Source organism: Bos taurus, chromosome 29 (genome assembly GCF_002263795.3).
Source record: "Bos taurus isolate L1 Dominette 01449 registration number 42190680 breed Hereford chromosome 29, ARS-UCD2.0, whole genome shotgun sequence".
NCBI classification, from domain to species: domain Eukaryota; kingdom Metazoa; phylum Chordata; class Mammalia; order Artiodactyla; family Bovidae; genus Bos; species Bos taurus.
In genome coordinates, this window is record NC_037356.1 from 7,489,911 (window position 1) to 7,634,089 (window position 144,179).

Consider the following 144,179-nt stretch of genomic DNA (forward strand, 5'->3'; position numbering starts at 1 on the left):
CTCAGGGAGATCCAATGACAATTCAAGGTCATACTCCAAGTGAGTTTTAGAGCTGAGACTTGACCCAGGAATTTATCTTTTTGGTGGAATTTGAAGAATCATGTATGCAAAATTAAGAGTTATTGTTGGCCTCCACATTTAGTATGCCCCAAGCATCAGTCCATGGGGTTGCAAAGAGTCAGGCACGACTTAGTGACTGAACAACAATAGCAATGATCTGTTATGTATGTTTCCTTCTTTCAGCGGAAATGACCACTCCTTCCTTTGCTCGGACCTGTAATTATAACCCTTTTAATAATGCTTGTCAGCCCAGCATTCCAAATCTTGTTTTTCCTAGTTCTGCTAACTTCTTGTATAATAAATACCGGGCAGCACTAGCTAATTAGCAAACAGCAGACACTGCATACTGATACATAATTCTTACTCTTCCAGGGCCCCTGTTTGCTGCCAGTGACTTGTGACCTCACCGTGAACCCAGATGCAATAAAGCCACCACTGTGATTAGGCTTAGAATACATGTAATCTTCTTAGCCTTAGTTGAAACTGTGAAAATCCCTTTCATCTTCAATTATTATTTATTTTGCCCTTTTCTTCAGAGGGCAAGGGGCTGTCTAATCCCCCAGGCTGAGCCTCAGGAGTCTGTTTTAGCAGGAAAGAATGCCAGCTTTGCATACCAGGAGCTGGAAGACTGGGCCATGGGGCAGAGAGGCCATGACCCTGGTGGGGCTGGAGGTGGGGAAGCTTCAGGACCTTGCTTGTCTGATGGGTATTTTCCAAGGGAGCTGCTTGAAAAATGATGCGTGAAAAGTTCCTGGCTATGTAAAATTCTCCTACCTGGAAGAGAATTAACAAACTGTAAAACAACAACAATGATCCCTAAACTGAGGTGCTACCAGTAACTCAGGAGTCACTGGGTCAGAGGATTCAGCTGATTGAGTTACTGCATTCCCAAAGGACCTCAAGTCAGCAAAGCCAAGGTGTGCTCACTGAAGACGCACAAACTTTATTCCAGAAGAGCTGAGCACGATGGAAGATTTGTTCATCAAGACCATATGCCCAGATTGAATCACCTTGGAGGAACTTGGCTTTAATGAGTCAGTGGTAAAGGCTCGGCTGAAGAATTGTTTCAGCAGATGGAGGAAGTAGCAGCAAGACAGCTGCCACTGCCGTAAGCACTTTTCTAACGGGGCCTGGAGCTTTAGCTTCACATGATCCTGATCTTCTTGAGACTGCTGGAGGTCCTGGTACCATTTTGGGGGGAATTTATTATGGGATTATCAGCTTGAGGAAGGCTAATGGACAAGTCCGGGGGCATCCGACCCTCTCTGTACCATATGCCACATTGTGCAGTAGCATGCCTTCCCTGGGGAAGATGATCCCAGCTGCAGGATAAGCATCTCTTCTCCAAGGTGCACTGACCGAAGGAGGCGGGCACCACTCAGCGTGGCTTCTGACTCAGGAACTCTGCTGCTGACACAGATCTGGGATTGAAACCCTGATCGACAGAAAGGTATTCCAACACCTTTAGTGGGTAGACTTAGTCTATACAGACCAGAGCTAAGAGTTTGGTTTTTTTTTTTTCCCCTCCTTTGGAAAGAGCAATGACAAAAGCAAACTCCCCTCTCTGCTCATTAAGATGTTGTCTGTCTTTCCTTTTGGTTCTTCCTAAACCAACTTTCTGAAATACAGATGGTCATTAGATGCAGAGAGGGTGTAGAGGCAGGGATTACTGGGGGACAACAGAAACATGTCATTTTATCCTGTCTCCCAGGTTGCCCCAAGTTGAGTTCAGCTCAATGAAAGGATCTTCATTCGGTAATGCAGTTTAAGAATTCCTATTTCCCACAGACCATCTATTATCTGTTTCACAAAACACCTAGGTTACGGTTAAGGCTTTGGGCGCGTTAGGACTTGAAAATCTACAGGCAACTTACAATTCCAGTGGTATTTAAACACTTCCAGTGTGGTGCACTAGGCGTTGAAGTGCTGGGTAGTAAATTTTCCAATAATTTTTAGGAAGCTTCTATGAGATTGTTATTTAAAAAATTAATTGATCAAGGAAGCTATTACATTTCTTTAAAAAGTAAATAGATCTAAACATTTCTTGGAAATCAAGTAACTGCTAAGAAAATAATCAACTAATAAAACACTCTCAGTGGAAGACTTGGAAAAGTAAGCTGAGGAAATCTTCCAGAAAGTAGAATAATGAGACAAAAAAGAACAAAATAGTAATTTTTAAAAGTCTTAATAATGCTGGTCTACAGTTAGTTAGGAAAAGGTAGAAAAAAATTGTCTAAGAAATAATGCAACAATGCTTCTGGAAAATCAAGTGCATGAGTATCTGGGTGTCAGAAATTACTTAGTTACTTAAAACAAGTTATATTATGTAAAATCTCAAAATGCCAAAAGTAAATAAAAATAAATAGTAAATCCTGAGAGTTCCAAGATAATCATACATTAATTTTCAACATTTTTAAAGTCAATATATGTATATTATAGAGAATTTAGAAAAGTACAAAGATGAAAAATCACCAATAAGTCTATCCATATTTTAAGTTTCCTTCCAGCTATATGTATAATCACGCACATATGTTTGCAAAATAGGGTTGAGTGTACATATGTATATATGTATATGTACACATTTATGTTTCATATGTAATTTTATATCTTGCTTTTTCCAGAATAATATTGTATCCTAAACATTGCATGGCTCTAAATATTTTGCATAAACATGATGTTTAATGGCTGTAAATATTACATTTTATGGATATGACATTGTCTTTTTAACCAATTTTCTATTGATTGGTACTCAGATGGCTACTAAAAATAGTGCTGCATTAAATAGCTAGTGCATAAAGTCTTTGAAAGACTGATTATTTCTTTAGGATGGATTCTTACAAGTGGAATAAATGTTTAAATGGCATTTACTCTTTGTTGGATAATTATGCCTGTATTTAAGACTCTTAATGCACATGGCCAGGTTATTGTTGAGAAAGTCGGAACAATTTGGTGAAGCCATTCGAAGCGGATTCCAGGTGTATGAGATGAAGTGACCAGACTAACTTGGGAGTTAGTAGCAGAGTCACATGGAGAAGGCGATGCCACCCCACTCCAGTACTCTTGTCTGGAGAATCCCATGGATGGAGGAGCATGGTGGGCTGCAGTCCATGGGGTCGCTAAGAGTCGGACATGACTGAGCGACTTCACTTTCATTTTTCATTTTCATGCACTGGAGAAGGAAATGGCAACCCACTCTAGTATTCTTGCCTGGAGACTCCCAGGGACAGAGGAGCCTGTTGGGTACCGTCTATGGGGTCACACAGAGTCGGACACGACTGATGTGACTTAGCAGCAGCAGAATCACAAATGGAACACAGTTCTTAAAACTTGTAGTCCAGCAGTCTTTGGACGCCCTGCCCCTGCCCCCTTTGCATGGCTTTCTGCAGAAGCGGGTAGCAATGTTTAAGTTCCTTGTAGAAAAAAACAGGCAGTGTATAGCACCCAGGACTCTAAGTAATTCAGTTCAGTTCAGTTCAGTTGCTCAGTCATGTCCCGCTCTTTGTGGCCCCATGGACTGCAGCACACCAGACCAGGCCTCCCTGTCCATCACCAACTCCCAGAGCTTGCTCAAACTCGTGTCCATTGAGTCGGTGATCCCATCCAACCATCTCATCCTCTGTCGTACCCCTCACCTCCCACCTTCAATCTTTCCCAGCATCAGGGTCTTTTCTGGTGAGTCAGTTCTTCACATCAGGTGGCCAAAGTGGCCGAAGTGATTGGCAGTAACATAAGACATGGTTTCATATCATTCATGTTTTCCATCGTCATTAAAGCATTTACTGTCTGTGCCAATCAGGACATTTAATGTCCTGCCGTAGCCCGAATGACAGAATGTCTTGAGCCCACAGTTGGAGCATGGCAGAGGCTGTGCCAGGTGCTGGTAGGGTATAGAATTGGTAGGATATAGAGTGGGAAGAAATCTACAAAAAGAATGCCGATAGGACATGCTGAGACGGCATATATATAAACTCCTGTTTTATAAGCATGCTTGGGAGGGAGACGACCTTGTCCTGTCTTACTCAAGGAGGCTTATCATTTGCAATTTTATTTGGCTGCATAGAACAGAAAACACAACTCAACAAAGGGTTAAATAAGATAGAATGTTTGCCTCTCACACATAAAATAAGTTCAGAGATTGTGAGTGGAAGAATGCCCCACTGAAGTAATTTATTTTTTTACATATATATATATTTTCTGGAGTATAATTGCCTTACAGTGTTGTTCTTTCTGCTCTCCAGCAAAGTGAATCAGCTCTGTGTATACACATACCCCCTCCCTCTTGGAGCTCTCTCCCACCCCCACCCATCCCACCCCTCCAGGTCATCACAGAGCCCCAAGTTGAGCTTCCTGTGCTTTACAGAGAGGATTGATCTGGGAATAGTGGCAGGTGCAAGCAGGGTAAATGGAGTCAGGGAGATGGCCTTAGGAAACCGCTACTTGGTGAGACGTCAAGAAGGGCTGAAGTGAAGAAGACAGGGTGAATGGGAGAGAGTCTGGAGGGGAGCATCAGAGAATCGGTGTCAGAGTGGAAAAGTGAAGTCATTCAGTCGTGTCCGGCTCTTTGCAACCCCATGGACTATATAGTCTATGGGATTCTCCAGGCCAGAATACTGGGGTGGGTAGCCATTCCCAGGGGATCTTCCCAACCCAGGGATCGAATCCAGGTCTTCCGCACTGCAGGTGGATTCTTTACCAGCTGAGCCACCAGGGAAACCCCAGAGTGGGAAAGTGGGGCACAAACAGGAAGGGGGCAGAATGACAACAGGGTTTGGGAGGCCATCCCCTTACGAGAAGACTTCTGTCTCCTTCTGGGGATGCGTGCCTTGCAGGGAGGCTCCCGTCAGTGACTGGCCTGCAGACCCGGCTGCCAGGCGTGCAGTCACTCCAGGACAGCGTGGGGACTTTGCTGCCCCGGAAATGGAGCTTTGGTTCTCTGGGGAAGGCATGTCTCTCAGCACTGATAAGATAAGTGGAATCAAGATGAGAAAAGGTTGGCTGCAAAATTACTGAAACTTAAAATGCTGATACTCTGTACTTCCTGGAGAGATCTAGAAAAAGTCATTGTGATGATTGCTGGGAATCCTCCTCTAAGATCCATTCAGTGCACATTCATTTTTTTTCTTCTTTTGAAAACAATAATTATTCCTGTAAAAATAGAAATATAGAAAAGTAGAAAAATACATAATAAAGCAAAGCAGTAATTTTGTCATCTAGAGATCATCTGTGATGACATATCGGTGTATGATTTTCTATATCTTTATGTGTGTTTGTGTGTATGAATAATGGAAATTATGTATTTTATGCCAAACTGGGTTTAGTACAAATATAGTACAAATACAGAGATTATCAGCAGACACTTGATAGTTGAACAAACTAGGTATATATTTTGTAATTTTCTCCCAATTTTAAAATGCAGTGAAAAATATTGTGAATATCTTTCCAGATAATTCAGTATTTTTCTTAAACATCATTTATAAATGTTGTATAATATGTCATCATGTATTTACAACATTGTAATATTTCACCTGATGCACATTTAGAAAATGCCAGTTGTTTTCTATGATAAACAACATTGTAATATGCATCCATGGAGTTAAATTTTTATAAACTTCTCTCTCTAATGATAGATGTTCATAAATTCCTACAAATAGAATTTTTAGGTAAAGAGACACATGCATTTTTAATGTTTTTGATACATATAACCCAATTTTTCTCTAACAGCTTTTTCTTCAATTATAATCCCACCAAGATCATGTTAATGTCCATTCTTTGCATCCTTACTGGTATTAGATATTTTTATATTAAAACATGTATGTCATTTAGAAAAATGCAAAATGGTTTCTTGTTATTGTTTTTCTATTCCTATTACTGTGAAAAATAATTTTTGACATTATTATTGACTTTTTGTGTGGTCAGTTGTCTTCAGTTGTTTATTTGTATTCCTGTTCTTTATCTATTTGGATATGTTAAAACAATTTACAAGAGCTCTTCATATATAAAGTATAAAGTATATTCCCTTTTTGCCTGCCTTAAATGTCAGACATTTAAGGCAGGCAAAAATCTTCCCTATTTCGCATTTGCAAAATGTTTTTCCTCTTATGATTTCTTCCTTTTGCATAATGCTTAAAAATCCTTTGACCACAATAACATTGAATAGGTATTCACCTCTATGTTCCAACAGCACCTTTATGGACTATAAGAAATGTATTGAGGGACCTGAGATAGAGTCAGAAGACTCGGGCTGCTGGGATGTGTGGCAATAAAGAGGGAGGAGTCGAGTGTGGCTGTTTCCAGGCTCGGTAGGCTTTGGGGAGGGTGGAACCAATGACTAAAACCAGGAATACAGGAAAAGGAACAAGTCTGTTGGGGTAGATAATGACTGCAGCTCTGTACAGGTTGCATTTGAGATGTCTTCCAGAAAGCCTGGCAGAAATGCCCAAAAGGCAGTTGGAACAAGGGTGCAGAAGGCAGGAGTGGGTTTGGGGTTTTTAGTACAAATACAGAGGTCATCAGCAGACACTTGATAGCTGAACAGCATTTTCAGCGCATCTCCTGGGTCAATGTGCTGAGCATTTTACTGTATTATTTCCTTTAGGCTTCTTCCTTTAGGAGGTAGAAATTATTATCCTCATTGTATTTAATTAATTTATTTCTTAAGTAAATATTTATTTAATTTTTGACCATGCAGGTCTTCGGTTGTAGCCCAAGGGCTACTCTCTCTGTGGCCCGTGGGCTTAGTTGCCCCTTGGGTGTGTGGGATCTTAGTTCCCTCACCAGGGATTGAACCCATGTCCCCTGCTTTGGAAGGCAGATTATTAACCACTCAACCACCAGGGAAGTCCCTATCCTCATGTTATACATGGGGGACAAGCCTACAGAAGTTAGATGACTTTACTAAGGTACTACGCCTGGTTAGTGGTAGACCTTGGCTGTAAAATGAAAGAAGACAGTCCAATGACTGAGTTTAATCTCTAGCCAGTTTTGCTCTTTTATCACAGGAGTGTCCTCAAGCAAGGAAAGTCTGGGTCCTGAGGGTGGAGAATTGCCCTCTGGAGTGGTGGGCAGCAGAGAAGGGGAGAAGCCAGCAAAGGGGTCTGAGAAGGAAGCAGAGGGCCGTGTGTGCGTGCCGACTGACACTCCAACCAGGATGCTCACAGTTTGATGACAGGGGCTTATGTTCTAAATATTCTCGTAGATACATGAGACCTGACTCCTCAACCTGACCCTCAAAAATTCAGTCACAATGTTTTACACAAACATGTATCTTGATTTGACCCTGATGCTGTGTCAGCAACTTTCTTGAGTTACCCTCTGAGTCAGACCGTCCCAGTCCCTGGGTCCCCACTTGTTATGAGCGAGGGGCTCATTGCCTTTTGCTTGAGTTGTTGAATGAGTATGAGTATCCTTTTACCTTTGAAGCATACATTTTTTCCCTCTTTTGTTAGATATTTCCCTGCATACTTAGGACTTTGTAAAATGTACAGTCAGCCCCTTTTCTTTGCAGTCTGAATGTCTAGTGTGTGCGTGCACAGTTGTATCTGACTCTTTATAACCCCATGGACTGTAGGCTGCAAGATTCCTCTGTCCGAGGATCTTTCCAGGAAGAAAATATTGGAGTGGGTTGTCATTTCCTTCTCCACGGAATCTTCCCCACCCAGAGATCAAGCCCACGTCTCTTGTGTCTCCTTTGCAGGTGGATTCTTTACCACTAGCGCCACCTGGGAAGCCCAAATAGTGTTGCATATTTCTAGACAACGGCTGCACCCCTGAATCAATACTGGACGTAACTCCCATTGCAAGTTAACACAGGTTTTAGACCAGCCTAGGAGATTAAAAGCAAAGTCTTTGAAGACAATAAAGAAATGAACTGCAGCCTTAACTTGGCAAAACTATTTATTAAAATAGTGATTTAGGAGATTTTTTTCAAATGCCACTCTCAGCTGTATATCTCATTTGAGAACTCTAATCCTCTGCTTCAGGAATGAACTTTCTTTAGGACATCCCTGGCTTGTCCCTCTGGTTTGGTATAATTATTAATGGTGACCCCTTTCACTCTCAAGAGTCCCAGTTTGGATGATAAAAATTTATGGTGTCCTCTAACAGGCCTTTTTGGAATAAAGTCCATGTCTTTGAAGATTGTGTTAATCTAAGAAAAATCACTGTACCTGTCCTACAACAGAACATTTGGCACCCTACCTTACAGTCATTTACATATTTCTTCCGAGCAGCAATTAAAAACCACATAAGCTAATGAATAACTCCTATGGCTCTCCTATTGTTCAAAGCAAATAAAGCAACTTCATAGGGGCTCGCCTAATATAGCAGGCCTAGGAGGGGAGCATGAGGGTTTCAAGTTTGTGTTTGCAAAGCCATCATTTAAATTAGTTTTTCCACTTAATATGTGCAATAATTTGTTTCCACACTGGTCAGCAAGGGAGCGGAGTCTCAGAGAAATCTGACTCTGTGCCGTGTGCGACACCATTCATCCTTGAATTCCGAGCCCTTTGTGATTTCCTACACCTTTTACAGACTTGAGTCACCCGCTTTACTGTTTTTCAGGAGAGGGTGTGCTGTGGTTTAGCAACCTGAGGGTAGTCAGATGGTCAAAACATCCCCAAAGATGCTCTGAGATTTACTGCGGAAAGCAGGTTTCATGGTGCCAGGCGGCTGCTGGGAGGAGGCGACACATGGCACAGCAGCAGACCCTTCTTTCTGGAAGAAGAACGGCTTGCCAGGATAAAGCTGGGCACCCTTGTGGACAGTCTGAGGCAGACGGGGTCTCAGGAAGCCTCATGATCTGGGGGTAGAGGGAGGATGGGAGACAAGGATGGTCTGCCTGTTTGCTAAGGCCCTTGCAATCTAAAGAAGCTCTAGCCTGACTCTAGTTTATATTCTGTCCCCACTTACCTGGGTCCCTGTTTGCAATCTACTTCTGAGCAAAGGAAATAAATTCAAAGCAAAGCAAGGGAGCACAGACGCGTTTGCCCTCCAAAAAAAATGTGCTTGGAGAGCGCTTATCTTGGGGGAGAAATATACAGCAGCTGAGCAGCTTACAGAGCCACAGCCAGGAAACTAGAAGAGAACTACAGCATAAGGTTTGGTTTGAAAATGCCTTTGCACAGACTTTTTCCACCTCTCAGGTAATGGTGCCATGGTGGGGTGGTTAGAAGACTGGGCTGTCACTTGCCGGAATACATCCAGAAGACCCAGAATACTATTTTAGAGTCAGAGGTACTCTGCAGAGATCTCGCAACCCAACTCTGTCATTTTACACAGGGTCTTTCAGAATTCTAGCCTGTGAACTGCTAGGCCGTGGTGCTTGTCAAGCCACTCTGAAAGTCAAAAGTGAAAGTCGTTCAGTCGTGTCTGACTCTTTGTGACCCCCATGGACTATACAGTCCAGGGAATTCTCCAGGCCAAAATACTGGAGTGGGTAGCCTTTCCCGTCTCCAGGGGATCTCCCCAACCCAGGAATCAAACCCAGGTCTCCTGCATTGCAGGTGGATTCTTTACCAACTGACCTATCAGGAAAGCCCTTCAAGCCACTTTAGTCTAAAAGATTTAAAAATTGTAAACTGAGAGTCATTTCTTCCCTCTGTGAAGAACTGTCATGAGACCTAACTGAGTGACCCTGGAAACAAGCTGCAGGACTTCCTTCCCAGCCAGCAGCTCGCTCACCGTGACCGACCACTGTCCTCGGAGAGGCAGCAAAGTCGAAACCTCAGGACCCAGTCCTCAATTTTGCATTCTGTGGTGTAAAGAGCCCTCTTCCCCTCGTGTATAAACTCCAGGTCCTGAATCTTGGTCAGCCTGCTACACACAGTAAATCTAAACCTCTGATGCTCCAACAGGCCCGGGTGAGAAAAGGAGATGAGGTGAGGATGATTCAGCCAGACCCGGCTGGGAGAACACGCTGGGGCCTGTGATGTTGGATCAGGCAGAGCTGGCTCACATGATGTCTCAGCCAGCCACCCCCTCCTTGCTTCCACCACCATTAGCTTCTACTTCTTTTTTAAAATTTTAACTTGTGAAAACTTTATTGTTTTAAATAAACTTTTAAATGCAGACCCAATCTCTAATCCACATAGAGTGAATGATTTAGCTTTTCCATGTTGTAGGGGAGTCAATTTTGTTAATTGTGTTTTTCAAGGAATTTGCCCATGTTGCTTAAATTTTTAAATTTATTCACATAGATCTGTTCACAATATATTTTCATTCATTTTTTTAATGTCTATAGGAACTCATACTGCCAATTTATGTTTTCTCAAATTAGTACTGGAAGATTTAAGTTTGAATTTGGCTTTTTCATCACAAGCTGTTTGCCCCCATGTACGTTACTTAAAATGTCTAGGCTCTTTACTGGATTAGAAATATATATTAGAGGCTAGGATACTATAATATGATCCTTATTATTTAGTTAGTTTAAAGTGCCATGAGATAAGAAAAAAGAGAGTAATCGCTGTAGCCGATACTATTCTTGGAAGGTATCACAAGACACTGATACTTGACCTGAACATTTCAGGATATGTGAGCTAGCCTATAGGGCTGCCTATACACACCCAAAATGTCTAGGTCTTGTTTTCCTCATTTGTAAAATGGGAAGAATAATCGTATCTATTTTTAGGACTGCTGGGATGATTAGATGACATGTGTATAAAACCTGGCTCATACCAAGTGCTGGATATATGCTTGCTCTTATTATCATGTAACATTATCTGACCAGTTGTCTAAATTGTCTTTCAATGCTGCTCAGAGCTTATAGGAGAGGATAGGAGGAAACTAAGCCATGGATGCCCTCAGCACTTACAGCCCAACTATCCTCCTGTTAGACCATTAATTGGGCTTCCCCTGTGGCTCAGCTGGCAAAGAATCCGCCTGCAACACAGGAGACCTGGGTTCGATGCCTTGGTTGGGAAGATCCCCTGGAGAAGGGAAAGGCTACCCACTCCAGTATTCTGGCCTGGAGAATTCCATGGACTGTACAGTCCATGGGGTCGCACAGAGTCGCACGACTAAGCGACTTTCACTTCATTTCAGACCATTAATAGTTGAATAGGTGTGAAAGGCCCTCGGCGTTCACACTCCCAAGCTGTACCAGATCACGGAAAAAGAAGAGGCTGGGGCAGCTCAGATGACTAGTGTGAGGTCACTCACCTCGAAAACCAGGCGTGCCGGACCCAAACCCAGCTGATGGGCCTCCTGAAACTGTTTTACACGTTGCCTCGCCTCCAAATTCTCTCTACCCCGCGGGGCGGAGGCGCAGCCCACGACCTCAAGAGTCCCATGTTCAGCCAGACCGGTTACCTACCGTCTGTCTCCCCGCAATTCACTTAACTTTTTAGACACTCTCACTTGCCAAACCTGAAAACTGAAACCCACACCTCCAGCTTTGTGGCCAAGATTACAGGCGAGAAAAGCACGTCGGAAACTGTCAGGAGCTGTAACGAATAACGTTTGCAAAAGGGCATCTGCGCGTGAGCCTCCCCAGTCTCCGGGGCCCAGGAATCGCTCGGGTCTCCCCCCGAGCCGCGCGGGCGGGGTGAGCAGGCGGGTCAGCCCGCGGGGCTCGGGTCTGGGCGTTTCTGCAGCGGCCGGGGAGGAGTTCCGCCCTCGCCCCCGTCCCGCCCAGCCGCCGCCTCGCGCCCGCACTCTCGCTCCCCGAGTCTCTCTGGCCCGGCCCCCGGCGGCGCTTCCCGGGTCCGCAGCAGGCACCGCGCGGCAGGCGGGCCGCCACCATGCAGGTCCCGCACAAGGAGCACCTGTACAAGTTACTGGTGATCGGCGACCTGGGCGTGGGCAAGACCAGCATCATTAAGCGCTACGTGCACCAGAACTTCTCCTCGCACTACCGGGCCACCATCGGCGTGGACTTCGCGCTCAAGGTGCTCCACTGGGACCCGGAGACCGTGGTGCGCCTGCAGCTCTGGGACATCGCTGGTGAGCCCCGGGGCCGGGAACTGGGGCGGGGGCACCTCGCAGACCATCTCCTGTGCCAGGGCAGCGGCTCGCGGCCCCGCGGAGACCCGGGTCTACCTCCCGGGCGCTGCGCCAAGAAAAACTTTCCGGGATGGACTGCAAACTTGGTTTCAAAGGAAACAAAAAAAGTTTCTCCCTAGCGCGCTGCAACTTCACGTGCGTTCCTTGGCGCTTTGCGGCGGCTGCTTTATCTCCGCCTCCCACAACCTCCCCTGGGATCTCTGGGCGCAGCGCGGGCCTCCCCGGGACCCAGAGGGAGACCCTCCGGAATTGGACTAGGTTCTGATCCCCAGCTCACTTTCCGGGCACCGGCAGTCCTTCGGGTGACGCCGCCCGGAGCGTCCCGCCCGCCCTTCCTAGCCTGGTGCCGGGACCCGCGAGGGGAAGCCCCTAGACCAGTTCACAGAGGGAACCAGGAGAGTTCCGGACTTGTGGTGTTTCCCAATTCCTGTTCCTAACTGCTCCCTTTATTCCAACTTTCGACACCCGCTTTTCTAGCGTTCAATCAAGAAAGCTGGAGGTTCTCTGCTTTGAGAAAGCCAAGGACCTTTCTGTGTCTGCATTGGGGGTAAATCTCTCACTGTTTCTGTTTGTCCTTCTGTCTCTCTCGTCTATGAAAAGGAGATCGAGTATATATATTCCTGTTAGGGTCATTTTTTTTATAAGGGTCTATTCTTTGCGACCCCATGGACTCTAGCCCACCGGGCTCTTCTGTCCATGGAATTCTCCAGGCAAGGATACAGGGGCGGGTGACCATGCCCTTCTCCAGGGGATCTTCCCAACACAGGGATGGAAGCCAGGTCTCTTGCGTTGCAGGCGGATTTCTTTACCGTGTAAGCCATTGGGGCAGCCCCTTTCTATGACATTCGCCACAGATTTCTTGATTTGTTCCTAAAGTTTTCACTGAGAGGTCTGGAAAATGAGGAGCCTCTTACAATGTTTGAAATCAGAATTTAATTCCCAGGGTTTGTACCAGGAGTTGGGGCTTCAGTCTAAGGTGGAGGTGCAAAGTGTCCCTGGGCCCAGACTGTCGGCGTGTCCAACCCTTCACTGCGGATCCCGAGCTCACCATCCTGCTCCCCACAAGCCCCTTCAGCTCAGCCGCTTCCCCGTTAAGTTGGAAAGCAGTCAGACAGTGACAACTTGGGGACTCTCCTGCTAAGAAATTTTCAGGTCCCCTGGGATTCCTTGTGAACCCCTTCAAACAATCAATCCACTTCACCTGGGTCTATTTCATAGTCTGTGGCACTAGGAACCTTTACAAGTGCTGGACCCAAACTGGCCACTTCTGTTTGAGAAAATAGGTTCATTTTAGCAGATGCATTTGACTGGAAACTTTATTATGGCTTGAAGTGAGAACATATGTGGGAAGTTTTCCGAAGGGCATTTCTTGTTCTGGGGATTCCGGTGCCTCTTTAATCAGGAGCTGCCAGGTCTTATGATAAAACTCTTGACATGTGAACAGATTCATGCCTTTAGTGGCATCGTTAACTGCTCTAGGAGCACAGGGATTAGCAGAGACCAGAAGATGTCATTGGCCACTATCTGATTGGGCTGTATATGTAGAAAACCCTCTGTGAGCCTGGGCACTTTGCTGCTGCTGTTCTTAGTGTCTAACACCTCTGATGTTGCATCAACATCTCTAGGACCCAGGTATAGAATTAGCTTACTCTTTGAACAGGGGTGTAGCTGTAATTTAGTTTTTTATGTGAAAATCAAATGAGGATGTGACCTCAGGCATGTTACATAATGTCTGTGAATCTCAGTGTCCTAAGAATACTCGGGTATAGAGATGAAGAGCCTAACTTCCACTTGAAATGCTTCCATCTGAATCCCTGTTTCACCCCATATCTCTTGGGCAATTTTAAGTAAGTTTCCTAACTTCCTAGTCTCCGTTCCTTATCTGTAAATAGAATGCTTTCTCCCAACAAAGGAGAAAACGAGAGGAAAACCGACAAATGCTAACTGAACCCATTAGTACTTACTCCCTAGGAGACCTGCAGGAATTGTTGCTATACTAGCTACTTTTTGTTTTTTGAATATGTGTAAATGCTAGGCAAGAAGGACATGATATGAGTGTGCTAATTAGATCTTATTAAACAATAATTCCTGATGAACGAATATAACCTGTTCTAAAACACCCAGCACCATTTTTCAGCTCTTATCCATATTACAACATGCCATCTTGAGCAATTTCATTCTCAAGCTTAAAAATACCTCCTCCAGTTCTGAAGTTGCCGTAGAGGCTATAGTCACAGAAGTCTGTGTATATAAGAAATCCAAGGAGCCTCAGAAAGTCAGTTCTATAGCTATGGTGGTGTGCACCATCTCTGTAGGGAAGTTTATTTTTCCCAGAGCTTTGATGTTCAATGCTAACCTGTCATTTCAGCCTCCAGCCCAAAGAGCGCTGTGGGCTGGGTTTGAAGTTCTTGGTGATGGTGGTTTAGTCACTCAGTCGTGTTGACTCTTGGCAATGCCATGGACTGTAGCCCACCAGGCTTATCTGTCCATGGGATTTCCCAGGCAAGAATACTGGAGTACCTAGCCATTTCCTTCTGCATGGGAACTTCCTGACCCAAGGATCAAACTGGGACCCCCTACATTGCAGGCAGACTCTTTAACCAACTGAGCTACCCAGGAAGCCGGCTTAGAAGTTGGGCAGCAGGCAAAGCTTGTTGGGGGCGGGGCGGGGGGGGAGGGGGAGCTGGGCCATTGTGGGGAAGGGTGATTGGAGTGTAGAATGGACATGTTTCAAGCTCCATAGCTAGTCCTGTGAAGAGTAAGTGCATATGGAACCCAGCCTCAGTGGCCCAGTCAGACCCCAGTCAGACCCAATCAGCTAAGTGTATCTTAGAGCGTCTTTAGATCTGCCTGTCGGTCCAACCTTGGGGAATGCTTCCTGTCTGCTTGCTGCTTACTTTTGGCATGTGTCTTACAGGCACGGGTAGTGACACTCATTTTGAGCTTGCGAGGGGTGTTGATGAAGTAGAGGAAACTTGCCCTGTCCGAGAGGATATCACATCCATCTGCTATCAAGGGAATCTTTTGCTCAATTAGACTTTTAATATCCATTTGGTTCAGGGCCAAGTCGGGTCCTATTTGTTCAACTAATTCCCGTGATCTTTGTCTTGTGGTCACTTAGACTGGCCAGTCTGCTTCTGCAAAAGACTGCAGAAAGTACCTTTTAGGAACTTGTGAAGTAGACCTTGAAATCACTGAGATGAATCCCACAAACCCCATAGAAGACTCTGAATCCCAGTGATTCCACCATAGAGGAGCATCTGAGTTAGCTTTGGATTTGGAAACTCTTGATAGAGTCAGAGAAATTAAGTAATTTTGCTCAAGGCCACCCAGCTAGTAAGTGGAAGAGCTGAATTTGACTCAGGTCTGTTTGATTTGGAATCAAGCCATGCTTTTTATAACCATAGCCCTGTGAGGGACCCACTGGGGTTATACACAATTCCTCTTTAAGGGCACTGCTTATTTAGTAGATGGATTATCCTTGCCTTCTTTCCCTTATTGCTAATATGTTTTTGGATGGTACCACAGTGCAGAGAGTGAAAAGAAATGGAACAGAAATCTATTTCTGGGCTTCCCTGATGGCTCAATGGTAAAGAATCGGCCTGCAATCCTCCTGAGACATGGATTCGAGCCCTGATCTGAGAAGATCCCACATGCTGTGGGGCTCAAGCCTGAGTGCTCGACTACTGAGCCTGTGCTCTGGAGCCCCGAGGTACAGCTGCTGAGCCCTTGTGCTCCAGATACTGAAGCCCACACGCCCTGGAGCCCAGGCTCTGCAACAAGAGAAGGCACCACAGTGATATCGCAGGGAAAGAAAACAATTGCCACTTGAAAGATGGGCAACTGAGATCCAACAAAGTTTCACGATTTGCCCAATGTCAAGTATTACAGCTTTAGAATATCCATAATTTATAATCCATAATTAATAATATATAATTAATTATATATTTAATAAATATAATAAATAATATATTTATTAGAATACATCTGAAGTATTCTATTGATTACTTTGATGACTCCATCAGCACTTTCAAAGAGAACAACACAATTTTGTCTACAAATCTTGCTGTGCTTTGGGAACCAGGTACTGGAATTAGGACAGTGATAGTAATAGTAGCTAACATCTTTAGACATTTATTCTTACAATTGTCTGTGCGTACGTAATTTTTAATTTCCCAGTAAAATAGCTGGTTAAGTGGTAGTGCTGGAACTTAAAACTTGGTCATTGAATCTAGCACCTAGGTTCCTAATAGTTTTGCTCTACTTCCCACAGTTCAGAAATAGAATACTTCAGATGTAGTCTAATAAATATAAATTATGGATATTCTAAAACTGAGATACTTGACGTTGGGCAAATCATGAAACCGTGCTGGATCTCAGTCCCCATCTTTAAAATGACAATTGTTTCATGGTATTGTCTCTTGCAGTCTCTTTCAGCTCTAATATGGTCTCACTGCCCAGTTGCTTCTCTGGTAGCTCAGCTGGTAAAGAATCTGCCTGCAATGCAGGAGACTCTGGTTCAATTCCTGAGTCAGGAAGATCCCCCGGAGCAGGGATAGGCTACCCACTCCAGTATTCATGGGCTTTCTTGGTGGTGCAGATGGTAAAGAATACACCTGCAATGCAGAAGACCTGGGTTTGATCCCTGGGTTGGGAAGTTTTCTTGGAGGAGGGCATGGCAACCCATTCCAGTATTAACATGCCCAGTTAGTATGTAACAGCTTATTCCAACTTTACTTACTAGCTTTGTGACTTGTGCAAGTTACTTAATTTCTGTGCCTTGGTTTCCTGTCTAAAACCTGGGGACAATGGCAGACCCTGCATCTTAGAATTGAAAGAATGAGATGGGTTAATTCATGTAAAGCTGTGCCTGATGCGTTCTGAATGTTAGCTATTACTCTTCTTTTATTAACTGTTATCACAAACTTCTTTCACATACATTTTCCTGCTTGATCTTCTCAGAGTTGCTGAGGGCATAGACAGAGCAGGTGGTGTCAAACCTATTTTATATTAGATCAAGAATCAGAGACCCAAGATCACAACAGCTCTCACGTGGCAGAGGAGAGCAGGAAGAGCAGGTCTGTTTAACTCCATCTTTGATGCATATATTTGAGAAAAATGACCAGATCTGTGGGTCATCAGAAAACTCAATCCCACATTTAACAGATACAGTAGAAAATAAAGTTGGCAGGTGATGTAGAGAATCCTTCTCTCCCACGTGAAAAGTTTCACGGCAAGACTCTCCTAAGTAATACATTCCCCTAAATAGTTAAAATCCAACACGTAGGAAAAATATTTCCCCGCAGGGCACATCTGTATTGACTTTCCCCACCTAAGCCGTGTGACGAAGCCCTGGAGGACATTAACTCTCCAACAGGCAGAGGGGCAGCAGAGCGGGTCTAGAGTTACCCGCGTCTAGAGGCAGGAGCCCAGAGCATCAGTGGCCCTGAAGGTCATCTGGGTCACAGTGCTCGGTTGTTTTAGTGTCTGTGATGTGCTTCCACATTGTAAAATTCAACCGAGGTTTTGGACTTGACTTCTCTTCAATAGACGTCAACCGAGACTTCCCTGGTGGCTCAGACGGTAAAGCGTCTGCCTACAATGCAGGAGGCCTGGGTTCAATCCCTGGGTCAGGAAGATCTGGTAGAGAAGGAAATGGCAACCCACTCTAGTATTCTTACCTGGAAAATCCTATGGACAGAGGAGCCCAGTAGGTCTACGGGGTTGCAAAGAGTCAGGAACGACTGGGTGACTTCACTTTCTATTCAATATCTTTTTTTTTTTTTTAAATTATTTATCGGCTTGCTGGGTCTTTGCTGCTGTGCGACCTTTCGCTAGTTATGGTGAGCAGAAGCTATGCTCTGCTGGCAGGGCATGGACCGCCGTGGTGGTCTCTCTCGTTGTGGAGCCAGGCTCAGTGGTTGTGGCTTCTGGACCCTGGAGCATGGGCTCGATAGCTGTGGCCCCCGGGCCTAGTGGTCCTGCGGCATGTGGGATCTTCCCGGATCAGGGATTGAATCCGTGTCTCCTACATTGGCAAGTGGAATCTTTACCACTGAGCCACCAGGGAAGCCCTTTTATATCTATTTCTAAAAGACAAATTCTCCGGGAGGTTTTAGAAGTGTCTTAAATATTAATGCAATGGATCTGAAAATGTAGAGAGTGCTAAATTTGGCAACCGCCGTGCCAGGCAAAAAAATAAAAATGCATGGCAAGTCTGGGCCACGTTCAAGTGGGCAGTTATTGTCTTGTTGCTAGCCTGGCTAATTACAGAGTTTCTAAATACCATGTGGGTTAACATGCTATGTGCTTACAAGTAAATAATATGTACACTGAACGGAACAGTGAACTTTCAACATGAGGTGAGGGCTGGGTGGGGAACACACCTCAGGGCTTCTTACAAGGAGGTTGTTAGACTCTCTGGGCATCACAGACACATGGGCATTAGGCCTGTGGGATACGTTCTCTAATCTAGGCTTTAGATTAGAGGACTGGTTCTGACAGGTGGGCACAGAGCAGCCTGACCAAGGAGCGCTGAAATGCTTGAGAGGAAGGAATGTGGGGAGCAGCTTCTATGTGTATGTTTGATTTTTTCAGCAAATGTGTCTATTAAATGCCTGCTGCTTCCCTGGTGGCTCAGACAGTGAAGAATTTGCCTGCAATGTAGGAGACCTGGGTTCCATCCCTGGGTCAGGAAGATCCCCTGGAGAAGGGAATGGCAACCCGCTCCAGTATTCTTGCCTGGAGATTTCCATGGACAGAGGAGCCTGGCGGGCTACACTCCATGGGGTCGCATAGAGTCAGACACGACTGAGCGACTAATACACACACACACACACACACACACGTATCTGTTAGGCACTGTACTGGTTGGGGAAACAAGAATAAAGACTTGAACAAGACCTTAACAAGTTCATGGTTTAGTGGGCATGATAGCGTGAAAGCAAATACACTGTAATGGTGAGTAAATTGTGTTGGTAAACGTGACTCTGAAATTCTCTGGTGATACAGAAGGGGTCCTGTCCACACCACATCCTCCATTCTCTGAGATTAAGCCTGATCAGACTAAACAAAGCCTCTGGCTAGGGTGATTTCCTGAGCTCTTTCCTAGCACCAGTGACTCCCCGGGAGGGACTTCCATGCCACACACCTTGAGACAAAAGTTCATCCTCTGGCCCTTTTTAATTCTGTCTCCTCCTGAGGAGCTCATGCATTCCTGTGGCTTTAAACTCTGTACCGGTGACTCCCAAACTGTGCTGATAACCTTGCCTTCTCATGAGGTTCAGACCTACAATTCCGTCTTCCTACTGGACATTGCCTTTATGATATCTCAGATATATTGCAAGATCAATATGTCATAGCCAAGTCGCATAAAAAAGCAAGATTGCTTGTTTTCTCTAGTAATATAGTAATATATGCTCAATGTAGCAAATGTGGAAAGTACAAAAGAAAACAAAAATACGACACAGCAACAAGGAACATAGACGTTACCGCTCTTAATGAAAGTAGTAAATGATGTCTTTGCAAATCTTAACCAGAGCTATCTCTCCACGTACCGATCTTCACAGTGTAGTAAACTATACTGCTTTTTACCCAGTTACGAAGCCCTGAAACCTCTGCCGTCTTTTCTCCGTCTCTTCTGAGCTGCGCATGCTCTCCATCTCCAGGTCAGATGGTGATTGTGCCTCTCCGGCAACTGCCCTAAACCAGGGGCAGCTCTGTTATCCCCTGTCCTGCTGTCCTAACTCCCTGGCTAGTTCTAGTCTCCTCCTCCTCCAGTTCTTATGTGGACTAAGGTCAAATTTATCTTCCCAGAATATCGCTTTGGTGGTTCTTCATTGCCTACAGATTATAAACATCATGGTGAAAGAAATGAAAGTCCTTGGGATGAGATGATTGGACAGATGATGACTAGAAAGAGGACAGATTCTAAATTTTAGAGCTGTTGAGGGAGAAGTTCGTGGGGTCCAAGATGTTCAGAAGTACGTGGAGTCCTTGAGGCCTGACCTGGTGCAAAGGAAACCCGGGATCTGTCTCACTGTGGACTTGTCAGAACACAGTTACTCTCATTGAGGGTCAAAATGATACTTAAGATTTTTTTTTAATGTGTTTAACTTAAAAAGTCATTTTACAATATGAGAATTTGAGAAGTGTAAGATCCTGCCTGGGAAAATGTGTTCATTCATTTGATAAGCACAGGGTTTTTAGGAGGGGATGAACCAGGCATTGGTATGGAATCTGATATTCCACAGGGGACATGAAGTTATTTAAATATAATCATGCAGATGATTACTGACTGTTTTGATAAACCTCTGAAGGAGAAATGTCAGGTGCTAAAGAAAGTCACATCATGGGCCCTGCCATCGCCATGGTGTGGAGGAGAGGGCTGTGGCTAGGAGGAGGTGGAGAGAGGCAGCAGCAGCAGACAAATTATGAAAGGATGCATATGCTCTGCCAGTGGTTAAGAGGGGTCGTTCTGTACATTTATCAATTTATCAGAGAAAATCTTTGCAGTTAAAACAGCACCATGATTCTGGCAAATAGGTCATTTTATTTCCAGTTTTATAAGCGAGGAGACTGAGCCAAGGGTAAGTAGAACGTGGTGCCTGGTACGCTGTAGTTGCTCAGTAAAAGTTGGTTTGGTGTTAAATGGCCAGTGGGTTGATACTACGGTCATTGCGCAACTGAAACATTTTGAGGAGAGTTGTCTTGTGGAATGTTTAGACTTGATTGCTCCCTCTTCTGAGAATTAACTTTGGAAAACCCTGCAAAGCTTTCAACGCATTGAGAGTCTTTTTAACAGTGTATTCTCTTTGCTTCTGGAATGGACCTTCCCAGATGGATATGGTGGTCCTGCTGCTCCTTGGGTGGAAATAGGTTTATTCTGTGAAGGGAAGAGCCTCATCTTCTAGGGGGGTGTATTAGAGTAGTCTCCATCAACCTGACAAGGTCAAGTCTGAGACTGTAGCCTGGGATTCCAAATTATTGAGTTCCACTAACTTTTTCCAGTTGTTTGAGAGCTTGCTTGAGAAGTTATATGGTCTTAAATTACTCTCTGAAAATATGTCAGGGTTTAAACTTCACCATTCCCCACTCCCTTTAGTTTTCTATTCTCAGGTATTAATCCTGTCCTATCTTTTCTATCTTAGAAAATAGCTCTCTCTTATCCCTCCTTTCAGTAGCCATGTCTTCCTCACAACTCGTCTGAACTACTGCAGCATTGCACTAAAGCTCATCCCTTCCTCAAGCTTTCCCGCCCATCAGCTTGCAATCCACAGAGGTGAAGCTCCTTAAGGCAGCGTCTGTCTCCAGTCAGGTGTTCTCCAGTATGGCAGCCTTCAGTGGATCCTCATCACTCTCAGAGTGAGAGACTAAGCATTTTAGCATGAAGTTCAAGGCCTTTCTTGATCTGGTCATCGTTAGCCATCCTAGTCCCATCTCCTGTACCTGTGATTTTGACCATTCTGGATATCTTACTGTGGCTTCAGTTCAACTACCATCCCCTTTATACTGTGGCTTGTACAGTTGTCTCTGGCTAACTACACTTTCCCCTTTCTTTTCTTAAATAGCTCCTATAGGCCTTTGGTCATCACCCATCTCACTTCCTTCAGGAAGTCTCTTTTGAGTCCAGGTGGCTGAGGAAGATACTGTTTATCTGCTCCCATAATATCCCATGCTTACCCCAGATTAGAAGTCCTCTACCACTGCATTGAGATGCTCTTTCTTCCCAATTATAACCCTAGAACTTGGTTCTAGTCCGTGTTTAGTGAGTTTTATTCAATAAAAAGCTTCAGTCAACTATTTCATCATTGCTCTAAAAATTTCTTCAATAAACAAAAGAAACTTTTTGTTTACAAACAAAAGTTTTTCATGCTTCAAAGACTTGGTAATTTTCTGAACACTAACAGAAAAAGGCATGCCTTTTAGAATTGATAAATACAGCAATCATTTTTCTTAAGGTGGCATTCCATTTTATTTTTCACCATAAAAACTAGGGAGTGACCTTAAAGAGCATTCTTAAGAACTGTGCTTCTTCATTTAACAAAATCTTCCTAATTCAAAGTGAAACGTCATTCATTTGGAGGTCAAATGACAAAGCTGTATTTTCCTTTTATGATTTTTGGATAGATTAGATGAAGTAATAAAGGTAATTTTGACAGAGTTAAAACCTGTAGGTCATCAAAACAAATCCTGCATTTTACAGTTGAGGAAGCTGTGCTCTGAAAGGGGGTTTCTATTGATTTCTCAGGCTCAGAGAGCTAGTCAGAGGTAGAACTGGAACAAGAATGCTGGCTTCTCTGATTTGTTAGGGATGAGATGTGAGGAATTAAAAAATTCTTTTTAAACACCGGGTGTTTTGGCATTGTCTTAGTCCTGGGGCACAGGAATAAATGAATTTAGTAGGTACTCAGCTTTGAGAGCTTCCCTGGTGGCTCTAAAGCGTCTGCTTGCAATGTGGGAGATCTGGGTGTGATCCCTGAGTCGGGAAGATCCCCTGGAGAAGGAAATGGCAACCCACTCCAGTATTCTTGCCTGGAGAATCCCATGGACAGAGGAGCCTGGTAGGCTACTGTCCATGGGGTCGCAAAGAGTCGGGCACAACTGAGTGACTTCACTTTCACTTTCAGCTTTGAGAGTTCACAATAAAGCAATAAAGAAGAGAGAATGTTGGTATGGCGTTGAGGTGAACCAAAGACACCCACAGTTTGGATTCAAAAGACATGCCTGGTTTAATTTCCCCAGTGCTCCATTACAGGCTCAATATGTGGCCCCTTGGACTTCCTCTTCCTTATTCACACTCCGTATTTATCGCCTCCGCACCTCTGCTCCTGTTCTTCTTACTAATTCACATGTCCTTCCCTTTATCTCCACATACCCAAAGACCTGCCTGAAAGGGACCTCCTGTACAAAGACTTCCCTAATTCTCTCCTCCAGTGGTAACTCCTTCCTCCCTTGAATCAACACAGCTCCACTCCCTCCTGTCTTGTCTCCTTTCAGCAACTTATTAGAGTTCTACTGTACCTCTCTAGATATCCTTTCCAGTATTTAGCAGAGCTTGCTGCAATTATTTGTCTCATGATCTAATGAAATGACTGTGGACTTAGCCAAGATGTGGAGAAAGAGAAAGTACCATGGAGGAGAGTGAAGCAAAAGCAGGTTTGGGATGCAAAGGCAAGCGAGTTCAGGAAGAGGGTAGTCAATCATTTCAAATGTCCGGGAGAAATTGGAATTATTACTTTTTGCTCTGAACCATTATGTTTTCTAGTCTGTGTTATCCTGATTCATTATTTAATCTTTCTTCCTCATCAGCCTTGTGTAAATGTGCTCTCTCGGGAAGGACAATGGACAACTTAGCTTCTTGTATACCACCTCAGCCTATTGGAGATCAAGAAATTATCTACTGTGTGAGGGATTCAAACACATTTCAACCTAATTTGTAGGGTGAAGTTTGACAGCAAATGATTTAAATTACTTGTCGACAGGACTGTTTCCCCTGTAATATAACGTGTTATGAATACCACCATTTATTGGGTGTCAGGCATGGTACTGTGCACTTTTTGTGCATCATTTTATTTACTGCTCACAAGGAACTGATCTTATAGGTTCTGTTACTAACCTCATCATAGAGGTCTACGCTTACAAGGGCTAAAAAACAGATAAACACACAAAACTCTTCAAAAGGTGCATAGCAGGTAAGAGATAGTGCTGGGATATGAACTGAGATTTGCCCGGTTACAAAGTAGTAGCTACCTTCTAACTGCTCCATCTACTATTGCCTGTGGGGTAATAGGTAATATGACAGTGTGATAGTTTTCACATATCAAGGATTAAGTTGCATTTTGAAAATGGATAGTATTTATTTTAAAGGAATATTTATTATTATTTTTAACCCTTCTACTTTGGATAGAGCTAAGAATTGAATGAGCTGAATTCTTTGCATATATCATTGCTTAGATCATGTGGTTGGTTTGACTTATTAAGAAATATCTAAATATACTATATTTAGACAGGAAAACCACAGTGCATAAGGGATATAGACTCTAGTTTGAAGAATAAAGATAAGAGTAGCTATGATGCTTGATGGTATTGGAATAAAAATTAAGTCTTTATGGTGGTAGAAGGGGGTGTGTGTGTGTATCTGTGCATTTTAAACTTAATGAAAGAATCCTCTAGACTAGATTTGAGAAGCTACAACAGAGTTTCTCAAACTCCTCAGTTCACAGAACCTTTAGTATCAAAGTACAGATAATTTTTTCATGGTGTCTTTAGGCCAACAGAATATATATTCATCAATTTTTTATTTTTATTATTTTTTGGAATATATATTTTATTGAAGTATAGTTGACTTACAATGTTTCAGGCGCACAGCAAAGTGACTCAGCTATACATATACACATACATTATTTTTGAAGTTATTTTCCATTAAAGCTTGTTATAAGATATTGACTATAGTTTGTTAAGTAATTAGCACCAACAATTTCATAAGTATTATAGTCTAATAATTTAATAGTCCTTTGGGAAAATGGAGGACATAAGTGAAAATGATTTTTATTTCATTTTTAATAGCTATGATTATTTACTATAGGGACATGTATTGCTTTGGGCTATAGAACAGCATCTCAAAACTGAGTCAGAGTGGTCACCACCACCCTCATTTCCTGTTTCTTATTGATTTTCACATGATCTTGCTTTTTATCACACAAACTGAAAAAACGCCAGCTTCAAAGAGATATGAGCACATCAAAGGGAATGTAGCACAATCTAATGTTAAAATCGTGACCTGCCTCTAGTTAGTAGTTCCCGAGGTGTCTGATCTTGATCACCACTGCTTGCCTGGGTAATTTAAAATTATCCAGTTGCAACCCTGTGACTTCACTGAGGCCCCCCAGAGCACCTTGGAACACATTTTGGGAATTTTACCTAGGAAGGAATCTGTGAATTATTTAAGAGTGAAACCCTTAGAGTCCAGGGTCCCTTGTGAGTTATGAAAGTATCTTTAAAGAAACTGTGGAGAGGCGGTTCTGAACTGGGGACAGATTTTTTTTCGGAGTGGATTTTAAGAGTGAGCAGGAGCTTAGTAGTCATGGAAAGTCAATGAATTGGATTAGAGATCTTGCTTTATTCAGTCCACTCCTCTCCCTGATGGGGCTCCCTCTCTTAAATAAGAAATCATTATTCATTGTTACTTTATTGTGTAAAGAGTACTTGTGTTACCAGCTCCATTCTGTTTTGCAAGACCATTGTGAGCACAGACTAAGAGCTTCTCAGAGTACATGTACGAGGGAGAGATCATTGTCATTAAGTCACTATGTCCAGCTCTTTGCAACCCCATGGACTGCAGCACGCCAGGCTTGCATGTCTTCACTATCTCCCAGAGCTTGCTCAAACTCATGTCCATTGAGTCAGTGATGCCATCCAACCATCTCATCCTCTATCATCCCCTTCTCCTCCTGCCCTCAATCTTTCCCAGCATCAGGGTCTTTTCCAGTGAGTTGGCTCTTCCCATCAGGTGGCCAAAGTATTGGAGTTTCAACTTCAGCCTCAGTCCTTCCGATGAATATTCAGGGTTGATTTCCTTTAAGACTGACTGGTTTGATCTCCTTGCTGTCCAAGGGACTCTCAGGAGTCTTCTTCAGCACCACAGTTCTAAAGCATCAGTAGAGATCAGTATTACAGGAATTCCACAGCGGGCTTGAGGAGACTACAGTGTAACTGGGGACATGGTCTGCAGTTTGCAGCACGTAGAAAGCGGTGTGGGGCGGGGTCTGATTGGACGGGCGAGCCAGTGGCGCATTGTCAGCGCTGTCTGATATCGGGGAGGAACGAACTGAGCCTGGGGCCAGGTAGTCAGAAAAAGGTCCAAGGAAGTAGGATTTGGTACAATCTTGAAGAATAGGTAGGATGTAGTCAGGCAGAGTCAGAGATGGTGTATGTTCCAGTGAGGATGGGAAGGCCGTGGAATGGTGAATGAAAGCAAGAGGCAGAACTTAGTGAGCCCAGCAAGGCATAGATTGCTAGATTGCACGCAGCAATCCACAGTCTGAGGATTAGCCTTTGACTTGTAGATCAAGCTGTGAAACCTTAAAAATCCCACAGGAGCCCAAGGGGTAAAGTAAATGAACTCTTTTCTCTACCTGGCAATCACTTGTTCATCTTTCCTAAGGTCTTCTCTGAAAAAATCGGTTCTCACTTCTGGACCACTCACTCTTCTGCTCCCTGTTTCCCTAGGAAATGAAGATAAAACTTCCCCTGAATCCTGGTTCCCATTTTGTTTCTCTGCAAAATTTCATGTACAGCTGGATGGTTGTATAGAAATGAGGCTGAGTGTGTTAAAGAGTATTTTGAGACAAAGAACCAAATCATGGGATCCTACATAAGCATGTATAAGAGACTTTAAAAAAGTGGATCAATAGCAATGATTTACTTTAAAATAAAATTATATAAATGTCATTGAATTCCAAATAGTTTGTTATAATTATTTGAATAAAATGGATATAGATACATACATTTAAATTTAAGGCAGTGTTATCTAACAATGTGAAAGTAATAGTATCTTAGCCACCTTTTTTTTTTTTTTTTGACTTCAAAATTGAGTGCTTGGCTATGGAAGGCAGTTTGGCAGTTACTTACAAAACTAAATATACCATATAACCCAGCAACTGTGCTCCTTGGTATTTACCCAAAGGAGTTGAAAAATTATGTCCACACAAAAGCTACACACAGATGTTTATAGCAGCTGTATTCCTAACTGCCAAAAGTTGGGAGCCACAGAGATGTCCTTCAATAGGTGAATGGTTGGGGCTCCCCTGGTGGCTGAGCTGTAAAGAATTTGCCTGCCAAATGCAGGAGACTCAGGTTCAATTCCTGAGTCAGGAAGATCCCCTGGAGAAGGAAATGACAACTCACTGTGGTATTCTTGCCTGAGAAATCCCATGGACAGAGGAGCCTGGTGGGCTACAGTCCACAGGGTCACAGAAGAGTCAGATTCGACTGAACACACACACAGTTGAATGGTTAAACCAGATAATGGAATATGATTCAGCATTAAAAAGAAGTGAGCTATGAAGCCATGAGAAGACATGGAGGGAACTGGAATGTATATTACTAAGTGAAAGAAGCCAACTTGAAAAGGCCGTACGGTATGTGATTCCAACTCCATCACATTCTGAGAAAGGCAACGCTATGGAGACAGTGAAGAGAATAGTGGTTGCTAGAGTTGGGGTAGGGAGGGGGGGAAATAACGGAGCAAGAGGATGTTCAGGGCAATGAAAGAACCCTGGATGATCCCGTAATGATGAATACATGTCCTTAAACATTTGTCCAGTGCCGTAGAATATACAACACTAAAAATTCACCCTAAGGTAAACCGTGGGCTTTGAGGGATTATGATATGTCAGTTTAGAGTCAGCAATTATAACTGTTAGTGTATCACTCTGGTGGGTGATATGGATAACAAGGGAAGCTATACATGTATCCGGGCAGAGAGTATATGGGAAATCTCTGTACATTTCATTCAATTTTTCTGTGAACCTAAAAGTGTTTTCAAAAATTTAAGTCTCAATAATGATAAAAAATAAACATAAAAAAGACCAAGTGCTTGGTACTGATCAGCTCAAATGAACTCGACGGAGCAATTCATAAAATATTGACCCCAGATTTCTGCATATTCTGAATTTTCAAGACATTCCATATTTGTATTTATCTTCCAATTTGCAACTGTTGGGAAATTGTTCAAATTGCTTTAAATCTTGTGTGGGTCACATAACATGTGAGCAGCCCAGTCTCCCATTTTGGCACCTGTTCTGGGCAGCAGTAGATTTAATTAAGCAAATTATAGAGTGACAACAGGGCTTTGGATGGTAAATCTGGCGGAGGTGTACAGAAATTAAAATACGAGTAAATCTCCAGTCCTGACCACCTCAGCCCTGGAACTTCAGACTCACATATCCAGCTGCCTACTCACCACATCTGCATAACGGACATCTCAAACCTAACATGTCAAAGTCCCAGTCAACTTCCGTGAAACCTGTGCCTCCCAAAACCTGCTCCATTTCAGCTAATGGCAGCTCCATGCTTTCAGTAATTCAGGTCAAAAGCTTGGTAGTCATGTCTGGATCATCTCATAAGTTATAGTTCACCTATCTTCTCTGTCTCCAAATATATCTGGAAAACGGCCAGTCTAGACCATCTTCACCACTGCCCCTTTGGTCAGCATCAATATCTCTTGCCTGGACTGTGGTTTCCCCGCTTCCAACCTTGATTCCTGTATGTCATGCCTCAATGCAACATCCATAGGGGTCCATTTACTTCTATCGGTTCTTGTTTCTCATCTGTGCACACTCTTTCATCCAGAATAGCAGGTAGCCTCAGGATAATGGCCTGAAACTGTCAACAGTCTGGATCCTGTGATCCGCCTGCCTCATTGCACATTCTTCTTCTCCTTGCTCAGCTCTCACCAGCCAACAGTCTCCCTGTGTTTTCCACATGCGTGGCAGACACTTCTGAGCCTCAGCATCTTTGTACTTGCCACTCCTCCTGTCTGAAGCCCTCTTCTCCTAAGCGTCCTAATGGCTTGCTCCTTTACTTCTTTTTGATCTTTACTCAAATGATACCTTCTCACTGAGCCTTCCTTATCCATCTTGCTTTACTTTACCCTGGCCTCTTATGGCTCAGCTGGTTAAGAATCCACCTGCAATGCAGGAGACCTGGGTTCAATCCCCGGGTTGGGAAGATCCCCTGGAGAAGGGAAAGGTTACCCACTACACTATTCTGGCCGGGAGAATTCTGTGGACTGTATAGTCTACAGGGTTGCAAAGAGTCAGACATGACGGAGCAACTTTCACTAGCATACTCATTTCTCATTTGCTGCTTTTTTCATTTATTTAATATTTGTTTGGCTGCATTGGGTGGGTCTTAGTTGCAGAGTGCAGGCTCAGTGGCTGTGGCACGTGGGCTTAGGTGACCTGCGGCATGTGGGATCTTAGTTCCCTGACCAGGGGTGGAACCCACGTATGTCCTCTGCATTGCAAGGTGAATTTTTAACTGCTGGACCACCAGGAAGTCCCTGCTTTTCTCCATAGCACTTTTCACCAGATAATGTAATATTATATGTATCTTACTGTTTTTGTTTACTGTGGATCTCTTTTTACTAGAATGTAAACTTCATGAGGGCTTCCCTGGTGGCTCAGTGGTAAAGAACCCACCTGCCAGGAAGGCAACAATTTTTAATGTTTTTTTTTTTTCCCCCTTAGTTGCTGATTTTTTTTCATTGCATGTTTCTAGTGCCTGGAAATTCACTGGCATTCAGAATTTTTTGTTAGATGGATGAAAGAAGTAAAGTGGTAGGACATAACTTAAATAAAGTGATTTCAGTGGGAGTGGAAAGAAAGTGATAATTGTCGGGGACATGACAGACGATGATTCTTAAAGACTTGGTAAGCCTGAAAGTAATCACTGGGAGGGAGTGAAGAGTCAGGGGTTATCTGTTCACTCAGCAAGGAGATCTTATTGACCACCTACTAGGCGCCCAGGTCAGTGTTTGTCATGGGGCTGCAGAAACTTGGCTCTGGCTGGGGGGAAAGAGGCTGGCAATTTTGTAGGGGATAATTACCCAAGGTTAATTCTAGAATAGAAGCCTAAGTGACTTGGAAAAACAGTGATTCATTGACACTTTTCTGTCACTGGTTTGGTGGAACAAAGAAGTGAGGAGAGATGGTGAAAAAGTTCCAGAACCGCTGCCAGAGGGTCAGATGGGCTCTTGGAAAGTGATGAGAACCGTGCTCTCCAGCAATAGCCTGACTCTGATCCTTGTCGGGGGTCTCCCTGAGCCTTCAAAACCTGCTTATATCACAGGAAATTCAGTGGCCATTTACTCTCCGTAGCAACTGGATATTTTTTTTTCCTTTCTCCAGATCCTTGTTCAAAGTTCATGGTTACTTTTGGTTTTATCTACCTGCTTTTCATACCATTTCTCTCTAGAAATTAAGAGAGTACCTTGGTATGGTATACTTTTAACCCTACTGATCTTGCCATGACCTCCAAAATTTATATTTGGAATAAATTGATTCCAAGAGATTATTTCTTAAGATGAGAATTACTGTGAAAGCACAACATTCCAGTCTGAAATTCACTGCAAGGATATGCACATAACCCTGTTGTAATAATGTTAATTTTCTCCATCAATGAACATCTATTGATTATTTACTGAAAACAAGAGGAGAATATAGAGTAAGTGTATTAGTAGGTGGCACTGGCTCATGAAAACAAGATAATGCTGTATTTTAGAGGAAGGAAGAATTTTAATTTCAGTTTATTTCTACCACAATACTAAGAGCTCTTACTATATCCAAACAGTAGAGGAATAAACTTCAGATTTACGGTGTAAAATGTGACCAGCCTGCTCTCAAGGTTTTTGCAATGCCAAGTTGGAGACAGAAGCATGAAGATGCAGCATGATAAGTGTGAATGGAACAGGATAAAGAAAATGCTGTGGGGTCGTGAAAAAGGGAGCCAGGGTTCCGGCTGGCAGGTTCTGTGAGGTTTCAGGGCACAGAGATAGGATACACAGGATGTAATTGAAGGTGAGAGGGGACATGTGGAAGGAATTCAGACTTTGGGAACAGAGCTGCAAGAAAAAAAGGCCAGGAAAGCCAGAGAGTAGTGAAGGATGTGTTCTGGGAAGGACAGGTCACCCAGTGTGGCTTGGCTGTGGAGCACTCGGAAGGAAGGGACGGGAGAAGAGCTTGGAAGGGTGGTTGGACACAGTCTTCCAATGTGTAGTTTCATTTGAGTGTCTTTTTTTAAAGCGTGGAAGAATCATTGAAGGGCTACAATGGCAGAGAAGAGTGGTAATATTTGTATTTTGAAAGTGATTCTAATAGAAATAGAAGTTTTAAAACTTCAGCTAGAGAGGGCTTAAAAAAAAAAACAAAAAAAGAGTTTCCTAGGCCCCACACAAAAGCAGTACAGTAAGAATCTCTGAGGAGGATGCCCTGGGGACGGGTGTTCTGTAAACATTTTGGGTAATTTCTTCTGTCCCCCCAGCCCTACTGAGATATGTGTTAGTCGCTCAGTCGTGTCCAACTCTTTGTGACCCTATGGACTGTAACCCTCCAGGCTCCTCTGTCCATGGAATTTTCCAGGCAAGAATACCGGAGCGGGTAGTTATTGCCTTCTCCAGGGGATCTTCCCTACCTAGGGATCGAATCAAGTCCCTTGCACTGCAGGCAGTTTCTTTACCGTCTGAGCCACCAGGGAAGCCTCTATTGAGATATAAGGTTACTCAGTTTGTGTAAGTTTAAGGTGTACAATGTGATAATTTCATATATGTGTATACTGTGAAATCATTCCCACAGTGAGGTGAATAACATCTCCATCACCTCACATAGGGACTCCCAGGTGGCTCAGTAGGTAAAGAATCTGCCTGCAATGCAGGACATGCTGGAGTTTGATTCCTGGTTCGGGAAGATCCCCTGGAGGAGAGCACGGCAACCCACTCCAGAATCCTTGCCTAGAGAATCCCATGGATGGAGGAGCCGGTCAGGCTGCAGTCCATAGGTCGCAAAGAGTCGGACATGACTGAAACAACAGAGCACACACCTCACCTGATGACCTTCTTGTGTTTGCTGAGAACATTTGAGGCTTACTCTTTTAGCAACTTTCCATTATGTAATACAGTATTGCTGACTATAGTCATTGTGCTGTACCTGAGATCTCAGAATTTATTCATCTTACAACTGGAAATGCATACCTTTAACCAACATCTCCCCAGTTCTCTCATCCCCTAGCCCCTGACAACCACCATTTTATTCTTTGTTTTTATGAATTTTTGGCGGTTACGGAGTTTTTAGTTTCTTCCTATTAGTGAGATCAAATGGTATTTTCCTTCCTCTGTCTGACTTATTTCTCTAACATAATACTAATGTTGTTGCAAAAGATAGGATTTCCTTCTTTTTTACGACTAATATTCTGTTGTACATGTATACAGTTGGTCCTCTGTATCTGCAAATTCCACATCCACAGATTATAAAGGACAGAGTGCATTTTATAAGGGACCTGGGCACCCGTGGATTTTCATGTTTAGTGGGTCCTGGAACCAATGTTCTGCGTGTACTGAGGTTTGACCAACCACATTTTCTTTGTTCATTGCTCTGTCAATGGACATGAGAGTGCCTGTTCAAGGCAGTGATTTCATTTCCTTTATCTATACCCATTAGGTGATTTCTTGTGCTGCCAGAACAGCAACTGTCTGAAGACCTGTGTTAGTTATACTTATATTTATTGTAAGGGGAAATGGAGGTGATGAAAACTGAGATGCCAAGAACCTCAGGAGCTTTCAGGGGTCCAGATGAGGGCTTGAACTGGAGCAGAGAGACTGCTGATGGAGCAGAGGGGCCAAGTCAAGAGCCCCTTTTGAACTACAAGTGTTGGTGGGATGTGGGAGACCCTTTGTGTGTGGGGATGAGAAAGGAGCTGGAAGATGACTTTAGGGACCACTCTGGTGGTGGTGTGGATGGTGTTTCTGGGAGCCACCACAGGGAGAACAGGAGGAGTAGGAAGCAGATAACCGGATGTCTTCATATGGGGGAGGCTGATCAAAGGGGGTTGGCCAGAGGCAATAATGAACTCAATTTAGGTGTGTAATTCAGTTCCTTGTTTACCAGTGAGGTAACTGAGACACTGAATGATGACGTGACTAGTTTGAGGTCACACAGCTAGTTGGTTATTAGAAAATCCTCTTGTTTTTATACCTGTCTAGAAGATTCACTGCTTGGTTATGCTGAGAGCATCCAAATAGTACTAGTAAATAATTACCAAGTGAAAAATATTATTAGATATATACTATAGTGGTGTTGCTGGTGTATGTTTTTAGCTGAATCCATGACAGCAAACTGGCCATTGCAGGCCGTTGGAAGAGAGAACCAGGTCTTGATTTCATGGTGTTATCATGGGGCTTTGTGCATATGTGCTAAGTCTCTTCAGTCGTGTCTCACTCTGTGTGATCCTATGGACTGTAGCTGCCAGGCTCCTCTGTCCATGGGATTCTCCAGGCAAGAATACTGGAGTGAGTTGCCATGCCTTCCTCCAGGGGATCTTCCTGACCCAGGGATCGAACGCGCATCTGTTACATCTCCTGCATTGGCAGGCAGGTTCTTTACCACTAGCACCACCTGGGAAGGCCAACATAGAGCTGCTGCTGCTGCTAAGTCGCTTCAGTCGTGTCCGACTCTGTGCGACCCCATAGACAGCAGCCCACCAGGCTCCCCCATCCCTGGGATTCTCCAGGCAAGGACACTGGAGTGGGTTGCCATTTCCTTCTCCAATGCATGAAAGTGAAAAGTCAAAATGAAGTCACTCAGTCGTGTCCGACTCTTTGCAACCCACCAGGCTCCTCCATCCATGGGATTTTCCAGGCAAGAGTACAGGAGTGGGGTGCCATCACCTTCTCCAGAACATAAAGCTAGGAGGCATGAAAACAGCAAGCGTACTTAGAGATTGGCCAGAACAACTTGATTTTACAGATGAGAAAACTGAGTCTCAGGGAGAGAAATATAGTTGTATAAGGCTGCACAGGTAACGGACACGGCTGAAGTGACTTAGCAGCAGCAGCAACAGCACAGGTAACAAGGGATTAAGATGAAGCCTCCCCCTGCCCCCACCCCACTCCCTCCGGCCACCTTCTGACCCTTCAACTTAGTGATTTCTGTGGGAGGTCATCCGAACTATTACCGCAGCCATTGTACTAACCTTTGTGATTCGGCTGATTGCTTTATCATTTAATATCCCTTTAGACGGAAAACTGAATCATGAGCCATGTCCACATGGCTATGGAGTATGTGTTTAGGTTCGACAAGAAATGGGGACCTACATGGAAAACCAACTTATTTTCAATCTGGGCCTCCAGTATGACACTCTTGGTTTAGAAGTTCTGTATCTACAGCACAAAGCACCGAACCTGGACCATATTGTCTAGTCAATAAATGTGGGTCAAATGTGTGATTTGACCCCAGTGGCGTGTTTTGTTTTTTGTTTTTTTTTTTTTGAATTATAGTCTTTGTTTAAAAAGTAAATCACCTGTGATGGATTCCTCAGGTCTCTACTGGGTCCACATGTAGGCACTCACTAAGCGTCACATGGTTCTCATTCTTTTCTTAAGAAACAGCAGAGAGGGCTGTCAGCTGACGAAGGCAGGATAAAATGAGTGCCGGAAAGCTCTTGGTCTGAATGTGACCTCTTGCTGGAATGCCAAAAATACGAACTTGCCAAGTCTCCTGGCCCAGTGACCTCCATATACAAAGGTCTTTTCTTTCTAGAAACAAACCTTTTTCTTCTGGTTTCTGATCTGACACACATACCCTCACAAACTCAAACACACACACACACACTCCCTATGAAAGTTTAAGTCTATGCGGTCTATGTAGTATATCTCTTTTTTTTCTCCCTGTATAGACCCTTTGCCATATATTTGAAATGTAAAATCTTTCTTCCTAAAGGCTGCCTTACTGTACTATGAAAACCCTGGACAAGCAGATTATTGAATAACCCATGACTTTGCCCTTCATCTGATTATTTTTCTGAAAGGGATCATAAGACATCCTGAAAAAGCCCAGAGGCCTTCAGAGTTCCGAATGATCACAGAGGGCCTTTTTCCCTTGTCTTCCTGAAATGTCATGGCCACCCTGATCAGTATCAAAGGAAATCACTGTATGCATAAGGATCTAAAACAACAAAAAATGGAAATAAAAGAAATTTAGAACTCATTTTGGAAAAATGAAAGTTCATCTGTGGGCTTTGGGTCATATGAGGAGTATTATACCACTCTCTTTCATTGACTAGATGACTGTGAGGAATTTTTTTTAAATGCTGGTATAACCCAAGTAAGGAATATTTTAGGACAGTCATGTGGCTCTGACAAAGTGCTCTTCTTTCCAGTGATATGTGCCTGAGAACACAGGCTCACACACTAGGTGAGGAAACCTTGACCTTCATGTGTTTTCATTAAGTGCTTATGGATCAGTTCCTCTTACAATCCACAGTGCTAATGCCAGTGTGAACATGACCTACAAAAGAATTTGGTAACTTGAATTAAAACTCACCATGACAAAACCTTGAACTCAAATGTTAAGTGTCCTTAGAAGTATGTTGACCTACAGATACATGCCAGTTTCAGCATTTTTTTTTAAAAAGAAGTTGGCTTATTCAATACACACTTTAATTTCTGAAACTTTATAAAACTCTGAACATGAAGAAGTTCCCAAATCACAATAAAATAACTCTGCCTGGTCATACACTTCTGGAGTTTGGGGTTCAGAAAACATAAACCCAGTCTTCAGTATCTCCCATCTTCAGCAATTGCTTGTGGACAGAGTTAAAAGCAATAGGATTTTTTCCATATTTGTTGATCAGCTCAAATTCTTGTGATGTTCTTTCATAAAGTCTGGTCTAGAACTCTGATTTCACTACCATTGTCATATTGTCTTTTATAATTTTTAACATGCTGGAGAAAGGGAGAGAAAGCTCAAGTACTAGCTAGTTGCTAGGGACTGTGCTGGGTACTTTACATACATCAGTTCATGTCATCCATGTAACAGCCCTGTGAGGTACATATTATTACTTTTGCAGATGGGGAAGGCTAAACTTACTGTGTTTAAGAAACTTGCTAATATTCATTTAGAAAATTAATAATCAGAGCAAAACTGATTCTGGCTGATTGGTCTAAATAAGACCAATCCATGGTAAAGAATCCACCTGCAATGCAGGAGACCTGGGTTAGATCCCTGAGTTGGGAAGGTCCCCTGGAGAAGGGAAAGGCTACCCACTCCAGTATTCTGGCCTGGAGAATTCCATGGACTGTATAGTCCATGGGATCGCAAAGAGTTGGACATGACTGAGCAACTTTTACAACAACAACAATGTATTTATATGTCAGAAGGCTTTCCTTATCCAATAGATTGCAGACTAGTTAAGGGTATAGGTCATCTAGTTCAGTGTTGTATTCCTAGCATGTAGCTCAGAAACTGACATCGATGGATAAACATGTGTTCTGTTCAGTTGAGTTGGATGGGACACTCCTGGTACATAAACCCAGGGGAGAGAGAGTATAAGACAATGGTTTAGTAACTGAGGGTATTTGTTGTTGGTAAACGACTATGAGCTTTGGATGCAAAAAGCTCAACTTTGGATTGTAACTTCTTAAGCTTGCATCTGTATAATTTGAAGAAGTTACTTAGCCTCTCTTGATCTCACTTTAAAATGGGAATATTAATTGTACCTTCGTGATTATTTATGAAAATTATATTTCTGATGGTTAGCGAATGTACTATTATCCTTAATAGGAGTTGACTGCGGATGCCTCTGTAACATGCTAATCTAATTAGTACTAATTGTCCCACTAAAATGTAAACTCCATGATGGGAGGTATTTTCATGTTTTAATCATTGTATTCCAAATATTTAGAACACTACTGTCCAATAGAGCATCCTGTGATAATGAAAGTATTCTCTACTGGGGTGTCTAATACTGTAGCCACAACCACATGTGGTTATCGAACACTTGAAATGTGACTGTGGAACTGAATTTTAAATTTTATTTCATTTTAATTAAACCAAGGTAGGCATATGTGCTAGGGGTACACTGTATTAGCACAGTCCTGGAGTGTTACACGGTCCAAGGATATTTCAATAATTACTTATTACATGAATGAATCCCCTTGGGATTCAAAAAACAAACAAACAAACAAACAAGAGCTTCCTGGTTGTGTATTTAGTGCATTTTTTATAGAGAAGCAATGAAACACTTTGCGGAGTGATCTGCTCATTCTGGAAGCCTTGTTAGGGTCCAGTATATGATTCAGTTTACAACAGAAGTGAATTTTTGATTTCTGTTTCTTTTTGGTGATAGGTCAAGAAAGATTTGGAAACATGACACGGGTCTATTACCGAGAAGCTATGGGTGCATTTATTGTCTTCGATGTCACCAGGCCAGCTACATTTGAAGCAGTGACAAAGTGGAAGAATGACTTGGACTCAAAGTTAAGTCTCCCTAATGGCAAACCAGTTTCTGTGGTTTTGTTGGCCAACAAATGTGACCAGGGGAAGGATGTGCTACTGAACAACGGCCTCAAGATGGACCAGTTCTGCAAGGAGCATGGTTTCGTGGGATGGTTCGAAACATCGGCAAAGGTAATGTGACGTTAAAGGATAAGCTTATTGTAGGCAGGATTCACAAAGAAAATGGCATATCATCATCATCATTATTACCATAATGATAGTATATGTTTGTTTAGCGATTTGTAGTTCTCAAACTGCTTTAATCTCGTTCTTATTTCAAGGGGATGGGTGCAACTGTGACCCACAATTTAAGGTGTTTGTGGCTAAGGCAGCAAAGCAACCTGTATGTGATCACACTGACAGTATTCAATAACTGTGTTCATGTTTGGAGTGCTTATGATATGCCAGTGGGATTTTTGTGTGTTTTCTCATTTAGGCCCCACAATAGCCCTGGTAGGTAAGAATGATTTTAGTCAATGAAGGAAACAGGCTTCACTTTCAGTGTCACTGCTTTACTCAAGTATTAGTTGACTCCATCAGCACTTAATATGTTTCACTGTGTATTAGGAACTGTGCTTTGCCCTAGAAATGAAAAGATGGCCAGAGCACAGAACGAGCACATTGGGAATGTTGGAATAGTGGGCTGAGAGAATGGGTGGCAAATACGCCTGTAAGGAACATAGTGTGGCTTGGCACTGCTCACCGTCCTGGTGGCAGCGAGTAGCAGGAAGTGTGGGCAGAGTCAGGGCCGGAAGACGCAGAATCCAGTGTGAGCTGGTGAGAGGCTTAACCTCCCCTCTGTGCTCCACGCTGTTATCTAATGTATCAGGGGCACAATTTTTACTCTGCTCCCTTTGTCTCTGTGTCTCAGTATCAGAGAGAAAAATAGTTTCATCATACATTTTGAAAAAAATTTAAAAAATCATAAATTAAAAGTAAATGGTTTAATATATTTTTCTGATATTTTCTATGTGCATATATATATATATGTTTTGCATTACTAAGATTGCATTCTGCATAGTTGTAAATCATAATTTTTCCACTTATTTATTTGTGGAATACACATATGTATACTTGTGGAGCACAGTCACTGTGCTAATTGTTTGGGATTCATCTTTGAGTAAGATAGGCATTGTCTCTGCTCTGAGGGAAGTTAACACCTAGGCCTTGCTGTGAACCTTTGAGTGCGTGGTTTGGAAATACAGCTTGAATGGACATCATTTAAATAGGCTTAAAGAAAGAAAGAAAGAGAAATCATTCAATTGTGTCCGACTCTTTGCGACCCCATGGACTATAGCCCACCAGGTTCTTCCGTCCATGGGATTTTCCAGGCAAGAATACTGGAGTGGGTGGCCACTTCCTTCTCCAGGGGATCTTCCAGACCCTAGGACTGAACCCAGGTCTCCCACATGGTAGGTAGACGATTTACCGTCAGACGGTAAATAGGCTGAGGAGGAGCCTCTGAAGGATTTTACACCAGAGGGTAGAGTGGTCAGATTTGCCCTTGGAGACTCTGGAAAGACAGATTGACATGGTAGTGATTGTATTCTTATGGGAAAACAACAAAGCCTTGAGCTAAGGTAATGGCTGTAGAGATTGCAGACAAAAACCTGATGTGAGACTATCGCTACAGTGAAAGCTTGAGCAGGAGGACTGAACAACTGCTTGGGGTGGGAGGCGCTGGAGCGGGAGGTCGGGGCAATGATGCCTCTTATCTGACCTGTTGGTTCAGTCTTTGGGGGAGGGTCTCAGTGCCCGCCCTCTCCCAGTGCTGCCTCTAAGTTGGCCTTATGTTTAGAAAGTTTTACTTCTTGTTTCCTTGTTTTCCTTCTTGAGGCCTCAGCATGCTTGTACGTGCTTCCCCTTTTTCCTTTTAAAATCCTTTGTTTTCCTTATTATTTTTTAGGATTTTTTTCCTTAGATTTGGGACACAATACCTGTTTTCTATTTCCTGGCTCTCATTGAACCTTGTCGGTTTGTTTGTTTCAAGAATTTATTGTAATGATAGGTCAGCCAAGTAATACTTGCTGATATGATTAAGAGACGGACATTTAAGAAACACTATCCTCCGCCCTCCTCCCCACCCCTCCACCATCCCCCACACCAAGCTGCTCGTGGAATCTCGGCTCCCTGACCAGGGATCGAACCTGTGCTGCCTGCATTGGAAGCAGAGTCTTAACTGCTGGACCGTCAGGAAAGTCCCAGAAATAGTACATTTTTAATAGTTATTGGGCGTTAGTCTGGCTTTTTAAAAAATTCCAAAATGTGGGTGAATGCATCCATTTACCAATTCCTTAGCCCCATACTCAACTTCATTCCATGGATCCTTGAATATTCCTTCAAATTCCTTTCTTTCCTAAGAGTCTCCAGCCCAGAAGCCTCTAGGCACAGGGGGAAAAACCAGAATTTTGGAGAACTCCTTTTCTCAATTAATGACCTTACATCTGGAGGGCAATCTATATCAAATGACTCATATTATATAAGGATATATTTAAATCCATCATTCTTTCATTCAGCAAATGTTATGGAATTGCCTGTTATATACCAGGCACTGGGAACAGAGAAATTTATGAAACAGGATCCTGACTTCATGTATAACAATAACAACAAAACCTAAGTAAAACATATGGATATATCCAATATATATTGGACAGACAATAAGTACCAACAGAAAAATAAGAGAAAAGGAAGAAAGAGGCCTATGAATTTGTGAGGAGGGCTGAAATGTCTTGTGGGACAAGGACTTTCTTTCACTTCATGCTGACATTCCTTGCACAATGATTGCAGTGTCAAACTCTACTTAAGGGCATGATGTTAATTAACTTAAGGCCTGGCTGACCCACCATGCACTTTAATGCTGGATTTCTAATCCTCCAAATCCCAAATCCTTTACAAATCCAAGTGTAAACTTTGAAGAGAAGCTGTGTACAGAGAGAGGGCGGAGGGAGTTTCCCAAGGCTAAAGGGCACTGAACTGCTAATATGACCAAGAAGGTACAAGGCCTCACTGTAGAAGGTAGAACCTACACCTGTCTTCCCTCCAAGCATACTGCTGTTGAAATTGTCCTTCCGGATGTCTTAATAATGAAAATGGCTTCCCAGAGCCAGGCGGGTTTTCAAAGTTGACACCGAGGTGTGCAGGAACAATCCTGCAGCAGGAACAATACTGCAGCCTTGATTAGTCAGATTGTTCCCAAAGTCTTTTTATTTTTAAGATCTCTGATAAAGCTCTGCTTCCTTTCTGAGGATAGTATTTCAGCGTTTACAAAACAGAGGCCCGGCTCAGACTGTCTGCCTGAAGCTAAGATGGCAGCATTTGGAGGCAGCACCAATTCATTCTTTGATTACCTTTGGGACCAGGGAACATTTCCCATAAAGATCTTTGTCTTATAAAAGTGTCTCTCCTAACAACGTGAGTCCTCTTGGGTCACATCATTATCAGTCTGGTGATAAACATCTGATTTTCTTTTTTTTTAGTGTTTCCAAAACTTCTAATGAGCTAACGTCCACAGCCTCTGGCTTTGTTCTCCCAGCCACCTCTTGCACAAATCCTGTGGGCATCATCAGCAGTCTGGCCATGCCCGAAGCTGAAACTAGCAGGATGTTAGAGGAGCTTCTTCTTTAGACAAGCCTCCTTTCTGCTGCTGACCCCACTGCCAAAGTAAATTTGCCTTTTGCTCTTCAATCTTCTCGAGAAACTTTCTGCAAGAATTTTCATGCCGTGTGCTATTGCTGGAATAAGCATGGTACCCTCTGGCTGTGAATTAAGAGAGGGAAAAAAATTAAAAGTAAATGTATGCTAGCATCTTTGGTTTTTCACACCATCTCTTCAAATACCAAAAGCAAAGGAAGGAAAAGAAAAGCAGTCTCCTAAGTCAGGTTTTCTTTCGTTTTCAACCTCTGCATTCTCTTCTTTTCTTAGCCATGTTTAGTTGAATTCTGCCTGGGGATTCACTACAGCCAGGTAACATATAACTGGGGTGAGCATATGTCCCATTTTCTGGAACATTCCTGATTTATGCCTGGGGTCCTAGCAAAATTATTTTTAACACCTTCATTTCTGGTCTGTAATTTAATTTAACCTGTAGGTCAGGAGCTCTGATGCATCTCACTGTCCACATCATACCTTATCTCTAATAATGGCTCTTATGCATTTTTGTGTCCAAGCTCGGTATTTATAATATGCTTTGGTAGATTTGTCTATTTAGAATGAGGGCCTTGGCCTGCTCTTGCCAGAGCATTCCCAAGATTGAGAATCCTATCTTTTGGGCCCATATCAATGGCTGATGGAGCCCCCTGACCTTCTACTCCATTTACCTGGTGCCTTCTTGATACTTTTTGCCTGAATCTCTGAAGGTACTTCCTTTGGATTCATGCTATGGCCAGATCCAATTACCTTTTAGAGTTACTATGAGATTAAGTAACCCAGGGGTCCCTGAATGTTTTATGTCTGATCCCACCACACACACATCCCACCTTGTCTCAATCTCTGTAGCTGACTCTGAGGCTCACAAAAGCTGCACTCAGAAGAAGGGTCTGTTTCTACATCTCAGTCCTTCCCAGGCTGCTCCATCTTACTCTTATGCTGTGGTGGTTCCCATGAGGTTGTGTTCAGAAGCAGGACACCAGGAAAATGCCATATGGATGGGAAATAATAGGGCGGGTGGGATCTACCCGAGCGGCCACAAGAACAGTCTCAGAAAGACCTGCAGTGTCTTCCGTTTATGCAGCCTCCACAGCATGCTCTACTTCTGGAAGATTTCCTTTCTGTTTCTGTCCTATTTATAGTGACCTTTAGGCCCACTTCAATCTCAGAATATTCTAAGATCAATAGGTACCCTAGAAGAAACTTTCTAACATTAAACTCTTGAATTTTAGTCTCTTCCCTAAAACTAAAAAGCAAGATGTTGATGTGTGGCCTGCTAAGGGAAGGAATATACACAGTAGTAGTTTCTATAAGACATCAGTAGCTTTTAGGGAGAGGAGAAGACTCTTGAGAGTTGATTGGACAACAAGGAAATCAAACCAGTCAATCCTAAAGGAAATCAACCCTGAATACTCACTGGAAGGACTGATGCTGAAGCTGAAACTCCAATACTTCGGCCACCTGATGTGAAGAGCCGACTTCTTGGAAAAGACCCTGATACATGGAAAGATTGAAGGCAGGAAGAGAAGGGGGCAACAGAGGATGGAATGGTTGGATGGCATCACAAACCCAATGGACTGAGTTTGAGCAGACTCTGGGTAATGGTGAAAGACAGGGAAGCCTGGCGTGCTGCAGTTCATGGGGTCACAGAAAGTCAGACACAACTTAGCCACTGAACAACAACACACAGGGGTTTCATGGTGCAGCGAAACACCTATTTTTCATGTGTTTTGGGTTTCCAGTAACTGTTGAAAACGCATTTATTATCTTTAGGGAGCTTCTCGCCAGGGAAGGCTCACCTCCCCAGGGAGAGCCCATAAAACTTTCTTCTTTTGCTTTCTTTGCAGCTAAAAAACAGACATATGACCTAGATTCCGCCTACAGACTGATTCATAAGTGAGCAACTAGAGGATAAAGGTGCAATGCAGAACCTGTGTTTTGCCCCCTCTGGGGAGGGTGCTGGCAGAACAGACTTCCATTTTTGGGAGAGAGTGTGGTTTGCTGAGTCCTGTGCTGGATGCAGAATCAAGATCCCGTCCCAGGAACAACTGCATTCAAGTTGAGTTCCTCAGAGCTTTGCAGATTACAGGACCTAGTGTTCAGTGGTGGCTGGTAGCAGTGTTCTCATCACACTTGTTGTATATGGGGTCTGAGTTTCTGGAAGCTTAGGCTAAATCTGGTTTTTCTAGACTACTCTTTCTGTAGCCTACTGAGTAATTCTGAAAAAAATCTAATATGCCTTGAATAAATGATTTCATGTTTAGCTAGCACTGGCTTCTGAGTCTTGTGACTGAAAATTCAAATTAATATACGTGATCAAATGGATTTGAGAAAGCCAACTTCGCTCTCCCCTTTGCTGTTGGAATTCTCAGGCCTTTGATATCTTACGCACATGCTGAATCTCTGGTAATAACCATGTCTAGGTTCTTCCTGTTTGCTGTATGTGAACTTTGTGTAGAAATTTTTACATGTATGAACTCATTCAATCCTGGCATGATCCTATAGAGTAACTACTAATGGTATTACAATTAAAAAAAAACGTTGAGATGAGACCTAGGCGATTTCCCTAAAGCTATATAGTTATTACCTTACTTCTTTGATTCTAACAGACACTTTTTGTTCCTTCCTAGATTAAGATTTCAAAATCAAGATATGTCTCTAGTTAGTGTGGATTTCTAAAACGACAGTGTGTCACACGTGTAGTGGTATTTTTTGTATTATCTCCTCCAAAAGGGCACTCTCTCGGGCATCAGTTTGTAAATTATTTTTGGCCACATAGAACACTTAACAAACTAATAGAACACTTTAAGGAAATGCTGTGAAAGGGAAAGACTGAAGGCAAAAGGAGAAGAGGGCAGCAGAGAATGAGGCGGTTGGATAGCATCACCGACTCAAGGGACATGGATCTGAGCAAACTCCGGGAGATAGTGGGGAATGGCGGAGCCTAGCGTGCTGTAGTCCATGCGGTCACAGAGTCAGACACGGCTGAGCAACAACAGTAAGGAAATGCGGGCCTAGAATTCTCTTGGAAAGGGAAAGTTTTCTGTATTTCGTTGTATTTTTTTAAAACGTTTTTTAATTTGTTATAATATTGCTTCTGTTTTACCTTTTGGTTTTTTGGCTTTGAGTCATGTGGAATCTTAGCTCCCTGACCAGGGATCAAAACCTCACCCCTGCATTGGAAGGCCAACTCATAACCATTGGACTGCCAAGGAAATCCCTGTATTTCATTGTTTAGTAAACTTTTATTCATTATCATTATTATTTTTTAATTGCTCTGAAAGCTGAAATAAGCAGCAGTTAAGTGGCTCATTTTCTAGAAACTGCTTGAAGGGTAGGATCACACATCATTTATTTTTATAGGCTTTTAGAAAATATGTAATTAGAAATACAATGCATTTATACAAACCGGAAATGCATTGTTGAGCTTGGGTATGGGTAGATGGTTACACTAATTCATTTTTTAATGAATTGAGTATAGGACACTGTTCTTAAAAAATCCTTTTATTTTTCAATCGAGTAGTAAGCCATCTCTGGCTTAGTCCCAAATTTTAAATATCAATCCATGAAAAAATTCTTGATAGTCTCTGGTACATTCATTGATTCAACACAATTTGTATCAAATGACTGTTCAAGTCTGTGCTGTGAACAATGTGTATTAAACCTTTTCTGGGCTCAGAGCATGCTTTTAGGTTCCTGTTCTTAAAATGCCAGAACTCCCTATGGGAAGTAGATATGCCACATTTTAGGCATCTGTCTCCAAAGACTTTATCTGGGGTTGTAGGCTGTGCCTCCCCTGACTCGGTTGGGGTACAACATGTTTAACCTGGCATTTTTAACCAATCTGCTTAAAGCTGTTGTTCTTAGGAACATAAAAGGAAGGGCCCAATTTGAAAATCCAAAACCAGACCAAAGTTAGAAGGTATCATGTACAGGAAATGATGGCAATGGTTAAGAGTCATGATCATTTCATATAGTGACCACTAGTCTGTAGTACAACTATTTGAATCATCATTTCTGACAGATTCTTAATGCCCTGCATGAAAAATGGAATCATTGCTTGAAACTGAGAGTAGCTTAAGTATGAGTCTCAAATTCAAGCAACTCATCTGTTTAGGAGTCAGTATAAATTAAGAATAACATTTTAATTTTTAACTTTAGCTAATTAATTCTCCAGAGGTTTTCTAGGTCTATGCTAATTATTTGCTAGGTAATATGGGAAGAAGCACAAGCTGGAATCAAGATTGGCGGGAGAAATATCAATAACCTCAGATATGCAGATGACACCACCCTTATGGCAGAAAGTGAAGAGGAACTAAAAAGCCTCTTGATGAAAGTGAAAGAGGAGAGTGAAAAAGTTGGCTTAAAACTCAACATTCAGAAAACTAAGATCATGGCATCTGGTCCCATCACTTCATGGGAAATAGATGGGGAAACAGTGGAAACAGTGGCTGGCTTTATTTTTCTGGGCTCCAAAATCACTGCAGATGGTGATTGCAGCCATGAAATTAAAAGATGCTTACTCCTTGGAAGGAAGGTTATGACCAACCTAGATAGCATATTAAAATGGAGAGACATTACTTTGCCAACAAAGGTCCGTCTAGTCAAGGCTATGGTTTTTCCTGTGGTCATGTATGGATGTGAGAGTTGGACTGTGAAGAAAGCTGAGTGCCGAAGAATTGATGCTTTTGAACTGTGGTATTGGAGAAGACTGTTGAGAGTCCCTTGGACTGCAAGGAGATCCAACCAGTCCATCCTAAAGGAGATCAGTTCTCGGTGTTCATTGGAAGGACTAATGCTGAAGCTGAAACTCCAATACTTTGGCCACCTGATGCGAAGAGTTGACTCATTGGAAAAGACCCTGATGCTGGGAGGGATTGGGGGCAGGAGAATGGGACCACAGAGGATGAGATGGTTGGATGGCATCACCGACTCAATGGACATGAGTTTGGGAGTTGGTGATAGACAGGGAGGCCTGGCGTGCTGCGATTCATGGGTTCGCAAAGAATCGGACACGACTGAGCGACTGAACTGAACTGAACTAATGGGCTCCAACTATGACTAAGACAGTGCAGAAAAATACAGACAGACCCTCAGAGGTTATTACCACAGCCAGGTGTGCGGGAGGCAAGGAGTTGCATTTGCCATCCTCTCCTGCAGGGATTGCATTTGTATTACCCACAGTGCAGGTCCTTCTTGTCTCATGCTTAGACAGTTGTTATAGACTCCAGACCTGGCTTGAGGTAGACTATACAGCATGATGCTAAAAATTCAACCTATCCAAGGAATCACTTTGATTTTTTTGTAGCCCAGTTCAAGAATCTTCTGTAGGGTGTACTTCTTGATTTAAATTTAGACATCTTAAAGCAGAGGTCAGCTGGCTATGACCTGTGGGCCAAATGTGGCTGCCCCTCTGTAGTAAATGAAGTGTTATCAGAGCACAGCCATGCTCATTGGTGCACGTGTTATCTGTGCCTGCTTTTCTACTACAACTGCAGACTTGAGTAGTTGCAACAGCAGCCTTGTGGCTTTCAAAGCCTGAACTATGTATCATCTGATCTGACCCTCTACTCATTATGTCTTACAACAGCAACTGCTTCTCTTTTTAGCTTGTGGCTTTATATGCAATAGCTCATCCTTAAAAGATTCTTGTAAGTCCTTTTATTATTCTTGCTTTATGGATGAAGGGATTAAAGTTTAAATTGGAGAACATAAATGACTGGCTAAAGATCTCACAGTTGGTAGGTTGTAAAGTTGGGATTTCAAGCCAGATGTGCTAATTGTACACCCAGCCACCACCCTGCACTATCTTATAGCTTTTCCAATCTAGCCTTATTATATAATAACTGTTTATGGAGCAACTGATACTTGGTTGGCTAGAGACTGGGATCCATAGATAAATATTGCATTGGCCAAAAAGTTCATCCGGGTTTCCCCATAATGTCTTATAGACATCCTAGAGTGCACAGTATACCCTCTCAAACACACTTCCCAAGAAAATGATTTGGCACCAAATTTCAATAGTCCTGAGCCTAAGAAACCCATATATCATGCTTTATCTTAGAATTTTCTAAATCCTCTAAGGAAAAGGTACTAATTGAATACAAGTTCCTGTTGGTTGGCAGTTTTCTCTTAAGGAAAATCAAGTAGGGTGGACTTTTGAGTTTTGTCTGTTTACCAAGTATGCAATTATATGAAAAAAGTTATGAGATAATTCTTGCCCAGTGGTAACAGTTGTTAGATTGTGGGGTTGTGGGTGATCTTGTTTTCATGTTTCTGGTTTTCATCTTTTTTTTTTTTAATTTTTTTAAAATTTTATTTTATTTTTAAACTTTACAAAATTGTATTAGTTTTGCCAAATATCGAAATGAATCCGCCACAGGTATACATGTGTTCCCCATCCTGAACCCTCCTCCCTCCTCCCTCCCCCCTCCCCGTACCATCCCTCTGGGTTGTCCCAGTGCACCAGCCCCAAGCATCCAGTATCGTGCATCGAACCTGGACTGGCAACTCGTTTCATACATGATATTATACATGTTTCAATGCCATTCTCCCAAATCTTCCCACCCTCTCCCTCTCCAACAGAGTCCATAAGACTGTTCTATACATCAGTGTCTCTTTTGCTGTCTCGTATACAGGGTTATTGTTACCATCTTTCTAAATTCCATATATATGCGTTAGTATACTGTATTGGTGTTTTTCTTTCTGACTTACTTCACTCTGTATAATAGGTTCCAGTTTCATCCACCTCATTAGAACTGATTCAAATGTATTCTTTTTAATGGCTGAGTAATACTCCAATGTGTATATGTACCATAGCTTTCCTATCCATTCATCTGCTGATGGACATCTTGGTTGCTTCCATGTCCTAGCTATTATAAACAGTGCTGCAGTGAACATTGGGGTACACGTGTCTCTTTCCCTTCTGGTTCCCTCAGTGTGTATGCCCAGCAGTGGGATTGCTGGATCATAAGGCAGTTCTATTTCCAGTTTTTTAAGGAATCTCCACACTGTTCTCCATAGTGGCTGTACTAGTTTGCATTCCCACTAACAGTGTAAGAGGGTTCCCTTTTCTCCACACCCTCTCCAGCATTTATTGCTTGTAGACTTTTGGATCGCAGCCATTCTGACTGGTGTGAAATGGTACCTCATAGTGGTTTTGATTTGCATTTCTCTGATAATGAGTGATGTTGAGCATCTTTTCATGTGTTTGTTAACCATCTGTATGTCTTCTTTGGAGAAATGTCTATTTAGTTCTTTGGCCCATTTTTTGATTGGGTCATTTATTTTTCTGGAGTTGAGCTGTAGGAGTTGCTTGTGTATTTTTGAGATTAGTTGTTTGTTAGTTGCTTCATTTGCTATTATTTTCTCCCATTCTAAAGGCTGCCTTTTCACCTTGCTAATAGTTTCCTTTAATGTGCAGAAGCTTTTAAGTTTAATACATCACATTAACAAATTGAAAAATAAAAACCATATGATTATCTCAATAGATGCAGAGAAAGCCTTTGACAAAATTCAACATCCTTTTATGATAAAAACTCTCCAGAAATCAGGAATAGAAGGAACATACCTCAACATAATAAAAGCTATATATGACAAACCCACAGCAAACATTATCCTCAATGGTGAAAAATTGAAAGCATTTCCTCTAAAGTCAGGAACAAGACAAGGGTGCCCACTTTCACCATTACTATTCAACATAGTTTTGGAAGTTTTGGCCACAGCAATCAGAGCAGAAAAAGAAATAAAAGGAATCCAAATTGGAAAAGAAGAAGTAAAACTCTCACTATTTGCAGATGACATGATCTTCTACATAGAAAACCCTAAAGACTCCACCAGAAAATTACTAGAACTAATCAATGACTATAGTAAAGTTGCAGGATATAAAATCAACACACAGAAATCCCTTGCATTCCTATACACTAATAATGAGAAAACAGAAAGAGAAATTAAGGAAACAATTCCATTAACCATTGCAACGGAAAGAATAAAATACTTAGGAATATATCTACCTAAAGAAGACCTATATATAGAAAACTATAAAACACTGGTGAAAGAAATCAAAGAGGACATTAATAGATGGAGAAATATACCATGTTCATGGATTGGAAGAATCAATATAGTGAAAATGAGTATACTACTCAAAGCAATTTATAGATTCAATGCAATCCCTATCAAGCTACCAACGGTATTCTTCACAGAGCTAGAACAAATAATTTCACAATTTGTATGGAAATACAAAAAACCTCGAATAGCCAAAGCAATCTTGAGAAAGAAGAATGGAACTGGAGGAATCAACGTACCTGACTTCAGGCTCTACTACAAAGCCACAGTTATCAAGACAGTATGGTACTGGCAGAAAGACAGAAATATTGATCAATGGAACAAAATAGAAAGCCCAGAGATAAATCCATGCACATATGGACACCTTATCTTTGACAAAGGAGGCAAGAATATACAATGGATTAAAGACAATCTCTTTAACAAGTGGTGCTGGGAAATCTGGTCAACCACGTGTAAAAGAATGAAACTAGAACACTTTCTAACACCATACACAAAAATAAACTCAAAATGGATTAAAGATCTAAACGTAAGACCAGAAACTATAAAACTCCTAGAGGAGAACATAGGCAAAACACTCTCTGACATACATCACAGCAGGATCCTCTATGACCCGCCTCCCAGAATATTGGAAATAAAAGCAAAAATAAACAAATGGGACCCAATTAAACTTAAAAGCTGCTGGTTTTCATCTTTTAGTGTGATTATGTTGCTTTTACAATGACAAAGATACATTTATAAATAAAGACATAATAAAATTGAAAAAAAAAAAAAAAACTGTTGAGGCTTCTGTAGCCTTTTATGGATTCTCTGGCTGAGGGGCTGACTCTCGGGGACATTGTCTGACTCATGGCAGAGTTTTCCCTTCTCTGTTTCCCACCCACCTACTACTTTAATATCTGAATTTTAGTATTCCCAGTATTCATCTCCATGCTTTTTCCATGCAGCTCCTTCTGCTTCAGATATCCTTCTCTGGTCTTTGCCTTAAGTAATTCCAGATTTTCCATATCATTGTTCTCTTCCTACTCACACCGTACAGCCTCTACAGATGTTTCCTTGCTGCTAAGTCACTTCAGTCATGTCTGACTCTGTGCACCCCCATAGACGAAATGTATCTGCTCACAGTACAGCTTCAAGGTCCCTCACCCCAAAAAAATAAAAAAAAAAAGTTGGGCTGACAGGCCACAGCCAAGCAAGATGCTCACTCCAACAAGCCACGGCCCTGCCCTGGGGTGTGGGGGGCACTGGCCTCGGCAGGCCGGCTCCAGGTGGTCAGATGCCAGGCTGTGGGTCCTTAGCAGGTTTAGTCATTAAGGTGTCTGCAAATAAAGTTCTCAAAACATCTGTGCCTTTACCAAGGGAGGGAAGGAAAGAGGGTACAGGAGATGCTGGCAGTTACTCAAATCCACCCTGAACCAGTCCTCGACGGCCACGGGTCCCAGCCAGGCAGGGAGGACTCTGTTACCATTCTTTCTTCTTCTCATCCATGGACACACCCCCCAGGCCCAGGGCCACCACCAGGAGCAAGCCTCCGATCACAGACATGCTCCAGGCAAGAACACTGGAGTGGGTTGCCATTTCCTTCTCCAATGCATGAAAGTAAAAAGTGAAAGGGAAGTTGCTCAGTCATGTCCGACTCTTAGTGACCCCGTGGACTACAGCCCACCAGGCTCCTCTATCCATGGGATTTTCCAGGCAAGCGTACTGGAGTGGGGTGCCATTGGCTTCAGCATTTACAGATGTTTCCTTAAGGAACTCTGCCTCTGCTGCCTAAGTGTCTGCCACTGGGCGGTGGCCCTCTGCTGGGCCAGCTCACCCCGGGTGGCTCGGCCCTCCCTCTGGATGATGGATGTTGCCTACAGGGTTGAGGCAGGCTATGAATCTCTGAGAGACTGTGTCTCTCTAAGCCCAGAAAATCCACCTTTTCCTCAGCTGGATCCAGGCTGTAGGATCACTGTGGATTTCTGAACCTGGAAAAAGACTCTGAGAAGCACGGAGGGGCACTTCAGCAGAGAATGGTGAGTGTGGGCGTGGAGGCCGTGTGGATGGGGGTCAGGCTCTTGCCTTGGAACCCGAGGTGTGTGGTTTTGGGCCAAACACTTAATCATGCTGAGCCTCTATTTCTCATATGAAAAATGGAGTTGTCATAAGAATCAGTGATAGTAAGTGCAAAATGCCTGGAAGATTAGATTAGGTCTCTCTTAAAAAAAATACACATGTGTGCAAAAATTGCTCCCAGTTTCAGAGGCTTCCCAGACAATCCTGCCCACTGAGTCATGGATGCTTGTTCTAGAAGCAGCCCGTGGCACCTTCAATTGCTTAATTCCTTTCTAATGATATCTTTAGAAAAATGTGTTAGGATTAGGGGACTCCTGGAGAAAAAGTTCTATTCAGCTGGGGCAGGAATTTTATGTTGGGGTGGAGTATCAGACCCAGAAAGGGAACAGGGAGCCTTGTCAAACAAAACTCTCTCCTCGGATTTTTGCACAACCCCTCTGTCGATGGTACGTTACTGTCCACCCATCCCCTTTGAGGATCTCTGCGTGTACTGAGAAAGGACTTCCCTGGTGGCTCAGACGGTAAAGCATCTTGCTTACAATGTGGGAGACCTGGGTTCGATCCCTGGGTCGGGAAGATTCTTTGGAGAAGGAAATGGCAACCCACTCCAGTACTCTTGCCTGGAAAATCCCATGGATGGAGAAGCGTGGTGGGCTACAGTCCATGGGGTCGCAAAGAGTCGGACACGAGAGATGTTGCCCTCGGAGTGTGTTGCCCTGCTTCTTGGTGTGGAAGCAGGACCTGGAAGCTGGCAAATGATGCGCTTAATTAGAGGAAGAGTGGAGCTCTGTTCTAAAGGACAGTAGAAGAGTTCAGAAGGACATGATGGGTTTCCTGGTGCCAAGACAGGGCGCCAAAATTCGAGGCAGGGAAAATCTGAAATCTTTGTAAGATTTCCACTTTTTCACTTTTAAAAATCCTATCCTATCTGTCCATCATAATGATTTCTGTAAAAATCTTTTAAAGGAAAAAGGCATATCTTTCAGGATTTCCAGGAGGAAGGATATTCCTGAGGTTCTATCCTCTCTGGAGCTTAATCTGCAGCAGAGGTGAGGGGTATGGAAAAGTGTAGGTGAAGGAGGATGGGAAAAGCAAGTAGAATCCAGTGCCTTTGGGAATGGAAATGTTGCCTGGGTACAGACCATGACAGATATGTCCTCTTTGGTCTCTGATTTTCAGTAGTAAACCATGGCTGCAATTCCCAGACTCAAAGAATGATTAAATACCAGACTTAGCTTCTGGAATCAGCATTCTTCCTGGATCTCTACCTCCAGCATGGCTTCCTTCCAAACCTCAGACTTCCAGGTCCCTCTGGATCTCTGCTTAGATCTCACCTCGACAACTCTTCAAATCCAACATGTTGGAAACAGAATTTGTTAGCTCTTCTGCAAATTAGATCATCTTTGTGGGAGACCTCACATCCACCCAGACATTTGATCCATACTCCCATAGAACCAAGTTACTTATCCTTCAGAAAGCCCAAATTCCTGAGCAAAAACCCCCCCCAAAAACCCAAAACCCATAGTGATGCTCTTCTCTGCCTCTCCGAGTCTATCCCTGGCTACTTCCTACCTGTTTATCCCCTAGTGATACTAAACTGCATCAAGTCCCCTGTTCACATTCTGGAATTCCTGCTTCCTGGAACATGCTTCCTACAGTTAATTCACCTGTCCTCCACTCTTCCTTCAGGACTCAGCTCAAGCATCATCTGCCACTGACTCTCAGGTAGTCTCTCCTATCTCTTACCACATTGTGTTAAACTTTTTCCTCTGTGGACCTGTCTCCCGTGCTGACTGTGAAATCCTCCTGTTTACCCATCCAGGTGAACATCGATCACTTGGTCAGTGTTTATTGGCTGGAACAGAATTTTTTTGCTGCAGTGCTTTTCAAGCACTTATTCAGAAGATTCTTTTTTCTGTATTATTCTTTCTTCTGCCTGTGGTGGGGGTTTTTCTGTCCTTAGAGAACTGTGAAGAAGAAGCAGAAAAATTAATTTACTGCTATATTTCCCAGGAGCATACCACATTATGTAACTCCTTTCATCCAGAAAGCTCTCTAGACACTTTGCACAGCAGGGAGATTGCAGCGTCCCACAGCGTGAAGCGGGGGTAGAGACGAAAACTGAAGACGAGGGAGACCGTCCCCCTTAGTGCCTTGGGCCCAAACTAGCAACTGCAGAGTTTTTAGCTCAGTGATTCCACTAAGACTGCCCAAGAATCTACCATCAGCCTGTGGATTTTATTAGCCAGCATATTGCTTCTTCATACCCCAGAACCAGCATCGAGAAGTTTCCTCCTCATTGAAATTCTCACATACCTCTCGCTGGTTTCAGGTATTGTCATTTGAGCCACACAGACTGCTGTTTTTGTCTTTTATTTTTTAACTAATAAACAGAGTTTCAGAGAGAGGTTTTTCAGCGATTTTCATTGAAGAAACGAATCCTAGACAACAGATCTAGGCTAGAACTCTCTCCAGTGATGTGATTCCTGAATAGAGTCGTACATCAGGAACACCCGAGGAGCTTGTTGAAATATACCGCAGGTGCCTTGGCCCTAATCTCAGAAATATCCAGAGGAGCAGAGGATGTATGTTTTTGGAAAACAGTGCTTTGGTGATTTTGATATCCACAAGCTGTTTTACACTTGAGCACTCACTCCTTCATTCATTCCTGATATATTCCTTGAAGACCTGTTGTATATCCAAGCACTTTGCTAAGCACTGAGGCCCTGGTGATGAAGGGTACAGTTTCTTCCCATTAAGACGTTCTCAGTCTCCTGAAAGAAAAATCATATAAATGAATAACTACAATATAGTAGGAAGTTCCATAAATACTAGTGGACTCTACAGGGCTGTGAGAGCACTTGAAGGAGAAGATGTTACCTCTACCTGTGAATGAGGCAGCTAACTTGATATTTGTTCTGAGTTAGCAGGGATAAGAGAGTCCCCAAAGGAAGATCCAAGGAGACCGCTGGGAGGAGCTTCTTTTTAACACGTCTGTGCAGAGGGGCATAGGAATCCACCTTTAGAAATCCCTGGGTGTTTTAAAAAGCAAGGAGAGTTTCTCATCTTTTAAAAAAATTTTTGCTGTTGAAATATACTTGATTTACAATGTTGCACTATTTACAATAGCCAACACATGGAAGCAACCTAAAGTGTCCGTTGACAGATGAATGGATAAAGATGTGGTGTTTATATACACAATGGAATATTAGTCATAAAAATAATGAAATCCCATTTGTAGCAACATAGATAGACCTAGACATCATCATGCTAAGTGAAGTAAGTCAAGACAGAGAAAGACAAATATTATCTTTACCCTAAAATATCAAAGTAAGGATGCGTCACTGCCTAGTTACCTAGCTTTATCAGCAGTCAGAAAATTGTCAATACAAGACCATGGAGACTTACTATTAAAAATAATAGAATGACATCCCCTATATGCAGAATCTAAAAAGAAATGATACCAGTGAACTTATTTACAAAACAGACTCATAGACTTAGAGAATGAACTTATGATGGCCAGGGGAGAAGGGCGGGGAAGGGGTAGCTAGGGAGTTTAGGGTTGATATGCGCACACTGCTATATCCTCAATATATTGTCAAGTAAAAAAAAAGCTGATTAAAAATTAGTGTGTTCCCTGTGAATTCTTCTATGTAAAAATAGAAATCTATATATACTTAGAAAATCTGGAAAGTTATACTGCACATTAAACTTTTAAAAATGGCAAGCTTTGGGAAGAATTTAAAATTTCCTATTTTTACTCTTCCGGATTAAAAATAAGCTTTTATAATAAAAAATGGATAACCAACAAGATCTTACTGTAACTCTGCTCGATATTATGTAACAACCTAAGTGGGTAAAGAATTTAAGAAAGAATAGATGCATGTATGCATGTATAACTGAATCATTTTGCTATACACTCAGGACTATCGAAACATTGTTAATCAGCTACACTCTGGTAGAAAATAAAAAGTTAAAGAATAATAGAGACATGTGGAAACTAAAGTCCAGCAGGATTTAAGACACTCACCCAAAGGAGTACCAGAGCTAGGATTTGAACTGGGTCTGATTGATTGTGGATCTACCTGGTGCTTTCTTTCCCACCTTTCTACTCTTAAAAGTGTGGGCAAAGGCTCTGTCTCCTCTCGCCAGACCATTGTTAGAAACTTCTGGAAGGGGTTGCTTCCTTTTTTCATGAGGGAGTTTGTGGCGGAGACGTGTTTGCTTTCTTCCTCTGTGTGTTTCCCCCCTTTTTTTCAGTGCTGATTTGGTCTGTTCCCATTTTGTGGTCCTTTCCCTCCTTCGATGCGTCTTGCGTGCCATCCCTGAAGGACCCTTAGGTTTGTGAGCGGCAGCGTTGCCCTCCCATGGCCTTGTTTCATCTCTGCTTCGCTGACTAGTGAGGTATTGATTTCTTGGGAGAACCTGCTGGGACAGGGGATGGTGGTGGGGGGAGATCAATAGTCCATTAGACAGAAGCGGGAAGCAACGGCAGCTGCCTCCCAGTCAGCCTGCTCACTGACCTAACATGCGGGAATGCTGTTTCAAGGATGAGGTTAGCCTGGGGTGTCCAAGGGTGATCGGAAGGGATGAGATTGTTCCTGGAATAATGTAGCAAAGCCACGGACAGAAAGATCGAGAGCTGTAAATCCACGTCCTTGAACTAAATGAAGTGGAGCCATCTTTTGAGAAAAAATTTGCCTGTCACAGGTTGCTTCAAGGGAAGGAAATTCTGTTGAGACCCTTTCTAATTCTTAGGTCACTTTGAATTCTCTAATGTAAGCATGATCTTTGTGAATGGTGAGGCAAGTCACTCAGCTTTCATTTTGGGGCTCCCAAAATGAGAGAGAGGGGTGGCCGCAGTGGGTGCCTAGCAGTGCTTGTACAGTGTGTTTCTGAAACATTGTATGTAAATCCCGTTTTTACATGCTGCCTCAATGGGCTCATTGTGGCAGGTCTCCCAGGATGAGTCCCTTTGAAAAGGAAGAGTTTCTTGGGAAAGAGAAGTATCATCGTCTGGTTCATGTGGTTATAAGCATAGTTCCATGTTGCAGATTTTTGTAAAGAAGGACAGACATGAGCAGTAAATTTAAATTATCAAAGTCTCAAGAGGCCTTGTGTTACTACGGTAATAGAAACCCATACTCAGACCCCCATTGTCGCCTCACTGTGTCTTCTACCATTGCATGGAAACCCAGGAAAAATTAGATTTGGAGAGTACTTCAAAATCATCTTGTCATCTAACTCCTTATTTTATGGTTTCCTTTATTCATTCTTTAGAGAATCTGAGTACCTCTCCTCCAGCCTAACACTGTGTTAGGCTGTAGGATTATGCTGGGCAAAACAGATCAAGTCCGTGTCTTTTGAGAGCCTGCATTGTAGTGTGGCTGTAGGTAATTAAAAGATAAATAAGTTTGTCCCGTAGAACTAAGTGCTAGGGGGTTCGTTTGTACAGGAAAGGAGCCTAGAGCTTGAGTCACATGTATCCATGGGGATTCAGAGAGGAAAGCAGTTTTAGACAGGTGACTAGGGAAGGTTTCACTCAGGTTTTTTTTTTTTTTTTTAATTAAAGGTTTGGAAGAGGGCCAGCATGGAGTCGTTTAGATTCCCGGGAGGGGAATGGTCATGGAAGAGGGTTTAGCATGGGCAGAGGTGCCTCTGGAACTGGTAGCTGGGCTTTGCTAGGATGACAGAGATGAGGTAAGAGGTGATGTGTCCAGTCTTTAAAGCATTGTGACAACTTTGGGTTTTGCTCTCAGTGAGATGAGAAGACATCTGCTTTGATGAGTGCTATGATTTGATTTAGACAGTTGTTCTGGTGGTTATGTTGAGCTTGGATTATAGTAGGAAAAGTTGGAAGCAGGAAATCAGCTAGGACTCTATTGTGTATCTAGGGAAGAAAAATTCTGAAAAATAATCAAACTCTATATGCTTTAAAAATATATTTTATTTTTTAACTTTTTGGCCACACGTGCAGGAACTTAGTTCCCTAATCAGGGATCAAACCCATGCCCCCTGCAGTGGAACTTTGAAGTCTTAACCACTGGATTGCCAAGGAAGTGCCTACATATATTTTTGAACATACAGCAGACAGGATTAACTGATGATTTGGATGAAGGTTATGAGAGAAAGAGGACATTTGGGGATGGCTCCACAGTTTTTGTTCTGAGCAACTGGAGAAGTCAAGTTGCCACTGCCTGAGCTGGGGGTCCTGAGACGTGAATGTGCCATAGGGAAAGCTACAAGGACTCAGTTTTGTGTATGTTAACATCTAGGAGACATCTAAGAGCACCTGGCAAGTAGGTAGGTGTGTGTGATTCTGGAGTTCAAGAGAAACATCTAGGCCACGATAAGAGGACCAAGGACTGATCTCTGGGTACGCCCAACATTTTGACAAGAAAATGAGGCCACTGAGAAAGGAAGGGGTAGAGGAACTGTGTATTTCACAGAAGAGCTAAGATTGGAAAACAGTGGACTCTGCTCAGTGCACAATTATAATAAGGTTACATTTAGGTAGCCTGGGTTTTCATCTTCTTTGCCTGTGCTACTCCTCTCAGTAATATAGTGGGAAGATGTTGGACGAGAGAAAAACAAAATACAAAACCAGATTGCACCGCACTGGTGCTCTCTCTTTCTCTTTCTAAATCACCAAAAATTAGATTTATTCACTGTGCCTCTGCTAGGTAGTGGGTCTGAAAATCAAAGCAGACAAGTAAGATGACTAAGTGATGGTCTCCCTCTATGCCAACAACCGGGCACTTTCTTTTAAGTTGCCAGTCGTTCTAACATAGGTCAGAGGTGTCTAGGATATGATTGAAGCGTGCCTTCTGCTAGGTTTTTGGCTGGCTGGAGATATTTAAATCTAACTTTAAGAGTAATTATGCAAATTTGTTTCAGATCTTAAAAGGGCCAAAATATTTAGAAACCTTGTAAATTACATTCATCATATAGATCAAAAGTCTGCTTTTGTTATTTGCCAAGAATATTCAAAATAATGATATTTAACATTTGTATAGTCCTTTAGGATTTAGAATTTAGAATGCTTCCAGCATCTACTTATGTATTTGCTGCTGCTAAGTCACTTCAGTCATGTCTGACTCTGTGCGACCCCACAGACGGCAGCCCACCAGGCTCCCCTGTCCCTGGGATTCTCCAGGCAAGAACACTGGAGTGGGTTGCCATTGCCTTCTCCAATGCATGAAAGTGAAAAGTGAAAGGGAAGTTGCTCAGTTGTGTCCAACTCTCAGCGACCCCATGGACTGCAGCCTATCAGGCTCCTCCGTCCATGGGATTTTCCAGGCAAGAGTACTGGAGTGGGGTGCCATTGCCTTCTCCAACTTATGTATTTGGCTGGCTACACATCCTCAGCACAAAAAGATTTTTTCACTCTTTTGTAAGACTTCTCTTTGTTAAACTCCTGCCTGTAGTCGATGTGAAATGGCTTTCAGAACCTTTACCATTCTGGTTTCCCTACCTGGATATTCTCTAATCTGTCCATATGCCTTTTTCCTTTTACTAATGTAGTGACCAGATCTGTTGTCAACATACCAGATGTAGAAGCATAGCATAATGAAACTTAAACTTACCTTGCCTAAATCACATTTCTATTTTAGATAGTATTGTCCTGTGCTAATTTCTTTTAACAGCCGGATCAAACTGTCGACACATGCTGTACTCATGGTCATCTAAACGTCCCCACCCTTTTTTTTCTGCAAATAATAGACCATCAAATAAGGTCTTATGCATTTAAGCTATTGATAATTTGAACCAAAGTGTGATATTTTAGCTATAGGATTTCCCTATAGCTCAGATGGTAAAGAATCTGCCTGCAAAGCAGGAGACCTAGGTTCAATCCTGGGTCAGGAAGGTCCCCTGGAGAAGGAAATGGCAATCCAGTCCTGGAGAATCCCATGAACAGAGGAGTCTGGCCAGCTACAGTCCATGGGCTCACAAAGAGTAGGACGTGACCAAGTGACTAACACACACACCTGGTGGTATTTTATATTAACGTCTATTAAATCTTATTCTGAGGCTTCAATCTATGATTCCAGCTTCATTTTTAATCTACTACTTTGCTTATCAAAGTCAGATGTCAGTTTCCCTTAGGGTCATGTCCATCTACCTTTGAAAGAGACTCTAAAATCAGTGACAGCTGGCAGTTGGCCTTGGTTGCTGTTAGGTTCTAGAGGCTGACTTGGGTTCCCAGCCACAGCCTTCTCACAACACGACAGAAGAAGAATCTCTTTCCAGTTGGCTATGACAGAGGCTTATATAAGGCAACTTAACCAAGGAGGTGACTATTCCACCCTGTTTACAGGTCCGGTCTACACTCAGTGGTCACGTGTCCCAGAAGGCAGAACTCTCATGGACAACTCTTAGATTTCTGCCTGCCATAGTGGTTTCCAGACAGAAACAAGTTTTCTGGAAAGTTTAAGAGCAAACCGACGTGTAACAACTGAGTGTAAGGGACATGTAACGACATGTAACAACTCTCCATCCTTTTTGACCATCAGAAAACAAGTTTTACTGGAAGCCCCACCCAATTGACTTCTGCTTATATTTCAATACCCACAACTACCCTTAGCACAAGGAAACCAGGAAAATCAAGTTTTCACTATCTACTTGTAATTAGGATTCTATTAGAAAGGAAGAGGAGATGTTGCATATTGCATAAATACAATAGCCAGGGCATGAATGAAAATGCCAAATGGAGAAAACAAATCTTGTCTAGTTTAGGAAAAATGGAAGTTAATAATGAAAAAAAAAATCACAAAAAAGCTCCCACACAGGATTAATCATTGTTAACATTGTCGTATTTCTTAACTACATCGTATTATATGCAACTTAAATTATGAACATTTTTGTGATAAACTCTTTGCAAATATAGTTTAATAACTGTATAATGTTCCATCATAAGGATACACCATAATATCTCATAATTAATTCTCATCAGTTCTTCAGTGCTCAGCTTTCTTACCTCTGTACATGACTACTAGAAAAACCCTACATTTGGGTAGCTTTCACTATTATAAATAATAATGTCATGATGAGTACTTTTTATGTAAAATATTTTATACATTTAAGACTATTTTATTAGACTTTATTTTTAGTCTTGTTGTTCAGTTGCTCAGTCATGTACAACTCTTTGTGACCCCAGGCTTCCCTGTCAATCACCATCTCGTGGAGTTTGCTCGGACTCATGTCCATTGAGTCGGTGATGTCATCCAACCTTCTCACCTTCTGTTGCCCCCTTCTTCTATTGCCCTCAATCTTTCCCAGCATCAGGATCTTTTCCAATGAGTCAGCTCTTTGCATTAGGTGGCCAAAGCATTGGAGCTCCAGCTTCAGCATCAGTCCTTCCGATGAATATCCAGGTTTGATTTCCTTTTGGATTGACTGGTTTGATCTTGCAGTCCAAGGGACTCTCAAGAGTCTTCTCCAGCACCACAGTTGGAAAGCATCAATTCTTTGGTGCTCAGCTTTCTTTACAGTACAACTCTCACATCTGTACATGACTACTGGAAAAGCCATAACACTGACTATATGGACCTTTGTCAGTGAAGTAGAATTTAATAGAATTACTGAATCAAAAAGAATGGACTTTTTATGGATCTTATTACATAATTTCATACCTACTTTCCAAAAATGATGAGCTAATTTATACTTGCCAACAATGGATAGATGTTTTCATATTTCTATGAAAACACTCTAAAATCCTAATTTTATCATAATGTCAGTCTGCTTTTTACCTTTGTATCTAAAAAAAAAAAAAATGCTAAGTATGCCTTTTATGACTTCCTCAAAACTTCTAATAAAAAAATGAGGTTAATTCTTTATAAGATCAGAGGTTTGAGCTTTGTGTCATTACATGAAAAACTATTCTTGTTTAGTGTAATCAAATAATTAGTAGTCCTCAGGCACCATTTGAGACAATTAAATTTACCAAGTTTGCCTCCAACCTACAGCCACCTCATCCATAGGACATTATGGTGGGTATTATACTAAACATAATGCAGAAGGCAGTCTTCTGAGCATTCAGTCTGAAATCTTTATTACAGAAAAAAACAGAGTTAGTTTTTTTGTGTTAGCTCTGCCTTCTCTGTGTCATCCCATACCATATTCTTCAAGCATTAGCCTGCCCCTTTGTGATACTACTTTGCTCTGAATAAACTCCAATACTGGCTTTTTCTGCCTTTAGCACTTTCTCCAGGCATGTTCTTAGACTCGGTCTGAGCTTCCTGACCCAATCTGGATGAGTTCAGACCACCCTTGAATCTGTTCTGAGTTCACTTCCCTTCTTCTATCTTTTGTATGTGTTATTTTTAAACTTGATCTTACCTGAGATATTCCTGTAGCCAAACTGGTCTGTTTTAAAGAACTTTTTCCTTTCTTCTTCACTGGGTTACTTGTGATTGTATAGTTAGAATCTCTGTTTCTGAGCGTCCTGATCTTATTTTTCCCTAGACTCAGTCTTATGGATAGTTTTCCATCTGTGAGGAAAACCTACATAACTTTCCATTCATTCTCATCTATTTCTGTTTTAAAGTTCATGAAATATTTATAGATGTACTCTTTCCTTCCTGCTGTATGGGATTCAGGGGTGAAATAAAGATATTAGGACTTCCTACACTATTCATGGTTCAAAATTAATCACTCTTATTTTCTTTGTGCTACACTTTTGAATGTCAGTATTCAAAAATATATATTCTGTATGAAGAACTTAGAAAACAGCTAGAATTATGAAACAGAAGATTAAAATGATTTGTAATCAAACTACCAATAGATTTCAGTGTTAAGATTTGGTCTGTTTCCTTTCTAATCAGAAATGTGTATATATTAAAAAGAATTTCATCCTATCCCTTTTAAGTAATATTTATCCATAAAGTGTCAACCCATAGAATTGGCTTGTTAGATACAGACTTATAGTTACATATATACAATACCAGCAGGAGGAGGAAGGAAAAAAGAAGTAAAAAAAAAAAATTATTAGGATTAGCAAGAAAAAAAATTAAATTGTCTTCTGAACAATATTTTACGATGCAAGAAAGCATGTAATACATCTTAAGTGGTTCTCAGGAAAGAAGTCAATATTTTTAAAGTTTACATTTGAAACAGAAGCATCCTTTATCTGGAAAAGTTATCGTCCTTTTGAACCTATTTAATTCAGTAGATTTCTATTAAAAAAATAGAAAATCAGAACTGAGATTGTCTCAAGCTCCAAGTAGCCTCTTTTGTTCTCTCTCTTTTATTTTGTTCCAGAAAAAATTATTCAGTAACTACTTATGCCTTTCTGAAGAGGTACTTCTTGTCAGAAAAACTTCGTTTTTCTCTTTTTGTATGTTTAATATGGAAGCCTCAGTTTCCCACTTATTCTGCATATGTTGAAGTTATCAGATGCCACTAGATATGTATCTGACAATGTATAACTTTGTGGGAAAATAGTTTTCTATTTCTTTTACAAATTATACATGGCTTGTATCTGTTTAAAAAGTTCATGCATATATCTGCATTGCTATGGATGATTGCAAATGTCCATAAAACAATATAGTATTAATAAATACCACTGAAGGCTTCCTGATATTTGCAGTGATTCTCTCGTGCTTTTTCTGCTTTTACCCTAGGCATTCCCTTTCAGCTCTCCCTACAGGTTGTCCATAGGTAAGTCTCCATCTCCTATGTATTCCTTCTCTGAAATCACAGTCATTAGCCCAGAGTGCTCACATGACCTAAATTGGACTCAGTCCTAGTATCACTTCTCTCCTGGACACAGAGTCACTTTAGTCTCAAGTGTGAACGTGAGACTGAAGCCAAACTCATCAGCCTTCTCCCCCAAGATTCCTCCAGCTGAGTTTGAGGGAAGGAGGCTTTTCTCTTTAGTGACAGAGCTACAAGAATATTAGCTCAGAGGCTGCTGGCATCTGTTGCCCTCATTTTTTTTTTTTTTTTTGGTGGCTGTGCTGGGTCTTTGTTAAGGTATGCAGGCTTCTCCAGCTGGGAAGGGTTGAGGGGAGGTTAATTGCCCTAAGGCTTGTGGGCTGTGGTTATTGACCAGGGATCACACCCATTCCCCTGCATCTGCATTGAAGAGGGGTTTTTAATCACAGGACCTCCAGGGAACTCCTGTCTGTCTCCCTCTTTATATGGAAAAAACAGCTGGACAGAGAAAAACAAGCTGACCTGCTGGTGTTTGAGAGCCTACGGACATTTTCTAAGGGTCTTGGTGTGGACTGAATCTTTTACCAATTCTGTTTCCCCTGGGAGCTAGCCTCCAGAGGACCTAGACAATTCAGTGAGTTTCTGATTTTTGCAAACCAAAAACTTCTGGCTAATCATGTAGATGGAGCACACTCGTGCTAGTAATGATTGGTTAAATGAACGTCTCATACTTAAACTTTAAATTTGAGAAATCTTTCCCGTTAAGGAAGCATTATTCTTAGGACTCTTACGAATTTAACTACACTAGTCAAGCGCTGGAGATGGTCTCAAGAGTCATCTTCAGTCCTGTTTGGAAAAAGGCAGGGTATAAATACTCTCCTCCTGTGCCTGATGAAACTGACGTCAGAGAGGAGGCTTGATCCTTTTATAATGACTGAGCTAATTTGTAGCAGCATCAAGGTTAGGACCCGGGGCCCTTAATTCTCCTGTCTAAAGCTATCCCGAGTTTAAGGGGAACTTCATTATAATAGATTTCAACATAGAGCAGCTCACAGTATTTTTTGTGATTTTTAATTGGTATCAGTCCATTTTTCTTTCCCTTCCCCTGGCCAGTCCATTCATAAGATACTTGTTGAGCACATACATGTCAATAGGCCCTGTGTAAGGTGCTGGTAGCACTCCCAAGTGCATAAAGGGCCACTTTCTCTCTTAAGAATTTTACTATCTGGTGAGAAGGTAAATTTCTAGGGGTCATTGCAATTGTGCATGATTAGAATTTCAATAGGGAACTGCTATGGAAGCACCTGGCACCCCACTCCAGTACTCTTGCCTGGGAAATCCCGTGGATGGAGGAGCCTGGTGGGCTGCAGTCCATGGGTGACTAAGAGTCGACAGGACTGAGCGCCTTCACTCTCACTTTTCACTTTCATGCATTGGAGAAGGAAATGGCAACCCACTCCAGTGTTCTTGCCTGGAGAATCCCAGGGACGGGGGAGCCTGGTGGGCTGCCGTTTATGGGGTCGCACAGAGTCGGACACGACTGAAGTGACTTAGCAGCAGCAGCAGCAGCAGCATGGATGCACCTAAGAGAACTACCCAGCCCTACCTTGCTCAGGGTGGGGTGAGGCGCTGGTCGGAGAAGACTCACCAGAGGGAATAATCTCAGGATCTCATCATTCCAAACCAGGCCCATGGCTTACAATTTTGTTACAAGTGTGATCTCACCCTCCTCTGTTAAAGTCATGTTAAAACAAAAAGTAAAAACAAACAAGCAAAATAAAACACGTCAGAATTTCCATAATGGTCCATTGGCTAAGACTCCACACTCCAATGCAAGGAGCCTGGGTTCGATTCCTGGTCAGGGAACTAGATCCCACATGCTGCAACTAAGGAACTGGCCCAAATAAAAACAAATAACAAACAAACAAAAGCATGTACTTCTTTTCAGGTAAGGCTCAGAAAAATGGAAAAAGGCAAATGTGGAGGTAGCACGACCTATGAAAGGGTTAAAAAAGCCACCAGTATAACACAAAATCATCGGGTTAATTGGTTATCAGTTAATCGGGTCTCTATCCACCCAGCCCTACAGAGGCCATCCACAGCCAGTCCCATTTATTCTACCACTGCTCTCAATCAAAAGTTGCCAAATTGTGCAAAGAGGAACACCAGCCCTGGGAGACAGAGCATGAGATCAGTATTCTGTGATCAGATAAGTTCACAGAATCCTGCATACTCATTCTCTGCTTGGAGATAGGAGGGGGGAAGGGGAACAGCTTGTTCCTTTCTAAGCCTCCCCTCCCAACCTGAATCTGCCTGAGGAATCCTGTGATAAAGAAACATTATGAATTATCTTAAACTTAACATGCCTAAAATTATTTAGGCATGTTAAGTTTAAAAAATTGCTTTTTCCCCCTGTATCACCTTACAAAACTGCAAAACCTGCTTTAAGATAGCTTACTCTGACAAAGAAGTATGTTTATCCCTTCAAACATTCTCATATAAAACTTACTATGCAATGTTGGATTATTTCCAAAGTGTATTTTCTTCTCAGGGGCTCTTGCATGCCTAAACTATTGCTGCATTCTTTCAAATATCTCATCTCATCTTATACACATTCACAACAACCTTGCAAAACTGTCATTTTAATCCCAGATTATAGGTAAAGTAATTGAGGCGCAGAATGAGGAGAGTGAGGTTATGGTGACTTCTCTGAGATTACCCAGCTAGCATTGACGGAGCTAGTATAGTTCTGAGTCTTTCTACCACACTGCTCCTCTTCAATAAATACATGCACAAGTAATAAATGTTGAAAATAACTAAAAGATTTTAAAACTGGGTAACGTACTTGAATTTCATCCAAAAATTCAAAGCAGAACGCAATGGAATCCCTGTGAATCAAGTAGACACCAGCAGCTATATTCTTCCAAATGAACTGTGTTTGGCAGATACAGACGGAATAAGAATAACCCAAGCAAAACACATGGAGGGAATGGCCTATGGCTTAGCTTAGCTGGAACTTAGCCAAGTGAGGAGAACCAGAGGAGAGGAGACAGCAGAGTCAAGTTGTGGCTGAGCTGGCTGGCCCTCAAGGGTCAAGTGTCAAGGGTCAAGTATCAGGGTCTGCACTGATTCTGAGCAGGCAATGGGAGCCAACCCAGAGTTTTTGAGCTGGGAATGGGATTGAGGCATGACCATCACTACGTTTTGATGAGAATGGTCAGGAGACAATCTGGCAGGAATATGGAGGACGCTTGCCATGGGAAAAAAATGAAGGCCTATGATCAGAGAAGAGAGGCGATTACACAGGGCTGACTCAGGCTGAAATGTCAGAATCTGATTGTGAGAAAGGAGCGTATCACTGTCCTCATCTCAAAGCAGGGGCGGAAGAGGCCTGAGCTAATGAGATAGTCACAGCCTGGCTGACTCCACAGTGTAAGAAAGCACAGAGTGTAGACTTTGATGAATAGTGCTTGGTCCCTGAAGAGTGCTCAATGATTATTTGCTGAAAAATGAATTATTTCGTTTAGTTACATGATCTTTCAATATTACATGATAGGAACTTCAAATTGATGTATCACCTCTCTTTTCTTTTTTTTTTTTCCTATTACAAGTGTGTAGAAGGAAGAAAAAATAATGTTATTCCATATCAGGAAGAGAAAAAATTATATAGCACATGCAAAGTACTGCCTCAGAGAGGTTGCCCAGGCTAAGAATGACTTGATATCTGACTGAGGAATTTAGGAGTTAGACATCAGGGGTTATTGGCAAAGAGTAGACATAGCTTCTAGGGTTGGAGCCACAGTTCTGGTAGCTAGCTAGCATCATGACCTTCCTAATATAAAAAGGTGATAGAAAGATGGATTTATTTAGTTTTATCCACACATTCACTTTTACTCATAGTTCTTTTCTCTATATGTTTTCACCCAAGAGAGTATTATTCTAAACAGAGGATGTTTAAAAGCTCCTCTGTGCCCCGCTGGAGGAGAGCATGGCAACCCACTCCAGTATTCTTCCCTTGAGAATCTCATGGACAAAGGAGCCTGGAGGACTACAGTCCGTAGGGTCACAAACAGTCGGACAGGACTGAAGCGACTTAGCACGCACACACTTGTTTCTGTATGTTTTCACTTGTTTCTATATGTTTTCTATAAGAGAACAGTATTTTAAGCAAAGGATGTTGCAGCCATCGAACCATCACATTACAGCCACCTGCACAGTGAGCCCTGAGGGATCTTAGGGTAAAACAGGATGCCCTCCATTTAGCAGTCAGCTCCTGCAGCCATCCTTGAGGACACTCAGGGTGAAAAAGCCCAGGATATTGGCCCCAGACAGCTGATGTGCATATCAAAGGAATAATTTCATTGAGCCCAGACCCTTGCATTTTCCCATACATAGAAAAACGCTAAATTCCTTCACTTGCCATATCTGGTTTTTCTTAGTTAACAGTAATTTTTGGATGTTCTGACTACCTGATTATTGTTGCAAAACCTCCTGTGTATCCAGGCTTCTCCTTTCCGTCTTCAGAACAGTTGCTCAGAGCTATCAAGAGGCTAAGTCCTGGGTTTAAGTCCTCAGCTTGGCCTGCAAACACAACATCATTCTCAACATTACAACATGTCAGTTTTCTCACCCCTCAACTTTTCATTCCAACAATACTTTCTGAAAAAGTAAAGATTTTAAACTCTTCTACTAAAAAGTGAGTTAAGGGCTGGATAAAAGGAGCACATGTAAAGAAAAGATAAACTAAATAAATTCTTCAGCTAGAACTGACCTCCCATTCAGTTTCATAAAAGTTCTTAAGAGAAGATGATATTAAAATAATTATGTATAATATAGAGTCATTAAAATACATAATGTTCCCCACCTTCTACTTTTTGCCCCAATGAGAAGGCAATGGCACCCCACTCCAGTACTCTTGCCTGGAAAATCCCATGGACGGAGGAGCCTGGTAGGCTGCACTCCATGGGGTCGCTAAGGGTTGGACACGACTGAGCGACTTCACTTTCACTTTTCACTTTCCTGCCTTGGAGAAGGAAATGGCAACCCACTCCAGTGTTCTTGCCTGGAGAATCCCAGGGACGGGGGAGCCTGGTGGGCTATCGTCTATGGGGTTGCACAGAGTCGGACACCACTGAAGCAACTTAGCAGCAGTAGCAGCAAGATATTTCTAATCATGCTAATTCTGTCAAGTGGGTGTTATTCTCTCTAAATTGTAGCTGAGGTCCAGAAAAATTAAGTATTTGTCTAAGTTCACCTACTTATTAAATAGCATAGGTCACCTGAAGTAGTTTTTGAAGCAACAAGATATGAAGAGTTATTTTTAAAAGAGAAAAGTCAGTACTCTGACATAGGTCCACTCGACTGCAAAGCCTTTAGCAGTTCAGCTCAATTTTTATAAACTGGTTCAGTCAGTCTTCCTTCATTTTACCTAAAAAGAATTGTGTCAAATCGTAGCTGGAACACAAGATAAGAACAAGCAGTTTGACTTGTGAAGTAAATTCTGCTGTGCATATGTTTTCCTTTTTACCCCCTGAAGAAATAACTCACAACTGAAATTGTCTTCAGGTTGAAACCTGAACTTGTTGCTGTTCTGAGGGCCTCCTTGATTAGGTCACGCATTCATTTGTTCGTTCACTTCCCCAGTGTCTTCCAAGTGCCTGCTACTTGCAGGTACTGTGCTGGACACTAGGCTACAGCAATAAGCGCCCAGGAGCCTCCTGTGCTGTGAAAATACAGACAAACCAGCCATCATATTGACTAGTGATAGGTGCCCACATAGAGGGGCACTTGTCTCAGCCTGGGGGAGTGAGAGGCAACTTCTTATGAAAAGTGATCCCTGAAGAATGACTTAAAGGGAGAAGGTGAAGAGAGGCAGATTCAAAAACAGAGCATGTATTCATCCGAGGGCATATATGTGATGTCTAGGGGCTTCGTCTGTGTGTATCATTTAATCTAACAGGTACCTTATGCACTGTAGTTGTCATTAACCTCATTTTACAGACTAAGCAAAGGAGGCTCAGGGTTTGGACTTTCTCTTGGTCCTGCAGTAAATGGCAACCGAGTTTCCAAGTTTGACTCCAAGCCTCATTCTCTTTCCGTTACTTCCTGGGACAGCAATGTTCTAGTCTCAGTCCTCTGACTTGGCACATAGAGATGTCAGGATGGAAGCCTTTAATCATGGTAGAAATGTCCAACTCTGTGAGCCCATGGACTGTAACCCGCCAGGCTCCTCCAGGCAAGAATACCGGAGTGGGTTGTCATTTCCTTCAGGGCATCTTCCTGCCCTAGGGATTGAACTCGTGTTTCCTGCTTGGCAGGCAAATTCTTTACTACTGTGCAAGCTAAGAGCTTGGTTGCTCAGTCCTGTCTGACTCTTTGCAAGCCCTTGGACTGTAGCCAGCCCACCAGGCTCCTGTGCCCATGGAATTTTTAATACTGGAGTGGGGTGCCATTTCAGGAAATCTTCCCAATCCAGGGATCAAACCCTTGTCTCTTATGTCTCTTGCATTGGCAGGTGGATTTTTCACCAGTAGTGCTACTTGGAGAACTAAGAGGTAACCTGTGTGATGCCAGGCACGTCTCTTCCCTCCTCTGTGCCTTAATTTCCTAATGCATCAAAGTCAGGCTGAATTAGTGCATCAGCTGAATTATTGATGTCTAATTTCCCTCTCTCTTTAATGTTGGGTGGTTCTCTATAAACTTGGAAATGCTCCATGGCTGGAGTGGAGCTCTAGGTGCTGGGAGAGGGATGAGAGGGAGATACGGAGAAAGGGCTCTAAGGTAGGAGGCCCTGGGACTGTAGGAAAGTGGGGAGAAAGAGGGTGTGAGATGGACTTTTACATCTAGTGCATGAGGGACAGGGGCTGAACTTGGGTGATGGTGGGGATAGAGGAGTTATTGTCTGAGGGACGCGGTCTTTGGAGCTGATCTTATCTGTGAACGTTCTCTTCCTCCATATGTCCATGCTGACAATGGGACTCTATCCTGTGTTGAAATCAGTGACAATATGACTCCACCCATCCTTCCCAGTGCCTATTAGGTAGACTAAAGTCTGATAACTTTCAGATCTGTCTTCCTTTCATTGAGAACATGTGGCGAAATGCAAAACTATGGGCTTTGGATTGAGGTAGACCCTCGCTTGGGCCCTTACAAACTGTTGGCCGGGAACTATAAGACATCAATGAGGAGAAGGAGAGATGATATAGAACCTTTGAGGATTGGATTGGAAGCCAAATTTTGCCTCTTACTGTCTCTGAGACCTTGACTATGTCATTTTACCCGCTCAGAACTTCACTTTCCTGTTCTGTCAAATAACATCAATACTTCCCATCTTGTCTTTGTCGTGAAGATTACATGAAACTCCAGCTTCTGAGAACAAGGTCTGAGATGTAGGGCTCAGTTTAGAGGAGTCTCAGGAGAAGCTCATGACTGCCAAAGGGAGGAAGTAGTTGCCCAAAGGAAGGGAAGAGTGATCTGGGGGGTGAGGGAAGAAAACGCTCTGTACAGATGGAAATACGGGTGTGCATTGTGCTTGCCCTGCATTAGACTGGACCTACAGTCAATGAGAGCTCGCAGAGGGTTTGCCACTTATGCACTCCATAAACAAGCGCTGGATCTTCTTAGAGAAAGTATTTTCAAAGCACTTGTTCTGCGTAAGACTTCTTGCACTGGCATTATTATCTGATGAGCCATCTGCTCTAATTAAAATTTCACGGAGCTGAGGAATTTAGTACCCTAACCTCAGAGCGCCTGGTACACTTGGTGTGTTGGAGGGTGATGTATTTGGAAAGATTAGAGGAGGATGAATTCTCTGCCAGCTTCTAACGAGGCAGAAGTAAAGGTTTTCTGCTAGGATGTTTTTGCTCTCTGGCACTGGGGGTGGGGGGGTGGGGGTCAGAGATTAATAGTTTGCCACCAGACAGATGTTCTAAAGAGCTAATTAAAAAAAACTGACACGTACCCAAGACCTCAGATAGTTAGATTTATATGCCTTTCTCTCTGGGAAGATCAAAATCACTGCAGCTTAAAATCGCTGCACTACATGTTATTTCCAGAGAGTTCACGACTGAAATGAAAGGAGCATCTTTAAAGACATTCTTAATGATATGATATGTGTCTCTTAATGATATGAGTGTGTCTGAAATCTGAAGGCACATTTCAAAGAAGTGGAAAATCTTAAAAACAAAAAAAATACCCATGCTGGGCCTCATCCCAGACCAATGTCTGGAAGGAGGGCCCTGGCAACAAATTTTATTGAACTCGCTGAATGAATATGCAGCCGGGATTGCATACTGCTGATTTAGAAATAAAACTACTTTAATATCTGTTCTAATCTTGGAGATAAGGTCATGTCATATATGGGAGCAGGATAGAAAATGGAGTTAGGTCTATTTGGTTGGAATGACACATTGACCAAGCTCTTACTCTGTTCTAGTTAAGTTACTTAACCTTGGTAAAGGTTAAAGTTTCCTTACCTTTAAAATATGGCTGTTAGTTATGTAATAGATTTTTGTAAGGATTGGATGTGAACAATGTGTCCATAAGTAAAGCATCTGCTATATGCCCAGCACAGTGTGGACACTCAGTAATACTATGGTAGTTACCACTAAAATGCTTTGTTGGGCATTTTAAGGCTACTTCTCGAGGCAAGCTTAGAGATGTGAAGATGAGCACACATCAACCTAAAGTGGTCAGCACAATAGACCACCTTGTCATACTGCAAATATGTAAAGAAATCACAGCCAGATTCAGTCTAAGTGTATGTGTCTTGGAAGTCTTAGGATGGATAAATTACCTTTACTGCAAAAGATGCTCCTGCAAGTGTTGTTAAAACTCTCTAGAAGAAATGTCAATAAAAATTCCCAGAAGGTATTTAGCACTTAAACCAACAGCTGATTCTCAACAATCACCTAGAAAATGTGGGCCTGGCTGTGTCTACTTGGCTGCCAAGAAGCACAGTCAGTTATATCACAATATAATTGCCCCAAAGGTCCAAACCTACAGTTTTATCAGGCAGGGTTTGATTGTTCATGCTCATGTTTCACAGGAGAGGGAGAGGGAAGTGAGTTCTGTATTGCTCTCTCTTCTGCTAGTCTAGACGTTGGCTGTGACTTTAAGAGTGAACAGAAAGACAGATGGGCAGCAGTGCAGAGCAGCCTGGCCTAGGCCCCGACACAACTTCTTAACCGTTTAAGGCTGGAAATGCATGCCCTGCTTATACTGCGCTCCTTTATTTATTTGGGGAAAATACTTCCGGGGACTTGAGATAAGGCTGTGCCCTAAACACATACATCTTGCCTTTTTATAGTTAGTATATTGTAGAGATCATGGCAAATATTAGTGTTTACTGTTCTTAGACTCACATCTGGCTCTGGGCCAGCCACCGATCCCGTCTCAATCTCAGTTTCCTGAGCTGCAAAGTAAAGGAATAGAATACACACATTATCATGTTCTCCTGGTGATTAAATGAGGAGAATATGTAGATAAATAGCTGAGAAAAGAAGAGAAACTAAAGGTAAAGGAGAGAAGGAAAGATATACCCATGTGAATTCGTCCACAATGCAGGAGACCTGGGTTTGATCCCTGGGTTGGGAAGATCCCGTGGAGAAGGGAAAGGCTACCCACTCCAGTATTCTGGCCTGGAGAATTCCATGGACTGTATAGTTCATGGGGTCACAAAGAGTCGGACATGACTGAGCAACTTCACTTTCACTTGCACCCATCTGAATGCAGAGTTCCAAAGAATAGCAAGGAGAGATAAGGAAGCCTTCCTCAGTGATCAGTGCAAAGAAATAGAGGAAAACAATAGAATGGGAAAGACTGGAGATCTCTTCAAGAAAATTAGAGATACCAGGGGAACATTTCATGCAAAGATGAGCACAATAAAGGACAGAAATGGTATGGACCTAACAGAAGCAGAAGATATTTCAAGGAGATGGCAAGAATACACAGAACTCTACAAAAAAGATCTTCATGACCCAGATAACCACGATGGTATGATAACCCACCTAGAGCCAGACATCCTGGAATGAAAAATCAAGTGGGCCTTAGGAAGCATCACTACAAATAAAGCCAGTGGAGGTGATGGAATTCCAGTTGAGCTATTTCAAATCCTAAAAGATGATGCTGTGAAAGTGCTGCACTCAATATGCCAGCAAATTTCTAAAACTCAGCAGTGGCCACAGGACTGGAAAAGGTCAGTTTTCATTCCAATCACAAAGAAGGGCGATGACAAAGAATGTTCAAACTACCACACAATTGCACTCACCTCACACGCTAGTAAAGTAATGCTCAAAATTCTCCAAGCCAGGCCTCAACAGTATGTGAACCGTGAACTTCCAGATGTTCAAGCTGGTTTTAGAAAAGGTAGAGGAACCAGAGATCAAATTGCCAACATTCGCTGGATCAGAAAAAGCAAGAGAATTCCAGAAAAACATCTACTGCTGCTTTATCAATTATGCCAAAACCTTCCACTGTTTAGATCACAACAAACTGTGGAAAATTCTTCAAGAGATGGGAATACCAAACCACCTTATCTGCCTCCTGATAAATCTTTATGCAGGTCAGGAAGCGACAATTAGAACTGGACATGGAACAACAGACTGGTTCCAAATTAGAAAGGAGTATGTCAAGGCTGTATATTGTCACCCTGTTTATTTAACTTATATGCAGAGTACATCATGAGAAATGCTGGGAGAAATATCAGTAACCTCAGATATGCAGATGACATCACCCTTATGGCAGAAAGTGAAGAGGAGGCCTCTTGATGAAAGTGAAAGAGCAGAGTGAAAAAGTTGGCTTGAAACTCAACATTCAGAAAACGAAGATCATGGCATCTGGTCCCATCACTTCATGGCAAATAGATGGGGAAACAATGAATGGAAATAGTGACAGACTTTATTTATTTATTTTTTTGGCTCCACAATCACTGCAGATAGTGACTGCAGCCATAAAATAAAAAGACACTTGCTCCTTGGAAGAAAAGTTATAACCAGCCTAGACAGCATATTGAAAAGCACAGACATTACTTCACCAACAAAGGTCCATCTCATCAAAGCTATGGTTTTTCCAGTGGTCATGTATGGATGTGAGAGTTGGACTATAAAGAAAGCTGAGCACTGAAGAATTGATGTTTTTGAACTGTGGTGTTGGAGAAGACTCTTGTGAGTCCCTTGGACTGCAAGGAAATCCAACCAGTCTGTCCTAAAGGAAATCAATCCTGAATATTCATTGGAAGGACTGATGCTGAAGCTGAAACTCCAATACTCTGGCCACCTGATGCGAAGAACTGACTCATTGGAAAAGACACTGATGCTGGGAAAAATTGAAGACAGGAGGAGAAGGGGACGACAGAGGATGAGATGGTTGGATGGCATCACTGACTTGATGGACATGAGTTTGAGTAGGCTCCAGGAGTTGGTGATGGGCAAGGAAGCCTGGTGTGCTGCAGTACATGGCATCCCAAAGAGTCAGACACGACTGAGCAACTGAACTGAACTGAACTGCTCCTTGGAAGAAAAGCTATGGCCAACCTAGGCAGCATATTAAAAAGCAGAGACATTACTTTGCCAACAAAGATCTGTCTTGTCAAAGCTATGGTTTTTCCAGTAGTCATGTATGGATGTGAGAATTGGACTATAAAGAAAGCTGAGCACCAAAGAATGGATGCTTTTGAACTGTAGTGTTGGAGAAGACTCTTGAGAGTCCTTTGGACTGCATGGAGATCAAACCAGTCCATCCTAAAGGAGATGAGTCCTGAATATTCTTTGGAAGGACTGATGCCAAACTAAAGTCCATGACCAACTTGATGGACGTGAGTTTGAGTACTCTCTGTGCGTTGGTGATGGACAGGGAAGCCTGGTGTGCTGCAGTCCATGGGGTCACAAAGAGTTGGACACGACTGAGTGACTGAGCTGAGATGTAGATAGCATTTATTAAATGTATGCTATGTCCTCTTCACTGTTCTAAGTGTCTTGCATGTTGTAAGTATTAACATGTATTAAATTACAATCATCTGTAAAGTAGATTCCTTTTAGAGAGGAGGAAACTAAGGTGGGGAGTGGTTGAAACAGTTTTCCCAAGGTCACATCACCAGAAAGGGAGCTGCGATAAGTTTGGCTTCAGGCTTGTGCTATATGTACTATACACTGTGCTCTTTTGCAGAACGCATGGGGTCAGTATAGTGCTTGTTCCTCTACCTGGCTTCCTCTGATAGGTTCCAATCTGAAATAGATGTGCCACGGCAACCACGGTACACATAATAAGTATTTCCCAAGGTCTCACTGATAAATTAAGTAATTAAAAAGAGTACTAAGGGTCCAGGCCTTCCCTGATGGCTTACTGGTAAAAAATCCACCTGCCAATACAGGAGACATGGGTTTGATCCCTCGGTCGGGAAGATCCCCTGGAGAAGGAAATGGTAACCCACTTCGGTATTCTTGCCTGGAGAATTCCATGGATATAGAAGCCTGGTGGGCTACAGTTAATAGGGCTACAAGAGTTGGACATGACTTGGTGACTAAACCACCACCACCCAAGGGTCCATATAAGTTTTGTCTAGTAATGGATTTGTATTGAATTGTTTTTTGACACTTCACTTGCAAAGAAATCTCAGTGGCTCTGTCTGGCCAAGTTCTCATCCAGGGCTCATAGTAGTCAGGTTCCAGACACCCTTTTCAACCTTATTATACCTCTGCTGTTTACCTTGCTAGTATAAGTTCTCGCAAGGACAGACTTTAGTGTTGTCTTTGTATGCCTCGTTCTTAGGAGGAATCTAAATAGTTTAGATTGAGTGACGGTGAGTCATCATGAATTGCTACCCTGTTCCCATGTACAGTCTAAACGTAGGCACAGCCACTCCTTGGCTCTGATGGTTTCCTTAGTCCAGAGCCCCATCCTCCATAATCTCACATCCTAGTCTTGACACCAGCTAATGTGTTAAAAGTCACAGTTTCACTGAGATCATCTTGTCTTTTACTAAAATGACCCTGCTAGGCTGCCACTAATTTGGCTTAAGTTTTAGCTGTTTTTCTTATGAGGTTGGTGGATTTTCATTCATTTGTCCACGCTTCACTGTCTTCATTAGTAGATTTTGCCAATTTATACATTAAAATAAAAGAACCCTATTTTACTGGCAAGTTAATATAGGAGTGGAGGTTTAAAAAATACTACTGTCAAATCTAACTTATATTGCTTATCTAGGAGGGTGCTTTTTAATGCTTAAAACTTGCTTTATTAAAGAGAAAGGATCTAAGATTTATTTTGCACCCACTGGTCCTAACATTGTAGTAAGAACTTTTGTTATTGCTCTTGATTTTGAAAAGTTGAAAAAGGAATAAAACTTGGTAAGAGCCAGGCTTTGATGTCAGCAACATCTGGTTGTGAATTCTGGCCCTCAAACCCTTCTGCTGTATGATCTTGGTGCTGGGAGGAATCTCTTAATCTCTCTAAATTTGTCTTACCTGTGAACAGATATGATATCCCACATTTGATATTTGTGACTGAGCATGCAGCACGTGCATTATCATCAAGACTGTCACATAGATGAGGAAAGGGAAGCCCAGGGACATGAATTCTGGCTCTCCAGCTTCCAGTCCAATGGAAGGATTGCACTGCTTCGGCCGCTCTGAACTTGGGCATGAACACGTGACTTTCATGGGACAATGAAATGGGAGGATAAACGCTGTGTCTCCCTTTCACTTTTCTCCAGAAGCAATAAGAGCCAATGCTCAATTCACCATGTCTGTTCTCCCTGCTTCTGCAAGCATGGCAAGCATAGAGTTGGAATTCTCTTGGCCTGGGTTGATGGCGGAAAAGCCAGGTATCCCATGATGCATGTAGGATGAGTGACAAGGACTTTGTTGCTTTAAGCCACTGATTTGGGGGTGTGAATGAATTCTGGTATAAAAACCAGTAAGAACAACAACAACATCACAAACAAACAAAAAAACAACCAGAACTTCACCTTGTTTTAGATTTAGAAACCCTCAGAGGAATTTTTATTAAGGCTCTGTTAAATGTGAGAGGTTTGTTGTTTGTGGAACTCAAAAAGTTACTGAAAGCTTTCATAGCACGTGAACTCAGGGTTGAGCTTAAATGATCAAAAATGTGCTAATGAATATTTACAAAACAAATCCATATATTTACTTTTGTGAAAGACTAAAATGTAAAGTTCTTAGAAGGAATAAACAAGAGCAAGGGGAATAGAAAGAGGATGCATGGGACAGGGTTTAGAAAGAGATATTTAAATACTGCCCTTTGTTTCATATAAATCTCTGCTCTGGTGTTATTCTAGAATACTGAATACTAAAAGCTGTTTTCTCCCCTTAGGAAAATATCAACATCGATGAGGCCTCCAGATGCCTGGTGAAACATATACTTGCCAATGAGTGTGACCTGATGGAGTCCATTCAGCCTGACATTGTGAAGCCACATCTCACATCGCCCAGGGTTGTCAGCTGCTCCAGCTGTTCCAAATCCTAGTAGGCTTCTGTGCTGGAGTATGGTGGGAGGAATCCAATCATCTCATGAATTGCGTCTCAAATCCTACCATCTTGGATAAATGTCAGGATGGGGATACACCTGGGGCAAGCCAAAGACCTATGCCTGTAACTTTCTTTCCTCCAAGAGAAATAGCAAATGTTCCTTTTTATGTCTGCCCCCCCACCCCACCCCCACACAGCATCAGCACAGTGTTTACAAGCTTTTAAAATATTTAGTCTGTTACAAAATTCTGTCTTGTAGCTGACCGTAATTCTGCACAAACAGAGTTGGCCCTATTATTGGCATCTTTGGGTCAGCCAGGGCCTCAGGTCTGAAAGAGAAAGGGGACAAGAACAGACTAGCTGTCAAGTTAAGCGCTGGCTTTCACTTTGCCCCTGGTGTCTTTGTCCAGACCTCAGTACATCCTCTGCTGCTCTGACAGGCCTATTAAGTAGAAGCTGTCCTTTCTCCAGAGATGACCTTCATTCTCAGCGGACCTGGAGTTGTCTCTGATTTAGCTCTTCAGAGTCGTGGACACAGGCTTCCTGTGCTTTCGTTGCTTTTATTGTCAATTGCCGTGCCCTGAATGTTGGTTTCACTGAAAACTTTATGAAAAGACCTCCCCTGGTACGTGCCTTTCTGTTCGCTTTCTCTAACACCCGAGCTGTGGGACTCTTCTGTATGTGTAATATATATTATATATATTTTCACAAGTGAAAAATAAAACATGAAAAGATGCTGTTTCCTTATTTCTGCAAATGCTTCAAGTTTCTCAGTATTCTGAACTTTTTTTTCTTTTTTTGACTGTGTGTCCATTGTTCTCTCGACCCATTTCTAAAATGTAATTTCAAAAAAGGGATGTGAGGGACGCACTTAAAGGAAGGGTACTGTTACAACTGAGATGAGTCATGCATCTCGTCTGTATCTACAGTTCATATTGGCATGTAGGCCAAGAGTGCAAGCAGTGTACCTACACAACTTTTGGTTAAGCAGAGGAATATATTTTCATATATTCTGGCCAGGAAAGCTGCCAAACCAATCAACATAGAGAGAAACAGCTAAAACACGTGTGTTGATATCTTGCTTTGTACGATGTTTGTGGTACAGGTATGCTGCAGGTAGCTACCGCTCTTGAAGGGCATTAGTTTTCATTGGTGTTGATAATATACTCATAGGAACTTGGTAACAGATTTTTTTTTGGGTGTCCTACCCATATTATCTTGGCATTCATTGTCTCCATAAATACCGACCACACCGCTTCCTATTATTCGTGTTTGTGATCCTTTCCCTAAGGGCATTCTCTGGCCCCTGGAACTCTTGACCCATGAGGCAGGCAGGCCAGTGAGTTAATATCTCCAGAGCATCCCTGAACCAATGACAGCAGGGATTGGGGGATAAATACTTTAGGTTCTTTTTCTTTCAGGAAGACCAGTTCTGAGCATGCTCTCTGCAGTCTCTTAGACACCCCCAGTGGGATTAATAGATCTTGGTTCTCATAGGGGAGACCTTCCCACCTGCCTCATCCTTTATGGTCTTCATTTCATCCTTATTGGCTTTCATCTTTATTAACTCCATTTCCTTCTTTCCTCACCGCCTCACTCTTCTACAAGTGCTTCCTGGGTCACTTTCTAGATAAGTTACTTTCACGCAAATCCTTCTTTCAGGGTCTTATGGTAGAAACCAAAACCTGCCCAAGTTAGTTGGGATAGAAGTGGTTTAGGAAGCTGAGGCTTGACACGAGCTTTTGAACTGAATGACTCACTACCTAGGTGGTAGCAAGGAACCCCTTACTGGTGGATAATATGGGGGAGCCAATCCCTGGCCAGTTATAGCATCATAATTACTAAGAGTCTCATCAGGTAGATTGAGATAGAATACAGTCGAAAGTAAATTTTATGTTGCTCTTGTGTTGGAAAGACGTGATTGCAGAGTTTATTAACTTCTATGAAACTCTATAGGGAAAAAAAAAAAATTACAGGCTTGTGTCAGTTAACACTTGACTCGAGATTTGGTGTAAAAATTTAAAGACTTCCAACCAACAATCAAAGTGACCCTCACTTCCTTCAGCCCCAGGATAGGCCATGCTGAAAATCAGGCCTAAGATTTGATTTTAGGAAAAGAAAACTATAATGGAGGCTACGTTCACAGAGCTAGCAAGTCTTCTCCACTAAAATCAGGGTCTTTATAGGGAAAGAGTCGGACACTGAGACATGCGAGGAAACATTTGGGTAGATGTTCTAAAGAGGCTTGAACCCAGAGAGTCTTCTGAAACTCTGCTCCAGAAAAAGAGGCCCTTACCCTCTCCTGTGGAGAACAGCCGGTTACCACGTTAAAACCCCACCTCAGCAGGATGTTTTATAAGGTGATGTTTCCTTTCTCAAGCTCTGCTCCCATCTCCCTTCATTGCTTCTAGACAAATAATTAGGATCAAATCTCAGTATGACTTGAGTGGAAAAGTATGATCCGTGTTTCAAGATGAGATGGATTATTAAGCAAGTGAACTATTGAACCTGGCTAATGATTGCTTCTAGGAATCAGGAGGATATTCTGAGGAACTGGTCTTGAGACACTGGATCAGAGAGGACAGAACGTAAGATCAGATAACAATCTATTTGTTTGAGAGCACTCTTATGTGGGTTAATTTTTAACATTCTGGGCAAGTACACCTGGAGCTGATCCCAACGTGCTACTGGAATAGCCCTTAAAAGCTTGGAAATGATGTTGGCCTAAAACAAACGATGTGGTTATGCCAGAACCACCTTGGCAAAGCACTAGAGAAGAGTTCCAAGGTCTCGGAGAAGTGGGCATGTTATAATGTATTTATTTTGTAATGTCAAAGAAACTACCAGCTGATTATGTTCCCCAGGAGAGCCCAGATGACATTCGCTTCACTAGAACAATAAGATTGTTTAGTCACTAAAGTCACGCCCAAATCTTTTGTGACCCCATGGACTGTAGCCCTCCAGGCTCCTCTGTCCATAGGATTTCCTGGCAAGAAGACTGGAGTGGGTTGCTGCTTCCTTCTTCAGGGGCTCTCCCCCACCCAGGGATCAAACTCACATCTCCTGCATTGCAGGTGGGTTCTTTACCACTGAGCCACCAGGGAAGTCCCCCCAAACCAATAAGGCATATCCCCAAAAGAGGGATGCCAACTTCAGTGAGAAGGTCAGTGGTGCCTGTTCCCCGTAATCCAGTCTTGAGACTGCATGGTTCAAAATGTGGTTGTACTATTAAGTGATACTGTATATGTAGTTCTGAGTCCTAGATAGCTAGCATCAAAGGGGAGAACAAAGCCTTCCACCATCACTTTAAATAATCCACTTAAGAAAGTGGGCTTCCTGTCCTACTGTGTAGCCCAGGGAACTATATTCAATGTCCTGTGATTAGCCATAATGGAAAATAATATAAAAAAGAATGTATGTATTTATAACTGAATCACTGTGCTGTATGGCAGAAATTAACACACATTGGAAATCAACTATGCTCCAATAAAATAAATTGAAAAAAAAAAAAGAAAAAGAAAGTGGTCTTCCCCTTTTTATAGCTTCAGGTTTTGCTGGGTTAGAACTCTTGATAGTTCTACCAGGGGACACAGTAAACCTACGACTTCGGCTGCAGCCTGATCATTCTTGGCTCTTATGCCCAGTGGCCAGCAGTCAGAGAAGGCAGTTACTATATGGACAAGGGTAATTCATCCTGATTGTGACGAGGCCATAGAGTTGTTGCTAAATAATGGAGCAGGAAGGAGTATGTCTGGAAATCATGGGACTCACTGGCCTGCATCTTGATGCATCCCTGGTGAGAAAACGAGATGGCAATTGCAGCTACAACATCTTGATGAGGACAAGCAACCAGGGACTCATCCTCTAAGGGCTCGAAGACTGAGTCACTTCACCACACGATGAACCAGACTAGAAGCAGCTTGGTCTAGGGAATGGAAGTAATAAAGGAGGGAAATGATGAATATCAGTTATGGCTTCAAGATTAACTACAGCAGGAGACTACAGCCTTCCTGTTTTAAGTTCTCTCTTTCTTGGTCTCTCTTTTGGAACTATAACAAGTGATCTAAAAGAAAAAAATCAGTGAAAAGACAGAATGAACTTGACCTGCAATGTGAGTGAATCTGGGTATTGCATGCAGTGGGCTATGGTAGACCATAGCAGAGGAAAGACGGATGGCAGGAGGTGAAGGGGCGACAGAGGATGAGATGGTTGAATGGCCTCATGGATTCAAAGGACTTGAGTTTGAGCAAACTACGGGAGATAATGAAGGACGGGGAAGCCTGTGTGCTGCAGTCCATGGGGTCACAGAGAGTCAGACACGACTGAGCGACTGAATAACAACAATAGAAGCAGAGGAAGTGAACAATCCATTGCAGTCCCCTGACATCCCCCCGATTCTACCTTAAAATGGTCTTTAGGTGCATGAAGCATATTTGTCTCGCACGTTGGACAGATGGGAGTGCTAGAGTTAATGCCTTCAGGAGCAGCCTCATCTGAGACTAACGTAAACTGGTAGATAAATACTTCAGTGTCCCCACCCCTCAGGTGGGATTCACCTGAGCCTCGCTGTATTTACTCAGAGATGCTCAGCGCAGCTGAGTCAAGTTTCACTCAGTGCAACCTGCGCATTATCACACCCTTTTTTTGCCTTTCCTTCCCAGTCTCACTGCTCCTCTATCAATGCTCCCAAAGATCACCTCCCCGTTCAGAGATTTTCATGTTTGATTGAGTTACAGTTGCCAGTGGCTCTTAAAATGCCTGAGCATCGAGACAATAGCCCTTACTACCATGCAATCGCTAGTCCACTGCTTTTGTATTTAAACATGCACTGAAATGTGATGTTTAAGATATGCATGGTAAGATCAGAACTAAGTATAATAACCCTCATCCATCCCAGAAAGTTGTTATGTATACTGTCTGCAAAATGAATATTCATGGATTCCTTCTCTCCCTTGACGAATATTCATTGAACAATGACTGTATCCCCATACTTGGCTGGGCCCTGTTGTGGACATGTGAATAACTAAGTCATGGTCTCAGATCTTAAAGTGTTATGATCAGCTAGGAGACACAAACATGTAAATAATTCACCATGAGTCAAGAGAGAAGTCAGATGTCCAACCCAAGACATCTCTTCTGAAAACATGATTTATTTCTAAATGCAGAAGCTGCAGCTCCAAATGTATTTAAGGAAACAGAATATACGTGCCTACATACATTCTTCCTGGGACACTGGGATCTAGCCACTTTAGACTACTTTGTTCAGCTAGCTCTCCCTGCTGTCTGCAATATTCCTTTCCTTTCTTTGTGTGGAAATCCTACCCATTCCTTAAAGATGAACACTATGGCACAGACTTTTAGTCTTGCCTATCTCTTGAGTGCATGGTAAGTCGAGTCAGTCGTGTCCAACACTTTGTGACCCAATGGACCATAGCCCACCAGGCTCCTCTGTCCAAGGGATTCTCCTGGCATGAACACTGGAGTGGGTTGCCATGCCCTCCTGCCGTTCCCTACCCAAGGATTGAACCTGAACCTCTTATGTCTCCTGCATTGGCAGGTGGGTTCTTTACCGCTAGCACCACCTGGGAAGCCTGTCTATCTCTGTAAATGACGCCAATTTTCTTGTAATTTGCACAGCTCTTGATTGATTCTATCATCAACACTCATATACTGCTTTATAGTGCTGTATCAACTTTTATTTATAGAACACATTCTATAGGACAATCACTGATGTGCAACTTTATTATGCCATTCAATTCCCATGGCAACGCTACACAAAAGTATTCATCTCCTCATATTATATATGGAGAAATTGAAGTACACAGATATTGAGCAATTTGCCAAAGCTCACACAGAAACCAACCGGCAAAGCAAGGACTCCAACACAGCAGCTTAATTCCAGCATGCTTTAAATGGGTGAAATGTATGGCGTGCAAACAATTAGGAATAAAACTGTGACAAGAAAAAAAGTAAGGCCATAGGAGAAAGCAGCATGAGATTATTGTTTCCCCCACTGCAATACATTAGTGGCATTATGGAGCATAGCCCTGGCGTTTTTCCACAGGACGAAATCCTAGGGATCCTTTATACCACTATTGTCATCTACCTATTTTTTCATCACTTCTCCATTCATGACTCACACTCGGATGTTGGAACTAGCATTATACATGGGTTTAAATTTAGATACATCTCAGTTTTTTTTCTGTCTGAAAATATTCTTGGCTTTCTGGGATCCCCAAGGACCACACAACTCCCCAGTACTGTAAGAGAAGAGAGCACGAGAAATCCCAATAAACAGGTCAGAAGTGCTGATGAACTAGTCAAAGTAACTCTCAAAGATGAGGGCAAATGCCTCTGAGGAGCAAATGAACAGTATTTCACTGCATTGACGAGTGAAATTTTCCGTTTCAACAAACCCACTTATTTTGTTCAATCTGATAGTTTCTCAAATTAGAAGATGCTTACTCCTTGGAAGAAAAGTTATGACCAACCTAGACAGCATGTTAAAAAAAGAGACATTATTTTGCCAACAAAGATCTGTCTAGTCAAAGCTATGGTTTTTCCAGTACTCATGTATGGTTGTGATAGTTGGACTATAAAGAAAGCTGAAGGCCAAAGAACTGATGTTTTTGAACTGTGGTGTTGGAGAAGACTCTTGAGAGTCCCTTAGACTGCAAGGAGATCCAACCAGTCCATTCTAAAGGAAATCAGTCCTGAATATTCATTGGAAGGACTGATGCTGAAGCTGAAGCTGAAGCTCTAACACTTTGGCCACCTGATGCAAAGAACTGACTCATTTGAAAAGACCCTGATGTTGGGAAAGACTGAAGGCAGGAGGAGAAGGGGATTACAGCGGATGAGATGGTTGGATGGCATCACTGACTCAACAGACATGAGTTTGAGTAAACTCCAGGCATTGGTGATGCACAGGGAAGCCTGGTGTGCTGCAGTCCATGGGGATGCAAAGAGTCAGACATGACTGAGCGACTGAACTAACTGATAGCTTCTCAGAATGTTAATATTCAGGCACAGGCTTTAGTATATACATACTTCCCCAGTGGCTCAGTGGGTAAAAAATCCACCTGCAATTCAGGAGACATAGGAAACGCTGGTTTGATCCCTGGGCCAGGAAGATCCCCTGGAGGAGGAAATGGCAACCCACTCTAGTATTATTGCCTGGAAAATTCCATGGACAGAGGAGGAGCAAAGTGTCAGACACGAATGAGCACACGGCATGCAAGTGCGGTATGCTCACTGAAACTGTCATTGTAGACATAAAATTCTGAAATTCAAAACTCCAGCTGGCCCAGATTATGCTTTCTATTGGGACAAAGTTTGTTTCAAAAGAGCTTAGAAAAACCTAATGAAAGTTTTGTTTTAATGTGAAATATCAAAGAGTTGCTATTACTTCTAATACAATACAATGTGTATGTTCTGTTCCATCTTCAGCTGAACTTTTAAGAAATTACCTTATGCCAGATGTGTAACATCAATCAGTTTGCATTCATTGAATAAACAGATATCATACGATGGCTTGAGCAAGTTGCTGTGCATTTAAGTAGAACACATGTTAAGGTCTCTACTAAAATGCGGAGTACTTAATATATGTTAGTTTCTTTTCTTTCTCTGTGATAGTTGTTGTCATGGAAACATGAGGAATAAAAGTCATGGGTCCCTGCTCTTTAAATTTGCTCTTTTCTTGGGGAGAGTAATGAGACAGGCAAAAGATACCATTACAGATCAAGAAATGAAGATGGTTTCTGTTTTCACTACATAAAGAGTCCTCATTTTTATTTCACTTTTATAGTAATTATTAATAGTTATCATTTATTGCTCAGTTCTATACCGTAAGTTTCAAATGTAATGTCATTTCATCATCACTACCACACTATTAGGGGGAGAGTGATTTCACATTTTATGGATAAGAAAAGAAAATGATAAAAAATAATATGCATATATATTATGTGATTCTGGCAGGATTTCTAGTCAACACATCTTCCTTTATGCCCTCCAAATCAAAGGCCCTTATCCCTCCAGGCTAAAGTGACAGATCTAGAGAGGAGCCTAGATCCTCTCGGATGATCCAACCGACCCGCAGAATCCTCTCCTGTGCCTCCTGCCACTTCCCATCAGTGCTTTCGGAAAGGGGGCCACAGGGAATTGCCATCATTTTCTCACCCATGTAACATGCGACAGATGACAGTTAGATGAGCCATAGTGGCTCAGATGGTAGAGAATCCGCCTGCAGAGCAGGGGACTTGGGTTCAGTCCCTGGGTCTGGAAGATGCCCTGGAGAAGGGCGTGGCTACCCACTCCAGTATTCTAGTGCTCTTGCCTGGAGAATCCCATGGACAGAGGAGCTTGGCGGGTGACAGTCCATGGGGTCACGAGAGTTGGACACGACTGAGCGACTCATACTTTCTTCCATTCCATTATTACACAGAGAGGTGAGGAGGCCACCCTGAGAGAGAGGAGGGTGGTGAGAAGTGGTAGGACTTGGCCCAGCTGTGTATGACCCCTGATTTAAACTTTAACTTGCCGGTTCACACGAAGCAGTAAAATCCTCTTTGGTTTCTTTGTTTATCTGTTTGAGGCATTTTGAATTGCTCTTTTGCCACTTGAAACTCAGACTCTACTGAAAATACAACCACACAATTAACAGTGGTTTTGTAGTCACATATCTGTGTACCGGTCCATGTTTTTTTTTTTAAACTTTTTTTATTGGTTTATGACATTGTATAAGTTTTATGAATATAATATTATAGTTTTACTTCTACACTATAGCATGCTCATCGGAGAAGGCAATGACACCCCACTCCAGTACTCTTGCCTGGAAAATCCCATGGACAGAGGAGCCTGGTAGGCTGCAGTCCATGGGGTCGCTAGGAGTCGTTCACAACTGAGTGACTTCACTTTATTTTTTCACTTTCATGCATTGGAGAAGGAAATGGCAACATTCCAGTGTTCTTGCCTGGAGAATTCCTGGGACAGGGGAGCCTGGTGGGCTCCCGCCTATGGGGTCGCACAGAGTCGGACACGACTGAAGCGACTTAGCAGCAGCAGCAGCATAGCATGCTCATGACCAAAAGTTTAGATTCCATTTGTCATCGTACAGCTGATCCCCTTACCCGTGCCATCCTGCTGTCCCCCTTCTCCTCTGATGATCACTATTCTGTTCTCTGTATCTATATGTTTGTTGTGTTCCTTTATTTTAATTATTTTAAATTTCACAAATGAGTGAACTCATACTGTAATCTTATTTCTCCACCTGGTCTATTTCACTTAGTGTAATAACCTCAAGGTCTATCCATGGCGTTGCAAACGGCAAGATTTCTTCTTTTTTATGGATGATTCATAGTATATTTTATACACACACACACACACACACACACACACATACCACATCTTTATTTGTTCACCCATTGATGGGCACTTAGGTAGTTCCTATATCTTACTTGCAGTAAATAATGCACTGATGAGCATAGGGGAGAAGATAACTTTTTAAATTAGTGTTCTCATATTCTCTGGAATCACATAGTAGCTCTATTCTTAATTTTTTGAGGAATCTTCATACTGTTTTCCATACTAGCTGCATCTATTTACATTCCCACCAAAAGTAGGTGAGGATTCCTTCAGGTGTCTAAAGTTTACTTATAATAATAGATCTCACGTAAAAAGGAGATTTTTATAAGCATTGGAGGCTTTACTTCAAATATTCTACTAGTAGGGAAATAGGTAGAGTCATGACTGATGGAAGAACAATGTTTTATGTTAATAGTAACTAAACAGTCAGTATCCCCAAAGTAAATAGGTAAATAGTGACAAGGGGCTTATAGATTAGAAATAAAGCATACAAATGTTTTTTGGGAATAGATGACATTGTGAAATTACTGCAGATGAGTTCTAATAGGCATAATATACCACTTGTAGTATTTAAATTAATATTTTGAAATTAATATAAAAACACTTTTTCTTAAATTGTAATTTAAATTGGAATTTGGGATTAACAGATACATGCTACTAACAAGGACACTAACAAGGATCTACTGTATAACACAGTGAACTATATTCAATATCTTGAAATAATCTAAAATGGAAAAGAATCTGAAAAAGATTGTATATATATTATATATTTATTATATATGTATATACATAACTGAATCACTTTGTTGTACACCTGAATCATTGTAAATCAACTATGTACACTTCAATAAAAAATTAAATTTAAAAATGCTTTAACCAGATGGTATTTGCAAATCAAGAATCAGGAGACAGTTATTACTGAAATTTCATAAAGTAAGTTCTGGAAATCTCTATTTTATAGAGAGAGAGAGAAAGAACATTGAGAGGAGTCCAAAAAACATGGAAAATAAAAATTTTGTGAAAGTGCAAAATAGTGTGGGATCATGGACCCTCCCCGAAGAAGCATGAGAAGGAATTTGATAAATGACTCAAATTCTGGTTAACTTTAATAAAAGTGATATTCAGTTATCCCCTTTAGCAAAGGAAAAAAATGAGAGGACAAAGATTAAGTTACATTCAGAAATGCTTTGTTTGGACATAGCACACAAAGAACCATAGGGAGTTTATGGAGGAACACAATCACTTGACTATGACAAATAAATTAATGCTAAATCACAAGAACTGAAAAGCTACCATCAGTTCAGTTCAGTCGCTCAGTCGTGTCTGACTCTTTGCGACCCCGTGGATTGCAGCACACCAGGCCTCCCTGTCCATCAGTAACTCCCAGAGCCTACCCAAACTCATGTCCATTGAGTTGGTGATACCATCCAACTATCTGATCCTCTGTCATCCCCTTCTCCTCCCGCCTTCAATCTTTTCCAGCATCAGGGTCTTTTCAAATGAGTCAATTCTTCACATCAGGTGGTCAAAGTATTGGAGTTTCAGCTTCAGCATCAGTCCTTCCAGTGAATATTCAAGACTGATTTCCTTTAGGACAGACTGGTTGAATCTCCTTGCTGTCCAAGGGACTCTCAAGAGTCTTTTCCAACACCACACTTCAAAAGCATCAATTCTTTGGCACTCAGCTTTCTTTATAGTCCAACTCTCACATCCATGAGAGATGACTACTGGAAAAACCATAGCTTTGACTAGACAGACCTTTGTTGGTAAAGTAATGCCTCTGTTTTTTAATATGCTGTCTAGGTTGGTCATAGCGTTACTTCCAAGGGGCAAGCGTCTTTTAATTTCATGGCTGCAGTCACCATCTGCAGTGATTTTGGAGCCCCCCAAAAATAAATAAATAAAAAGCTACCACAGTAAATTATTATTTAAAATGCTACTTATTTAGTAACTACACTGTGCCCACTACTGTATATATGCTACTTTATCTTCATAACAATGCCACAAGATCATCATTATTAACCCAATTTTACAAATAAGAGTCAACCCAACTTTAGAGGTTAGAGATATTTAAAAACTCTCCCCAACTCACATAGCTAGCAAGTGACAGAGCCAACAGTCAAGCTCAAGACTGGTTGCTGTGACCACATTTTCATTCCACCGTAGTTTAGATGGCACCAATTTTTAAGTTGAATATTTATTTTGTGAATGTATCAGTTAAGATTCGGCAAAGAGATGAGAATTCCATGGACAGAGGCTATAATCCATGAGGTCGAAAAGTCAGACACAACTGAGCAACTAATACTTTTACTTATAAAGTAACAGAACAAAGAATATCTAATATAAGGAATTATTAGTGAAAGATATTAATTAAAAAGAAATTAGAAAGAACCCCCCAAAATACCAGAGTCAAAGGTGCAGGGTAAAGCTTCCACTTCTGTGGCTTAGGAAGAGCATCCGAAGCAGGAAAACACTTGGCAGTCTCCCAACTCCCTACGTCTTGACTCCAGCTGTGATTCAGACCTTGATGGAGAAGGTATTGCTGAGACCTATAGGCTGGTGATGTTCACTGAGGTGCCTCATGCCAGAGCTGGTGAACAAGAATCCGGTCACTGGGAAGTTGCCTGCTGGGGTACCACTGAAACTCACCAGAGGGCATCCACTACTTGCTCTCCATCACTGCCAATGCTTTCTGGCAAAAAACAAAACAAACAAAAAAAAACACCCTTTCTGCTGGTAAGGAAGGTGCCCTCTGGCAGTGCACCGTACAAGCAAGAATAAAAGCGCTGATTCCAGGCACAGAATCCCATTCTTCCTCCAGTATTCCTCTAGCACCCTCCACTGACAAAGTCATATACTGTGCTGTCTGTGAAAAGGGGAGATGTTTACAAACATCCAGATCTAGAATCAAAAAGCTTGGGAAAGAGGGTAGATTTGGAGGACCAAGGCAATACGTTGATAATGGGCACAGTGTATTAATTAGGGTCAGTCATGATAACTGTGAGACCAAAGAACTTTAAGTCAGTTTCACAATAATAATGATCATGACATTGAAATCATGATCAAGAGACTCTACAAGGTTACTCTTCTATAAGCAGAAATTCAACCACAATTCTTCCCTTGTGGACCTCCATCTCCTGGAAGTCTTTTGCTTCTGCAAATGGGAAGAAGAAAACAGGATATTGAGGACCATGCTTTCAAGCCAGTCCTGTACATCGTTATATCACATTTGCCTACAGTGGAGTGACCGAAACTTAGAAGATGCCATCTATTTGTAACAGCAGCTGGGAATGAACCAGAGAAAAAAACAATGGAGAGTGAACATTTGGCTTGTCTCTGCCACATGAGATAACAAATGTTCGCTCTGTCTTGTTAGCGGTAACCTTGTATAAGTTGTTATGCCTCTCAGAGTCTTAATGAACTTATGTATCATATAAGATAATGATATTTACTGATAAGAATGCCGCGGGATTTAAAGAAATATTATATAAAGCACTAAACAGCATGATCAATGCAACTTAGATCCTGCCGTTTAGTATTCAGTACATACTTAACTATTCAGTAAATATTAGATTCTCTAAATCAGTCAACATCAAGGGTAGAAGAGAGAATGGGTAAGGCATTAAAACCTCAAAAAGATGGTGATAATGGGAAAAATACTTCAACTAATAGTTTTATATTTGGAAAAATAAAATATCTAATATTTTTATAATAGGCATCTCAGAAGATTTAAAAATCCTCACGGATTTGTGATGGTAAGGACTGGAAGATGGGAGTGATACATAGAAGGTAGAGAGGGTACCGGGAGAAGGCCGTATCAGAATCTGATGTGTGTTTGTGAGATTAAAAGAAGGAAAGAGAAGAGAGGGATAATGTAACACTGACTGAACAGTCATGTGCTCAGGGAGGGGAGAAACAGTACCCTAAATGCTCATTAGGTGCCTACCTAAGGAGCATCATCACACCCATTTGGCTTAACTGGTACACCAGAAGTTCAAGACATGAAGCTTGAGTGCTTTTGTTCCGAAATGGTATTTGTTGTTCAGTCACTCAGTCATGTTTGACTTGCGATCCAATGAATTGCAGCACGCCAGGCTTCCCTGTCCTTTGCTATCTCCCGGAGTTTGCTCAAACTCATGTCCATTGAGTTGGTGATGCCATCCAACCAACTCATCCTCTGTTATCCCATTCTCCTTCTTCCCCTTCTCCTTGAAATGATATTACCTACATTCAGATTCCAGCCTTATGACTTAATACTCACTGCCCTTAGAGAATCTACTTAACATCTCTGTGGAAGAGATGGCTAGTTGCCACCTGCTATTGTCTGAATGTCTGTGTCCATCACCGACTCAATGGACATGAGTTAAGTAAACTCTGGGAGTTGGTGATGGACAGGGAAGCCTGGTGGGCTGCAGTCCACAGGGTCACAAAGAGTCGGACACGACTGAGAGACTGAACTGAAGTGAACTGAATATATATACATATATATATATATACATATATATATATATATATATATATATATATATATAATGTGTTTTTTTAAACTAAACCATTAATACTGGACATCTAATATACTGTCAGTAGCTCTGCCTTTGCACAAGCTGGAATCAAGATTGCCAGGGGAAATGTTAACAACCTCAGATGTGCAGATAATAGCACCCTTATGGCAGAAAGTGAAGAAGAAGCCTCTTGATGAAAGTGAAAGAGGAAAGTGAAAAGGCTGGCTTAAAACTCAACATTCAAAAAACTAAAATCATGGCATCTGGTCCCATCAGTTCATGGCAAATAGATGGGGAAACAATGGAAACAGTGACAGACTTTATTTTCTTGGGCCCCCAAATCACTGCAGATGGTGACTGCAGCCATGAAATTAAAAGACACTTGATCCTTGAAAGAAAAGCTATGACCAACCTAGACAGCATATTAAAAAGCAGAGACATTACTTTGCCAATAAAGGTCTGTCTATTCAAAGCTATGGCTTTTCAAGTAGTCATGTACTGATGTGAGAGTTGGACCATAAAGAAAGCTGAGTGCTGAAGAATTGGTGCTTTTGAACTGTGGTATTGGAGAAGACTCTTGAGAGTCCCTCAGACTGCAAGGAGATCCTACAGTCAATTCTAAAAGAAATCAACCCTGAATATTCATTGAAAGAATTGATGTTGAAGCTGAAGCTCCAATACTTTGGCCACCTGATGCAAAGAACCGACTGATTGGAAAAGACCCTGATGATGGGAAAGATTGAAAGCAGGAGTAGAAGGGGATGGCAGAGGATGAGATGGTTGGATGGCATCACCAACTCGATGGACATGAGTGTCAGCAAGCTCCAGGAGTTGGTGATAGACAGGGAAGCCTGGCGTCTGCAGTCCACGGGGTCACAAAGAGTTGGACAGGGCTGAATGACTGAACTGACTGATGCCTTTAAATAGTGCTACAAAGATAAATTTTCATGCATACCCATGATCAATTCTTTAGAATAAATTCCTAGTAGCAAAATTGCTGAATCAAAAGTTAAGCAAAATTTTAAAGCAATCTTTATAATTGCTTTGGAAAGTGTATACAAATTTCTACTCTCATCAGTGATATTTTGAAATATCCAAAGTGCACAATAAGATATGATTATAGCTCCTATTTATATTCACAAGCACAGCAGATCCCCTGCAGAAGGTCTTCCAATGTGTTTGGGGGAAGGGTAGTAAATATATGAATAGAAGAGAAGGCTTTGCTGACACTAAAAACATGATGTCAGATTACAGCAATGTCACTTTCCATTGGAGATCAGATTAAATTCAAATGTGAGTCTCTTCTCTCTCCATCTCCTGCAATACCCTTGAGAAAGATTGGTTTGTTCTCTAACAGTCAAAGTATTATGGCAGTAAATAAAAATAAATTTAAGAGAAAACAGGGTTGAGTAGGTGCTTAATAAATATTTCTGGTGTGATAGTAAAAAAAAAAAACAAAAGAAGTATTTTGTCTACTTAATAGGTAAAATCTGCAGGCTCTTGCAAAACCTGCTTGCCCATAATACTACTAAAATTAATAAGTTGTCATTGTGTTTTATAGTCAGTATGATAGTACATCTATGGTACCAAAAGTGTTTACAGTTTGGACTGCTGAATTTTTTTAGTTTGTTCTAAATCCATGGCAATAGAATATACTTCCCCAAACTACTGGCAGAAAGTGAAGAAGAACTAAAGAGCCTCTTGATGAAAGTGATAGAGGAGGATGAAAAAGTTGGCTTAAAACTCAACATTCAGAAAACGAAAATCATGGCATCTGGTCCCAACTTCATAGCAAATAGATGGGGAGACAGTAGAAACAGTGGCTGACTTTATTTTTTTGGGCTCCAAAATCACTGCAGATGGTGATTGCAGCCATGAAATTAAAAGACGCTTACTCCTTGGAAAGAAAGTTATGATCAACCTAGACAGCATATTAAAGAGCAGAGACATTACTTTGCCAACAAAAGTCTGTCTAGTCAAAGCTATGATATTTCCAGTAGTCATGCATGGATGTGAGAGTTGGACTGTGAAGAAAGCTGAGTGCAGAAGAATTGATGCTTTTGAACTGTGGTGTTGGAGAAGACTCTTGAGAGTCCCTTGGACTGCAAGGAGAACCAACCAGTCCATCCTAAAGGAGATCAGTCCTGGGTGTTCATTGGAAGGACTGATGTTGAAGCTGAAACTCCAATACTCTGGCCACCTGATGTGAAGAGCTGACTCATTTGAAAAGACCCTGATGCTGGGAAAGATTGAAGGCAGAAGAGAAGAGAACGACAGAGGATGAGATGGTTGGATGGCATCACCAACTCAATGAACATGAGTTTGAGTGGACTCTGGGAGTTGGTGATGGACAGGGAGGCCTGGTGCTGCGATCCATGGGGTCTCAAAGAGTTGGACACGACTGAGCGACTGAACTGAACTGGAGTGAAACTACGGAGGTTGTTCGTACATTAACTTAGCATAAACTAGAATTCTAAAAACAGGATATATACAGGCATGGCAGTTTTCCCCTCAGTATATTCAGTCTATTTTAATTAAAAAGGGAACCAGGTTCTTTGATAGATTAGTGGGACATAAAATATGAAACATCAAGGGTTAGTGAGGTATGCATTATAATTTTAACCGGCCATTTTAAAGTATTTTCTTATGCTATTTCTTGTGGTTTTTTTTCCAGGTTATGCATCATTTCACCATCCTCTTTCATTTCTTTGTTTCCTCAGAAGAATGCTTGTTGTGTTGTATTTAGTTGCTAAATTGTGTCCAACCTTTGTGCGACCCCTTGGAATGTAGCCTGCCAGTCTCCTCTGTCCATGAGATTTCCCAGGCAAGAATACAGGAGTGGGTTGCCATTGCCTTCTCCAGGGGATATTCGAGAACCAGGGACTGAACCTGAGTCTCCTGAATTGGCAGGCAGATTCTTTACTGAGCCACCACAGAACCCCCGGAAGAACGCTAGCCTCCTAGAAAACAGTCATTCCGTAAATGCTTCTCAATTTACTTTGACCTTAATTCGGAGTTTACGACATCTGTGAGACTATGCTATCCGCATTCTTGGGGATTTGGGATAGAGGGTGGGGTGAGTTCTTTTATTTGTGTCTGTGTGTGGGGAGGACGGGGCATGTGTGATTTATCGTTAAGGGAGGCCATCAGAAGTTGCCAGGATTAAATACTTTCTAATAAAACAGCAAGAGTAAAATTCCTAATCACGGAGTTTCTGACTGGATTGAATGAGAGAATTTACTTGAAACAGGGGTTCTCTGGTGGCTCAGATGGTAAAGAATCTTCCCGCAATGTGGGAGACCTCAGTTCCATCTCTGGGTTGAGAAGATCCCCTGGAGGAGGGCATGGCAACCCCATTCCAGTATTCTTGCTTGGAATATCCTCATGGACAAGGGAGCCTGGAGGGCTACAGTCCATAGCGTCGCAAAGAGTTGGATATTACTAAGCACTAAGCATACACACAGTTGAAGCAGAGTGTCTAAAATCTTAAACTAAGGACATGCTAGCTATTATTATTCTGATATGTATTGAGATTCAAGTTGTCACAAGGCAAAAGTCATAACTGGATACTATGTTCAAGGGTCTTTTCTGTGGCAACCATGTATTTAGATTTAGAGAGATTAGAGCCCAACACTCCTATTCTAAGAGGATGTCAAGCCCTGCAAGCGCTGGAGGAGGCTCATTTGGCATACTTTTACATACGCTCCCATTTGTTAACCTCCTAGCTGGGATTGTGAGAGGTGTGTGTGTGTGTGTGTGTGTGTGTGTGTGTGTGTGCGTGTACATGCCCACATGTCCCTGCACTGTGTTTTAATTTAGCTATGCTTACACTTTGGCTTCGTTTCCTCTCCTTAGGCAATTCTAACGGAAGGCAATGGAATGTTAATATGATTTAAACAGAATTTCCTGTGTCAATTTGAAGTTCTCTTTCTCCTTCCCTTCATATGATTTCTGAAATGTCACACACACACACACACACACACACAACAACTTGAGAGACTCAAGAGGGAATGAATTCTGTGAAAACTGAAAAGCAAAATAATATAACAAAGAAAAGGGTTTCCTTGAACTCTAGAGCATAAAAGTCATTGAGTATTTAATAACAAACCAGATTTTAAGCCCAGTCTATTTTTCATTTTATAGCATTTTAATATATTACACATAATCAGTTTGCAAAGGAGAAAGTTACATAGACAAATTTCCTATTCTATTGAGATTGCATTTGATTTTTTAGATCAGCTATAATTCTATTTGGCTTTTAATAATCATTAAAACAAATAAAAATGATTAAAGAGCTTTATTTGAAACAAACAAGTAGGGAAGCATTTTCATTTCTATTGTTCAATTCTATGCTCAGTTAAAAACAAAAACAAAGAAAAGATTCAGGATAGAACTAGCTTCTCTACAAAGAATCTATTTTATGACTTTTTTTTTTTTAGTTTTATGCCTGTTAAGAAGACACAAATTGAAGATGGACTGTTTTTACACAATGTAGGGGTCTGTTCTCTCTAGGACATGATGGGGATGTCAGGAATAAATGTAATACATAGGATGTCCTTAGTCATTAACTGTTAAATCAGGCTTCTAATAGGAGCAGCCTACCAAGGTCAGCTGAAGTGCACACTAATAGCACTGGCCTTGGGTTTGACTCTTCTGTTGCGTCCCAGAGGTGCTTTTGTAAGACATTAGTGAAAGCACAAAGTATAACTTTCTTTCTATATCGTCCCCCAAAGCTAAGTTGCTTTAAAAACATAGAGTGGCAATGTCTTTAGGGTTTTACCCAAGCCATTCATTTTACAAATGAAATTGAAGTTCAGGGAGGTCAGTGACATATGTGAGGTCATGCAACAAGGTAAGATATAGAATAATGGCTAAAAACTACATCTCCACCATTCCCCTAGTAATATTTCCTGCCACTGAGTGTCTATCGGGTACAGGCCATTCCACTCACATTATTTTACTTAATTGCCATCACAAATTTGCAATGTAGATTTAAATTTATGTTTGACAAATACAGGAAACAAGGCTTAGAGAGGGTAATACCTTGCGTGAGGTCACACAAAAGTAAAAATGGGTTCAAATCCAGTTCTGACTCAGCGGGGTGTCCTTCTGGTACACCGCCCTGTCTCCTCCACAACAGCCTCTCTATTCCATCCTGCTCTCTCTAGCTGTTGACGTATCTTTCATTGTGCTTCTGCCTGGTTTGTACTAAATTTCCAATAAGAAGTCAGGCAGGCACTGCCAATAGGAGTATATGTGATACCTATACATTTAAAAATGCATACATATAAAACATACATTATAGAGTAATGTGTATTATCTGCATCTCTAACATTACTGGTCTGTACTGGCTCAGAGCGGGCTCTGGGCAAATGCCAAACGTGCTTAGCCATTCTCCGTGATACATCAAATAGAAAGGCAGGATGATGGCTGTGTGGAGGGGCTGACCACAAAAGAGAGTCCTGAGCAGTGGAGGATTGCCAAAGTGACGCTGTGTTTGTTCAGTGTTTTTTGGATCTTCACTATATTCAATGTTCACAACCAAATATTTCTTTTTTACATAAATAACTCATTATTCATTTATTTACGTGAATAGCAACAGAATCAATTTCAGCACAATAGTATTCAAACTATTGACATCTTAACATCTTAAAGTTAACAGTCTTAAGTATTATCATTTAGAAGGCTTAATAATGCTTTAACATATTTAAAATATTTTGGCTTGTTTGTTTTTTTGCCAGTCTTATTGAGAAATAATTGACATATATCATTGTATGAGTTTAAGGGGTACAGCATAAGGTTTGATTTAATATGCTGTGAAATGATGACCACAAGAGTTTAATTAACATCCAGCATCTTATACAGATACAATAAAAGAGAAAAAAACTTTCCCTGTGATGAGAAAAGTTAGGATCTACTCTCTTAATGACTTTCCTTTACATCAAATTATAGTATTAACTATAGTCATCTACACTGTACATTGTATCTCTAGTACTTGTTTATCTTATATCTGGAAGTTTGTATTTTTGACTACTTTCCTCCTATTTTCCCTCCCCCCACCTTCCTATCTCTGGTAGCCATAAATTGAATCTCTTTCTCTATGAGTTTGGTGAGGTTTTTGTTTTTGTTTTTTTGTTTTTTGGATTTCATCTATAAATGAGATTGTATGGTATTTGTCTTTCCCTGTTTGATATATTTCATTTTGCCTTAAAGGCCCATTCAAGTTGTTGTAAATGGTAGGATTAGTATTGCAAATGGTAGGATTCAAGATCCATTCATATTGTTTCAAATGGTAGGATTCCCTTGTCTTTTAAATAGTTGAAAAATATTCCATTTATTATATATATATACATTTATTTATATATATTTATATATATATTTACATTAAATATATATATATATGATGACCACAAGATGTTAATTAACATCTAGCATCTTATATAGATACAATAAAAGAGAAAAAAATTTTCCCTGTGATGAGAAAAGTTAGGATCTACCCTCTTAAGAACTTTCCTTTATATCACATTATAGTATTAACTATAGTCATCTATATTATACATTATATCTCTAGTACTTGTTTATCTTATATCTGTAAGTTTGTACTTTTGACCATCTTCCTTCCAATATCTGTAAGTTTGTACTTTTTACTTCCTTCTATCAAAATAATTATTATTATATTGTAATAATATATTATATATATATATATATATATATATATATATATATATATACACACATATATATATATATACCACAACTTCTTTATTCATTGATCCATCAGCGGACACTCAGATTGTTTCCATGTCTTGGCTATTATGAATAATGTTGCTATGAAATGAAAGTGCAGATATCTTTTCCAGTTAGTGTTTCATTTCCTTAGGCTATATTCTAGGAAGTGGAATTGCTGAATTGTATGACAACCACTTATTTTACTGATAAGAAAGCTGAGGCTCTGATATTTGAATGTAATTAAGATATCAGCTATTCAGAAACATAATCAGAACTTACCCTCCACCTTCAGAAACCTCTTTGTCCTTTTCTAATTATCCAGGCTTCTCTTAGTGTAGGAATTTTTTTGGGTTTGGACATGAAGGTTGGCTATGAGAATGTAGAGTCAACGGGGAGATGAAAGCATGAAGGAACTCCAATGCTGTGTGTAGGATTTAATAAATTTGGTCCTGGTGCATTCATCACCTCCCCACTACACCTTTATGAGAGACAGAGCTGAAGCCACCCTGCAGCCCCCAGCCCTGTGAGGTCGCAGCAGCCCTAGCGTGTCCTGGCTGTGCCTGCAGAGGACTCCATCCCCACCGCCGGCCACTCATTTCCCTGTGTTCCTGCAGAGCAAGGCACATGCGTTACTCACAGTAAAAGACTGCTTTTCTTTCCAAATTCAGACTTGGCATCATTCCCCCAAAGCTGATGAGCTCTCTGGGGCACAGATGGAGTGGTGTGTTTCTTCTGTTCCCAGCTCACAACCAGAGAGGTGCTGAAGGTGTGCTGACTGTCTGATTGAACCTGCCCAAACTGTGCGTCTCGAACTGGACTGGAAACACTCTGACCCCTCCAGAATGACAGCCACTTCATGGCCATGGGAAAAGGGATGGAAAGAAAAGTCTCCTTTACGTGTAAAACCAAGTCTGTCTGGACTTAGATTGTCCTGTATTTGAGGTTTCTGTGTAGACAATGAATTTCTAAAATATGGGGATCCATATTTCCTTTTTCTTTCTTGTATTTTATTCATAAGAATTTTTTCTGTTTAAAAATTTTCACAGGGATAAATTCTGCTTTTTCTTTTAGAAAGACAAAATAACAGACAAAAGAATAGGCCCCTCCTCAACAAGCAAAATAAAAAACCATTTCACCACATTCATACTACTGAAAGATACACTCTGGTGATATTGTAAGATACATATATTTCTAGACTATTTTCTGTGTATACATGTTTTCTTTCCTTTTTAAAAATTTTTAAAATGTGGTATCAAGTTATTAACAGAATGTTCCCTAAATAAGATAATTTCTTCTCTGTACAGAACCTCTTTTTAAAAAACAAACAAACAAACAAACAGGTTTTAAAAGAAAATCTTGCTTCCTTCCTTCACTTTATCCTCACTTTCTTTCTTTACTTCATTATTGTTATTGTAATAGAATTCTTTCTTCAAGCGCAACTTATTTATTCAACAAGTTGCCAGCAGTTTTGAGTTGCTATGGATCATTTTTTTGTCTTTTGTTTTCTAGAGATTGCACCCTAATGGTTACTAATGAACAATGTGCAAATAAATATACAAGATGGTCAATGTTAACGAATTTCACAGAGAAAAATAAGGACATGTAAGAGGGAGAGAGAATATTTTGTTGGGGTCCTGTTTGCATAAAATAGTCAAAGAAGTCTTCTATGATGCAGCAACCATTGAGCAGAGACTTAAGCAGAGTTTCAAAGCAAAACTAAACCATGAAAATGTCTGAGAGAAGAAAATTCCAGATGGAAAGAATAGGAAATGCAGAAGCACTGAGATTTGCATGTATTTGGAGTGTCCAAAAAAAAAAAATCTCAAAAAGGCCAGTGTGACTTGAAGATGTTGAGCAAAAGGAGAAGAACAGCATAGGAGATAAGAAAGAACTGGGAAGGGAGATGATCCAGTTTTTTTACCTTGCCTTTTAATTGGAATAAGATAGGGAGTGATTGGAGAAGGCAATGGCACCCACTCCAGTACTCTTGCCTGGAAAATCCCATGGATGGAGGAGCCTGGTAGGCTGCAGTCCATGGGGTCGCAAAAAGTTGGACATGACTGAATGACTTCACTTTCACTTTTCACTTTCATGCTTTGGAGGAGGAAATGGCAACCCACTCCAGTGTTCTTGCCTAGAGAATCCCAGGGATGGCGGGGCCTGGTGGGCTGCCGTCTATGGGGTCACAAAGAGTTGGACACGACTGAAGCGACTTAGTCGCACACTACTGAAGCAACTTAGCGGCAGCAGCAGCAGCAGCAGCAGGGAGTGATTAGACAATATTGAGAAGAAGAGTGGCATGATCTAGTTAGATCTGAAGAAGACCTCTCTGAGGTCTGAGTGGAGAAGAGGTTATAGAATCAGAGGCAACAGCAGAGAGACCAGGTAGGAGATCACTATGATGATGATCCAAGGGAGTGATGATGTTGGTGGCAGTGAAGGAAGGTTTGAGTAGAAATGAAAAGGTGTGGAATAGTCAAAGAAGGGAAGAGGATGACTTGATTAAAAAATATAATAGCCTGACAGCACAAAAAACTTATTTGAAGCTGATGGTTGTGAATTTAACATGAGGTCAGCCAGTATTGTGCTTCTTTTTCCCAGGCGCATATGCCACGCAGGTTCAGTGAGAGTAGGAAGAGATTTATATTTAACCTGTGTTGTAATTTAATGTGAAAGTACGACTTAGGAAAAGAGGGACAGTGGAAATCAGAGTGTGTGTGAGAGTTCATACAGTAATTAGCAGTGGAGTTTCAGTGGGTAAGGGCGAAAGTGAAGACATGAGGAGTTGAGGCACAGTAAGGAGCTGGTATTAAAGATACGCCTGCCTGTGTGCATGCTCAGTCCTGTCTGGCTCTTTGCAACACCGTGGACGGTAGCCTGCCAGGCTCCTTTGTCCATAGGATTTTCCAGGTAAGAATACTGGAGCAGGTTGACATTTCCTTTTCCAGGGGATCTTCCTGACCCAGCGATTAAACCTGCATCTCCTGCAGCTTCTGCATTACAAGCAGATTCTTTACCACTGAGCCCCTGGAGAAGCCCCTAAAGAAGATAAGGTCCATGCTATTAGAGAAATTATCCATGTGTCTATTTAAACCACAAAAAGTATTATCACACAGGTGGAATTAGAAAGTCATGGTGAGTCACAGGATAAAATCTTTAAATACAAAGGAAGAGAGTAGTTTTGGAAGTTGGTGTCTCTCCAGGAATGGGGGAGAATGTTGTATAAACACTCAAGCTGGCTGAAAGAAAGAGTCCACTTACCCAGGCTCCTGACCAGTGGAAGAGACAGAAAACAGATCATTAAAGCTGTGTTCTATGTGATCAACCAGCCATGGAGACAACAACGAAAGAGTGGAAGGTGTTGGAGGAACCTTCTCAGATAAGGTAGCTGGGAGTCCTTTGAAGGATAAATACATCTTTCAAGACAGATAAAGAGGTTAGGGCATCTTGCAGAGACAGAAAGTGTACAAAAATGAAGTGAATTGTGAGGGGAGAGTTAACTGGCAGGGCACTTACTTACTGTGTAAATAGTATATTAATAGAAGTTGTTGAGTTGGGTCTGAAACACAAGCTGAAGCCATGGTAAGGATGCCTCATGTTGTAAACAGTTGGAGTCACCACTGGTTTTAAACAAAGGAGTGACTACCAGGTCTAGATTTTATAAAACTTCTGGAAGTTGTATGGAAGATGGGTTGAAATCAGCCCTGGAGGTGGAAAACAAATTAGGATGTTGTTATAATAACCCAAGTAAAAATTGGCAAGGGTCTCAATCAGCAAGAAGAATGGCTATGTGTATATAAGGTTGCAGCTGATATTTTTTAAACCATATCTTTAAATGTTTTTCAGTATATCCACAAAGTCTTTTGACGAAGACTACAATCAGCTTTAGAACATTATCATTACCCTTGAGAGAAACCCCATTACCATGAGCAGTTACTCTCTATTGCTAACCCCTTCCCCGTTCCCTAGCAATCACTAATCTACTTTCTATCTCCCTTTCTGTTGAGTCACTCAGGTTGTGTCCGACTGTTTTGCAACCTCAGGGACTGCAGCCTACCAGGCTCCTGCTCCATGGGATTTCCCAGGCAAGAACACAGGAGTGGGTTGCCATTTCCTTTCTCCAGGGAATCTTCCCAACCGAGGGATTCAGGGAATAATTTACTACTGAGCCACTGGGAAAATCCTTCTATCTCTTGGATTTGCCTATTCTAGACATTTTCTAATAAACTGAATCATAGAATATGTGGTCTTTCATGACCGGCTTCTTCACTTGAAGTGCAAGTTTTTCTGTGGACGTGTTCCCAGTTCTCTTGGATTATATACCCTAGGAGTAGAATTTCTGGCTCATACAGTAACTTTATGTTTAACTTTTTGAGGTACAGCCATATTCTCTTCCACCATGGTTGTATCACTTTACATTCCCACCAGGAATATATGAGACTTACAATTTCTCAACATCCTTATCAACAATTATTATTGCCTCACTGTTTTTGATTATACCTCCCTAGTGGATGTGAAGTGGTAACTCGTTGTGGTTTTGGTTTGCATTTAACTGATTTCTAACGATAAAAAGTATCTTTTCGTATTTTTATTGGCCATTTGCATATCTTCCTTAAGTAAATATCTATTCAGATGGTCTGCCCATGTTAAATTGGCCCCTTGTCTTTTCATTGAAAGTGTTAGTCTCTCAGTCGTGTCTGATTCTTTTGGAGCCCTTGGACTTTAGCCCACCAGGCTCTTCTGTCCATGGAATTCTCCAGGCAAGAATACTGGAGTGGGTTGCCTTTCCCTTCTCCAGGAGATCTTCCACACCCAGGGATCAAACACAGGTCTCCCACTTTGCAGACAGATTCTTTACCATCTGAGCCACTGTCCTTTTATTATTTAATAGTAAAAGAGTTCTTTATATAATTCTCTATAAAAAAAATCTCATATCAGACTTATAAACATTTTCTCCTATGGGTTATCTGTTTACTTTCTTGATGGCATCCTTAGGAGTGTAAGTTTTTTATTTTGATGACATCTGATTTGTTCATTGTTTCTTTTCTCTCTTGTGTGATTGATCCCATAGCTAAGAAGGTTTTGGCTAATTCAGGGTCCTGGTGATTTATTCCTATATTTTTTCCACAGTGTTTATACTTTTAGCTCTTATGTCCAGGTCTATCATATATTTTAGTTAATTTTTGATCATGATATGAGGATGCCATCCAGCTTCATTCTTTTGCATGTGGATTCCAGTCGTTCAAGCATCAGTTGTTGAAAAGACTATACCAGCACCTGGATTTAGCCTGAGAGCCTATGCCCCTGCTGAGGACGACCCCTCAGGCTGGTACTCATTGCATAACCAGACTCCATGCCATCAGAGGCCACCTCCCTCTTGTGGCTTAAGGGGATGCTGTTGCAGGGAAATGTTGGAAGAAGAGAAAAAAGGAGTTAATGGATTAGAAAAGGGAGCACTTTGTAAGTAACTCTCCATATTTCCCACCTCTCTCTGGGTTAAGGGGTCTCAGAGAGAACCAGCCCAGGAGATAGATGAATATGGGAGAAAATGGACCCCAAGGTGCCTATGTACCACTTGGATACATCAGTGGGATTAATGGAACAAGCTCAAGTTCCAATGGTTGCCTATTCCTTTCAAAATGGAGATGTTTTCTCTAAGCAGGAAAGGACAGTATTGGGCCAAGGGTAAAAGAGACTGCCTGGATTGGGTCCTTGTAACTGTTTCATTTTACTTCTTCCTCTTGCCAGCCCTAACTTGGCCCAATATTTAATTGTATTCTGACTTTGGAGTCATAAGAATGCTTGAAATACTCTGAACATAAGTCCTTTATTACTCTTGTGAATTGCAAATATTTTCACCTAATACACAGCTTGCCTTTTCACCTTGTTTTCAGTGTTTGGGGAAGCGTAAAAGTTTGCATTTTATTTGAAGAGCAATTTATAATTTTGTCTTTTATGTTTCATGTATTTTGTAGCCTAAGTAATGTTTGCATAACCCAAGTTCATAAAGATGCTTTTCTATGTTTACTTAGAATTTTAGCTTTTACTCTGAGACCATGTTCTGTTTCAAGGTAATTTTTGCCAAGGCTGTGAGGCAAGAGGGGAGAGGAAGCAAGGCGAATTTGTGATTAAAAAAAAAAGTCTTTGCTACGAGAGACAGTTAAAAGCAACCATTCCATAAGATGTATTGCTGTACACAGATGATAGAAACCCTGCTGATGCTGCCTGTGGAGGTGGAAGGGGTTTCATCAGGCAAGGTCACCTGGTGTCTCTTGATGGGAGAGTGGAGTGGAATTCCTCTACCTGTGCTCCTATATACATGAATGTTCACAGCAACCGTATTTACAATAGTCAAAATCTAGAATCAAGCCAGATGTCATTTAGGTGAGCGTTTAACCAATCTGTGGGTAAGCCATCCTATGGAATACTATTCAGCAATAAAAAAGAACAGACTATTAAAACACACAACAGCTTGCATGAATCTTCAGGGAACATGCTAGGTGAAAAAGTCAATCACAAAAGGTTACACACTATGTGATTCCAATCATATAACTTTTAGAAAGTTATTTTAGAAATGGAGGACAGATTAGGGATTGCCAAGTATAGGCATGGGAGAAGAGCAGGTGGGAGAGGCAGGCGTGATTATGAAAGGGCGTCAGGAATGATCCTTGCAGTGCTGCAGCTGTTGAGTACCTTAACATGAGGGACAGATACGCAAAACTACACCAGTGATGTCACTGTATACAATTTCACACAAATGCACACGCATACACACTAAAACATGGGAAATCTGAAAAAGATTGGTGGATAAACCAATGTCAATATGCTGGTTGTAATATTCGCTTTAGCTTTGCAAGCTGCTACTCTTGTCCAAAACTGAGCAAATTTTACAAGGGATCACTCTACATTATTTCTTGCAACTCTATGTGAATCTATAAAGATCTGAGCACAAATTTCAATTAAAAATTAGAAAACGGAACTAAAGGATTTTAACGGTCATTCATCTCACCAAAGGTTACACATGGCATGTAAGGACATGAAAAGATAGTGACCATCAGTAGCTGTTAAGAAAATGCTAATTAAAACCACAGGAATGTGTTGGAGAGGCTATGGAGCAGCAGGAACTCTCATTTGGTGCTGGTTGAGACACAAAATGGCACAGCTACTTTGGAAAGTAGTTTAGTAGAGTTTTCATAAAGCAAAAATTACAGCTGTTATGTGAACCAGATATCTTACATCAGGGTATTTACCATTTAAAACAACATGTCTAGGTAAAAAAATCATGCACTGATGGCCATAGTCACTTTATGCATGATAACTCCATTGAGAACTGGGAACCCAGTCATCTGTCTACTGATAAACTGATCAACAAAGCACAGTTCAGTTCAGTTCAGTCATTTAGTCCTGTCTGACTCTTTGCGACCCCATGAACCACAGCACGCCAGGCCTCCCTGTCCATCACCAACTCCCGGAGTCCACCCAAACCCAGGGCCATCGAGTCAATGATGCCATCCAACCATCTCATCCTCTGTCATCCCCTTCTCCTGCCCTCAATCTTTAGAATGAAATACTACTCAGCAATGTACAAAATGAGTGGACTGTTGATAAATGCACCAACATGAACACATTTGAAAATCATTATGTTAAAGGAAGGGATCCAGGCACAAAAGAGTACATAATGATTTTATTTATACGATATTTAAGAAAATGCAAAACCACACTGACATGAATCAGATCAGTGGTTACCAGAAGCTGACATTGCCTTCAAAGAGACATGGGGACTTCCGGGGTTGTTGGAGATGTTCTATATCTTGATCGCAGTAGCAGTTACATATGTATATTTGTCAAGAAGTATGAAACGTTACACTTAAAATGGGTGAAATGTGTTTTATATAAGTTATACCTCAAAAAACCTGATTTTATAACATCTTTAGGAAAACCATGAATAGATTCTCCTATGCTTAATCTGGGGATTTCTGAACGTTGTCTGATTGGCTCAGTTTGCTTTAAATCTCAGAACTGGAAGGAATCTTGGACATGGATATTTGGGTCACTCTCCTGTTTTACACGGAACAAAACTGAAGTCTAGAGAAAACAGTCTTTCCTAAGGCCTCACAGCTACTGAATAAGAAGCTCGGACTAGAAGCCACTCTCCTGAATTTCTAATGTTCTTCATTATACAGTGGTCTCCTCTGAGGGTGCAGACCAGGCCTTAGCAATCTTTCCTCTTGAACTCGCAGCTGCTCTTTCCACCTGCGGTTACCCAGCGTGGGCCTCTGAATACGGCACAGACTGTCATATTTATTTTTGAATTAATAACAGAACCTGAGTGGCAGAGGCTGGGAGGAAGGACAGTGACAGGGGAAAAGGTCAATGCATCATCATTCACTCTACACCCAGCCTCAGGATCTCACTGCATACAAATGAGAAGAAAGGGGTCTTCTTAGGTCTATGTTAAAAATTTCAGTTTAATCCAGTTTGATTTCACTTTCAATTGATATTGTACTTTTGCACAATATCAAAATTGTATTGTACTTTGATATTGTACTTTTCAATTACAGAATTTTCATTTGAATATCTTCCATAAGATCAGTTTTTAGCTAAATTTTAATCTCTCTGTCATTCGTTTTCTCTTGCTTAGTCATGTTTATCATTGTGAGTTCTCATTACTGCACTCCAGCAGCTTCTGCTGATTTAATTATTCCATTGTTTTTAGTTATGCAGACTGTCCTTTGTTGGTCTTATTAATTTTTAAAGAATTTTGATTGCTTATTAAAAATACAGAGACTTCAGATGATGTTATCTTTCACCCTTTTCTTTCTAGGCAGTTAGGGTGGGGGCCTTAAGCCAATCATGGCCTGTTCTGAGGAAAGGCTGGGTTTTTGCAGCTGCTATAAGGGTGAATAATTTATCCCCAGTCCTCCCTACTCCCCTCGGATTTTCAACTGCGAGCTGATATATTCCTTACTCCCCCTCCTTGTGAGTACAGAAATGTCATCTCTGTGTTTGAGACTAAGGAAATCCCCTGCTCAGATCTTCAGAATCTTTCCGTGATAGTCTTGGCTCCAGCCCCGGGGAAAGCCGGAAACGGGTTTGAAGCCCCTCAATTCTCCTCAAAATACTTTGCTGGTTTTTCTGAGCCCTCCACAGACTGAAAGCCTGAACTGTGAACTTCCTGTCTGTGCCCAGAACCAACAGCATCCCCCAGGGTGAAGGAAGTGACAGAGGGTGAGTCCAGGTGATCGGGGCTTTTCCTTCCAGAATTTCAGTCCCTGCAGCTCTAGTCGCATCAGAAGCTTTCTGCTGCTTTCTAACAGCTATTTGCTGTATTTTATTGTTTTTCTCTCTAGTTTCTTTTGTCGAGAGTACTGCCCCACTCTTAGCTAGATGACTGCACCTCAAAATGCAAGTCTAGGACTTGCCTGGCGGTCCAGTGGTAAAGAATCCGTAAGCCAATGCAAGGGACATGGGTTCGATTCCACACTGCAGGGCAACCCAAGCCTGTGTGCCATCAGAGTTGAACCTGCGCTCTGGAGCCTTTGAGCCCCAAGCACCGAAGCCCACGCACCCTAGAGCCGGTGCTCTGCAGTGAGAGTAGCCTCTGCTGAGCCCACATGTGCCAGTGAACGCCCAGCACAGCCAAAAATACAATAAATAAATCATTTTAAAAAATGCAAGTCTAAACCACTGAAGTAAAATTCAACAGGTAAAATGCCTATATTTAAAGCTCTCAGAATAAACTTGCAGAAAACTGAGCCAGAGATTCAGGATTGGGACGATTACTATAATGACTTTTCGGTTGTTTTTACAAATCAACATTTTGATTTCATCTGTATTTGCAGGAATAGTTACCATTTTTGTTGACATTTATACACACCTGGAAGCATTCTAAGAACTTTCCACATATAATCTCTTTTAATGTCCTCAGCAATACCCCTTGATGTGGACCAATTATTCCCATTTTACAAATTGAGACACTGAGAGGTCATATAGCTATTGAAAAAGAAAACAGATTCAAGACGAAATTTTTTCTCAACCACTAGGCCAAACTACCTTCCACGGGAACCAGTTTGACAATATGAACTGCCTGTTGCGTCTTTCACAATTACTTTCCTAATGATACAGTACATTTCCTAGGACTCGTTCATTTGTGGCTTGTCTTAGGTGCAGAAGGTTTCCTGCGGCTCCTGCAGGGGTAGCCGAGATCTGCTCTCTATCGGCGCAAGATCCTCAGCCGTAGAGAATTCCCTGCCCTTTCCCAAGGTTAGATGATTTTTTCTTCTGCCACTGTCCCAGGAGCAGCAAGTCTTGGCAGATTCTGTGCAGAAAAGGGTTTCCCATCCCTCCGCTATGGACAGGTGGATTTTTGCTTCCATTCCTCTCCAAGGAATAATATCTCTCTGCCCGAGTCCAGGTAGGCTGTGTGTATATGTGCGTGTGTTTGGATGAAAAGTTGGTTCTACCCGCTCCCAATGATGTCAGGTTTTTGCCTTCTATGGGGAATGAGTCCTGGAAGACAGGGAAGGTCTTGTGCTTATCCTCCAGTGGCCCGGATCAATCGTGCCTTGCATGCCCGCACCACCGAGCAGGGCTGTTTCCACTCAGTTCAGTCACTCACTCGTGTCCGACTCGGCAACCTCATGGACTGCAGCACGCCGGGCCTCCCTGTCCATCACCAACTGTTTCCACTCTCTTGCCCCAAGTTCCTTTTTTCTTTTGAGCATCTAGTCAAGGCCCGTGAGAATTCTAAGTGTGTCCTTGGGAACTCCTCCTGAGTCTTTTGGGCTCCCAGTTGTTTTAAACTTTTCATGCTAGTTCATATTTGGCCTTTAAAAAAATTCATTTAAAATTTAGTTGGCGTTCTACCAGTTTTACAGCATCCACTTCTTCCTCCCTTGTTCTAGAAATACTGACACAGTTCACATGTCCTGTCTCTCCTTGAAGGAGCTTATCACTCTTTGAAATTCAATCCAGGTCTTACTGTCTTGAAACCTCAGCTATCTGATGGGCTCAAGAGAAGCTGTAATTTTGAATATTGCTTTTTATCCCCCCCCCGAGTTGTTTTTTTTTTTTTTTTGTGGAGAGGGGTGGTGGTGATGAGAGGAACATTCTTTTTCAGCTTTCTCCATTCAGAGTGAAAGTGGAATTTTTGTCCAATGTGCTTAGCGTATGCTTGCTAAGTTGCTTCAGTCATGTCTGACTCTTTGTGATTCCATGGGCTGTAACCCTCCAGGTTCCTCTGTCCCTGGGATTCTCCAGGCAAGAACACTGGAGTGGGTTGCCATGCCCTCCTCCGGGGGATCTCCCTGACTCAGGGATCAAACCTGAGTCTCTTATGTCTCCTGCATTGGCAGGCGAGTTCTTTACCACTAGGGCCGCCTGGCAAGCCCATTTTACTCATCTTGATACCCTGAAGTCTGGTAACCAGAGATGACTAGTGTGTCATTCTTGATCTCAGTCTTCAGTGTTTTTATTTTTGTTTTTTAAATTTTCTCCCCCTCTCTCTTTTTCTTAGATGATATTAAAACTTGAGAAAGTATTACCTGTCATCAGGAGGACAGTCATACTTTTAATTTCCAAAAAAGCTTTTTTTAAATTGGTCAGGTCCATGTTGCTTCCTAGTGCCCTACTCAAGATACTATTTCATCAAAAATAGAATGAACTGGTGCCAGAGTTAAAGATGCTTTGACTTCAACTGATGTCCTCAATTTATTGATTTTATAATTCCTTGATACAGACAGCAATACTTTATTTATCACAGCCTGATTGAAAAGGTTGACTTGCCATTTTAGGGGAAACTTATACTAAGATAATTCCTGGGTCAGAAAGATCTGCTGGAGAAGGGATAGGCTACCCACTCCAGTGTTCTTGGGCTTCCCTTGTGGCTCAGAGGTAAAGAATCTGCCTGCAATGCGGGAGACCTGGGTTTGATCCCTGGGCTGGGAAGATCCCCTGGAGAAGGGAACGGCTACCCATTCCATTATTCTGGCCTGAAGAATTCCATGGACTGTACAGCCCATGGTGTCACAAAGAGTCAGATACCACTGAGCAACTTTCACTTTCATTTTATAATAGTATAAAGTACTGGTTTGGGTCAATGTATTTCTATAATACCTTTAGAAAAATTCTTGACTTTTAATATAAAAAGTGTCACTGTATTTGGTTTTGTTCAAATATTAGTTAAATGAAAAAGGAAGAGGGCTTCCTTGGTGACTCAGTGAATCCTTCTGCCGGTGGTGGCAGGACACACAGGGTCAGTCTCTGGTCCTGGTAGATTCCCACCTGTGCTCTAGAACCCGGGAGCCGCAGACACTGAAGCCCATGCGCCCTAGAGCCCGTCCTCTGCGACGAGAGACACCACCGCAGCTAGAAGCCTATGTGCCCCCACTGGGCAGTAGTCCTATCTGCAACTAGAGGAGTGCCCTGGCAGCAGCAAAGATCCAGCACAGTCGAAACTAAATAGTTGTTTTAAAAAATGAAAAGGAAAAAACGTCAGGCTTAAATACAATGACAGTTCAGAGGATCTGGAAATCCCTAATTTTCTGTTTTAATCCTAGTTTGCATTCTAACTTTCAAATTTACTGTTTTTATATGAGGTTCCTGAAGGTTCTAACAGTTCTTCAGATATTGATTGCTTTATTTCTAGTTCACAGGATCAGACAATGCCTCCACATATAAAAGTTAACAGAATTTTAAAAAATAGTACAAAACACACGGAAGTATAGATGATATGTTATCCAAAGTATGACTCAGCAACACTTAGATATTTTATGCACACTCACCCAGGGGTTAAAATGTGTATACAATGAGTAAGGGTTTATCTGTCTTGATCTGACATCACCATGTTTTCCAACTTTAGGATTGTATCACATTCTTTAACCTTCCATCTAAAATACTGAAATTTAATTTGGCCATTTTGTTGAGTGTTTTGGGAGATTTGGGACCTAATTTAAGAGAAAGTCTTCTTTCTTTTGATAAACAGTGGGGAGAGACTGTCATTTGAAGCTAGACTAAAATTTTAACTCTGATTCCTCAAAAGTGAAGTGGGGAAGAGGGCTGAATTAAACTCTCTGCGGATTCAGATCGGATCAGATCAGATCAGTCGTTCTGTTGTGTCCAACTCTTTGCGACCCCATGAATTGCAGCTCGCCAGGCCTCTGGGGATTAGATGAGATAATATGTGAAAAGTATGAAGATTACTATGTTGCCATTTTAAGACTCAATGCTATTTTCCTTTTGCTTTACATGTCTTTAATATGGCAATCAAGGTGTTCTAGGAGCTCTAGGGAATGGCAACCCACTCCAGTATTCTTGCCTAGAGAATCCCAGGGACGGTGGAGCTTGGTGGGCTGCCATCTATGGGGTCAGACACGACTGAAGTGACTTAGCAGCAGCAGCAGCAGCAGCAACAGCAGGAGCTCTAGAGTTGGACAGAGGCTTGAATTCCAGCCTCTTAGCAGTGGAATGTGATGTGATTCCATCTTAGCTAAGTGGAATGCGCTCTACTTAGCAGTGCTTGTGGTGCTAGGAAGCTACCTAACTTCCTTGAGTTTGTTTCTCCATGAGGGGTCGCAAAGAGTCGGACATGACTGAGCGACTGATCTGAGCTGAACTGATCTGATGAGGGGTTCCTAAAGGAGAAGTGCTGTCTATTGAGAAAATTAAAATGACAAACTCTTGGGATAGTATCTAGAAGATATTCAACGAATGTTAAAAGATACCCTGTTTTTAGATATTCATTCCAAATTTTCTCCTCTTTTCTTGATTTTTAGATACACTTCATCCCCTGTCAATTCGGAACTTTCTCTTCTAGCATTTTCTATGCATGTCATCCTAACCATCACTTTGTATAGAAATATTAATAATAATAATTGGCTCAACTTTTTGAATGCTTGTCAGATACACCAAAATAGTTTAAGCACTTTATATACATTATTTCACATTTTGTCAATCCTTCTTCAATCCTAAAGGAAAAATTAATTTATAATTAAAAAATCAGTACAGTCATTGCTTTCTGGGTGAGATAGAAAGGAATTAATTGAAAAGGAACCCAAAAGAACTTTCTGAGGTAATAAAAATGTGCTGTGTGTATTTTTTAATTTTAATTTACTTTATTAAATTTAATTGAAGAATAATTGCTTTACAGAATTTTGTTGTTTTCTGCCAAATATCAACATGAATCAGCCATAGATATACATATCCCCTCCCTCTTGAACCTCCCTCCAATCTCCATCCCCACCCCACCTCTCTAGGTTGATACAGAGCCCCTGTTTAAGTTCCCTGAGTTATGCAGTGAACTCTCACTGGCTATAAATTTTACATATGGTAACATAAGTTTCCGCGTTACTTTCTCCATACATCTCACCCTCTCCTTCCTTCCCCACCCCACATAAATCTGTTCTCTGTGTCTGCTGCTGCTGCTAAGTCACTTCAGTCGTGTCCGACTCTGTGCGACCCCATGGACTGCAGCCTACCAGGCTCCTCCATCCATGGCATTTTCCAGGCAAGAGTACTGGAGTGGGTTGCCATTGCCTTCTCTATGTCTGATTCTCCAAAAAATGTGCTATATCTTGATGAAAGTGTGTATACATTTGAAAAACTCATAAATTGTACGTATTAAATATGGCTCTATCATAGAAGATAGTTTATACTGTAATGAACAATTGAGAGGAAAAATTAAGCTTCTTAAAAATATCCTACAGAATAGAAATTTTTATAACTACTTTCCAGATGAAAAAACTGAGAACCTGAATGTTCAGGTAATTTCTTCCAGTTCACGTTTACTGGTGACTGTACAGAGGTCAAATCCAGGTGTGTTTAAGTGCACAGCCTATACACTTAACCACCAGGCCCCACTCCCTGTGGGGAGACTGGCGCATCCTGCCATGTTTTGCAATCAAACTGTATTATTTTATCCTTAGTAACCATGTCACATTGACTAAGACAGAGCAACATGCTTATGTTTTTTTTTTTTTTAATATTACATGCTTTTATGATATTACATACAAATATCCTGACTTCTTCCTGGGGATATGAGTTACACAAAACTGTAGAAGGAAAACATACCTGTTTCAAAATGTTTGGGTAGGAGGATGAGACCTAGGATTCATCCAGTGGAATCAGTTCCTCTCCCTCATCAACATGCATTTCCAACTATTTTGAGAGTAATATGCTGGCTGCAATAATCTCAGGCAACATATTCAAATGGTAACTCATAAGTCCTCTGATATGAAAGATGTTACCACGTCTGTGTGCAGAGAGCCAGCGAGGAGTTGGGCGTGTCTCTAAGGTGGAGCTTTAGCAATCAAGTGAACCTATTATCTCACCATCGGTTAGAAACTGTGTGTTTAAATCTCCAAATCAGAAATGTCAGCAGAAGTCCCTGAGTGCTTCGGTGATTATAGAACAAAGCAGTCTGCCATGACTGTGCAGGGCTGAGGTCACCTCAGGGTTATTTCTTCTGTAAATGAGGCAGCAGTTTCTAAATTTACAATCACCTTACTTGATACTTCTCCAAACTTCTCATTAAAACGCTCAGAAAAAGATACAGAAAACTAAACCTGAAATATAAGTTTTCATAAGGACATGTGATGAAATCGAAAGGATGTTTTTCTCTTTGTATCAGGATGCACATTAACTTAGAAATGTCTTATTGTGCTGTATAACCTTTGTGGTTCACTCTCTGAAACCAAGTATTAATGGAGAGCACTAATACATCCATTCAATCCTCACGGCAACCCTATAAGGCCTCACTATTTTAAAAGAATTTATTTATTTTAAAAAATTGGTATATACTTGCTTTACAATGTTGTACAGCAAAGGGAATCACCTCCATGTACACATATATCCCCTTCCTCTTGATCCTCCTTCCCACCCCTCCTTACCCTACCCATCTGGGCTTCACTATTAATATACCCACCCATGGATTAACAAAGTATGTTAGCTGGCTATGTTGATTTTCCCAAGGATACACATCACACAGTTTTGAGTGGGAGAGTCAAGACTCAGTCCTATTTATTTATTTGAAGTATAGTTGATTTACAGTGTTACATTAGTTTCTGGTATACAGCAAAGTGATTCAGGTATACATATGTATATTATTTTCATTATTATTTTTATTATTATGTATATTATTTTCATTATTATTATTATTAAAGGATATTAAATATAGTTCCCTGTGTTAAAACAGTAGGGCTGTGCTGTTCATCTCTTATATATATAGAAGTTTGTGTTTGCTAGTCTCAAACTCCTAATTTATCCACCCCCCACCCCCACATTCAGGCCTTTTTAGCTACCCATTCTCTCCCATTATCAAATATTCTATTCCTTCCCCACTAAAATTGGAAAAACTTGTTGATCTACTCTACTGCCTATACTTGTTTCTGTGGCTGCACTGACCTAGGTCAAGGTCAACTTGTTTGCATACTAAGAAGACTGAGAAAATAAATTTGTTCAGGTTCTCTAGGGGCGTAAAGTATGGGATATTCAAGACTAATGAGATAAAAATACTAGATTGAAATATTCTTTGCAGCAAGTGTATCTATATTACAGTATAAAATTTTTCAAAAATATTCTTAGAAAATCATTTAGTATAACTTTAATTTTTTTTTCAATTTTGTATGATCTTTCTAAAGTTGCAATTTCCAGAACATGTGCACAAGTCATCTTTGTTCTACTAAAGATGATTTGTGAAAATATTGTTCTGTAGTTAAGGAAGATTGGAAGGCGGTGCACTCTGTAGTTTTCCTGTGAAAACCAACATTGTGCGTCAGTAAATAAAAGCTCTGATAAGCACTGCAATAAAAGAATCTGTTTAAGGTTTAACCACAGTTCCTTCAAGTTACTTGAATACAGATTTTTCCTTTTCAGGCAACACCTGTCAAAATCCCCTAGTTATCTGCTCTAAATGCTTAAAATGTATGGTTTTTTGAACATATTGGATTATCACTAAATGGATTTATTTCTGCGAGTCCTCCTGGAAACTCTGTATTTCAGAGCTTTTTTTCTCTTCATAGCAAAATGATTATACCTCCATTATTTACTTTTGTTCTCAATCTCTTCAATGTTTATAACATAGGTCAGAAACCACATCTTTCTTTTCTTAGTCATCACATGTTGGTGTCTAGAACAGTGCTAAATATACAGTGTGTGTGTGTGTGTGTGTGTGAGCTCAGTCGCTCAGTTGTGTCCCACTCTTTGTGATGCCATGAACTGTACTCCACCAGGCGCCTCTGTCCACAGCATTTTCCAAGCAAGAATACTGGAGCAGGTTGCCATTTCTTAATCCAGGGGATCGCCTCTAACCAGGGATCGAATTGAATCCATGTCTCCTATGACTCTTTACCACTGCACCATCTGGGAAGCCGAAATATACAGTAGGTGTTTCATAAATGCATGCTTATTTTCTTGCTGAACCCAAATATCTGAAAGCAAAAAAGTGTTTGAGTCCACTTCATAAGAAACATATCTGATACAAAGATCCTGCTGGAGAGTCAATATGGGCACTTTTCCACATTCCTCAGGAATAATGTACATGGAAGTAGTAATTCCTCTTTCTTGCTTTTGCACTGAAATCATCTTTCCTCTTATGATCCCATAATGAGGGAAGAAGGGAAATATTAAAACATGATAAAGGTCAAGGTTGTCACTTACATTAAAAGCCATTTAATAGCACTCTCACTATTACTGCTGCAACTAGCTGACATTTATTGAGCATATTGTAGGTGACAGTCTTTAAGTCACGTGGCAACCCTATGAGTTAGGTACTATTATTCTCACCATATAACTGCTGAGGAAATTGGGAGTTAAATAAGAGACATTACTTTGCTGACAAAGGTCCATCCAGTCGAAGCTATGGTTTTTCCAGTAGTCATGTATGGATGTGAGAGCTAGACCATAAAGAAAGCTGAGTGCCGAAGAATTGATGCTTTTGAACTGTGGCGTTGAAGAAGACTCTTGAGAGTCCCTTGGACTGCAAGGAGATCTAACCAGTCAATACTAAAGGGAATCAGTCCTGAATACTCACTGGAAGGGCTGATGCTGAAGCTGAAACTCCAATACTTTGGCCACCTGATGTGAAGAACTGACTCATTGGAAAAGACCTTGATGCTGGGAAAGATTGAAGGTGGGAGGAGAAGGGGTTGATAGAGGATGAGATGGCTGGATGGTATCACCAGCTCGATGGACATGAGTTTGAGCAAACTCCTAGACAGAGAAACCTGGTGTGCTGCAGTCCATGAGGTCACAAAGAGTCGGACACAACTGAGCTGAACTGAAGTCTACAGTAACAGAAGAACAATGAAGTCACAGAAGCTGGTCAAATCCTAGATGTTAGACTGTAGTTAAATTTCAGTTCAGCTCAGTTGTGTCTGACTCTTTGTGACCCCATGGACTGCAGCACACCAGGCTTTCCTCTCCTTCAGTATCTTCTGGAGCTTGCTCAAACTCATGTCCATTGAGTCAGTGATGCCATCCAACCATCTCATCCTCTGTCATCCCCTTCCCCTCCTGCCTTCAATCTTTCCCAGCATCAGGGTCTTTTCTAGTGAGTCAGCTCTTCGCATCAGGTGGCCATGGAGACTTAGGGGAAATCAATTATTCATGGGGTTGTAAAATTTTAACTTTAATTTGTCTAACACTCATTTAACAGGTGAGGCAAATGCAAGCCAGAGGATTTCAGGGACTTGCTGAATATCACCAGCCTTTTTAGTATAAAATCTGGCACTAGAAAACAGTTTCTGAATTCTTAGTCCAGTTCTTCTATGTTGCATTTTTATCTTCAGTTCAGTTGCTCAGTCGGGTCCGACTCTTTGCGACCCCATGAATCGAAGCACGCCAGGCCTCCCTGTCCATCACCAACTCCTGGAGTTCACTCAGACTCACGTCCATCGAGTCAGTGATGCCATCCAGCCATCTCATCCTCTGTCGTCCCCTTCTCCTCCTGCCCCCAATCCCTCCCAGCATCAGAGTCTTTTCCAGTGAGTCAACTCTTCATATGAGGTGGCCAAAGTACTGGAGTTTCAGCTTTAGCATCATTCCTTCCAAAGAAATCCCAGGGCTGATCTCCTTCAGAATGGACTGGTTGGATCTCCTTGCAGTCCAGGAGACTCTCAAGAGTCTTCTCCAACACCACAGTTCAAAAGCATCAATTCTTTGGTGCTCAGCCTTCTTCACAGTCCAACTCTCACATCCACACATGACTCAAGTTAATTAACAGCAGTTATGTTAAATAGCTACTTTTTAGGGAAAACATGTGCTACCACCTTCCATAAGGAGCTTAGAGATGCTTCTGGAGAGATGAGATTTATAGAAGTACTTACAAAACAGATTTGATTAAAGCACTGCAAATTTAGTATTTGATTGCCAAATCTGTTTCATTAAATATTTGTTACTATACATTATTTATTGAACTTTTTTCCTCTTTAAAATGTTGATATATGAATACAAATTTATCTGACAATTCCAAGGTGGTGAGAATTTGAAATGAAAAAAAAAAATTCTAGAACAGCAAGATTGACTGTTTTGTCATATATATATGTATATATTATATATATGTTTTGAAATATATGTATCATATATATGTCATATACATCAAGATAATAAGTAGAAACCACATCTCATTTTAATTTTTAAAATCTGTGATGGTGAACATGGTTTTCTTACATTTATTGGCCAGTGCATTTCTTTACATGAAATGTCTTCCTGTATACTTTTTTGGTGTTTCTATTGAGTTAATCATCTTCGTCTTCTTGATTTATGAAAGCTCTTTGTATATTAAAAACCGTAGGTCCTTTTCTGTCATACATATTAGAAATATTTCCCAACTTTGTTACATTAAAAGCTATTTCATGTCATTTTTTTCCAGTACATTAAGCACTTTTTATGACATCTTTTGAAAGATTAAAAAAGATTTTTCCCTGTACTGTAAAATTTCCCCCGCTGAAGAAGATCGTTTCAGAGTGGACTGAGGGGAGTAAACCTACAGTCACTGAGATGAAGCGTTGCAGTCACAGGAAGGTTAAAGCAGAAGAGGCCCGCTCGCTTCCTCTCACCGTGACAGCTCCGGGCCGTGCCAGCTGGGCGCCGGTGGAGAGGCCTGGCAGGTCTTCCTTGCGCAGCCAGTCATCACAGGAGAGGAAGGCAGGCCTCATGCCTGTGCTGAGCCATTCCGAGCAGTTCTCTGGAGCCTGCGGAAGTGTCTCAGAGGCACAAAGGGCAGAAACATTACCAGCGTGGCTTCAGTCTGTGAACAAGCTAGGATAAAAAATGTGATATCATTTGAGTTTCTTTTTTCAATTAAGTTTATGTAGAGAAAAAGTCTTTCCATGGCCCCAATGTTTCTAATTTGCCTTAGTTAAATATGTTACCAGTTCAAAGCAGTCCTCTTTTTAAGGCAAACACATATTGCAATTTGATTCTTAAATGATTATTAAACAAAGCAATGTCTGCATTTACAATACACAAACAGGCTAATGTCTCTAGACATCTGGGATGTTTTATCCAAATATGTATGATTAATATTCTTATTTTACTCAGCACTGCAACTCGTGCTTAATTTGCTATTTTCACTTCCCTTCTGAAGCTTCTGCCAACTGCTTGCACTTGGGTCTTTTGCAGCATCTGTGACAGTTTACCCTTGGTGATCCCCTAAATGCTGGTCTGAACCAGGCAGAAATGAATGTCTGTGCTGGCCTTTCCTCCTCACAGCTGCCTGATCTGAAGCAGGCCACTTCATTTTCCTCGGTTTCAGTCTCCTCATTTGCAGTATTAGCAAGAGTGTTGTTGTAACTGTGATTATTGCAATCCATGTTACCGTCACATCATCATAGGGTGTTGATAATGTTGGACAGATCAATTAATAAACAATTCTTTAATAGCTCCCTCCCTTGATAAAACAAATTAATATCCCCACAAGCAATCCCAACTTCCTTTCCCTGATTCTAGAGCCTTTTCCTTAAGCTCCTAAAAGGTAAATGCTTCATGTATCTTTGCAGTGGCACAGTCCCTATTATAGGGCCTTATGTAATTTCTTCTTTCAGTGATTTTTCAGGAGGAAGGACCACTTAGGTTGGATAAATGATTTCTCTCTATCATAAGCAGCAGTTTTTAATGCAGGGACATTTGGCTATATCCAGAGAAAATTTTGGCTGCCACAAATGGAGACTGCTACTGGCAGCTGGTTGGTACAGGTCCAAGTTGCTGCTAAACATTCTAAAATACAGGATGTAGGACATACAGACAGCAAAGGATTATCTGGCTTCCAAGTGTTGATAGTGCTGAGGTAGAGAAACCCTGATATAACAGAAAATATGGCTTTGGAGTCAGAGCTAAGTTCCAGTCCCAACTCAGTTGTTCTCCTGCTTTGTGGATTTGGACAAGATGCTTGACTTCTCTGTACTCCCTTGTTCTGTCTGACATAAAGTGTTACAAGAATCTAGACACAGAAAGTAGTTCAGTTCAGTTTAGTCGCTCAGTCATGTCTGACTCTTTGCAGCCCCATGGACTGCAGCACACCAGGCTTCCCTGTCCATCACCAACTCCTAGAGCTTGCTCAAGCTCATGTCCCTTGAGTCAGTGATGCCATCTAACCATCTCATCCTCTGTCATCCCCTTCTCCTCCTGCCCTCAGTCTTTCCCAGCATCAGGGTCTTTACCAATGAGTCAGTTCTTTGTATCAGCTGGCAAAAGTATTGGAGTTTCAGCTTCAGCATCAATCCTTCCAATGAATATTCAGGACCGATTTCCTTTAGGATTGACTGGTTGGATCTCCTTGCAGTCCAAGGGACTCTCAAGTGTCTTCTCCAACACCACAGTTCAAAAGCATCAATTCTTCAGCACTCAGCTTTCTTTATAATCGAACTCTCACATCCATACATGACCACTGGGAAAACCATAGCTTTGACTAGACAGACCTTTGTTAGCAAAGTAATGTCTCTGCTTTTTAATATGCTGTCTACGTTGGTCATAGCTTTTCTTCCAAGGAGCAAGCATCTTTTAACTTCATGGCCACAGTCACCATATGCAGTGATTTTGCGGCCCCCCAAAAGAAAGTCTGTCACTGTTTCCATTGGTTCCCCATCTATTTGCCATGAAGTGATGGGATCGGATGCCATGATCTTAGTTTTCTGAATGTTGAGTTTTAAGCCAACTTTTTCACTCTCAACTTTCATCAAGAAGCTTTTGAGTTCTTCTTCTTCTTTATGTCACAAGGGTGCTGTCATCTGCATATCTGAGGTTATTGATATTTCTCCCGGCAATCTTGATTCCAGCTTGTGTTTCATCCAGCCTGGCATTTAACATGCTGTACTCTGCATACAATTTAAATAGGCAGAGTGACAGTATACATCCTTGACATACTTCTTTCCCAATTTGGAACCAGTCTGTTGTTCCATGTCCAGTTCTAACTGTTGCTTCCTGACCTGCATACAGATTTCTCAAGAGGCAGGTCAGGTGGTCTGGTATTCAAACCTCTTGAAGAATTGTCCACAGATTATTGTGATCCACACAGTCAAAGGCTTTGGCATAGTCAATAAAGCTGAAGTAGATGTTTCTCTGGAACTCTCTTGCTTTTTCTATAATTCAGCAGATGTTGGTAATTTGATCTCTGGTTCTTCTGCCTTTTCTAAATCCAGCTTGAACATCTGGAAGTCCATGGTTCACATACTGTTGAAGCCTGGCTTGGAGAATTTTGAGTATTACTTGCTAGTGTGTGAGATGACTGCATTTGTGCAATAGTTTAAGCATGCTTTGGCATTGCCTTTCTTTGGGATTGGAATGAAAACTGACCTTTTCCAGTCCTGTTGGCACTGCTGAGTTTTCCAGATTTGCTGGCATATTGAGTGTAGCACTTTCATAGCATCATCTCTTAGGATTTGAAATAGTTCAACTGGAATTCCATCACCTCCACTAGCTTTGTTCATAGTGATGCTTCATAAGGCCCACTTGACTTCACATTCTAGGATGTATGGCTCTAGGTGAGTGATCACACCATCGTGGTTATCTGGGTCGTGAAGATCTTTTTTGTATAGTTCTTCTGTGAATTCTTGCATCCTCTGCTTAATATCTTCTGCTTCTGTTAGGTCCATACCATTTCTGTCCTTTATTGTGCCCAGCTTTGCATGAAATGTTCCCTTTGTATCTCTAATTTTCTTGAAGAGATCTCTAGTCTTTCCCATTCTATTGTTTTCCTCTATTTCTTTGCATAGTTCGCTGAGAAAGGCTTTCTTATCTCTCCTTGCTATTCTTTGGACATCTGCATTGAAATGGATATATCTTTCCTTTTCTCCTTTGCTGTTAGCTTCTCTTCTTTTCTCAGCTATTTGTAAAGCCTTGCCAGACAACCATTTTGCCTTTTTGCATTTCTTTTTCTTGAGGATGGTCTTGATCTCTGCCTCCTGTACAGTGTCACTAACCTCCATCCATAAGGTAGACAGAAGTAGGAATCTGAATAATCTTAACAAGACCCAGAGATTCTTTTTAATTTTTATTAGATTATAGTTGATTTAAAATGTTGCATTCAAGTGTATAGCAAAGTGAATCAGTGGTACATATACATATATCCATTCTTTTTTGATTCTTTTCTGTAAGTACTCTGTCATTACAGAGTACTGAGTAGAGCTCCCTGTGTTATGCAGTATGTTCTTATTAGTTATCTATTTCATATGCAGAAGTGTCATGTGTTAGTCGCTCAGTCGTGTCCACCCTTTTGCAACCCTACGGACTATAGCTTGCCAGGCTCTTCTGTCCATGGAGTTCTCCAGGCAAGAATATTAGAATGGGTTACCAATCCCTTCTCCAGGGATCTTCCTGATCCAGGGATTGGACCTGGGTCCCCAGCAATGCAGGCAGATTATTTACTGTCTGAGCCACCAGGGAAGCCCCATACAGTGGTGCATATGTATCAATTCCAGTCTCCCAATTTATCCCTTCCTTGCCCCCTTACCCCTTGGTAACCATATTTGTTTTCTGCATCTGTTAACTCTATTTCCATTTTGTAAGTAAGTTCGTTTATGCCCTTTTTTAAAAGATTCCACATACAGGTGACACTGTATTATACTAGTCTTTCTATGTCATACCATACATAGAAGAACTATACAAAAAAGGTCTTAATGACCAGGGTAACCACGATGGTGTGATCACTCACTGCAAGCCAGACATCCTGGAATGTGAAGTCAAGTGAGCCTTAGGAAGCATCACTATGAACAAAGCTAGTGGAGGTGATGGAATTCCAGCTGCTGCTGCTGCTGCTGCTAAGTTGCTTCAGTTGTGTCCAACTCTGTGCGACCCCATAGATGGCAGCCCACCAGGCACCGCCATCCTTGGGATTCTCCAGGCAAGAACACTAGAGTGGGTTGCCATTTCCTTCTCCAATGCATGAAAGCGAAAAGTGAAAGTGAAATTGCTCAGTCATGTCCGACTCTCAGCGACCCCATGGACTGCAGCCCACCAGGCTCCTCCATCTATGGGGTTTTCCGGGCAAGAATACTGGAGTGAGGTGCCATTGACTTCTCCGAATTCCAGCAGAGCTATTCAAAATCCTAAAAAATGATGCTGTTAAAGTGCTACACTCAATATTTCAGCAAATTTGGAAAGCTCAGCAGTAGCCACAAGACTGGAAAGTATGACTTTTTAATTCTAATCCCAAAGAATGGCAATGCCAAAGGATGCTCAAACTACTTTACAACTGTGCTCATTTCACATACTGGCAAGATTATGCTCAAAATCCTTCAAGCTAGGTTTCAGCAGCACAAACCGAGAACTTCCAAATGGGTTTAGAAAAGGCAGAACAACAAGAGATCAAACTGCCAACATTTGTTGGATCATAGAGAAAGCAAGAGAATTCCAGAAAAAACATCTATTTCTGCTTCACCAACTATGCTAAAGCCTTCGACTGTGTGGCTCACAACAAAGTGTGGAAAACTCTTAAAGAGATAGAAATACCAGAACACCTCACCTGTCTCCTGTATGCAGGTCTGGAAGCAGTAGTTAGAACTGGGGAAGGGAAAAAATGACTGGTTGAAAACTGGGAAAGGAGTACATCCAGACTGTATCCTGTCACCTGGCTTATTTAGTTTTTATACAGAGCACATTATGTGAAATGCTGGGTTGGATGAATCACAGGCTGGAATCAAGACTGTCAAGAGAAATATCAACAACCTCAGATATGCAGATAATATCACTTTAATGGTAGAAAATGAACTAAAGAACCTCTTGATGAGAGCGAAAGAAGAGAAGCAACTGGCTTAAAACTCAACATTCAAATAACTAAGATCATGGCATCTGGTTCCATCACTTCATGGAAAATAGAAGGGGGAAAAGTGGAAACCATGACAGATTTTTTTTTCTTGGGCTCCAAAATCACTGCGGACATTGACGTAGCCATTAAATTAAAAGACACTTGCTTCTTGGAAGGAAAGCTATGGCAAATCTAGATAGCACCTTAAAAACCAGATACATCATTTTCCCAACAAAGGTCCATATAGTCAAAGCTGTAATTTTTTTCCAGTAGTCATGCATGGATGTGACAGTTGGACCATAAAGAGGGCTGAACACTGAAGAATCGATGCTTTTGACTTGTGCTGCTGGAGAAGATTCTTGAGAGTCCCTTGGACTGCAAGGAGATCAAACCAGTCCATCCTAAAGGAAATCTATCCTGAATATTCATTGGAAGGGCTGATGCTGAAGCTCCAATACTTTGGCCACCTTATAGGAAGAGCTGACTCATTGAAAAAACCCTGAAGCTGGGAAAGATTCAAGGCAAAAGGAAAAGGGGATGACAGAGGATGAGATGGTTAGATAGCAAATCATTGGCTCAATAGACATGAATTTGAGCAAACTCTGGGAGACAGTGAAGGACAGGGGAGCCTGGCATGCTATAATCCATGTGGTTGCAAAAAGTTGGACATGACTGAACGACTGAGCAACAACAACAAATGTAATACCAAGAGATCTGTGGTTCTTAACAAGACTCAAGGATATATCTATTCTTTGGACACAGAAAGTAGGGTGGACCTGATCAAAAGTATGTTTGCATAAAGAGTAGGAAAATGGATACTGTGCCTTCTCCCTTTTGTGGCCGCTGAATAACTTTTGCCTTTGCCTGTCAAAGATAGGCCACTTTAAGAGAAGCTGGAGCATGCCAAGGAGCTAAAAGTGAAGATGTTGATTCCGTTCATTTGCTGAGCTCAGTGAGTATCCACACAATTCAATGTTGACCTAATTGATTGCTTAGAATCACAAAGGCTTACTTTTACCAAGATTATTATAGTGCAGCTAGAGCCTCCAAGGAAACTGTGAGCGTCCAGAGTCAGGGTGCAGCCTTGGGGTGAGAGAAGGCAGCTCATGTGCACCCACTGCAATTCACCGGCTAGTCTTCAAGCTCAAGCTTCGGTGTTGGCTGGCAGCGAGCCAGACCAGGTTCTTGGAGATACATAAACCATGTGTCCAGTCTGTGTGTCCAGACTTGCTGACAAAATGATGAGACTTCAGGGATGTATTGACGCCTGTGGTACTTGGATCAGCCATGGGGTGGTTCTGTAGGAGGAACACATTTTCTACACAGAGGAGCCCTGCTGAGAGGTCTAGAGTGGAATGAGACCAACACAGGTAGAGGGACAGACCACTGGACCAAATGCTTATCATCCATTTGAGGATTCAAGTAGGACAGAGGAGTTCCATTTTTAAGGGAAGACCAAAAAGCTCTTTTAAAATAAACTATGTTTTACAAAATGTTGAAGCACGTAGGGAGTAGGAGCTGAGGAGCCTGTCTGGGGGCCCTGTGAGCAAGGATGCATGCAATCTGTTCACTATAAGAGGCTCAGGATCAAGCCCAGTACCTGGCACATAGTAGGTGCTTAATAAACCATTACTGAATGGCCCCGTGGAAACCCTGAAACAGAACATTCCTGAGGCTAGTAACGTCTGACTCTGAATCCCTCGAGGAACACTCTGGGCAGAAACCAAGGGAGTTTCCTCCCACAAGAGGTATAATGGCTTGTGTGGAGGCCTTTGAGCTGCATGATTCATGGTTAGTTTAGGAACATTCCTGAAAGATGATGCTTCTTTCAAGAAGTGAGGCTTATGTTTTCACATAAAAGGAGTAACTGCCTAATCAAGTGGATTCCTTCTCTCACATTAGCAGAGGCACTGGAAAGAAATCAACCAATGAAAACCTACTGTATAGCACAGGGAACTCGACTCAATGCACTGTGTGACCTGAATGGGGAGGAAGTCCAAAAGGAAGGGGTATACGTATATGTATGGCTGACCGATTCATTTTGCTGTACAGGAGAAACTAACGCCACACTGTAAAACACTGTACTCCAATAAAAACTAATTTTAAAAAGAATAGAAATTAGAAGCCAGAATGAAATATAACCAAACTCAACTAAAGGAAGTGACGTGTTAGGAGAGTTAATGATTTCCCTTCATAGCACGTGTTAATAAATAACATTTATTAAATGACTTCCCTGGTGGCTCAGACGGTAAAGTGTCTGTCTACAATGTGGGAGACCCGGGTTCGATCCCTGGGTCGGGAAGATCCACTGGAGAAGGAAATGGCAATCCACTCCAGTACTATTGCCTGGAAAATCCCATGGACAGAGGAGCCTGGTAGGCTACAGTCCACTGGGTCTCAAAGAGTCGGAAACGACTGAGCGACTTCATTCATTCATTCATTCATTAAATGCCTACCATGTCTCCCATATTGAGTTAAGTGCTTTCCACACATTTTATTTTTTGCTCATAACAACTCTATGATATAAATCCTATTGTTATCCCCATTCTTACCGACAAGAAAATTGAGGCCCAGGGAGAGTAAGTGACTTTCCCAAGGTCATAGAAGTCTAGAACCTGGATTTTTAGCCACTATGTAATACTGCTGCTATACTACTCAGGGGGCTGGTTCTCAAAGTCACAGATTCTCCGTGCTTATCAACTGGCTCTGAGAAAATGATGCTTATGCAGGACTGTCTGAGGGTTATACTGTCCATTTGCTCCTCTAGGTACTGTAAAATCTACTTCTAGTTTGCAAATCACCAGTGGGAACGTCCCGAGATTTCATGGTTATGATCTTTCTGTTGAGTGCTGTATTTACAACCAGGGTGTTCTTGTGGGTATTGTTATTTAAATTAAACAGTGTCCTCTGTGTGAGGCCCCAGAGAAGTGATTCTCTGATTTTAATACCACTGATGAGTGTGTTTTTTCTCATGCTTTTGGTTTGCCTTCCTTTTTTACACACTGAATCATATACACATTCATATTTCCTCCTTTGTTTTGGGTGCCAAAATGTATGGTCATTCACCTGGAAATTTATAGGACCTTGCACTGCAGGTAAAAACCTCTGACTGAGGCAGAGATTTGCTGATCAAGATTTGCTGTTCAAGAGGATGCTCCAAGGAATTGCCTGACCTCCTGTTATTTCCACCTCCTGTTTATGGGACGAGTCAGACAGAGGGTGGACTCTCCACCATGACCCATCTGTCTTAGGTGGCCCTACATGGCATGGATCATAGTTTCATTGAGTTAGACAAGGCTGTGGTCCATGTGATCAGATTGGTTAGTTTTCTGTGACTGTGGCTTTCATTCTGTCTGCCCTCTGAAGGATAAAGATAAGAGGCTTATGGAAGCTTCCTGATGGGAGAGACTGACTGAGGGGGAAACTGGGTCTTGTTTTGATGCTCCAGACCATGCTCAGCATATCTTTAATCCAATTTTCTGGATTAAACGTTGCTGCTATATTACTCAGGGGACTGGGCCGTGTTCCCTCCCTTTTGTTGGACCTGAGGCCAAACTATGGTAGAGGTAATGAAGATAATGACCTCCTCCTTCAAAAGGTCCCATGCAGGCACTGCTGCAGTCAGTGCCCCAGACCCTGCAGCAGGCCACCGCCGACCCACGCCTCTGCCGGAGACTCCTGGACACTCATGGGCAAGTCTGGGTCAGTCTCTTGAAATAACTCCAGAAAGAATGAAGAAATGGAGCCAAAGCAAAAACAACACCCAGGTATGGATGGGACTGGTGGTGGAAGTAAGGTCTGATGCTGTAAAGAACAATATTGCATAGGAACCTGGAATGTTAGGTACATGAATCAAGGCAAATTAGAAGTGGTCAAACAGGAGATGGCAAGAGTGAACACTGAAATTTTAGGAATCAGTGAACTAAAATGGACTGGAATGGGTGAATTTAACTCAGATAACCATTACATCTGCTACTGTGGGCAAGAATCCCTTAGAAGAAAGGGAGTAGTCCTCATAGTCAACTAAAGAGTTCAAAATGCAGTACTTGGATGCAATTTCAAAAACACCAGAATGGTCTCTGTTCATTTCCAAGGCAAACCATTCAATATCACAGTAATCCAAGTCTATGTCTCAAACAGTAATGCTGAAAAAGCTGAAGTTGAACGGCTCTATGAAGACCTACAAGACCTTCTAGAACTAACACCCCCAAAAGATGACCTTTTCATTATAGGGATCTGGAACGCAAAAGTAGGAAGTCAAGAGATACCTGAAGTAACAAGCAAATTTGGCCTTGGAGTACAAAATGAAGCAGGGCAAAGGCTAACAGAGTTTTTCCAGGAAAGTCCAGTGGTCATAGCAACACCCTCTTACAACAACACAAGAGAAGACTCTACACGTGGACATCACCAGATGGTCAATACCAAAATCATATTGATTATATTCTTTGCAGCCAAAGATGGAGAAGCTCTATACAGTCAGCAAAAACAAGACTGAGAGCTGACTGTAGCTCAGATCATGAACTCCTTATTGTAAAATTCAGACTTAAATTGAAGAACATAGGGAAAACCACTAGACCATTCAGGTATGACCTAAATTAAATCCCTTACAATTATACAGTGGAAGTGACAAACAGATTCAAGGAATTAGATCTGATACACAGAGTGACTTAAGAACTATAGACTGAGGTTCTTGACATTATACAGGAGGCAGGGATTGAGACCATCCCCAAGAAAAAGAAATGCAAAAAGGCAAAAGGGTTGTCTGATGAGGCCTTACAAATAGCTGAGAAGAGAGAAGCTAAAGGCAAAGTAGAAAAAGAAAGATATACCCATTTGAATGCAGAGTTCCAAAGAATAGCAAGGAGAGATAAGAAAGCCTTCCTCAGTAATCAATGCAAAGGAGAAAAATAGAATGGGAAAGACTAGAAATTTCTTCAAGAAAATTAGAGATTACCAAGGGAACGCTTCATGCAAAGATGAGCCCAATAAAGGACAGAAATGGTATGGACCTAACAGAAGGAGAAGATATTAAGAAGAGGTGGCAATAATACACAGAAGAGCTATACAAAAAAGGTCTTAATGACCAGCGTAACCACGACGGTGTGATCACTCACCTAGAGCCAGACATCCTGGAATGTGAAGTCAAGTGGGCCTTAGAAAGCATCACTATGAACAAAGCTAGTGGAGGTGATGGAATTCCAGTTGAGCTATTTCAAATCTAAGAGATGATGCTGTGAAAGTGCTACACTCAATATGCCAGCAAATTTGGAAAACTCAGCAGGGGCCACAGGACTGGAAAAGGTCAGTTTTCATTCTAATCCTAAAGAAAGGCAATGCCAAAGAATGCTCAAACTACCACACAATTGCACTCATCCCCCACGCTAGCAAGTAATACTCAAAATTCTCCAAGACAGGCTTCAATAGTCCATGAACCGTAAACTTCTAGATGTTCAAGTTGGATTTGAACTAACACAACATTGTAAATTAACTATATATCAATAAAACATAACTGTATCTATCTTATTGTTCAGGCACCATGTTCTCTGTGAAACATACCTGTTCTCCTAAGCAATGTTAGTGGCCTCTTTTACATTCTTTCTGTTCCTTACCTATCTTTCCATTACTGGCCTTATGGCACGAGGAAGTCCAGTGAGATTTCTGTCTGCCCAGCGATGCTTTGGGCAACTAAAGGGCAGAGAACGTGTCATATCCAGTAGCTGCTCAGTGAACTCTATTTGAGCTGAACTATCAATTGGGTTTTTTGCCTTCAAACTGTGTTTGAGGCATTCTTAGATGATCTTTATTACCCTTTTGCTTTTTTCCAAAATTCATACTGATATTCCAGGTGACCTACTTGCTTCACTGAGTTGTTTCAAGGCCAGGAAGCTGCAGAACACTACCCAGCGGTATAGTCAACTCAAAGAGACCTGGTTTTATTCTAGCCTGATTCTTCAAGCCTTACAGAAAAGGATGAAGTTGGAAGGCCTTTCAAACGAATGTTAATTGTCATTCCACATGCAAGCAAAGTGCCTCCTCCTGAATACCCAAGCCCTCAGAGGTGAGGCCTGGTATGTGCAAGACCCTTCATGTGCATTAATTCTTCCAACAGTCACGAGAGGCCACATCATAGCTTCATTCTCCACAGTTTATGAAAGTGAGGTCAGGTCAGAGGGACTGAGTTGGCTAGAAAGTTCATTCAGGTTTTTCTGGACCATCTTACCAAATGAACCTTTTGGCCACCCTAATATAAGGACCTGCTCATGTACAACTGGAGATGTGCGATTTATGACAAGTTCTGATTTTAAAATGACACTTTGTACTATACTACCTGGTGTAGGACACTTGCTCTATGAGCAACAATGGCATAAATAGGAATGCTTTTTTCATCTCAGTCATTCAGATGTTTTTCCCTGACCAGTGGCTTTGCTGTAGAATGAAAATGCTTAAGCATTCTAACAGTACACCTGATTGAAAACTAAATTGGCTATTTGTCCTTGGCAAACCTCTGTGTAATTAAAGCTTTTGATAAAACTCATTTAAATTCCCAGGTTTGGTCTCATGGCCCCAACCTTCTGATTTCATTTGGCTTTAACTTTACTATTGTGAGTGAAGCTCCAATTTTCCCCCTGGACACGGCTGTCTGGTGACTTTCATGTTTGTGTGATGGCTTTCTCGGAGGTAAGGGTAGGAGGTATATAATTTTCACATTAACCTTCCCCTTCACCCTCAGCTAAAGACCTAGCAAGTAAAGAGACCCCACATACTGAAAGCATGCCATGCTGATTTTCAGAGGGATGGCCTCAATTTCTTTTAGGCCACTGGATATTTTCATCTATTAAAGAAACTTGATTTGAGGGAAACTGCCTGGAACACAGTTGTTAATGCAGCAATGATAGATTGGTGTCAGGAACTTTTGAGAATGGAGGAAATTATGAGAGCCAAATAATACCTTCCCTTGACATTTTAAAAAGGAGAGTGTCTGTTTGGAAAGTTCAAGTGCAGACATAGCAAAGCACATAAACAGGACCTGAATACGTTTTTCAGTAAAAAAAAAGACCTAGGATTCAAATCTGGTTTGCAGTAGTCATTATATGATTCAATATAAGCATTAAAATTTACAGAACTATTCAATAGAAGATTTGAAGTTTTAGCTAATATTATTTCAGCAACTATTTTTTCAGCACCAAATTGTCCTCACCACTTTCTGGGACTCTGTGTGTATAATGTAGTGTGTGTGTGTGTGTGTGTGTGTGTGTGTGTGTGGTGTGTTCATGCTCAATCATGTCCAACTCTTTGTGACCCTATGGACTATAGCATGCCAAGCTCCTCTTTCCATGGTATTTTCCCCACAAGAATATTGGAGTGGATTGCCATTTCCTACTCCATTCTGGGACTCTGATGACACAAATATTTGACCTTTTTTTTTTACATTTTCCTACAGTTCTCTAAAACTGTAACTCTTTCTTTTTTTTGTTCAATATCTGTTGCTCAAACTGGGTTATTTATGTCCATCTATCTTCAAGTTTTCTGATTCTTTTCTCAATTTTTTTCAATTCAGTTCCATTTCACTGTTGGCTCCAACTACTGAATTTTTATTATTTTTTTCAAGCTTTATTAAAATACAATTGACACATAATATTGTGTAAATTTAAGGTATGGTGAATTCTTTATTTCTGCTATTGTATCTTTTAGCTGTAAGATGTCTACTTGTTTCTTCTTTATATCTTTTAATTCTTCATTGAGACTTTCTACATTTTCATCTAAATAAATGCATAAATAAATACATAAAGATTATTTATGATGGTTTGTTGGGTCATTTTATAATAGCTACTTGAGAGACTGTTGGATAATTCCAACATCTCTATCATTTTGGCCTTGGTATCCATTGATTGTCTTTTCCAGTGTAATTAAGATTTTCCTCTTGTTTCATATGCTGCCTAATTTTAAAATAGGATTCTATCCTATTTAAATACTATGAAGAATGCTGATATTTTGTTTCAGGTAGGTGCAGACTGCAAGTCAACCCTGCTTTCTGTGGGGCTGTCCATCTGTGGTTCCAGTGTCAGCTGAGTTTTCAAAGCATTTGCTCGTGTCTGTCCTGTCCTACATCTAGGGGCCAGTCTGTATCCTTGATAGTGATGTATTGTGGTTCAGTACTAGAGCTTTGCTGATTAGCATCAGAGTTATGCCTGGACAGCTTGGGGTTTAGCCCAGGAGTTCATATACATTTTTTAAAAAGATATTGATTGATTGATTGATATTTGTTTGGCTGCACCAGGTCTTAGCTGGGACATGTAGGACCTAGTTCCCTGACCAGCGCTTCCCAGGTGGCACTGGTAGTAAAGAACCTGCCTGCCAGTGCAGGAGACGGAAGAGACGCAGGTTTGACCCCTGGGTCTGGAAGATCCCCTCGAGGAGGGCATGGCAACCCACTCCAGTATTCTTGCCTGGAGAATTCCCATGGACAGACGAGGGCTAAAGTCCATGGGGTCGCAAAGAGTTGGACATGACTGAAGTGACTCAGCAGCAGCAGCAGGATCTAGTACCCTGACCAGGGACTGAACTCAAGCCCTTTGCGTTGCATCGAGTCTTAGCCACTGAATCACCAGTGAAGTCCTCATATACAATTTTCAGGGAGTCACTTTCCTGCACGCCTCTCTTTTCATCTCCTTGGCAGTTTCCAATTTCCTTGGGGCTCACTTTTCTGGTCCTCCAGCCAAAAAGCTGGGGTTTAGTTACCCCACCTTCCTACAGGGCCAGGACGAGGGTGAGACAAGCGAGGCCTTGCTGCAAGTGCAAAATTTAAGGGGGCGCCAAAAGTCAATAATGAAGATAAATAAAGATTTAATGTATCATTTAAAAGTCAAAATTAATGTCAAACTCATAGTGAACAAAATATTACAATTTTAAGTAAAGACCAGATCCAGTTCTGCACTTTATATCTCTGCACCACTCCTCTCACCAGAATTCCAACCTTGCATTTGTGTGTGAGTTTCCACACCTGTGCCTCCCTCTGGCATGAAGTTGTGGGGGAAAAAATGGTAAATACCGCAGTTTGGTGGCACTTTGAATTTCAGTCTTCTTCCTTAGCCTATCTGCTATCATTGGTTTTTCAAAGTCCTGAAGCATCCACTCTATGCATTTTGTCCACATTTCATAGCTGTACTTAGTGACAGAGACAAGGTGGAGGGTGCCTACTCCACCTTAACTAGAACCAGAACTAGAGATGACTCTTCTTGAAGTGCTGTAAGGATCCATCGATTGATCGAGGCCAGAGGCAAGACAAGGACAAAGGAAGTAAATTCTAGGAAAACAAATAGGAAAAGTTTCTTAAAAAAAAAAAATTCTGTCACATTATTTTTCCTGGTAAATCTTGGAGTGATTAAAAATAAAATTAACATTCAGACTTTCCAGGAATGATTCAATGTGTTCCTTTCGTTTCTTTCATCCTCCAGGGGTGTGTACATGAGTGTATGCACACGAGCAGGCATGTAGGCATTCATGTTCCAGAGAGAGAGAGAGAGAGAGAAGCAGAAAGATGGGGTGGAGGAGACAGATAAAGATGCTATAGATTTAGCTATATAAAGATTCCCCATGTTTTCCTCAAAATTAATGGAAGAGAAAAATATTAGAATTTTGAACTTTTGAGTCTCTACCTTGGCTTCCTCTTTCCTTCTTGTTTTGGGGGAATTATCAGGGGATAAACCTCTTTCATGAATACAGTATTTGCTAGCATTGAGCACACTGCAATCTGTCCTATTTATAAGAAAAAAGAACACTTAAGGGTAGATGGTTGGTTTGAAGCAGGTAGATCAAGTTCAGAGCTGTCTTTCGCTATTTGCACACATACCTTGAAAAAAGTTAAAAAAATATTCAAGTGCCCTGTTTGAAGTCCTTTGTTTAGGATTTCTGCTTATTTGCTCCTGGGCCCAGGAGTTTTATTTATTGAATACGGGCAGCTGTAGGTGAAAGAAAGTTAAAAAGCATTACAGAGTGTATCCAAATGTTGTTTGATCATTGAATTCGATTGGAGCAAAGGAGCTATGTTCAAAAACTGCTGAATGCTTTTTAACTTCATGGCCTCTGGACATCTTGCATCCCTAGCAATGAAAAAATAATGGTTTTAACCTATATTTTGGCCCAGAGAGTGGATTTTTCTATACTCTTGGAAAACCCTGAGACATCGCTCATCTATTTTCCCCCTTATCTCCTTTCCTGCCTCCATCCTGCCAGTGTTGTCTTCTCCCCATCTTTCCTTCCTTTTGGGAAACACCGGTTTAGCACCTCCTTTATTCCTGTCACTTTCCTAGACACCATAAACTATACAATAGTAGACGAGATAAACACTGATCTGGCTAGGAACATCATCTATTTGAGGAAACAGGCAGGACTGCATGAAAGAATTGAAACAATCTTGGAACAATAGTGTAGAAATGTCTCAGAGAAATGGTCCTTCTAGATGATATTTCTGATCTTTAGAGTCAGTTAGCATTTCTCAAATTTGCCACTTTTTCACAGGCTTCTAAGATCATGGCATCTGGCCCCATCACCTCATGGCAAACAGGGAAAAAAATGGAAACAGTGACAGACTATTTTCTTGGGCTCCAAAATCACTGCAGATGGTGACTGCAGCCATGAAATGAAAAGACTCTTGCTCCTTAGAAGAAAAACTATGACAAACCTAGACAGCTTATTAAAAAGCAGAGACATAAGTTGGTCAACAAATATCCATCTAGTCAAAGCTATGCTTTTTCCCAGGAGTAATGTATGGATGTGAGAGTTGGACCATAAAGAAGGCTGAGCACTGAAGAATTGATGCTTTTGAACTGCGGTGTTGGAGAAGATTCTTGAGAGTCCCTTGTACTGCAAGGAGATCCAACCAGTCCATCCTAAAGGAAATCAGTCCTGAATATTCATTGGAAGGACTGATGCTACAGCTGAAGCTCCAATACTTTGGCCACCTGATGCAAAGAACTGACTCACTGGAAGAGACCCTGATGCTGGGAAAGATTGAGGGCAGGAGGAGAAGGGGACGTCAGAGGATGAGATGGTTGGATGGCATCACTGACTCAATGGACATGAGTTTGAGCAAACTCAAAGAGATAGTGAAGGACAGGGAATCCTGGCATGCTGTAGTCCATCGGGTTGTAAAAAGTCAGATACAGCTAAGGGACTGAACAACAACAACACAGTTGTTTGTTGAAAACAACACTTCTTTTCCAAATAAAGAAGAAATTCTCTTTTTGCTCACTGTGTGTGCATGTGTGTGTGTGATGGGAGAGCTTTTATTTTAAAATACATACTACTTGTGTTTCAAGTGCTTGTTGCTGCTGCTGCTGCTGCTGCTAAGTCGCTTCAGTCATGTTCTACTCTGTGCGGCCCCATAGACGGCAGCCCACCAGGCTCCGCCATCCCTGGGATTCTCCAGGCAAGAACACTGGAGTGGGTCGCCATTTCCTTCTCCAATGCATGAAAGCGAAAAGTGAAAGGGAAGTCGCTCAGTCATGTCCGACTCCCAGCGACCCCATGGACTGCAGCCTACCAGGTTCCTCCATCCATGGGATTTTCCAGGCAAGAGTACTGGAGTGGGGTCTATTGACTTTTGTAAGATCATTTCTGTTCAGTCTCTGAGCCAAGGTAGGTGATAATGACCCATCATATAACGAGTCCTGCGGACCCCTAAAGAAGACCACCTGGGGGTCTTATTTCCCTGTGCTCACACTTCCTTCCAGGCAAAGCTGCCCTAGAAGTCTTGGCTCTGTCCTCTGAGTTGCTGTCCAGCAATGATGCCACAGGCAGCCAGGGTGCCCTGAGGTTTGCCAACCTAGATGGCTTCTGTCTGCTCCCACTAATCGGGGTGGGGAGCAGACAGGGATCAGCCTGTCTCCGGGGCACACTCCCTGGCTGGCCCGGGCACTGTGCCTGGGAATTAACCTCCGGTTCTGTCATTCAGGAGGGAGGGTCGCCTACGGTGCCTTCCTCTGGCCGACCCAGGTGAGGTACTCCCAGGAAGCCTGGAAGCTGCTAGTGTCAGAAAGGGGTAATGAGAGCAGGAGGGGAGCCCTCAGGATCTCCTGCGGAGGCTGCCGGGCTTCTCAAACACCCCAAGGAAGCAATTACCTCTGGTGGTAGAGCAAGGCTGAGTGCAGAAAGTGACTGCTCTGTTAAGCAGGAAGCAGGTGAGGAGCTGTCTGCCATGCAGAGAGAGCTATAGCTTGGAGACTTTGTTACCTGGAAAGAAGCTGACTTTTGCCTTCTGCTGGGAAGCCAATGACCTAGGATTGAATAGAAATAATTTTTTTTTTTTTTCTCCTTGAGGAGAGATAGATCTCGAATATGGATGTGATGAAAAGGGCTTTAAAATTTTAGAACCTGGACTAGCTTTTCAATTTGTTTGAAGGCTCTATTATATGTCTCCCTAAACCCCCACTCCCTTCCCTGAGTTATGAGGTGGATTTTGTTTCCAGGATAGGGTTTTCCATCTTAATAAGTTGGGAATGAAAGTCCCTGCCACCTGCTCGCTCGTATAGCTCCCAGCCGGATTGGGTGGGGAAGAGGGGGTCGTTCCTGAGCTGTCAGGTGTCAGGCGAAGGCTGTACTCAGGGTTCCTGGACCCTGTCACCCACACATGCCACAGCCACAGGAGGAAGGCAGTGGTGTCGTGAAAATCTCAGCAGAAGAAAAACAATTTTTGGAAAGTATGTTTGTCTTTTCTCCTTATCAAGGTCCTGCCTCTGTTGTTGGAATGGGGTATCAGAAACATATTATTTTAAGACTTATTTAAAAATGAAACATTTCTCAGTTTCATGGAACATGGGTCCACGAAGCAATGCACATGTGTGTGCTAAGTCACTCAGCTGCGTGCTAAGTCACTCAGTCATGTCCGACTCTGTGCAACCCCATGGACTGTAGCCCACCAGGCTCCTCTGTCCATGTGATTCACCAGGCAAGAACTGGAGTGGGGTGCCATGATCTCCAGGGGATCTTCCTGATCCGGGGATCAAACCAGCATCCCTTACGTCTCTTGCATTGGAAGGCAGATTCTTCACCACTAGCGCCCTGGGAACCCCCTCTAAGTGATTTTACAATCAAAATCATCAGCAACTAATCAATTCATTCATCATTCAGTTAACAAATCTTAGTTGGGCTAACAATATTCCACATGCTAAGCTCTAAACATTAAATTATGAAAGCTTCACTCCTTGTATCCAAGGCATTCTGAATCCTCTGGGTAAATCACGTAAGACAACTTACAATTTTAATCTGATGTAATGTGTATTGATTGTGGCAGAGGCATTATTCAGTAATACAAGAGTATAAGAGGGACAGGAAACCAGACGGCAGGAGGTAAGGTCAATCTAGGCAAAGTCAAGAACGCGTCCAAGGGGAGAAAATATATGAGTGCAAATGACTTGCTCAGCTCACCAGCATATAAGGGAGGGGCAGTGGGTGGAACTCAAGGGCAGGTAAGGAGAGTCTTTAAGGACGGCATCATGCTAGCGAGTACGCACTTTAGTCTGAAGGTGATACATAAGAATATTAAACTTGCTTGTATCCTAAGCTGGTGAAGTATTCTAAGCTGTATTTTCACCAGCTTAGAATACAAGCGAGTTTACAACATAAGAAAAAAAAATCCACAGACATGTTTTGGGGGTAAATATTGATGATTTCTGTGGAGGGACAGAAGTGGATGGGAGTGAAGAAGGAGTCGCGGGGACCCCCAATCATGTCTTCTCCATCTTTTTAACAAAGAGTTCTGAAGCAAGTTGGCATAGCATTGGATATGATGAAATTGGTGATGGGTATTGACTGAATAATAAAATACCTTTAAAAATGCTAAAAGTTACATCTTTCTAGCATTCCAATTCACGCAAGTCTCCATCTGCTCAACTTGGTAAATGCTATAGACTGAATTGTGTTCCCACAAAGTTTACACGTCGAAGCCCCAATCCCAAGCACCTCAGAATATTACTATGTTTGGAACTCATGTCTTTAGACAAGTGATCAAGTTAAAGTGAGGTCCTGTGCATGGTTCATAATCCAATACGCCTGGTGTCCTTATAAGAAGAGGAACCTGGAGCACAGACACACACAGAAGGAAGACCACGTGAAGACTCAGGGAGAAGATGGCCACGCACAAGCCACGGAGAGAGGCCTACGAGGAAAGCAGCTCTGCTGACATTCCAATCTTGCACTTAATAGACTTTAGAACTCCAAGAAAATAACACCAATACAGTATACTAACGCATATATATGGAATTTAGAAAGATGGTAACAATAACCCTGTATATGAAACAGCAAAAGAAACACTGATGTATAGAACAGTCTTTTGGACTCTGTGGGAAAGGGAGAGGGTGGGATGATTTGGGAGAATGGCATTGAAATATGTATAATATCATATATGAAACGAGTCGCCAGTCCAAGTTCGATGCACGATACTGGATGCTTGGGGCTGGTGCAATATGACGACCCAGAGGGATGGTATGGGGAGGGAGGAGGGTTCAGGATGGGGAGCATATGTATACCTTTGGCGGATTCATTTCGATGTATGGCAAAAGCAATACAATACTGTAAAGTTAAAAAATAAAATAAAATTAAAAAAAAAAGAAAATAAGTTGTTTAAGCCATCTAGTCTGTGATGCTTTGTGACAACACTCAAACTAGGATTTTAGAGTATCTCTTTGAGGGCACTCTGAATACTCATTAATTGTCTAAGAACCCTCTGGGGAACTTTTCAGAGTGGCCAGTCCTGCTTCTAAGCTAATTTCCTCCTCCAGGGGATTGTCCTGTCTCAAGGAGCGAACCTGTATCTCCTGCATTGCAGGTAAATTCTTTATCCATGAGCCATCAGGGAAGTCTGAAGGGTGTGGCCAAAATGGTGGAGGAGTAAGACCCTGAGGTGACTTCCTTCCATGAACACGCCAGCATTACAGCTATGTTCACAGCAACTGTCTATGAGAGCAGCCTGAAGATGAGCAGAAGAGATTGTCCACAATGAAAGATATAAAGAAAGAACCACAGCAATACAAACAGATGTGATGTGATGGACTGGAGATGTGATGGACTGGAGACCTACCTCCTTAGGTAGGTAAACCAAAACAGAATAATCACAGTTGCAGAGAGTCTCCCAAGGATGGAAGGGTCTGAGTCCCACATCAGGTTGCCCAGCTTCGGGTCCTGCTCCAGGAAGATGAGCCCCCAGGGCATTCAGCTTTGAAGGCTAGCAGGGCTTGCTATGGGAGACCTGGAGGACAGTTGGAAATAGAGACTCTGCACTTAAAGGGCACACACCAAGTTTCACACTCTCTGGGTCCCGGTGCAGAGGCAGTAATTTGAAAGGAGCCTGGATCAGACCCACTTACTGAACTTGGAAATGGCGGAAGGAGATTGGGATTCTGCCTGGGGACGCAGATGCTGGAGATAGCCGATTTGGGGGACTTGTTTTACACGAGGTCACTGGCGCTAGCAAGCACCATTTTGGACTCTTCCTTCTAGCTTACTAGGGCCAGAGGCTTACCTGCCCACTAGCAGGCGGGCTCCAGCTCTTGGAGCCCACCCATCAAGCTACCAGCTATATCTCCACGCAGCCATGCTCACCTGTGGCCAGCAGCGTCTGCCCTAGAACCTCGAAGCCAGCCGGGCAGAGATGGGAGATCCCACATAGCAACAGTAGTTGGTCCTGCCACAGGAGGAGGACCCATGAAGGGGGCATGGGGCACAACTATATGCCCTGGAGCGTACAGTTGGTTCCAACTAAAAAAGCAAAGGAGTACAGAAAAAATAAAATTCTTCTCTTCCTTTAAGGTTCAGCTCAAAAATTCACTCATATTTATATGCTTCCAAATAAATTGATTCATGTTTTTATTTTTTAATCATTTATTACTTTTTAAAGTTTGTCTACCCTACTTGTAAAAGTAAAACCTGGGGCTCTTCATCTTAACTATCAGAAGATAGTTAAGGGTTAGATAGATAGGATTTTTCATCTTAACTATCAGAAAGCATAGCAGAGTGCCTGCATATAGTAAAGAAATAAAAGAATGAAATAGATTTGTGGAAAGTTCTGCTGGTTGCAACATAGAGGATGTCTTGGATGTGACTTTAATGTATCACCCAGTGAGATCTAGAAAACAGAGTGAAAATGATTCATCATGTGAGCAAAAAAATGATGTGTCTGGACTAAATACGCAATAGTGGGGATGGAGAAAAACAGATTTTAGAGGTAAACAGTTGGCAGGGCTTGATGTTTAACTAAGCAGAATGCTTGATGTTCAATTGAATAAAATGTAAGAAGGGGAAGGAAATGATTCTGAAGTTGCTGACATGGAAAATTGCGTAAAAATTGGTGATTTTCTTTTCTTTTTTTGGATAGAACACCAGACCAAGAACAAGCTTAGGGTGCTCAGAATTTTTTTTCTGTATTTATAAGTATTGTGAAATATATTGTGCTATTAATGAATTCACAATCTTGCTGGAAGTTGAGACGTACATCTAAATTAATAGAGAAAATTGAAATGGCTTAGCAAAGATATCAAATTTATGGGAAATGCACATTATGGGGAAACGATACCATCTGCTTCCCAGAGAAGAATAAAAAGTCGATATTGCAATTGCTGTATGATCTGGAACCAGCTACTTCAATACGCTGAGTTGAGTTCCCAAATGGCAATAAATATTTTTGTTGATTTAACACCTTGACACAAAGAAAGCTATTGATAGATTGCCTAGAGCTCACTAGGCATTCCTGAGGATTCTCTCTGCTTGGCAGAAAGTCAGCTTACACTGACTTTACACGGAGGGAAATTTCTTGGGTTACATAATGGAAAAGAGCAGAGATACAGAGAGAGCAATTTCAGACAAGGCTCTTCAAAAAGCACCATTATTAAACTGAAAGAACAAGTCATAACTGGCAGAAAATATTTTATATTCTCTATACAAACATACACAATATTCATCTTATGGATATAATTCAATTTGTATGTAATTTCACCATATATTTTATGTATCAATGATTTTTTAAGTATCTTTGTGAATATTCTTACAACTTTCTTTAATAAGAAGACAAGCAACACAATACACAAAGGCAAAAGACTGGATCCCCTCCAATAACATATTAAGAAAATGTCACCATAGACAAATGATAATTACTCTGGGGAATCAAAGAATGACCCAGTATTTAGGAAATCTATTAATATAAAAGATTCTGTTGACAGTTTTAAGGCAAATAATCATACATGTGTCTCCATTGATATATTTTCAAAATTCAACACAAAAGAGAAACAAATGAGCTTATCTGTATATCAACTGATAACATATCCACTTTGAAAAAAATTAATGCAAGTAACTGCATTGCATTATTTTGAATGTACACGCTTTAATTTTTTTAAATTGAAGTATGGTTGATTCCCTGGTGGCTCAGAGGGTAAAGCGTTTGCCTACAATGCAGGAGACCCGGGTTCAATCCCTGGGTCGGGAACATCCCCTGGAGAAGGGAATGGCAATCCACTCCAGTACTCTCGCCTGGAAAATCCCATGGACTGAGAAGTCTGGTAGGTTACAGTCCATGGGGTCACAGAGTTGGACACAACTGAGCGACTTCACTCATAGTTGATTCACTATGTTGTGTTAATGTCTATTAGACTATGAGATGATCTAGTTATACACACACACTTATATAATCTTTTCCATTGTGGTTCATAACAAGATATTAAACAAAGTTCCATATGCTGTACAATAGGAGTTTGCTGTTATCCTTTCTGCATGTAATAGTTTGCATCCACTAACCCCAAACTCCCCATTTATCCCTTTCCCATCACCCCTTCCTTCAGTTCAGTTCAGTTCAGTTCAGTTACTCAGTCATGTCCAACTCTTTGCGACCCCATGAATCGCAGCACGCCAGGCCTCCCTGTCCATCACCAACTCCCGGAGTTCACTCAGACTCATGTCCATCGAGTCGGTGATGCCATCCAGCCATCTCATCCTCTTTTGTCCCCTTCTCCTCCTGCCCCCAATCCCTCCCAGCATCAGAGTCTTTTCCAATGAGTCAACTCTTCGCATGAGGTGGCCAAAGTACTGGAGTTTCAGCTTTAGCATCATTCCTTCCAAAGAAATCCCAGGGCTGATCTCCTTCAGAATGGACTGGTTGGATCTCCTTGCAGTCCAAGGGACTCTCAACAGTCTTCTCCAACACCACAGTTCAGAAGCATCAATTCTTTGGCACTCAGCTTTCTTCACAGTCCAACTCTCACATCCATACATGACCACTGGAAAAATCATAGCCTTGATTAGACGAACCTTTGTTGGCAAAGTAATGTCTCTGCTTTTGAATATGCTATCTAGGTTGGTCATAACTTTTCTTCCAAGGAGTAAGTGTCTTTTAATTTCATGGCTGCAGTCAACATCTGCAGTGATTTTGGAGCCCCCAAAAATTAAGTCTGACACTGTTTCCACTGTTTCCCCATCTATTTGCCATGAAGTGATGGGACCAGATGCCATGATCTTCGTTTTCTGAATGTTGAGCTTTAAGCCAACTTTTTCACTCTCCTCTTTCACCTTCATCAAGAGGCTTTTTAGTTCCTCTTCATTTTCTGCCATTAGGGTGGTGTCATCTGCATATCTGAGGTTATTGATATTTCTCCTGGCAATCTTGATTCCAGCTTGTGCTTCTTGCAGCCCAGCGTTTCTCATGATGTACTCTGCATATAAGTTAAATAAGCAGGGTGACAATATACAGCCTTGATGTACTCCTTTCCCGATTTGGAACCAGTCTGTTGTTCCATGTCCAGTTCTAACTGTTGCTTCCTGACCTGCATACAAATTTCTCAAGAAAAAAAAAAAAAATTTCTCAAGAGGCAGGTCAGGTGATCTGGGATTCCCATCTCTTTCAGAATTTTCCACAGTTTATTGTGATCCACACAGTCTGTTCTCTATGTCTGTGAGTTTGTTTCTATTTCATAAATAAGCTAATTTGTATAGTATTTTAGATTCTACGTATAAGTGTGATACTGTATGGTATTTGTCTTTGTCTTTCTGACTTACTTCGCTTAGGATGATAATCCCTAATTTCATTCATGATGCTGCAAATGGCATTGCTTCATTGTTCCTTACGACTGAGTAGCATTCCACTGTATACATGCACCACATCTTCTTTGTCCACTCATCTGTTGATGGATGTTTCGGTTGTTTCCATGTCTTGGCTACTGTAAACAGTGCTGCTGTGAACATAAGGGTGCATGTATCTTTTTGAATTAGTGTTTTGTCTGATATATGCCCAGGAGTGGAATTGCTAGATCACATGGCGACTATATTTTTTAGCTTTTTGAGGAACCTCCATACTGTTTTCCAATAGCATGTAACCTTTCTCAAATGGCCTGTTTCACTCAGCGTATTCCCCTTGAGGTTCAACAATAATCTATTTTTTCTTCTTGCTGAGTTATAGTCCATAGTCACAACGAGCCACTGTCTGTTTAGGTATTTGTCACTGAAGATTATTGGGTTGTTTCCAGTTTTTGGCTGGAAATTTTACAAAAATTTCTGTAATTTACATATAGGTTTTCATGTGAACATGTTTTCCTTCTCTAGGGTAAATGCCCAAGGGCACAACTGCTGGCTTATATTAGTTGCACATTTAATTTTATAAGCAACTACTAACTTGTTTTCAAGAGTGGCTGTATCGTTTTTACATTTCTAAAAGTAGTGGGGTTTTTTTCTGAGTATATTCATTTTTATTTTTTTAATATAAATTTATTTATTTTAATTGGAGGTAAATTACTTTACAATATTGTATTGGTTTTGCCATACATCAATATGAATATGCCACAGGTGTACACGTGTGTTTGTGTGATCCATTTTTCCTTCATCCCTTTAAGTATTTGGTGCTTTGAAAAAGTTTAGCCATTAAGATAGACATGCGGTATTATCTCACTGTGGTTTTAATTTGCATTTCACCAGTGGCTCATGATGCACATATTTTCACGTGCCAATTGGCCATCCGCATATCTTCTTTGATGGAATGTCTCTGTTCCTGTCTTTTGCCTATTTTCTACTTAGATGGATTTTTTTTTTTTTTACTGTTGAGTTTTGAGAATTTTTTACATATATTCTAGATATAAATCCTTTCTTAATATATGTGTAATTTGCAAATATTTTCTCCAAGTCTGTAGCTTTCCTTTTCATTCTCTTTACAAGATCTTTCACAAAGCAAAATCTCTCTCTCTGTCTATCTTATATGAATCTTATATGAATGAACATACATATATAAATACTTGAACTCTCTATAAATAGAAAAATTTTTATTAATTTAAAAGATACAAGCAGATGATGACAGGTTCATAACGACTGATAAAACAGCTTAGAATAAGGAGTCTTATCCCGAGATTATTGGTTGTGTCTGCATTATTTAGAAGAAAAAGAGTCACAGAGTAATTGAGAGACTCCCTAGTTCAAAAACCTGTTTTTGCCACTTACTAGTTCTGTGATATCTATTGTTCTTCTGATCTTCACCTGTCAGATGGAGAACATATTAATAAAAGTACCTTGTGCATGGTAATGTAAGGATTACCTAAGGTAGTACATATAAACCACTTAGACTAGCACACGTCTGTCTCTGTGTGCTAGTTGCTCAGCGGTGTCCGACTCTGTGCAACCCCGTGGACTGTAGCCAACTAGGCTCCTCTGACCATGGGATTCTGTTCACAGAATACTCGAGTGGGTTGCCACGCCCTTCTTCAGGGAGCATAGCACATAGCATATGATAAATACTCAGTAGAAATCAATATTACCATTATTAATAGTATTATTAGAGACTCATATCAAGGTGTCTACTTTTATTGAAAATTATTGTTTTCTCCAAGTTGAAAGATTAATTTTCTGCCTAACAGATGATTTCATCTATGTAAATTTTACTTACCCTATGAAAACTTCGTATACTCTAGATACAAATGGCCAAAGACAAATCAGCTGGTTCTTGTCAGTAGCTTTTGTTAGAGTCCCTTTTTGGATTAGACTCGTGTGAAGGTTATCACAGAGACCAAAGACTTATTGACCTCTGCCCTCTCATATTTATTGTACTGCTGTTGTTGTCCAACCCTGCGACCCCATGGACTGCAACACGCCAGGCCTCCCTGTCCCTCACCATCTCCCGGAGTTTGCCCAACATCATGTTCATTGTATCGGTGATGCCGTCCAGTCATCTCATCTTCTGGCGCCCTTCTCCTTCTGCCCTTGATCTTTCCCAGCATCAGGGACTTTTTCAACGAGTCATCTGTCCATATCAGGTGACCAAAATACTGGAGTTTCAGCTTCAGCATTAGTCCTTCCAGTGAATATTCAGGGTCGATCTCCCTTA

At 41.6% G+C, this 144,179-nt stretch overlaps 1 protein-coding gene across 1 annotated transcript; it reads left to right on the forward strand.

Moving 5' to 3' along the window:
- Positions 1-11,668: 11,668 nt before the first annotated feature.
- Positions 11,669-77,755, forward strand: RAB38 (RAB38, member RAS oncogene family). Its single transcript, XM_002699047.7, has 3 exons — positions 11,669-11,997; positions 36,958-37,238; positions 76,854-77,755. Exons 1-3 carry the CDS (start codon positions 11,796-11,798, stop codon positions 77,004-77,006), a joined length of 636 nt encoding a protein of 211 aa, XP_002699093.2. The 5' UTR covers positions 11,669-11,795; the 3' UTR covers positions 77,007-77,755.
- Positions 77,756-144,179: the final 66,424 nt, after the last annotated feature.

Bases quoted from the DNA above. Each gene is read 5' to 3' on its own strand.
- RAB38 (XM_002699047.7), top strand. From the start codon at position 11,796: ATGCAGGTCCCGCACAAGGAGCACCTGTACAAGTTACTGGTGATCGGC. The intron at 11,998-36,957 runs GTGAGCCCCGGG...TTTTGGTGATAG, and splicing joins GCAGCTCTGGGACATCGCTG to GTCAAGAAAGATTTGGAAAC. The intron at 37,239-76,853 runs GTAATGTGACGT...TTCTCCCCTTAG, and splicing joins GGTTCGAAACATCGGCAAAG to GAAAATATCAACATCGATGA.